General features: G+C 40.3%; 1 protein-coding gene and 1 long non-coding RNA gene across 4 annotated transcripts; one reads left to right on the top strand and one right to left on the bottom strand.

Moving 5' to 3' along the window:
* Window positions 1-67,222: 67,222 nt before the first annotated feature.
* On the bottom strand, window positions 67,223-123,743 carry rai14 (retinoic acid induced 14). 3 transcript variants are annotated; one of them, XM_047372499.1, is made up of 21 exons: window positions 123,418-123,743; window positions 121,636-121,720; window positions 96,123-96,253; window positions 92,686-92,774; window positions 92,432-92,496; window positions 90,618-90,675; window positions 90,372-90,442; window positions 83,421-83,527; window positions 83,100-83,284; window positions 82,582-82,607; window positions 81,904-81,990; window positions 81,473-81,562; window positions 80,736-80,864; window positions 80,099-80,194; window positions 75,961-76,665; window positions 75,338-75,816; window positions 72,431-72,599; window positions 72,161-72,328; window positions 71,736-71,894; window positions 71,570-71,635; window positions 67,223-69,236 (listed from the first exon to the last, which is right to left on the bottom strand). In XM_047372499.1, exons 2-21 carry the CDS (start codon window positions 121,669-121,671, stop codon window positions 69,150-69,152), a joined length of 3,003 nt encoding a protein of 1,000 aa, XP_047228455.1. In that variant the 5' UTR covers window positions 121,672-121,720; window positions 123,418-123,743; the 3' UTR covers window positions 67,223-69,149. The 3 variants fall into 3 exon arrangements, with proteins under 3 accessions (XP_047228455.1, XP_047228456.1, XP_047228457.1); XM_047372500.1 differs by having other exon boundaries at window positions 75,961-76,578; XM_047372501.1 differs by lacking the exon at window positions 81,904-81,990.
* On the top strand, window positions 102,357-109,188 carry LOC124872465. Its single transcript, XR_007039293.1, has 3 exons — window positions 102,357-102,521; window positions 105,008-108,157; window positions 108,309-109,188. It is a non-coding gene; the product is annotated as an uncharacterized LOC124872465 (long non-coding RNA).
* Window positions 123,744-125,523: the final 1,780 nt, after the last annotated feature.

Here is a 125,523-nt window from a genome sequence, read left to right as displayed (position 1 = left end):
CTGTGCAACTCCTCAAGCAGATGTATTTGTTGCCTCCTTTTTGATTTGGCTCTGTAACGTGGGCATAAACCAACATCATCATTAAGATTTAATGTGCTTTAGGATAAAGAGTTACTGCCGGTAGGAACAAGACTGTAAATGTTCAAAAAATTAAAAAAAGTTTATCCTTCATTGAATTACACTCAAGTTTTATGCAGATAAAAAAAATGCAAATTTTCACCTCAAAATTACAAACTGTGGTTTCGTTGACTGGTGCCGTGTCAGGGACTGGGTTTATGTTTTTAAACGTAAATCCAAAGTTTTAAATGTTTCCCAATACGGTGCTGATAGCTTCCCCTAATTTAACCTTCCTCCAAGAGCCGGGCTCATAATTGTTAACTACATGGAAGTAATTATCCTTTGGCCCGTGCAGGAGAATAGAGAGCAGGAATGTTAAACATAACTGCCACTGGTGTTGAAAGCCTCATGAACACTTGCTTTGGTAGTAGCAGTGCTTATTTCTATACACCAGCTTGTTGATAATTTACAGTCAGCATCCTATGTGTGTATTAAACTTTATATACCTCATTAATAAATGCTGGATGTCTTCAAAGTATTAGAAATGTGTCTGGAACTTTACTAAATCATCATTTATTTCCAAAAGCAAGAACATGTCTAGACACTATCTGCAAGCACAGACCATAGAATAGGTAAGTAAAATCAGTCAGATACACATTATGCTTGATGGTGCAGCACAGAGCAACGTAAAAATGCAAACAAATTACAGCGCGTTTGTCCTTCCTTTTGAAATATGCTATCCACCTCTATAAATGCTGCAGTGATTGCCAATTCAAAAGACTGTTCCACCCTGCCAGCTCAAATTGGATAGATGGCTCTGATTGGCCCAGCATGAGCAGCGCTGAGCAGACATCTGCTTCAAGAGGTACACTTTTTGCCAGAAAAAATGAAGCACAATCTCTCTGATATGTCTGTATTTGGTAAAGTAGAGAAGTAAAAGCTAAAAATATTCCTGTGCACATGTTTGTCTTGCTTAACATCAAACAATATTCTAAATGATTTTCACTGCAAAAGCTAAAAACAGCTAAATCATGAGTTGGTGAGTTAGTTTACCTCACTATAACCCAATGTCCTCATTACCAATATGTCTCTTCTGACTGGAAGCAATATAAACATATAGGAGTGGCCCAGCCTGTGTCCTGACTTGAATCTGATTGGGAATCTGCAGAGGGAACTAAAGATTAGGTTGATGGCAAGGAGGCCTTCCAACCTCAAATATGAATTTTCAAAATGCCAGTGGAAACATGCAAAAAGCTGGTCAGCAGTTATAAGAAGAGTGTAAATAATATTTGACCTGCCACTTTTTAGTAAAACCCAAATAAAAATAGTTTTTTGGGTTCTCCTTTTAGAATTCTTTATAAAGTTTTGAAATATTCTTCTCAAAAAGAAACAAAAATACTTCTTAATCTGCCAGGGTTATGAATAATTTTGGGCTTAACAGTACAAAATGCACTCACCGACCACTTTATTAGGTACACCTGCCCAACTGCTCGTTAACACAAATTTCTAATCAGCCAATCACGTGGCAGCAACTCAGTGCATTTGGGCATGTAGACATGGTCAAGACGATCTGCTGCAGTTCAAACCGAGCATCAGAATGGGGAAGAAAGGTGATTTAAGTGACTTTGAGCATGGAATGGTTGTTGGTGCCAGACGTTCTGGTCTGAGTATTTCAGAATCTGCTGATCTACTGGGATTTTCATGCACTACCATCTCTAGGATTTACAGAGAATGGCCCCAAAAAGAGAAAATATCCAGTGAGCAGCAGTTCTGTGGGCGCAAATGCCTTGTTGATGCCAGAGGTTAGAGAAGAATCGCCAGACTGGTTTGAGCTGATAGAAAGCCAACAGTAACTTAAATAACCACTCGTTACAACCAAGGCATGCAGAAGAGCATCTCTGAAGGCACAACACGTCGAACCTTAAGGCAGATGGGCTACATCAGCAGAAGACCACACTGGGTGCCACTCCTGTCAGAACAGGAAACTGAGGATACAATTCGGACAGGTTTACCAAAATTGGACAGTAGAAGATTGGAAAAACGTTGCCTGGTCTGATGAGTTTCGATTTCTGCCTCGACATTCGGAGGGTAGGGTCAAAATTTGGCGTCAACAACATGAAAGCATGGATCCATCCTGCCTTGTATCAACGGTTCAGGCTGGTGGTGGTGGTGTAATGGTGTGGGGGATATTTTCTCGGCACACTTTGGGCCCCTTAGTACCAATAAAGCATCGTGTCAACGCCACAGCCTACATGAGTATTGTTGCTGACCATGTCCATCCCTTTATGACCACAGTGTACCCATCTTCTGATGGTTACATCCAGCAGGATAAAGCGCCTTGTCATAAAGCACGAATCATCTCAGACTGGTTTCTTGAACATGACAATGAGTTCACTGTAGTCAAATGGCCTCCCAGTCACCAGATCTCAATCCAATAGAGCACCTTTGGGTTGTGGTGGAACAGGAGATTCGCATCATGAATGTGCAGCATCTGTGTGATGCTATCATGTCAATATGGACCAAACTCTCTGAGGAATGTTTCCAGTACCTTGTTGAATCTATGCCACGAAGGATTAAGGCAGTTCTATAGGCAAAAGGGGTTCCAACCCGGTACTAGCAAGGCGTACCTGATAAAGTGGACGGTGAGTGTATTTTCTAGTTTGCATGCAAAACCAAACTTTTCTTTGTCAATATAAGATTTAACCAATTATGTCAAAAAATAAAGTTTTGCTGCTTTGAGATAACAAAATATAACAAATAATTCAGCGGCTATCCAACTAAAGGAAGCCTTGATTTGATGAAGCTTTGCCTGGTTTTTCTTAGGGATTCTGATTTAAAGGTTTTTGACCCTCGCCTGATTTCTGACTCCTATCTGCCTGCCAAATTTACAAACCTGTCAAACAGTGGACCCGATGTAAACAGAACCTGGACCGTTTCTTCGACCGCGATTCCCCTGCTGCTGTATGGTGAAAGATGTTTAACCATCTCTGTTTCTCTCCGTCCAATGTTACCCACCTGAGTTCAATCACTCCTCAGCAAAGTTTATTGGTTGTCGCTTATGATGCTCAATGGGGATTACTTCAAGAGTGCAAGGTTTCAGGTTGCCAGTACAACCGAGTTGGGAACTTATTGAAGATTTCTGATAACCAGTCAAAATAATCTTTGGTAGATGTTAAACTTTGTCACTTTGCTCTTTAGTCACTATTTCTATGTATAACCTTTATGACAGAAGCCTTTGTTGTAGCATGGATACTATGAACACAAGCTGCTAAAATGAGCTTCCTCCAGAAATGGTGCCGTAATTTGTTCAGTGGTTGGGTGAGATCAGCTATTCTGGAGTTTTAGGTCTGATAACCATATGAAACCAGATATTAGCAACTACCCTGGTTGTACTGAAAAAGCTTGATTGGTCGATTAAACAGACCAATGAATAGATGATTGGATGGATGAGTGGATAGACCGATGGCTTTATAACAAAAACACTGGAACTTGACCAATAATGATTTTAAAATATCAGTGTAAATACACTTTAAATGCTAATAACTATACTCTTACACAAATACCGCGATTAAATGTGAGAAAAATAAATTACATTTTGTTTCAGCAGCTCTAGATTTTATAATGGGTATTTTGCCTAGTTTGAAAAAATCCCACTTTTGGACAAGAAGCAGAACAAACAGCAAATATCATTTGGGGACAGCTGTGTTGACTTCGATGGCACAACAAAACATAAAGGAAGAGCTTTTAGAACCATGGCTTTTACATTTGTAAAAAGGGTTCCACTGTTTTTGTTGGTTCAAATGAATATACCAATTAGGTTGCAAAACACTGATTATTTTTCACATTGGACCAGTTTGGTTTGGACAGCTTTATCCCCTTAAATGGTTTGAAAACTGCCTTTTGTTTTTACTCGGATCATCTTTGTCTAAAAATAAAATTTGATTGATGATCTAAAACATTTAGGTGACACAAAATAAGCAAAAGCAGTGGCAATGTTTTGTTTTACTGCATTGTATACTTTAAAATCAGCTAGTGGGTTTGCAATAGTTGTTCAAATTCATCCATACAGTGTAAATACAAAAAGCATTACAGCAATAATCAGCAAATCTCCAAACCTCATTTATAAATATTTGATCATGTTGCTCAAGCCCCCCCCCCCCTCGAAAGCAAAGCACAAAAGCACAAAGGAAGCTAAAAAACTGATGTAGAGTCAAGGAGGGTGGGTGAATATTGCAACAGGTGGATTAGTTAAAGTTCCAGAAAAAGCAAGAGGATAAAGTAATCAGAGAAAATTGTGTCAAGCTTTTAGATAGGCTGAAAAGGAAAATAAGGTATCTGTTTGTTTATATTTGCAGCTTAAGTTTACCTTTTTAATTTCACTAATTATTTGCTTAATTAGTTTGAACTGTACTGAAATTAATATGAATATCTTGAGATAATCTGATTTGGTTGCAAGTGGACTCTCCAACATTGTAGGTTAGCAAATATAAATAACATGCATCAAGTTTCTTCGAGACCTTCTCTATACAGAGTGGCTGTGTTAAATCTAGAGCCAGGGTTTTCGTTTAAAATTTGGCAATGCTTGTAATCAATTAAGTCAGAACTTTTTTATGTTGTACTGTAATCAAGTTTGACATTCAGCTCAAATCGGCACATCTGTCATGATCCGTATAAGTCGTTAACGAGAAACCAAAAAATAAAAGATATACCAGAGACGTGAAGAGAAGGACGAAGATCCTGGCACAATGAGAGAAAGAGGTAACTTTCTTTGAGGACTGATGATTCCTGTAGCTCTCTTGTTTATTTTGTTTGGCAGGAACTTGAAAGCAGAGTGGGTCTGGAATCAATCAGTGCTGGTCATGAAAGGGTGGAAAAAGTGCCAGAATCAATCATACATTGCTTGAGTTCCGCAGAGGATAAGTGAGGCGGAATCATTTTGTGAGGCAGATAAACAGATGAGAGGTGTTTGTTATGTCTGTAAAAAAAAAAAACCTGCATACATCATTTCCTGCTCAAGGTAAATTTGTTAGACAAAGACAAGTTCACTATTTGTATAGTGAACACGGCTTTTAAAACATTACACGAGAAGGCAGTGTGGTCTGTTCCTACACTTTTGCTGAGACTGAAATACTTGAAACAAACAATGTAACTACATAAAGTAGGTTTAATCTATTCCGTCCAAGCCTTATACCAGCTCATTATTTGCATGTTTCCATTAATTTTGAGTTTTTCCACTGTGGTTGGCTTCAGCTATGCACAAACCTGACATTAACAGCCTTCTTCAATCAAAGCACTGCTTTTTCCCATATGAACACAAAGAATTATAGTTGACCTGAAGTGATAGTGAAGCAATACTAAATCACATCCTCTATAATAAAAGCTCAAACATATGGCATTTCAGGAGAACTTTTGTTGTGACATCACAACAGAAAAACCTTGATTGTATGACTGTACTCATACCTTCAAATCATCAGTAACACTGTAATGTTTAGACATGCTGTAGTTTTATTCCACCAAAAAAGACAGATTTTCAGAGGGACACAACAATTCAAGAATCCCCACTGTGTCCAGACAGCTGTCTATGTAGGAGGCAGCTATGCAGATAACAGCTAAAACACCAGATATTACATTTTTACATCCACTTAAATCATTCAGTTGTAGTCTGTATAAAGTGGAACTGCAATGGTTTGGTCTGAATTCCTTGTTATAGTAGCTCCACGGGCTCCTCTTTTAACCCTGTTCTGAGGTGTAACTCAAAATGAAGTTTGCCGTCATTTTAGAGTTATTTGCAGTGTGTCGCTTTGCTGCGCCTGTCTTTTCCACAAGGAACTGATCCCATAATCAGATGAAGTCTTTCAGCAAATCCTTCTTGATACTGGCGGAGGTTGCTGAAGGCACTCATCCTTGAAGTGGGGGAAATAGGAATTTCCCCACTGATGTGGGTCGATTTCAATAAAAAATAAAATTTAACCAGGCACTTTGAAGAGGTTCTGCTGCTGGGGAAATGAGTAGGTTAATACACCCAACCACTGAACCAAACTAATCCTCTTGCAGCATAGACATTCTTGAGCTTGGATTACAAAATCGCAGTGAGAAATAAAAATGGTGGATACACAAAATTGGTTAGCCGACAGTTGTAGTTAATGACGTGTTATTTTCCTGTCCATTTAAGATACTAGGTTTCCAATCAAATACATAGTATCTATTTTATTAACTATAAATTAGTATCGGACTGTGACTTCATATCAGCAAACGTCTAGTCTTAAGTGATTGGTGTCATAAAACAAAGTATCTTGATAAGTACATCCCTAATCTCTGTATAGTTTTAGGTCTGATCTTCGCAGTCATTTGGGGACAAGGCTAACTGACTGCCATGATGTGCAATAATGCATAGGGGAGAAGGTAAAATGGAGGCCAAGTGTCTGTGTATATGTATGTGTGTGTGTGTGTGTGTGTGACAAACAGAAGCCCAGGGCTTATTTGTCTCAAACACTCCCAGATCTTTCAAACACAAGGTCTCTCCTGTTGCAGATAACCATACAGGACCTTGTATGGAAAGGTCAGATGAGATATGGGAGGAAAGTGTGAGACATCTGAGGCACACCAACTCCTTCTTTATGTTACAGAAGACTTTGCAATTGCTCATATTAGGACCTAACACACACAAATGCACACACTCATACACACATACACCTCTGCTATTCTCCTTTACTTTTGGTCAAAGGTGGAATTGGACACCTGTCTTTTTCCATGTACTAAGTTACAATTTCAGGTGTCAGGTTTAAGTTGTCCAGCAACACTCCACTTCTTCTTCCTTTTTTCTAACCACTCTGCGCACGCTCAGACAGCTGATGAGTGACTGAGTTTCCCCCACCTCCTCCAAATAATATATTAGTGATTTTGAAGAGAAGACGACAGGAGTTGAAAGCCAATTATACTAAGGTCTGGTCTGTGATGAGAGACGAAACTCAAACAGACAGAGCCCTGTGATGTGGTGAAGTCACCTCGCTGCACAAGTAAACAATAGAAAACCAATTCAAAGCCCTGCAAAATGCATTCTGTCTAGACATGATATCAAATGAAAGCAAAAAGAGTCCCAGCAGAGAAGAAGACATTCCTTTGTAGATATGACGAAGAAAACAAAAAAACTCTTTTGAAATTGTTTTGAAAGAACCACTTAAAATCCACTTGAATTAAACTGTCATTAGAAGATACTCTACCTTGAACATCAATAGGCTAAAAATATTTCAGATGTTTCTGATGAAAGAAGGGGATTTAAAAACAATTGCTCAGCTTTTAAAGACAGAAATAAAGATTCTACAGGTTTAGCAGCCTTTTCTATTCATCTGTAATAAATATGCTGAAACTGTACAGCAGGATGTAGGGGATCTGATGGCATTTTTAAAACACTGTATTAAAGTCTCAGATTCAATTTATTATATACAGTGAAGTGTGGTTTCGGTCTGTCGTTTCCTACTGTAAAATGCAAGCACTGCCTCCGCCACATGTTACAGTAGGAAGAATCCCACTTCATAAAAATACCTAATCCATAACTTTAGGAAGCCTGTGCATGTCGAAATTAAACCACCTCAAGGTTAAATCATCATTTAGTTTTTTATTAATGTCAGAATTTAACACTTTACATGTCTTAAAATGCAATTTTTCTTCATGGTTGTGTTTGTAGGTTTCTCCAGACAGTCCTGGCGCAGGTGCAGTCCAAATGCCCAGATATGTTCTCACTCCACCAGCTAGATATCTGCTAAGATTGTTGGCTGAATTTTCTGTACTAAATCCTTCCACAGCCTTTGAAGTCTCCTCCATAAACTCCTCCTAAAATGGCAAGGCACATTGGTGACATCAGACGCTTGTCAAACAATACTTTCATATCATTTTCTATTAAATAGCCCACGCCAGGAGATCCAAAGCGCCACACCTGCAATTTTAAAAAAAACCTGTTCTGTTCAGAAGTGTCACTGCTCTTCTTTCTTTCGGCTCCTCAGCATGACACGTCTGATATATGCTAACGGTGCCAACTGTCATGTTTCTATTGATGTCCCATATCTGTTGTATCAACAATATGCATGGGTCAGATACCAGTATGAAGGTATATGTTTTAAAATGGTACAGTTCAATAAAATATAATTCCTATGGCCTAAAGACCTTTCAATAGACAGTCGGTAATCTAGGAAGCATTAAGTAGCACAACACAGCCCTTCCCCCATCTGTTGCTGCACACTGCCGGTCAGATGTCTGAAAGCAGTAGTAGTACATTTTTCCAAATACATTCAGAAAAGATAAAATTCGGTGGGTTGTGATGTTCACTAACTGACCGAAATTATTACTCTTTAACAGGAGTTAAGGGAACTGACACTCAGTTAGGAGCCGTTCCTAATTTTATTCTATCTGATGTTTCATAAAGAGGGTCAAACAAGGTAACTGAGTGAGTCAGAGAACAGACACGGATGGAGGAGCACAGCAGTGTACATCTGCAGTACTCATTTGATATACAAACAATGCATGACATAATATTCGTTGTACACACTGCCTAGTACACAGCGGTCAGAGGGGGTGGACGGTAAAGCATAATTTAAAGTGAGTGGCTGCCAGCTCCCAAATACTTAAATACACTTAAAAACCGTAAAGAAAAGGTTAATCTTATACATGTCTGGGTTAACAAATAATAATAAAAAAAAGAACAATAAAAGGTAAATGATCGTACCGTAAATGTAGCCCATGCATAATATTTTGGAAAAATTAAATCTAAAAAATCTACATGTGCTTTGTGGACTTGGAGAAGGCATTTGACCGTGTCCCTCGGCGAATCCTGTGGGGGGTACTCCGGGAGTATGAGGTACCAGGCCCTTTGATACGAGCTGTTAGCTCCCTGTATGACCAGAGTCAGAGCTTCGTCCGCATTGCCAGCAGTAAGTCAGACTCGTTTACGGTAAGGGTTGGACTCCGCCAAGGTTGCCCTTTGTCACCGATTCTGTTCATAACTTTTATGGATATAATTTCTAGGCGTAGCCAAGGTGTCGAGGGAATCCGTTTTGGTGGCCGTAGGATTGCGTCTTTGCTTTTTGTGGATGATGTGGTCCTATTGGCTTCATCAGCTCGTGATCTGCAGCTCTCACTGGAGCAGTTCCCAGCCGAGTGTGAAGCGGCTGGGATGAGAATCAGTGCCGCCAAGTCTGAGGGCATGGTTTTGAGCCAGAAAAGGGTAGAGTGCCTTCCCCCATGCTTCACTCTGGGCATGCAACAGTCTGGGTGGTACGCTTCTTTGGGGCTTCTCCACACCGTAACTCTCCGGGATGTGGGGAAAACAGTAAAGGTGGACTCATCAGAGAACAATACATGTTTCACATTGTCCACAGCCCAAGATTTGCGCTCCTTGCACCATTGAAACCGACGTTTGGCATTGGCTTGAGTGACCAAAGGTTTGGCTATAGCAGCCCGGCCGTGTATATTGACCCTGTGGAGCTCCTGACGGACAGTTCTGGTGGAAACAGGAGAGTTGAGGTGCACATTTAATTCTGCCATGATTTGGGCAGCCGTGGTTTTATGTTTTTTGGATACAATCCGGGTTAGCACCCGAACATCCCTTTCAGACAGCTTCCTCTTGCGTCCACAGTTAATCCTGTTGGATGTGGTTCGTCCTTCTTGGTGGTATGCTGACATTACCCTGGATACCGTGGCTCTTGATACATCACAAAGACTTACTGTCTTGGTCACAGATGCGCCAGCAAGACGTGCACCAACAATTTGTCCTCTTTTGAACTCTGGTATGTCACCCATAATGTTGTGTGCATTTCAATATTTTGAGCAAAACTGTGCTCTTACCCTGCTAATTGAACCTTCACACTCTGCTCTTACTGGTGCAATGTGCAATCAATGAAGACTGGCTACCAGGCTGGTCCAATTTAGCCATGAAACCTCCCACACTAAAATGACAGGTGTTTCAGTTTCATTGTCCAACCCCTGTATTTATGTTTGAATGATTTTGAACCAAATCTTACCTTATCAATCCTGCCACATATTATTTCCAGGATAAAATGAGTTAGCCCAGACTGGCTTAAAATACCACAAAAGTCTTATATGGGCCATTATAGAATTCATAATTGGATATTTTGGATTTTATTTTAATTAAGCCTCTAACAGTGACATAAACAAGGATGTTTTTAGGAAATTAAAGGGCATTTAGACTTTATTAGTTGACAAAGACATTTAAAAAAAAGCAAAGGGGACCTATGAGCAGGATGTTGACATAAATCACGAAAAAGACTGGACCTGTAGCACAGGACTTGAGTTGTCTGAATCACAATCAAGTACTCTTGTTCCAAACTTTATTCATCAGTCCATCTATTCTTTTCCTCTCATTTAAGATCAGGTAACCAAAGTAGCAGGTCTAGGAGGGAAACACAGACATCCCTCTCCCCAGTGGCACATGCCTGGTGAACCTTGTTATAGACTCACTTAGGAAGCATCTGGATTAGATGCCTGAACCACATGAGCCAACATCTTTCGATGTGGAGGGGCAGCGGCTCTACTCTGACCTCCCGCCCAAATTCCAGATCCCCTCATACTATTTTTAAGGCGTAGCCTGGCCACTTTATGGCCCTTTTATTCATGAATCATATCTTATTGGAAGGCATGTGGACCGGCAAATCAAGAGACCTTTGTAGAGCACTTGGATTTTGCGAAATGTTCCAATAAAATAAACATGGCATAAAAACTTTACCTTAAAAGTAATAACTAAAGGCAATAAACAACAGAGTCAGTTCTGTGTCGGTGATAAAAACCTGTTGGTGCATATACAAAAAAACTGTTAAAAAGAATTGACCCTTTCTAGACTAAGTACATTTTTTGATTTATACAGAAAGAGCTTATTTTCACTCAACTATATTATAAAACATGTATTTTGTTTGGTTGAGGATATAAGTTTCTATTTCTACGGTAACTTAGACATAGTTACCGTAGGCATAGTAACCATTAGTGATGGAAACCAAAGTCAAATTTCTTGTTTGTGCACACAAACATGGCCATTAAAGTTGTTTCTGTTTCCAATGTCTATAATGATTGCCTTACACCTGTGATCCACACTCCGAAAGTCACTTCGACTCCACGGCAGGTCTGAGAAGAACAAATATATTTACACCATCAGAGGAAGCACTGTCACATAAACCAGGGCCGACACGCACTCACACAAACAGAAAACACAAACATGAACCTGTGGTTTTTAAAACCACACCAAACACTCACTCCAGGGCCAACCCCATCAAGTATCTAGTGTTTTCTCTTGTTTACACACTCCACTAATGATAGGCCCGTTAGACATGAGACACGGGCTCACATAAAAGGAATCATCTCGCATCATCAACATCAGAACAGTCTGTTGCCCTTAATGAGGACACGGAGTCTGGGCTTCCCCCTGTGTAGCTGCTGATGTTCAACACGTGGTTTCCTGCTGCTGTTCCTCATCATGTTTCCTGAATGCAGGAAAGCATTGTCTGGAACACGTAGAAATATTGCTAACAGTGGCTTTTTGATATGGGCGATATGGGTCGTTGCCCTGCGTGGCATTAAAACCAGAAGTGGGGCACCACATAATATATATGATAAAATATAAGGTGTGCCTGGACAAGTTTTCTACTGCTTTTATGCATGTGTAGTGATGAAGGCTTCCCCTGCTAACTGCAGATAATGGGGAGACCAGGTTGTGTTCTTTTTGCTGGATTGCTCAATATTTTAACCCTTCCCAAAATATCAGATAGCGTAAATTCCAGATTATAAGCCGCTACTTTTTTCACACACTTTGAACACTGCGGCCTATACAACGGTGCGGCTAATGCGTGTTTTTTTTTCATGCCGCTGAAAACATTTTGCCTGGTAACAGTAGACCAATCAAATTGATGAGTAGTTCAAAGAGGTCCATTGAACTGGTGCGATAAATCAAGAGCACTTTCACAATTCATTTACCGGTAATGTAAATCGGACATTTATATTCACCCTCATCAACATGGAAAATCACCAACGGGTTTCGAAAGGCTGGACTGCTGCGTGATTAAGGGGACTGGGTGCACTCAAGTGAGAGCATCAACGAAGAGGCTGAAGTGAGCGACAAGATCCTGAGGTTGTTCAATTCGTACTCTGAAGAACAGGACTTTGATGGTTTCAGTGCGCAGGAAGAAGATGAAGAAGGCGATCAATGACTTTTGACCTGGTAGGCTGCAGTGTATATCAGTTAGGAGATATTGGAATGTTGTTTGTGCACTGTTCAGTAAAAAAGCATTAGCAACGAAATTTGTGTATATCACCATACGGATTAAGATAAAAGTAAAAAAATTCCTCACGTGTAATATCTTTCTGTGTAAATCATATTACAAAGTGGGACACCCACGGCTTAACATCCGGTGCGGCCTGTACAAGTACAAAATAGATTTTCTTTCTAAAATTAGAGCATGCAGCTTTTAATCAGGTGCGCTCTATAGTCTGGAATTGTTATGATTTGGGGTGGTTTGGTTTTTGGTTTCTGGGTTTTTCTTATATTTATCTCACAGTTTTTGAATCATGCTTCTGTTTATTATTTTTCTGGTCATGTTTTAGTCTTGTTCATGTTTTGTCAAGTTTGGTTTTTGGTTCTGGTCATGCTTTAGTTTTTTTGCTCGATAGATCAAGAGCTTTAGGAGGACCAGTCTCATGTATTCCTCTCCGGGACTGATGGAGAGGATCAGGCAGATGGAGAGGGACTATGAGACTGCAGTAAGGCAGTTTTACTGCCGTCCACCTCCTTCCACGCCAGGACTCCAGGGAGCTGCTGCTGCAGCAGAGCGGCCCACGTCAAGTCTCCAGAGCGCTGCTGCAGAGCGGCCCACGTCAGGTCTCCAGAGCGCTGCTGCAGAGCAGCAGCCCAAGTCAGGTCCACAGCCTGACACGCCACAGCCTGACACACCACAGCCTGACTCCAGGCCAGACACACCACAGCCTGGGATGACGTCTGACCCTAAGTCAGCCTCAACCCCCTCCACATGGCGCAGAGGACGTCGTAAGAGGGACACCCCGGCTCAAGTCCTCGGGGGCCCCGGCGACGCCTCGGCTCCCGCCACTGAGGGTCGGCTGACGCCTCAGCCTCTGCTCACGCCACTGAGGGTCCGGCTGATGCCTCAGCTCCTGCTCACTCCACTGAGGGTCCCGCCGACGCCTCAGCTCCTGCTCACGTCACTGAGGGTCCCGCCGACGCCTCAGCTCCTGTTCCTAGTCTGCAGGGGTTCAGTGAGGAACTGGTCCTCGTTCTTGCTTCTGAGCCCTGCGACGAGGGGTTCGAGGAGGGAGCGCCACCGGACCCTGTCTCTGAGTGGTTCAAGGAGCAACTTGTCCTCGTTCTGGCTTCTGAACCCAGAGACGAGGGGTTCGAGGAGGAACACTGCCGGACCCTGTCTCTGAGGAGTTCAAGGAGCAGTTTGTCCTCGTTCTGGCTTCTGAACCCAGAGACGAGGGGTTCGAGGAGGAAGTGCTGCCAGACCCTGTTCCTGAGGGGTTCAAGGAACAGTTTGTCCTTGTTCTGATCTCTGAACCCAGATCTGAGGGTTTGCCAGGCTCTGCTTCAGCCTCCGAGGGTTCGCCAGGCTCTGCTTCAGCCTCCGAGGGTTCGCCAGAGTCTCTGGGGGGTCCTCTGCTCTGCTCGGTCGGCCTCATGACCAACCCGCAGGTTCCCATTGCAGGCCGCCACGGTCTCTACGCTTCTGTCGGCCTCCACGTCTTTGTCGTATGTCTCCACGCCTTCGCCGTCGACCACCCACAACTCTGTGGTGCAGGTCCTGTCGCCTGCCTGAACTCTGTGCCTGCTCGGGACGACCTCCTGGTCGCCCGCCTGAACTCTGTGCCTGCTCGGGACAACCTACTGGTCGCCCGCCTGAACTCTGTGCCTGCTCGGGACGACCTCCTGGTCGCCCACCTGAACTCTGTGCCTGCTCGGGACGACTTACTGCCTGAACTTTGTGCCTGCTCGGGACGACCTCCCAATTATTGATTGGGGGCTGCAGAAATGGCAGGCTTACCCACAGGGTACCATTCATACAAGAACTGCCACTGACTGGTGCGCACAATGTCAATTGCAGCCACATGCTATGGAAACTCATAAAACATGAATTATACCAACTGGCGATCACCATCATATTTACCTAAGAAAAAAAGCTGGTATTTGCCATGTTAAATAACTCCAACCTAAGAAATCCCAAAGCAATTCATGGCACTACTATTTTCTGAACCATATAGTGGCAGTCGCCACACAGTTGTTCGTTCGTTCGTCGTCTTCCGCTTATCCAGGACCGGGTCGCGGGGGCAGCAGACTCAACAGAGACGCCCAGATGTCCCTCTCTCCAAACACCTCCTCCAGTTCCTCCAGGGGGAGCCCAAGGCGTTCCCAGGCCAGCCGAGAGACATAGTCCCTCCAGCGTGTCCTGGGCCGTCCCCTGGGCCTCCTCCCGGTGGGACGTGCCTGGAACACCTCCCGAGGAAGGCATCCAGGAGGCATCCGGTATAGATGCCTGAGCCACCTCAACTGGCTCCTCTCGATGTGGAGGAGCAGCGGCTCTACTCCGAGCCCCTCCCGGATGGCCGAGCTCCTCACCCTATTTCTAAGGGAGTGCCCGGCCACCCTACGGAAGAAGCTCATTTCAGCCGCTTGTATCCGTGATCTTGTTCTTTCGGTCATGACCCAAAGTTCATGGCCATAGGTGAGGGTAGGAACGTAGACCGACCAGTAAATTGAGAGCTTTGCTTTTCGGCTCAGCTCTCTCTTCACCACAATGGACCGGCACAGCGCCCCCATTACTGTGGCAGCCGCACCGATCCGTCTGTCGATCTCCCGCTCCATTCTTCCCTCACTCGTGAACAAGACCCCAAGATACTTAAACTCCTCCACTTGAGGCAGGAACTCCCCTCCAACCTGAAGAGGACAAGCCACCCTTTTCCGGTCGAGTACCATGGCCTCGGACTTGGAGGAGCTGATCTTCATCCCAGCCGCTTCACACTCGGCTGCGAACCACCACAGCGCATGCTGTAGGTCTTGGCTAGAGGGGGCCAGCAGGACCACGTCATCCGCAAAAAGAAGAGACGAAATCCACTGGTCCCCAAACCAGACCCCCTCCGGCCCTTGGCTGCGTCTAGAAATCCTGTCCATAAAAGTTATGAACAGGACCGGTGACAAAGGGCAGTCCTGCCGGAGTCCAACATGCACTGGGAACAGGTCTGACTTAGTGCCGGCAATGCGGACCAAACTCCTGCTCCGCTCGTACAGGGACCGGATGGCCCCTAATAAAGGGCCCCCTATTCCATACTCCTGGAGCACCCCCCACAGGGCATCACGAGGGACACAGTCGAATGCCTTCTCCAGGTCCACAAAACACATGTGAACCGGTTGGGCAAACTCCCATGAACCCTCGAGCACCCTGTAGAGGGTACAGAGCAGGTCCAGTGTTCCACGGCTGGGACGAAAACCACACTGCTCCTCCTGAAGCCGAGGTTCGACTATCGGTCGGACTCTCCTCTCCAATACCCTGGCGTAGGACTTACCAGGGAGGCTGAGGAGTGTGATCCCCCTGTAGTTGGAACACACCCTCCGGTCCCCCTTCTTATAAAGGGGGACCACCACCCCAGTCTGCCAGTCCAGAGGCACTGTCCCCGACCGCCACGCAATGTTGAAGAGGCGTGTCAACCATGACAGCCCTACAACATCCAGAGACTTGAGGTACTCAGGGCGGATCTCATCCACCCCCGAAGCCTTGCCACCGCGGAGCTTTTTAACCACCTCGGTGACTTCAGCCTGGGTGATGAAAGAGTCCAACCCCGAGTCCCCAGCCTCTGTTTCCACCACGGAATGCGTGATGGTAGGATTGAGGAGATCCTCGAAGTACTCCTTCCACCGCCCGATAATGTCCTCAGTCGAGGTCAGTAGTCTCCCGCCCCCATTATAAACAGTGTTAGCAAAGCACTGCTTCACCCTCCTGAGGCGCTGGACGGTTTGCCAGAATCGCTTCGAGGCCAACCGGTAGTCCTTCTCCATGGCCTCACCGAACTCTTCCCAGGCCCAGGTTTTTGCCTCTGCCACAGCACGCTTGGCCTCACGGTACCCGTCAGCCGCCTCAGGAGTCCCACAAGCCAACCACAGCCGATAGGACTCCTTCTTCAGCTTAACAGCATCCCTTACTGGCAGTGTCCACCACCAGGTTCTGGGATTGCCGCCACGACAGGCACCGCAGACCTTACGGCCGCAGCTATGGGCAGCAGCATCGACAATAGATGCGGAGAACATGGTCTACTCGGACTCTATGTCTCCAACATCCCCCGGGATCTGGTAGAAGCTCTCCCGTAGGTGGGAGTTGAATACATCCCTGGCCGAGGGCTCCGCCAAGCGTTCCCAGCAGACCCTCACTATGTGCTTGGGCCTGCCAAGTCTGTCTGGCTTTCTCCTCCTCCAGCGGATCCAACTCACCACCAGGTGATGATCAGTGGACAGCTCAGCCCCTCTCTTCACCCGAGTGTCCAAAACATGCAGCTGAAGGTCTGATGATACGACAACAAAGTTGATCATCGACCTCCTGCCTAGGGTTTGAACATGGTGTTCGTTATGGACAATCCGTTACTAGCACAGAAGTCCAATAACAAAACACAACTCGGATTCAGATCGGGGAGGCCATTCCTCACAATCACGCCTCTCCAGGTGTCACTGTCGTTCCCCACGTGGGCGTTGAAGTCCCCCAGCAGAATAATGGAGTCCCCGGGAGGGGCACTATCCAGCACCCCCGACAGGGACGCCAAGAAGGCCGGGTTCTCTGCACTACCACTCGGCCAGTAGGCTGAAATGATAGTCAGAGACCTCTCCTCAACCCGAAGGCGCAGGGATACGACCCTCTCATCCACTGGGGTAAACCCCAACACGAGACGGCTGAGCTGGGGGGCAACAAGCAAACCCACACCAGCCAGCCGCCTCTCCCCGTGGGCCACTCCAGAGTAGAAGAGAGTCCAACCCCTCTCAAGGAGATGGGTTCCAGAGCCCACGCTGTGCGTGGAGGCGAGCCCGACTATTTCTAGTCGATATCTCTCGACCTCCCGCACAAGCTCAGGCTCCTTCCCCCCCAGCGAGGTGACATTCCACGTCCCTAGAGCCAGCCTAAGCATCCGGGGATCGGGCCGCTGAGGTCTCCACCTTTGTCCGCCACCCAATCCTCTTTGCACCGGTCCCTCATGGTTACCCCTGCAGGTGGTGGGCCCACTGGAGGATGGCCTCGCATCTCTCGTTCGGGCTTGGCCAGGCCGGGTCCCGCGAGGAGCAACCCGGCCACCAGGCGCTCTCCGACGAGTCCCGACCCCAGGCCTGGCTCCAGGGTGGGATCCCGGCTCCGCCGTACCGGGCGACGTCACGTGCCTCGATATTTTGTTCTTCATGAGGGGTTCTTGAACCATTCTTTGTCTGACCCATCACCTAGAGCCTGTTTGCCATGGGAGACCCTACCAGGGGCATTTAGGCCCCAGACAACATAGCCTCTAGGATCATTTGAGCACTCAAACCCCTCCACCACGTTAAGGGGACGGTTCAAGGAGGGGGCCACACAGTTGCTTACACTGAATACCAGCAACTTTCCCATACAAAACACCTACTGTAAAAATCTAATACATGCGTAAGGCGGAGTAAAAATCTGTAAAATATTTTTGTTTTTGAAAACCATTAAATAAACATTTTCATTTCGGACATTGCATTAAGGCCTGAAAAATCTTGGATTTTGAATTGTTTTGTAATAAATAACATTTGCACAGATGCCACATATTCTCATATGGGTTTATATGTTAACTTTAGCTAAGCCTCTCTTACTCATAAATTGGTTTTGATCTGAAGCATCCCATTGTCGCTTTGACTGTATGTTTAGAGGTGTTATCCTGCTGGAAGCTGAACCTCTGCCCCCAGTTTTGAGTATTTTGTAGCCTCTGACATGTTTTCTCCAGGGTTGCCAAGTACACTGCTCAAAAAAATAAAGGGAACACTCAAATAACAAATGAATGAAATATTCTCATTGAACAGAACAGAACAATACTTTGTTCTGTACAAAGTTGAATGTGCTGACAACAACATCACACAAAAATCATCAACGGAAATCAAATTTATTAACCAATGGAGGCCTGGATTTGGAGTCACACACAAAATTAAAGTGGAAAAACCCACTACAGGCTGATCCAACTTTGATGTAATGTCCTTAAAACAGGTCAAAATGAGGCTCAGTATTGTGTGAGGCCTCAACCTGCCTCTATGACCTCCCTACAACACCTGGGCATGCTCCTGATGAGACGGTGGATGGTCTCCTGAGGGATCTCCTCCCAGACCTGGACTAAAGCATCCGCCAACTCCTGGAAAGTCTGTGATGCCATGCGGCCCTCCAAAGAAATGCCACCCCACACCATTACTGACCCACTGCCAAACCGGTCATGCTAAAGGATGTTGCAGGCAGCAGATCGCTCTCCACAGTATCTCCAGACTCTGTCACGTCTGTCACATGTGCTCAGTGTGAACCGGCTTTCATCTGTGAAGAGCACAGGGCACCATTGGCGAATTTGCCAATCCTGGTTTTCTCTGGAAAATGCCAAGCGTCCTGCACGGTGTTGGGCTGTGAGCACAACCCCCATTTGTGAACGTCGGGCACTCATACTATCCTCATGGAGTCGGTTTCTAACCGTTTTGTGCAGACACATGCTCATTTGTGGCCTGCTGGAGGTCATTTTGCAGGGCTCTGGCAGTGCTCCGCCTGTTCCTTCTTGCACAAAGGCAGAGGTAGCGGTCCTGCTGCTGGGTTGTTGCCCTCCTACGGCCTCCTCCACGTCTCCTGGTGTACTGGCCTGTCTCTTGGTAGCGCCTCCAGGCTCTGGACACTACGCTGACAGACACAGCAAACCTTCTTGCCACAGCTCGCATTGATGTGCCATCCTGGATGAGTTGCACCACCTGAGCCACTTGTGTGGTTTGTAGAGTCTGTCTCATGCTACCACGAGTGTGAAAGCACCACCAACATTCAAAAGTGACCAAAACATCAGCCAGAAAGCATAAGTACTGAGAAGTGGTCTGTGGTCCCCACCTGCAGAACCATTCCTTTATTGAGTGTGTCTTTCTAATCGCCAAAGATTTTCCCTGTTGTCTATTCCATTTGTACAACAGCTGTGAAATTGATTGTCAATCAGTGTTGCTTCCTAGGTGGACAGTTTGATTTCACAGAACTTTGATTTACTTGGAGTTATATTGTGTTGTTTAAGTGTTCCCTTTATATTTTTGAGCAGTGTATTTAACTCCATCCATATTCCCATCATCCATCTTTCCTGCAGGTACTGAAGAAAATAATTCCCACAGCATGATATCGCCACCACATGTTTCACCATGAAGATGATGTGAAAACTTACTTTCTCACTATGTTTTTTGCATGTAGACCAAAAAGTTACATTTTAGTCTTCATTTACCCACAGCCCCTTCTTTTATGTTTACTATTTTACTGTTTAAGATCCTCATACTTTGGCTATGGATCTCTTCAGCTCATCCAGAAATGCCATGGGCCTCTTGATTTCTCTGATTAATGCTCTGTGTGCTCTGTTTGTCACAGTTTATGTGGACAGCCATGTCTTGGTGAGTTTGCAGTTGTGTCATAGTCTTTCCATTTTTTGATGATTTACAACCTAACACTACTTCTACACAGCTTCATCCTTGGTTTATTCAACGGGGTTCTTTGAGAAACCTGTGAGGCCTTCACAGAACAGCATGATTTATACTGAGATCAAATTACACAGAGGTGGAGTCATTTGGTTGCACTGGATTGTATTTAGAGGTATCTGAGTAATGGGGGAGTTTTATTTGTGAAATTATATTTCCATCATATTAAACCAGACTAAAATACATTTTGTTTTAAAATAAAATATGAAAAGGTCAAGTGGTATACATTCTTTTGCAGAACATTGTATCTTCTGTGTCTGCGTGTTTTAGCTTTTATTATTTTTGAACTGCTGCTTATCCTGGACAAGATGCTCTTATAAAAGACACCTTGACCTTTAAACATCAGACCCTCAACTAGAGCAAAGCTATCTCCCAACAGTGTGGATAGAGAATAAATGACTTTTACCCATTACCAAAAATAAAAGTTCTGCAGCTCCATTCACAGCACATTGATGTAGTGCTAAAAGATAATCACTGAAATCAATAAAAGGCTCATTTACTCCTAACATGTATTTTTAAAATTTCTGACTTATTTAGTTTTATTTAGTTGTATTATGTTAAAATGAGGCAAAGAGAAAACATGAACATATTTAATGAAGCAATATACTTCTAACATGTTTAAAATATTCTTATATTTTAATATTAAGTTTAAAAACACCAGCTCATTCTGACCTTCAATTGAGTCAAAGCAGGGAAACGCCATTCTAAAGTATTCCTTAAATAAATCTGTATTTATACAGTAAGCTGTTTCAAATTGTGATATTCCATTTACAGAAATAGCAGTGACATACAGCTTTGACATATCTGTGAATATCAAAGGAGCTTTTCATGTGGTAGCCAGCACAACTGTCATGTTGACTACCCCATCATCACCATGTGTCAACATTAGCCAAGTTATTCATATGGAGGCAACAAAATATTGGTGGCATTGGAAGGTGGTCTGTCTGTCTGTCTGTCTGTCTGTCTGTCTGTCTGTCTGTCTGTCTGTCTCTCTCTCTCTCTTTCTCGCACATTCACGAGCAGAGTCTACAATACCTTTCAAGTGTGTGAAAAAGTGTCTATTCAGGCCAATTTCTTCATATGGAGGCAACAACACTCAAGATCTTTGATGTTCTGGATGAGTGTCCACATGTTTCCAGAACAGATGATTCATGGGTGATAGAGCAGGATAGGATTTAAAAGAATAACCTCAGTGTTGGTCACGAACGTTAATGCATGATAAACAATCATGTTATACTCGTTTGTAGAAAGATTGTGTTTGTCAGTATTGGCTGAGATGCTGAGTAATGTGGTATGGGAGCATCCTGGAAGGAAAGGCTGGAGAAGCTCCATATGTCTGCGTTTGTGTGGATGTGCACTGCATTTCCTCGCACCTTGAAATGCTTTGAGGAACAAAATGATCTATAAACGTCATTTGGTACACAACATTATAAAATGTGTGAATCATAAGTTTATTATCTTTTAAATACTCTTCATTGTGTATTACCTCTGTCTAAAGGCTGAAAGAATGAAATGCAGTGTTTATTATAGATCTCCAATGTACTCAGAAACACACAGAAGAAATGTCATTCAGTTTCCTCCATCTGTATCTCGGCATTATTAGGATGTCGGATCGAAAGCCAACACTGAGATTAAGTGCAGTCAGCAGTCTCTCTTTGATATGATCCATCAAAGATCTGCTCTGCCATATCACCAATCAGCCTACAAGCAGTATATTTGCTTTAGCCAGCTGCAGAGATCACAAAACTGTCTTCTGCTGAGATGCAGGTTTTAACACTTGAACTGTTTCCTGGAACTCTACAAACAAGCTGTGGAGTGTAAAGTTAACGTAGAAGACTAATACATGCAGAACTTGTAAAATATTGTGGACCTATGAGTAATTAATCATAACAGTTGCTGGGACTGCAACAAAGAAACATTATTTATACAGAATCTGAAATTGTTGCTCTGTATGCATGTGTAGGATATGATATGGTATTTTTTAAAAGACTGTTCACTCTTGTCTTAAACCATTTACAACGCTGACCTCAACAAACAAGCTATTGATTAATTAAACCGAAGGATTAAGAATATGGATGGATGGATGGATGGATGGATGGATGGATGGATGGGTGTGGCACCATTGAATACATGCAGATTTATCATCTGAAAGTAACTGGATGATAATTAATAATAAATGGGGTATAAAACCTGCACGTTTAACATGATATTGAGGTACAAATGTAAGAATGTAACAGCAACATATTCTTCATAAACTGACCTTACAATTTCTAGCACATAATCTCCATGTGATCTTATGATCACAACCAAGAACAGTGGCATCTAGGTAAATCGCAAAATTTTATCTTACTAATCTTGTAGCTCTATGCACTTTCTAGGAATTTAAAGGTTTCTTTGTAGAACTTTCTCCAAACAGACCAGGTTATTTAATGGAACTTGCTTAGAACACTCAATAGGTACTTTCCAGCACTTTTGATATGCGATTAAAGATCTACAAAGAACCTGGTAAGTTGCAGGAAAGTACTCAGTTATGTCACCTCATAATACAGCCATGTATCCGGTAAGTTCAATGATAGCTGCTAGTGCAAGCAAAGTACATAGTGAACTGCACTGCACCTGATAGGTTTTGGAAAGCATTTGGTAAGTTCTGAAATTACTTTGTAAGTTCCAGGACAGTTTAGGTAACTACTTGGTAAGTTCAGTCAAGAGCTACGTTTTGTTGACAAGTCACATGTGAACCAACTTAAAATGTTTCTGATAGACATATGTAAATACATTTAGAAAGGGGGCTGAAATAAAATCTACCAGAACAAATCCTTACTCTTAACAGTATTACACAAAATATTCACATGTAATAAATTTAATTTAGAAGACTTCGTACTCAAAAGCTGGCTGTGTGAACATCAGAGGGTTCACTGGTTTTAATATGCAATACAGAACATTTCAGGGACGCACATGTGCAGAAACTCCTGAACTAAATGTATCTTTTAATGCATCTATCAGATATGGTGGAGGGTTGTGGTATCAGAAGGGTGACAGTTTAATGGGTGGACTGCCTGTAGCATCATTATTTCAAAAATGGTCTGAGACTCACAAGATGTACAATGTAGTAATTTACATACAACTTCTTGACTATTAAAAAACTAAATTACAATCATGGATCTTTGCAGCAACACATCACATGAACAATCTATCCAGAGTTTAAACTTTTCTTAGAAATCAGCCTAGCTAATATAAATTAAAATAAATGTTGTCAGTTTAGTAAATATGGCAAAATATTCAAGTGGCCGTAAAACCTGAAATAACCGAGAACATTTGACTAGATTGACATTTATTTTCAAAAACCCTCCATCTTGATTTAAAAAAAAAATCTGGTGATGTCTTTCTTAAAACCTTCATATTCTCTTTTGAATTAACACTATCTTAAACATTTGTATGGAACACATACAGGGGTTCACCTCTTTGTCTTTGTTATTTATTATTTTTCCAAAGCAAGCCTAAAAATATGACTGTACTGTAGGATATCTGCTCCTCCCCTTCTGGTTGGCTCTGGCAGCTCATTGTCAGCAGCTGCAAGCATTCTCCTAATGAGCTCATGGGCTTCTTAAGGTAGCTGCTGATACAGACCTTTGCTGGAACATAACCTCAGTTATGTGGACTCCTGTCTGTCTGCCTATCCGTCTGCCTGCCTGTCTGCCTGTCGACCTGCCTATCTGCCTACGTGCCTACCTGCCTGCCAACATCTGGTAATACTCTCTCCTAAGGAGTGCACTGTAAATATTCTCATCACCAGTACTCTCTCTCTCCTTGGATTCCTGGGTTTACCTCCTCCTCCTCTGGCTTCTGGACAACTCCAACTCAAGATTCCTTAAACAAAGTCTACAGTAGAAATAAACCTCCTTTACCGTCTTATTCTGTGTGCTCAGTCTGTCTCATCCTCTGGTTTTGTTCTAATTCGACTATCTAAGCAATTCATGATAGTATGTTCCAGCCATCTAACATGTCGAAGAACAATTCAGATGATGAACAGACTTCCTTAAAGGAACGCCTACAATCTACTGCAACCATGCTTCAACAGCTACTGCAACAACAAAGGACTACGGATTCTCATCTCACAGAACTTGGTGGTATGGTTCATGCTTTAAGCAAAATCATAACCAAACTCTCACCTGCCTCTTCCAATCCTCCAGCTCGTTTAGAGAATCCTCAGCCACCCACAATTCTATCTTCTGGGATCCGTGAGCCTGACTTCCGTCCGTCTGAACTGTTTGATGGTAATCCTAATAACTTTGGTGGTTTTTCTCTCCAGTGTGAATTAACATTTAGTTGTTCCCCCTCCCTTTTCCCTACTGCTGCCTCCAAGATTACTTATATTGTTACCTTGCTAAAGGGATCTGCTCTGTGCTGGGCGCACGCCTATTTGGCATCTAACCCTCTTGAGTCTCTTAGTTATGCCATTTTTTTCAGTCACTTCAAGAGAGTCTTTGATCAACCACTCCAGCAGGAGGCAGCAGCTAAGAAGATACTCACCCTCAAACAGGGAAGGAGAGCGTTGGCTGAGTTCGCCATCGACTTTTGGGTGGCAGCGCAGAAGGTGGGTTGGGATGAAGCGGCACTCAAGGGTATTTTTGTTAATTCCCTTGCAGATCAAATAAAGGACCAGTTGGTTTTGAGTGATGAACCCGAAAGACTGGATGAATTAATCAACCTATCGATCCGCATTGACAACCGTCTAATAGAGAGACAAACAGAAAGGAACTACAATTCACAGTGGCAGCACTCTCTGGCGCCTCGAACCACTTTCCTTGACGCACCCACTTCCTCTTCAGAGGGATTTGCGGAATCGGAGCCGATGCAGATTGGTCACACTCGACTCTCCCCAGAGGAACGACAACGCCGCTTTGAGGGTGGTCTTTGCCTATATTGTGGACAAGGAGGACATTTTATCACAAGATGCCCCAAGAAGGGAAAAGAGAAGGCTCGTCAATAGGTCAGGGGACTTTGATGAGCATTTCCCATTCTTCCCCTGTCTCTTGTCTGTGTTTTCCGGTCACTATTATTGTTGGTCAAGAGAAGTTTCCCGTTGACGCTTTTATTGATTCTGGTGCAGAACAGAATCTTATTTCTTCGGATCTGGTTGATAAACTTCAAATACCCTCTCAGCCTCTCAACAATTCCCTTTCTGTCACTGGCATCACTGGTCAAACCATGTCTCAAGTGAGATTTAAAGTGCCTCAGCTTCACATCATCACCTCTGGTAACCATCATGAATGGGGTGAGTTCTTTGTGGTCTCTTCCATCTCTCCACAATTAGTTTTGGGGTTTCCCTGGTTGCAGAAACATAATCCCATTATTAATTGGGTGGAGGGCAGAGTAGAGAGATGGAGTAATTTATGTCTCCAGAACTGCTTAAAGACTGCTGTCTCTCACTCTATCAAACAACTCAAACCTTCTAAGCCTGTTGATCTGTCCAAAGTTCCACCTGAATACCACAATCTCGCACCTGTGTTTAGCAAACAAGGGGCTCTTTCTTTACCTCTGCATCGCCCCTATGACTGCCCTATTGATCTCCTCCCAGGCGCTCCGCTACCATCCAGCAGACTCTTTAAACTCTCCGGACCCGAGAGAAGGGTCATGAAAGAGTACATTGAGGATTCTTTAGCATCTGGGATCATTCGTCCGTCTACCTCCCCTGTTGGCGCCGGATTCTTCTTCGTGGGTAAGAAGGACAGCACATTAAGACCTTGTATTGATTATAGAGGATTGAATCAAATCACTATTAAAAATAAATACCCACTGCCACTTATTGATTCCATACATGAACAATTACATTCTGCCAAGATCTTCACTAAACTCGACCTGCGCAATGCTTACCATTGGGTCCGGATCCGAGAGGGTAATGAGTGGAAAACAGCTTTCAAAACCCCCCTAGGACATTTTGAGTATTTGGTTATGCCTTTCGGGTTGACTAATGCACCCGCTGTTTTCCAGACTCTTATTAATGATGTTCTTCGTGACTTTCTCAACCTCTTTGTTTTCATTTATCTGGATGACATTTTGATTTTCCCCTCCTTGAACCACCACCTTAACGTGGTGGAGGGGTTTGAGTGCTCAAATGATCCTAGAGGCTATGTTGTCTGGGGCCTAAATGCCCCTGGTAGGGTCTCCCATGGCAAACAGACTCTAGGTGATGGGTCAGACAAAGAGTGGTTCAAGAATCCCTCATGAAGAACAAAATATCGAGGCATGTGACGTCGCCCGGTACGGCGGAGCCGGGGTCCCACCCTGGAGCCAGGCCTGGGGTCGGGACTTGTCGGAGAGCGCCTGGTGGCCGGGTTGCTCCTCGCGGGACCCGGCCGGGCCAAGCCCGAACGAGAGACGCGAAGCCATCCCCCAGTGGAACCACCACCTGCAGGGGGAACCATGTGGGACCGGTGCAAAGAGGATTGGGTGGCGGACGAAGGTGGCGGACGAAGGTGGAGACCTCAGCGGCCCGATCCCCGGATGCTTAGGCTGGCTCTAGGGACGTGGAATGTCACCTCGCTGAGGGGGAAGGAGCCTGAGCTTGTGCGGGAGGTCGAGAGATATCGACTAGAAATAGTCGGGCTCGCCTCCACGCACAGCGTGGGCTCTGGAACCCATCTCCTTAAGAGGGGTTGGACTCTCTTCTACTCTGGAGTGGCCCACGGGGAGAGGCGGCGGGCTGGTATGGGTTTGCTTGTTGCCCCCCAGCTCAGCCGTCTCGTGTTGGGGTTTACCCCAGTGGATGAGAGGGTCGTATCCCTGCGCCTTCGGGTTGGGGAGAGGTCTCTGACTATCATTTCAGCCTACGGGCCGAGTGGTAGTGCAGAGTACCCGGCCTTCTTGGCGTCCCTGTCGGGGGTGCTGGATAGTGCCCCTCCCAGGGACTCCATTATTCTGCTGGGGGACTTCAACGCCCACGTGGGGAACGACAGTGACACTTGGAGAGGCGTGATTGGGAGAAATGGCCTCCCCGATCTGAATCCGAGTGGTGTTTTGTTATTGGACTTCTGTGCTAGTCACGGATTGTCCATAACGAACACCATGTTCAAACATAAGGGTGTCCATCAGTGGACTTGGCACCAGGACACCCTAGGCAGGAGGTCGATGATCAACTTTGTTGTCGTATCATCAGACCTTCGGCCGTATGTTTTGGACACTCGGGTGAATAGAGGGGCTGAGCTGTCCACTGATCATCACCTGGTGGTGAGTTGGATCCGCTGGAGGAGGAGAAAGCCAGACAGACTTGGCAGGCCCAAGCGCATAGTGAGGGTCTGCTGGGAACGCCTGGCAAAGCCCTCGGCCAGGGATGTATTCAACTCCCACCTCCAGGAGAGCTTCGACCAGATCCCGGGGGATGTTGGAGACATAGAGTCCAAGTGGACCATGTTCTCCGCATCTATTGTCGATGCTGCTGCCCGTAGCTGTGGCCGTAAGGTCTGCGGTGCCTGTCGCGGCGGCAATCCCAGAACCCGGTGGTGGACACCGGCAGTAAGGATGCTGTTAAGCTGAAGAAGGAGTCCTATTGGCTGTGGTTGGCTTGTGGGACTCCTGAGGCGGCTGACGGGTACCATGAGGCCAAGCGTGCTGCGGCCCGGGCTGTGGCAGAGGCAAAAACTCGGGCCTGGGAGGAGTTCGGTGAGGCCATGGAGAAGGACTACCGGTTGGCCTCGAAGCGATTCTGGCAAACCGTCCGGCGCCTCAGGAGGGGGAAGCAGTACTTCGCCAACACTGTTTATAGTGGGGGCGGGAGACTGCTGACCTCGACTGAGGACATTATCGGGCGGTGGAAGGAGTACTTCGAGGATCTCCTCAATCCTGCCATCACGCATTCCATGGTGAAAACAGAGGCTGGGGACTCGGGGTTGGACTCTTTCATCACCCAGGCTGAAGTCACCGAGGTCGTTAAAAAGCTCCATGGTGGCAAGGCTTCGGGGGTGGATGAGATCCGCCCTGAGTACCTCAAGTCTCTGGATGTTGTAGGGCTGTCATGGTTGACACGCCTCTTCAACATTGCGTGGCGGTCGGGGACAGTGCCTCTGGACTGGCAGACTGGGGTGGTGGTCCCCCTTTATAAGAAGGGGGACCGGAGGGTGTGTTCCAACTACAGGGGAATCACACTCCTCAGCCTCCCTGGTAAGGCCTACGCCAGGGTATTGGAGAGGATAGTCCGACCAATAGTCGAACCTCGGCTTCAGGAGGAGCAGTGTGGTTTTCGTCCAGGCCGTGGAACACTGGACCAGCTCTATACCCTCTACAGGGTGCTCGAGGGTTCATGGGAGTTTGCCCAACCGGTTCACATGTGTTTTGTGGACCTGGAGAAGGCATTCGACTGTGTCCCTCGTGATGCCCTGTGGGGGGTGCTCCAGGAGTATGGAATCGGGGGCCCTTATCTAGGGGCCATCCGGTCCCTGTACGAGCGGAGCAGGAGTTTGGTCCGCATTGCCGGCACTAAGTCGGACCTGTTCCCAGTGCATGTTGGACTCCGGCAGGACTGCCCTTTGTCACCGGTCCTGTTCATAACTTTTATGGACAGGATTTCTAGACGCAGCCAAGGGCCGGAGGGGGTCGGGTTTGGGGACCAGTGGATTTCATCTCTTCTTTTTGCAGATGACGTGGTCCTGCTGGCACCCTCTAGCCAAGACCTACAGCATGCGCTGTGGCGGTTCGCAGCCGAGTGTGAAGCGGCTGGGATAAGGATCAGCTCCTCCAAGTCCGAGGCCATGGTACTCGACCGGAAAAGGGTGGCTTGTCCTCTTCAGGTTGGAGGGGAGTTCCTGCCTCAAGTGGAGGAGTTTAAGTATCTCGGCGTCTTGTTCACGAGTGAGGGAAGAATGGAGCGGGAGATCGACAGACGGATCGGTGCGGCTGCCACAGTAATGGGGGCGCTGTGCCGGTCCGTTGTGGTGAAGAGAGAGCTGAGCCAAAAAGCAAAGCTCTCAATTTACTGGTCGGTCTACGTTCCTACCCTCACCTATGGCCATGAACTTTGGGTCATGACCGAAAGAACGAGATCCCGGATACAAGCGGCTGAAATGAGCTTCCTCCGTAGGGTGGCCGGGCACTCCCTTAGAGATAGGGTGAGGAGCTCGGCCATCAGGGAGAGGCTCGGAGTAGAGCCGCTGCTCCTCCACATCGAGAGGAGCCAGTTGAGGTGGCTCGGGCATCTATACCGGATGCCTCCTGGACGCCTTCCTCGGGAGGTGTTCCAGGCACGTCCCACCGGGAGGAGGCCCAGGACACGCTGGAGGGACTATGTCTCTCGGCTGGCCTGGGAACGCTTCGGGCTCCACCTGGAGGAACTGGAGGAGGTGTCTGGAGAGAGGGACATCTGGGCGTCTCTGTTGAGTCTGCTGCCCCTGCGACCCGGTCCCGGATAAGCGGAAGACGGCGAGTACGAGTACATTTTGATTTTTTCCCAGGACATAGAACAACATCGCCAGCATTTCAGAACAGTTCTCCAGAGGCTTTTTGAGAATCAACTCTTTGTTAAAGCCGAAAAGTGCGAATTCAGTGTCACATCTGTGTCTTTTTTGGGTTTTATTTTTGAGGCAGGCAGGTACAGAACTGATCCCGAGAAAACCAATGCAGTGGCAGAGTGGCCTACTCCAACTGATCGCAGGCAACTTCAAAGGTTCTTGGGATTTGCAAATTTTTATAGGAGGTTTATAAGGAACTACAGTGAGGTCACTGCACCTCTCACTCAACTCACCTCCTCTCTGAAAACGTTCCATTGGACTCCTGAGGCAGAAAGGGCATTTGGGGAATTAAAGACTCCATTTTCTTCAGCACCCATTTTCCTGATCCATGTGCACAATTTATTGTAGAGGATGATGCTTCTGACATGGGAGTAGGGGCTATTCTATCACAACGGTCTCCTCTGGACGATAAAGTACATCCATGTGCCTATTTTTCTCGTCGCTTGTCTCCAGCAGAGCAAAATTATGATGTGGGCAACCGTGAACTGTTAGCCATCAAGTTGGCACTTGAGGAATGGCGGCATTGGTTAGAGGGTACTGAAGTCCCTTTTCTCATTTGGACTGATCATAAGAACCTCTCCTACATTCAAAATGCCAAGAGACTTAACACCAGACAAGCCCGTTGGTCTCTGTTTTTTGCTCGTTTTCATTTTTCTATCTCCTATAGACCCGGTTCCAAGAACATTAAGCCTGACGCTCTCTCTCGCCAGTTCTCTCATTCTGACCAACTCAAGACTGAAGCTTCCATCCTACCGGATTCTTGTATTGTGGGCGCCCTCACCTGGGCCTTTGAAAAGGACATCAGGGAGGCACAGAGGTCCGAACCTGACCCAGGTACTGGCCCAGTGGGCAAGCTGTTCGTTCCCAACTCTGTCGTCAATAAAGTTCTGGATTGGGTGCACAACAATAAATTGACTTGTCATCCTGGGGTGACTCGCATGATCACATTTACCAAAAGGTTTTTCTGGTGGCCGACTATGAACCTCAACATTAAAGATTTTGTTGCAGCTTGTCCCACATGTGCTCGAAACAAGAACACTAATCAACCCCCTGCTGGTCTTCTTCAACCTCTGCCCACCCCTAGCCGCCTGGTCCCACATTTCCGTTGATTTCATCACTGGTCTCCCGCCATTTGACGGTAACACAGTCATCCTTACTGTTGTTGACAGATTCTCTAAAACAGCCCATTTTGTTCCTTTACCCAAGCTTCCGTCTGCATTGTAGACTGCCCAACTCCTGGTTCTCCACGTTTTCCACATCCATGGCATACCTTTGGACATTGTTTCTGACCGAGGCCGGCAGTTCATCTCGCAAGTTTGGAAGGAGTTTTGCAAAGCTCTTGGTGCCTCCGTAAGTCTTTCGTCTGGATACCACCCCCATTCTAATGGACAGAAAGAAAGATGCAACCAGGAACTTGAAGTTGCCTTGAGGTGCGTAATAAATGACAACCCCTCTTCTTGGTGCAAGCATCTCACATGGATCGAATATGCTCACAACACACATACTTCCTCTGCTACTGATTTGTCTCCCTTTGAGGCTTCACTGGGCTATCTACCCCGGCTGTTTCCCAGTGTTGAATCTGACATCCTGGTGCCCTCTGTTCAGCATTATGTTTCCAGGTGTCGTAGGATCTGGCAACAGACCAGGAGGACCCTCCTACACACCCTGGATCAAAATAAGAGGTTCGCTAACCGTCACCGTTCTGCTGCACCTGTCTACCGCATCAATCAGAGAGTCTGGCTTTCCACCAGCAATATTAAATTAAAAGATACTTCTAAAAAGTTGGCCCCCCGTTTCATTGGCCCTTTTCTCATTGAGAGGATCATCAACCCGTCTGCGGTGAGACTCAAACTACCATCTTCCATGCACATTCACCCTACTCTCCATGTTTCCCAGATCAAGCCAGTCTCGGAAAGCCCCCTGAGTCCTCCCACCAAGCCCCCTCCTCCTGCTCGACTCATTGATGACCACCCTGCATATATCGTCAATCGTATCCTGGATGTTCGGCGTAGGGGGCGTGGTTTTCAATATCTTGTGGATTGGGCAGGATATGGACCTGAAGAGAGAACCTGGGTTCCCCGTTCTCACATCCTGGACCCTGCTCTCATCACGTCCTTTTACAAACGCCATCCTGAAAAGCGTTCTGGATTGCCTGGAGGCAATCGTTGAGGGGAGGGTACTGTAGGATCTCTGCTCCTCCCCTTCTGGTTGGTTCTGGCAGCTCATTGTCTGCAGCTGCAATGCATTCTCCTAATGAGCTCATGGGCTACTTAAGGTAGCTGCTGATACAGACCTTTGCTGGAACATAACCTCAGTTATGTGGACTCCTGTCTGTCTGCCTATCCGTCTGCCTGCCTGTCTGCCTGTCGACCTGCCTATCGACCTGCCTATCTGCCTACCTGCCTGCCAACATCTGGTAATACTCTCTCCTAAGGAGTGCACTGTAAATATTCTCATCACCAGTACTCTCTCTCTCTCTCCTTGGATTCCTGGGTTTACCTCCTCCTCCTCTGGCTTCTGGACAACTCCAACTCAAGATTCCTTAAACAAAGTCTACAATAGAAATAAACCTCATTTACCGTCTTATTCTGTGTGCTAAGTCTATTTCATCCTCTGGTTTTGTTCTAATTCGACTATCTAAGCAATTCATGATAGTATGTTCCAGCCATCTAACATGTTGAAGAACAATTCAGATGATGAACAGACTTCCTTAAAGGAACGCCTACAATCTACTGAAACCATGCTTCAACAGCTACTGCAACAACAAAGGACTACGGATTCTCATCTCACAGAACTTGGTGGTATGGTTCATGCTTTAAGCAAAATCATAACCAAACTCTCACCTGCCTCTTCCAATCCTCCAGCTCGTTTAGAGAATCCTCAGCCACCCACAATTCTATCTTCTGGGATCCGAGAGCCTGACTTCCGTCCGTCTGAACTGTTTGATGGTAATCCTAATAACTTTGGTGGTTTTTCGCTCCAGTGTGAATTAGCATTTAGTCGTTCCCCCTCCCTTTTCCCCACTGCTGCCTCCAAGATTACTTATATTGTTACCTGCAGTAGAAATAAACCTGATTTACCGTCTTATCCTGTGTGCTGAGTCTGTTTCATCCTCTGGTTTTGTTCTACTTCGACTATCTAAGCAATTCATGATATGTACTGAAAGTGCACATTTTTGCAGAATCTTGAATACTTTTCATATCTAATTGGTAAGGAACTAATATAAAAAGTATTTACTGGAATCATCATTAACTTTCCTGCTGAGCCTATGTTAACACTCTCAGACAACTGCCCATTTCTCCACAGGTGTGGGTTACAGTGTCCTCTCACCGTGGGTTGCGCCTGGATCTGATTATGGATTTAATCAAGCACCTCACATGGACTGCTTCACTGCATCAAGCTAAATATCCATTAAATAAAACCTTATCTGAAAATACTTTCCTACATTTTTTAGGTATTTATTTTCTACTATCTACTATTTTTATTTTTCTACTCATAACGACAGAAATATGCATTTGATTTATTTGTGCGGTTAACACATAAGGTGAGAACATGTAAAACTATCATGTTTCAGTGCATTCAAATTGGGAAAAGACAGATGCCTTTGTTTTCTCAAGTGTTACATTAGGAAATCAGGCATTCATGAGGAGGAGCAAAGCAAAACAGGAGCAGCAAAGTTGGCCAGCAACAAGGCAGTTACATGGAAGTGGTTTAAAGATGAACCACTAACACAAGATGAATGGTTGAAAGTTTACACTAAAATATACAGTACATATAGCGTAAACCTTTTAACTCCATAGGATAAGAATTCAAGAAGCGACGTATCCAGTGAAATGGATTACATTCGCAAGGCAATGACAAGATACAGATATAACTGTACTGAACTGAACTGATTTTGGATGTCACTCCGCACTGTTCACTGTGTTTCTTTCACTTTCCTGTTTTTTCATTTTCCTTTATTTGCCCTGGTTAATCAAAAAGCAATTAAAGAAAACTTTTTAAAAAGGAAAGGTACTGAAAGAAGCTGATGTGCCAACAATCCGTTATATTGCTTGTTAATACTAGAAGCAAATCAGCCAAGCACATGGTGGCAACTCTCTGCATTTAGGAGAATGGGCAGACTGGTTTAAGATGATAGGAAAGTAACAGTGTCTCAAACACCCTCTTATTACAACCAAGGTTTGCAGAATACCACCTTTGAATGCATTAAAACATCTTACCTTAAATTTGATGGGCTACAGCAGCAGAAGACCACTAAGACTGCAACTACTGTCAATTGAAAACAGGAAACTTAAACTGCAGTTTACACAGGCTTGCCTAAGCTGGAAAATAGCAAACTGGAAAAAAAAGTTTCTTGGTCAGACGAGTCTCTATTTCAGCTGCCACAATCAGATGGTCAGGTCAGAATTTGGTATAAACACATGAAAGCATGGTTCCACCATACCTTTATTGGTTCCAGCTGATGATTGTTTTCTGCAAGTATTAGCATACTTTTAAAAATATACTTCATACAGGTGTTGTATTTTTGGGTGTTGGGCTGTAAATTTATTACCTCAGGTGAATGTGATTATGTTAATACTTGTAAATAAAAAAAGAAGTGCTCATTTGCATTAAAAAGAACTGAATTTGTAACATCGATGAAACCTTTTTTTTGTTTTGCTTTTTTGACTGCTTGATGAATAGGTTAAACACAGGTCTATGGCTTTTCTGTCCTGTATATGATTTTGAGGTGTATGTTTGCTGCAGTCATTCATTAACTGCAATTATGACACTTTGAATCATGGTCATCAGAAGCAGAATCACAACTTTTCTTCAAGTAGAGGTTTTCTGTCTATAGCAGCCATTTATTTTCCTTTACAATAAATATTTGCTTTTTTACTTTGAAAGCTTCATTTTAATTATTTAGCCCCAGGTCTGTGAGTAATGGTCCTGTGTTGCCAACCTTTACCATTTTACATCTTTTGAGTGAACCTAGTTTGATAATAAGTTTTTGCTACCACTTATTTTGGTTAATTACGTTATTTAGTTCAAACAATTGAAAGATGCACTAAATACAATGCAGGTCAGAAATGTACATACTCATCACCAGCATGGATTTTTAATTTTGGGCTTTTAATTATTTATTTTCTTCTTGCTTGTGGGGAATAATTTCAATTAATTTTAAAAACAAGGATTGGGCCCACATGCTTAAATTTATTGTGACATTTCTCTAGTCCACACAGGGTCAGAATTATACATACAGGCTCAAATATATTCAGAGATCTAAACCAATATTTAGTTTAATGTCCCTTGGTGCCTTGCAGAGAAATTGCATATTTTTTGTAGTCGGCAACAATGTTCTGGCTGTCTCCATTCTAACATTAGTTTTTAAATCTTCGTTGTGTTGAAACACCCAGTTTGCACTGATTAGCTCCTGATTTGTGGTGAAGTTGAAAAAGTCATTCCACCTAGTTGGTGCAGTGTACCAGTACCAACAGCAGTGAAACAGGCTCCAGCATGATGCTACCACAACCATGCTTCACTGTTAGTACAGTTTCTTAAATTTGAAACCCTGTCTTGCCTCCATCAAACATCCTTCTTGTCGATGTGGCCAAGTGGCTCAACTTTTGTCTCGTCACCATTCAGCTTTTCTATGGTGCAGGGATATTTTATTGGCACTGTTTGGGCCCCTTATTAATGATTAAATGCCACAGTTACAACATTTGGATTGCTTGTTGGTCTCTGTGAGCCATCCCCAGCCTCTAGTGAAAGTAGTTCTTACCTCTGACTAGAAAAGGATTGATTCTGTGATAGCAATATTTTTTGGTGTTCGAGTCAATGCTTTTGCAGGTGGAAACAGAAGAAACTGGTGATAAGCACTAGCGCTGGTTTGTGGAAAAACCATTTATCTTGGTGTGCATATACAACCACCTGCTAAATGTTGGGAAAATCTCTTTTTACCACAAAGATTTTCTAAGTCTGAGAACGGAGGAAAAACATTTTGAGCTGTCCTGAAGTTTATGTTTCCAAGAACTGAGATCCCTCAGGATTTAAGGAGTGAAATTGGGCATACTTCGCACATATGTGGTTTCTGGAGAGATTTAAAGAAAAATTAACACCCCAAAGTCATTATTATGATCACGGAGCCAAAACCCAGACTTCTTTTGGAGTCCACTTCTGTCTTTCTTCCAAGAAAAAAGTTTCAATGTTGAAGAGTACAGTTACCATGCATATGATGTGTTGGCAGATATGTAGAAGCGTGTCGAAATAATGTTCCATGTTGATGCAAGATCAGGTTTTCTCTGCAGAAAAGCAAAGGTCAGGATTCAGATGTATGCTTAAAATCTTTGAAAACCTTTTAAATCTAATGGGATCTGTATAGTTGTCACTGTTTATGTGGTGTATGACATAAGTAAGATGCTTCAAAGTCTTGTAAGATCCCCTTAAAGTGCTTGAAAATAACTGTTTCATTACTTTAGCATTTAATGATAAGATAGTTACCGATTAATAAGAAAAGGGACCCACACTCTGTTTTAACCATGTTAGCTGCATTAAATACATGCAAAGATTCAAAGACAGATTTGTTTGGGAAAAATTACAAAAATGTCAAATGCATAAACTAAAACTAAAACCAAAGAACCAGTTTTCATTGGGAACATCTGTTGCTGTGTTAACCCAGCAGATGCAATGATCCTCCTGGTGGTAAATCTGTCAGTAAGTCTGATGTCTTATGTGTTTGTCCCACACATCTAACATATCCAGTCACTTGTGTGAAATCAAGAACATTGTTTCTAAGAGGTGGAAAAAAGAAGCCAGGGTAATGATACTCCCTTCAAAACAGATCTTGTTACTTTTTTTTTTTTTTTTTTGATGAAGCCCTTAATAACTTAAACTGTGGTTTATAGACATCTAAAGTGTGTGTGGCTGTAATATTACTGTTTACATCAACAGTGCAGTATTTAGATGTCCTGATTACTTAGAGACTGTGCCTTAAAGATAAATTGCTAAGAAATATAATGTTATTGTTCTGTTATTAAACAGTTAATGGTTACCATATTCTGTCATATTATGTATGCAAAGTTTGCTCTGACTTCTGTAGCATGGCAGTATACAGCAGGCCCACTTCAAGAGTTAGAGTTAGGCTTACTGCAATATTTATAGTTATCTTGAAAGACATACGGCCCGAAGAAGACAGGAATGGAGTCAAGTGTTTTACTGCAAACCCAAACAACAGTTAAACAGAGGCTGACTTTTGGATCTTTAGGTCTTCTTGTAATTCCATGTAGCAAATCATGTTTACTTTAAAAAATAAACAAGGAGACTGGCAAAAGAGAGTTAAATTTAAAACTGGAAAAGCCCTCAGAGAGTGTAGACCTCTGCCAAGGCCACTGCATGTCAGCTGCTGACAGGGTGACGAACCAGGCACCAATCACCTTCTGGAGGTCCTGAACATTCAGATTGCATATCGCCATAAGACATATAAGAGAATGGTTTTGAGTATTTCTTTTAATTGTTATTTTGATTTCCATTCTACTTTACCATTTCTGTGTTTTTCACATACTTGTTTCACATATGCTCATATCTTTAAAAGTTTTGAACGGATTTTATATTATTTTATGTCCAATCAGAATGTGGGTCAGTCTTAATAAAGAAAATATGGTGTCTAGTGACTATCCAAACATCGAACCTAAGCTTTCATGGATGGTCATTTATACAAGGATGTGTGTGTCTTTAGAGGAGGGAGTATTGAGAAGAGTGGGTGGGCAGTTTGATGTATGAAACAACGAATTATGTCATGACAACTGTTTATCTGTGAGATTAAGTAGTGAAGATTTTATCTAAGAGAGATGGGGAGAGAAAACTATTGAGGGGTTCAATGCAATAAATACATCACCACAAAGATGTGTTTTTGTAGATAACCTCAGTGAGTTTCTGGGACAGAAAATGCATTATACATTTTTTCTGCAGCTGTTGCAACACAGCAGTCCTCATGCATTTTTTGCTCTTTGCCCCTTTGCAGAGCAGAGATCTTGTAAAAGTCCAGCTGTGAAGACAGATTCCAGAGCTTCCAGGAAAGAAAAAAAAATACTATCAGACACATTAGCCCAAATAAGTCTGCTGATTAATCATGTACTAACAGGCTCCGATGTCGGTTCATGTGAGAAACATCCAAAAAGCAGGGGCATTACTCATATTGCCTGCACTTTTCAGCCAACACACCAAAACAAATGTTTGCAGACGTGCGCACACTTCCATGCAACAAGAAGCCAGATTTACTCACATAGATAGAGAAAAACAGCTCTCAGAGCATGCACACACTCTTGGCCTGTTACCTGACTGCAGCTTGCTGAAGACGTGTGGGTTGTAATTCCACACCAAGTTAATTTTCACAAGCAAAGCTGACAGAGACAGAGAGAATAACATGTACAAAAGGCTGATTTAAGGTAGAGTAAATAGTAATTAATTGAACTGATCAGGAACACATGGTTAGTCTCTTGTAAGGCTTTGATGAGAAGCAAATGTAACGCGCCAGATACTCTAGATCTAATTCATTACTGTATGTAGATGTGGATTTATTGTGGATTCCACATCATTGGATTAAAGCAGCACTGTATTGGCAGATTGTATTTCTAAACTTACAGTAATGATGATTGTTTTTTACAGTGTAACTGAGATAAAGAGAATTTGATATCTCTGCTTTAGTAATCCTTTTGGAATGACAACAATATTTTCATGTCTCCCTAATTACAGTAAACCAAAACATATGTACATGGTGTCGTTTGTTTGTGCTTGTAATTAAAGACCTGTCACTTGACTGACACTCAGGTTTCTGCAAGCCAAGGCATGCACACACACAAACACATGCACACGTTTGGTCTGCAACAAAACTAAATGAATCATTATAATTATTGTCAGACGGGTGCTGGGAGAGGGCAGCATTAATAATAATAATATAGACTTTATTGATCTCACAATGGAGAAACCATACTCTGCATTTAACCCATCCCTTAGGGATGGCTTATGTCATAGAAAAAAAAGGCTGAGTAAACTCTTATTAAATGTGTTCACTTGCTCAAACAAATAATATGAAATGTTATAAGTTTTCTACCACGTGACTGTTATACCAGGCAGTTGCTTTTGTATTTTGTATGTAATAATATGCTTTACACAGGACCGTAATTTGTGGAGGACTGCCTCCTATCACCATTATATATACGTTATATATTATAGCAAGGGTGTCTGTATAAAATAGCATTTTGCAGTGACGTTTTTGAGATTGTTGTTTTAAGACGGAAGAAGTCTGCTTTGCTCTTGGCTACTTCTGGACTTGCCCAGAGCTTCAAGTTGGCTACAAGTTGCCAGTCCATTGCAGTGCAACACAGAAACACACAGGACAAACAAATATGCAGACTCCCATTCACACATGGGCATTTTAGAGAGAAGAATTAACCTAAAAGTCAGGTTTTTGGACTGTGGGAGGAAGCCAGAGTATCCAGACAGAACGCATGCATGCACCAGGAGACACATGTAAACTCCATGCAGAAAGACCCCCAGCTGGGAGTTGAACCCAGGACCTTTTTGTTGCAAGGCAACCGTGCTACCAACTACACCACTATGCAGGCACTGGGAGGACACCAACATAGTCATTTGTAGCCAGATAATATTAATTGAATGGTTGTAGCCTTCTGACACAACCTCACTTGAAAAATCCTGAATCATCAAAAAAAAAGTCGGCACCTGGATTAAACTAAGCAAATAGGTACGGGCCTCCCATTGGATAACTACTGCATGGGCGATTATGTTTCAGCTGGTAACAAGTTATTTAACCCCAACTGGTGCAATGAGTTGCTTCTCATTTCTTAAACAACCATGTCGAAAGACACATCCTGTGGTTGTGGAAAAGATGTCAGTCTGTTCAGAAGGGTCAAATCATGGGCATGCTTCAAGCAAAGAAAACATCTAAGGAGACTGCAGAAACTACCAAAATTGGATTAAGAACTTTCCAACACATTTTTAAAAAGTGGAAAGATAGTGGAGACCCATCGTCTTCAAGGAAGAAATGTGGCCGGAAAAAAATCCTGAATGATCGTGATCGGTGATCACTTAAACGTTTGGTGAAATCAAATCGAAGAAAAACAACAGTAGAACTCCGGACTACGTTTAATAGTGAGAGTAAGAGCATTTCCACACGCACAATGCAAAGGGAACTCAAGGGATTGGGACTGAACAGATGTGTAGCCTTAAGAAAACCACTAATCAGTGAGGCTAACCGGGAAAAAAAGGCTTCAGTTTGCTAGGGAGCATAAAGATTGGACTCTGGAGCAATGGAAGAAGGTCATATGGTCAGATGAGTCCAGATTTACCCTGTTCCAGAGTGATGGGCCAATCAGGGTAAGAAGAGAGGCAGGTGACGTGATGCACCCATCATGCCTAGTGCCTACTGTAGGGGGCAGTGCTATGATCTGGGGTTGCTGCAGTTGGTTAGGTCTGGGTTCAGCAACAGTATGGGTTCAAAGAATGAGGTCAGCTGACTACCTGAATATACTGAATGAGCAGGTTATTCCATCAATGGATTTTCTCTTCCCTGATGGCACGGGCATATTCATAGATAACAGTGCCAGGGTTCATCGGGCTCAAATTGTGAAAGAGTGGTTCAGGGAGCATGAGACATCATTCTCACACATGGATTGGCCACCACAGAGTCCAGACCTTAACCCCATTGAGAATCTTTGGGATGTGCTGGAGGAGGCTTTGCACAGCGATCAGACTCTACTATCATCAATGCAAGATCTTGGTAAAAAATGAATGCAACACTGGGTGGAAATAAATCTTGTGACACTGCAGAAGCTTATCGAAACAATGCCACAGCGAATGTAGTGTATTTGCTTGCATAGAGTCCTGAAATATGGAGGACCGATCCTGACAAAATTTAAAATAAAAGCAGAAATATATATATTTTCTTTTTCCTTTTCCTTAAACATGCGTTTTCATCAAGAAATGTAAATATTTTCTTTTTTTACATTTCCTCGTCTCTCTTTTTCCTTTACCGTATTTCTCCTTCATTATGCAAATGAGGAGGGCTGCCTTCTTCTCTCTAGCTCCTTTACTATTGGTCAATAAACAGGAAGGAGGAGGATCCATGTGCAGGCCGAGGGTGTGTCCCAATTCAGGGGCTGGATTCTTCCAAGTCTGTACTTGTGGGCTGATTACATCACAGCGCGGCGTGGAAGCTCTGTCAAATGTGGCAGACAAATGTGTCCTTCTTTTGCCCGATTTGAAGGATGCGTTGTGAGTATCCTTCGCGGTCCATCTTTCCCCATGATTCATTGCGGGTCGAAGCGGTTTGGTCAAGCAGGGGCAGCCATGGCGGACCGCAGTGGCAAAAGCTGTGAGTAAACTGTGAAAAATTACACTTTCTGTGACACAAATGAAATTTTACAATGTTTTTAGTGCGGGAATATAACTGTGAAGATGTGAAAAATCTGCTTGATTCATCTAGACATCGCTTAATTTCAAACGTGTTCCGACGTGTTCGGAGTTTCCGCTCCCGCCGTATTAACTCCCAGCTTGCCTCGCCAGCCCTACCGGCGGTGGGGCGAGCTAGACCCGGTAGAGATCTGACCGGACTATCGGCAGCACTAAGCTCCCGCTGGCAGTCATCACAGTGAACGTTAAACACAAGTGATTTCTAACAGTTTATGTTAGTATTATTTTAATGTATTGTGTCATTTGTTCATGTAAGTCGATTTGACATTACAGGTGATATTAAAGTTAACCTGAATAAATGGACAATTTTATGTAATCTTACCGTATCGCTGGAGAGTGTGATTGAGAATAAATAAGCTTTTAAATATTAATTTTTGATGAAGAAATGTGCTATATGTGGTTTTAAAAGTGTATTTATAATTCAGCTAGTATTATAATTCGTGATTCCAGGTACAGCTGAAGAGAAATACACTTTCAAATGCAAGCAAATCTCAGTAAAGAAGTTAAAAGTTTGAAAGAGCTTGTTTTAGGCATTTGCATAGAAATATTTTAAGGCATTTGCATAGAAATATTTTAACATGTTCTGCAAATTAAGACAAATGTAAAATTAAAAAAAAGACTTGTTTTACACTGATATTAAGCAAGATGTTTTTTTTTTTTTTTTTTTATATAGTTTAGGGACAAAGGAGCAGATGGGTCAGTTTATTGAGCTCAGGGGTGAGAATAACCACCTTTTTACTGGAGCTAAAAACTCAGCCACCGTGGCTTGGAGGTACAATAACAACATTCTTTGCAGTCAGTTTCTGTCCAGTTTCAAAATCTCCTATTTTCTAACTTTCATAAATATCCATCCAGTGATTAACATACTTCTTTTTGTTTTCCCTCTTTCCTTTTGCTTGTTTAGGACAATTCTGTAGAAGATGGTCCAACAGGGGAAGGTCAACCCCTTGCAGGCCCAAAAAAAAGTGGGACAATATGAAAAAGAAATATAAAGTATGTTCAGAAGTTCTCATGTCACACATAAATAAAAAAAATATTTCTAAAAGTCGTATTGGTTTCTCTGTTTAGTCAACTCTTTTTTTTCCTTCCTTCTAACTTTAGGATTGTAAGTATCCAGGGTCAGGAGAGGGAGTCAGTGAAAAGCCCACTGCTGCTACTTGGCCCTGGTTTGTCCTTATGGATGAGGTGTTGGGACAGAGGTCTTCCACAACACCTCCTGTCCTGATTGCCTCCATCCCTGAGGACACCTAGTTAGAGCATTGAAGATGAGTCATGGCTGGGTGTTCTAACATGACAATGACCCGAAGCACACAGCCAGGACAACCAAGGAGTGGCTCCGTAAGAAGCATATCAAGGTTCTGGAGTGGCCTAGCCAGTCTCCAGACCTAAAATCTATAGAAAATCTTTGGAGGGAGCTCAAACTCAGTTTCTCTCAGGGACAGCCCAGAAACGTGGCTGGTCTGGAGAAGACGTGTGTGGAGGACTGGGCCAAAATCCCTGCTGCAGTTTGTGTAAACCTGGTGAAAAACTACAGGAAACGTTTGACCTCAGTAATTGCAAACAAAGGCTACTGTACCAAATATTAACATTGATTTTCACAGGTGTTCAAATACTTATTAGCAGCAGTAACACACAAAGAAATTATAAAAAAAAATTATACATTGTGATGTCCAGAGTTTTTTACTTTAGATTTTATCTCTCACAGTGGTCGTGCACTTAAGATGAAAATTTCAGCCCCCTCCATGATTTCTAAGTGGGAGAACTTGCAAAGTCGCAGGGTGTTCAAATACTTATTTCTCTCTCTCTCTCTCTCTCTCTCTCTCTCTTTATATATATATATATATATATATATATATATATATATATATATACATATATATATATATATATATATATATATATATATATATATACATATACAGTACAGACCAAAGGTTTGGACCCACCTTCTCATTCAAAGAGTTGTCTTTATTTTCATGACTATGAATATTGTAGCTTCACACTGAAGGCATCAAAACTATGAATTAATACATGTGGAATTATATACTGAACAAAAAAGTGTGAAACAACTGAAAATATGTCTTATATTCTAGGTTCTTCAAAGTAGCCACCTTTTGCTTTGATTACTGCTCCGCACACTCTTGGCATTCTGTTGATGAGCTTCAAGAGGTAGTCACCTGAAATGGTTTTCACTTCACAGGTGTGCCCTGTCAGGTTTCATAAGTGGGATTTCAAGCCTTATAAATGGGGTGGGGACCATCAGTTGTGTTGTGCAGGAGGTGGATACAGTACACAGCTGATAGTCCTACTGAATAGACTGTTAGAATTTGTATTATGGCAAGAAAAAAGCAGCTAAGTAAAGAAAAACGAGTGGCCATCATTACTTTAAGAAATGAAGGTCAGTCAGTCCGAACAATTGGGAAAACTTTGAAAGTGTCCCCAAGTGCAGTCGCAAAAACCATCAAGAGTCACCTCTGCTGCAGACGATAAGTTCATCCAAGTCCCCACCCTCAGAAATCGCAGGTTAACAGCAGCTCAGATTAGAGAACCGGTCAATGCCACACAGAGTTCTAGCAGCAGACACATCTCTAGAACAACTGTTAAGAGGAGACTGTGTGAATCAGGCCTTCATCGTAAAATAGCTGCTAGGAAAACACTGCTGAGGACAGGTAACAAGCAGAAGAGACTTGTTTGGGCTAAAGAACACAAGGAATGGACATTAGACCAGTGGAAATCTGTGCTTTGGTCTGATGAGTCCAAGTTTGAGATCGTTGGTTCCAACCACCATGTCTTTGTGCGGCGCAGAAGAGGTGAACGGATGGACTCTACATGCCTGGTTCCCACCGTGAAGCATGGAGGAGGAGGTGTGATGGTGTGGGGTGCTTTGCTGGTGACACTGTTGGGGATTTATTCAAAATTTAAGGCATACTGAACCAGCATGGCTACAACAGCATCTTGCAGCGGCATGTTATTCCATCCGGTTTGCGTTTAGTTGGACATTCATTTATTTTTCAACAGGACAATGACCCCAAACACACCTCCAGGCTGTGTAAGGACTATTTGACCAAGGAAAGTGATGGGGTGCTGTGCCAGATGACCTGGCCTCCACAGTCACCGGACCTGAACCCAATCGAGATGGTTTGGGGTGAGCTGGACCACAGAGTGAAGGCAAAAGGGCCAACAAGTGCTAAGCATCTCTGGGAACTCCTTCAAGACTGTTGGAAAACCATTTCAGGTGACTACCTCTTGAAGCTCATCAACAGAATGTCAAGAGTGTGTGGAGCAGTAATCAAAGCAAAAGTGGCTACTTTGACACAAAGGAACATCTATCCATCCAATCATCTCCTATACCCTCTTCTTCCATACAGGGTCGCAGGGGAGCTGGTGCCTATCTCCAGCGGTCTATGGGCGAGAGGCAAAGTACACTCTGGACAGGTTGCCATTCCATCGCAGGACAACACAGAAACACATAGGATAAATAACCATGCACACACCCACTCACACCTAAGGGCAATTGAGATAGACCAATTAACCTGACAGTCATTTTTGGACTGTGGGAGGAAGCCGGAGTACCCAGAGAGAACCCGGGCATGCACTGGAGAACATGCAAACTCCATGCTGGGAGTCACACCGAGGACCTTCTCACTTCAAGGCAACATTGCTACCAACTGTGGCACCATGCTGCCCGTATTTAAAACATCTAATTGAAAATGAAGTTTGTATCATCTTCAAACACAGCACAGAACCAATAGAATAGCTTCAAGGCTTAGAGGCCTTTTCCTTTTAGTTTCAGCAGGTAGCCTTTTACCACCACAAACAAAGCAAAACACCATGAAATAAGCAATATTTAGATTGTTGCTTTGTGAATTAATTTTCTCTGCCTAAACACTGCCTCATACATTAACCGCCCTACAGAACAGGAGGTTCATGTGAGTAGCTCCTGCTACCAGGGCAGGCACGCGATGCTGACAGTTTATACGCTGTCATCTTTCAGGCAGGGGGAACCTCGATATGATTCGAGACACCGTCTCATCTGGGGGAATCTCTGGCTCAGATTCCTTTCCTACAGAAGCTCAGAAAGAAAGGTCTTAACTTTTTTCATCTTGAAGCGGTGGGTACTCAAACATCAGATCGAAGTCAGTAGTCTTATACACGCCAAGCGAGTTTCAAAAACCTTCAGCTGATGCGCGCTGCCCCTCCGTTAGCTGCTAGGCAGCAGGATAGAGAAAGAGGTGTAGCTGGAAAACTGTTTTGTTCAGGATTTCCATGACAAAGAGATTCCAGCTGGAACTCCTCCTTCCTGGGCTGGACTAAAAGTAGGTTAATGCTTGTAATTAAAGATGAAGAGGTTTTCTTAGCCTGTTTGGTTGTGTACAGTTCATACCATGTTTCATCCATTGGCTGAGGCAGCACAAAATGGATTGTCATTTTTAAAAGAACCACAATTTTATTGCTATTTTTAGGTTTTAAAGTAAAGAACTTATTTTGCAAAATGATAATGGATACATAATTTTGTTTTAAAATTATGTTAAAAAAAGCAAATAGTTTCCAACCTCATGAAAAGAAAAACAGTAAAATATTACTAGTAACATTAGTGTCATTTTGTTGTGCAAGTTCTATACAATTATTCCATTAAAAACCTGGAAAACTGCTAAAATCTATATTTGTTATTAATTCTTGAGAGGCCATTGTGGATGGTCCAAAGAGCCACCTGTGCCTCAGGTTGCAAACCCCTGGACTAGACATTTATTGTCAGTCAGTCATTTTCTATACCGCTTCTTCCATAGTCTGCCACGGGGAGATGGTGCCTATCTCCAGCCGTCTACGGGCAGGAGGCGGGGTACACCCTGGACAGGTTGCCAGTCCATCACACATTTATTGTTTCACTGTAAATAAATAAAGCGACTGCTTTATTTTTTTACTACTGAGGCAACCTGTCATAATCTTTGGGACTGGGTTTTGTGCTTTGCTGTATTTTAGGCATTATTTTGTTCTGTACCTTATTTCATATCTATTTATATTCTGATGTATTTTTTGTCACCTTGGCTCATAATCTGTAGTATCAGAATTGCTATGTTTTACTAGGTTTGCATCTCTGTTAGTGTTTCCACCTGTTAGTGGAGAGATGGTTTTCTGTCTTCCCTGGTCTACCCAGTAGCTACCTTCAGTGTCTCAGCTCCCTGCACTCCTAGCCATCTCCCATCTGTTCGTTAACTCACCTGGCTAGGATTCCAGTAATCAAGCTGACAAGTACAAATGCTTGTTGATTTTGTCATTCAGTGTCAGATTCTCCTGTTGTTGCCACAGGCTGATTCCTTGGTCCTTGTGGACCTGTTGTATTATTTTTGATTTTCGCTGAACTATAGTTATTTATAAGCTTTTCATTTTTTTCTCTTTTATTTTAATTAAACATTTTATTTTCACCTGCCTGCCTCCTCCATGCGGTTGCGCCACGAACTTAAGGGTTCCTTGACCCAAGCTCTAATTGTAAAACCAAATGCTCATTTGTATTGCCTTTCCCATAATGTCACAAAAAAATTATGTTTTCCTCTGACATCTATGGGTTGAGCAAATATATCTGCACAAAGCACACAACACATTCAAACAACTTCATGTGTGACACAGCCAAAGCCTGACTATGGTCAACACCTGCTGGTGGTTGGATGGAAAGAAGACTGCAGAAAGAATTCTGAAATAACCGCTGATAATTACTTGAATGGCTTTCCATCCTGAATACCAGAAGACACAGCACTGACCTTGGCAGAGGCATATAGCTTAATAACAGCTAAATGTGGAACTGCCGTCCGTTTGTTTGGATCAATATTTTTAGTAGACATTTTGAAAGATTGGACATATGAAATGTGATTTACTTGAGATTCTCTTCAGTGAGGCCAAAATTATTTTGATATTTTGTTTAATACCTTCCAAGTTTTCATTCTTTTAAGTCATGGATTCCAAAATGTAGGCCTACTGATGAAAGTTGGAAAGTTTTGGTTGTGAACCAATGAAAACAAATACATGTTTTTAAAATAATAAATGTATTTTGTCATGAGTATTCTCTGCTATCCCTCTTGCCTTCATTTCCTGACTTAAGACATCTTGAGTATCTGTTTAATCTCAATTCTTAAAAACATTGGCCAATAACTGAAAGTGAATCAAACTCACATAACATTTAGTTCACCTCCGATCAAATTGAAGGCATATTTATATAACTATAACTATATAATTGTTGAAAACAGGAAGTAATTATGTATTTTAAAAAGTGGAATCTTTGAACATCCTAACATCTGCAAATTCTTCTAACTGGACCAAATATTTTCTTCAGGACATCCCAGAATAATTTATATAATTTGCTTTACCTAAATGATAATTGTTATTCCCCTAAAAGCCCCCATCCTCCTGCATCTCTTCCTCCTCTATAGGTCCCATGCCCCTCAGCCCTGACACCAGTCTGCCTTTGAAGTCCTCTTTTAAAAGCACAATTAACTCCCACCTCCAGACGTTGGACTCACTTCTCACCTTTTTAATAAGGCCCTCATAAACAAGTTTCAGAACTTGTTTTTCTTTCTCTCTGTCACATACACACTTTCAGATCCACGTCCTTGCAACACGCCTGTAAATTCTTTGTCACTTGGCCGCAGATTCTGAGAGCCTTTCTTGTTTGTATGCGCCGGCACTGTGAAGGAAAGAAAGACAGAGGAGGTTTCTACTGCTTTGACTCAGACTTTGTAGAGCTTCCGCTGCTTTGATACAAAGTGAATCAGCGGTGACTGGGGGGTGAAAGAGGCCATTAAGCACTAGACCAGCTAAGTGAGTCTCAGTGGGAGCTTTTTGGAGCCCATTACCTGCCCAGTTTCATCCAAGTTAAAAGTTATTTGTCTGGTTATTGCAACAACGTGGACAGCAATGTTTTTTGTTGTTTTGTTTTTTAATATGTCTTTATCATTCGTTCACTCTTTCGTAAAAGCAATGACTAAAAACCTCACTGTGTTTTGGCTCCACACCACCATGACCTGTGCATGTTCAGTGTTTCCTGTGGCGATGAGAATATTAGCCCCAGGCTCCCCGCCCTGTAATTTGGTGCAGGTGAATCTGGTCTTTGTGACTCAGCCTGTCGCACCAGATTGTTTCAAGCTAGAACCAGGGCACAAGTTTCAGGCACCTTAGATCTTTTAGATTTATTACACAGTATATGAACGCAGAAAATGTCTGCTCGCTTTTGTTTCTTTCTTTACTGCACCGTGTAGGAAGGTGATTTACAAATGAAAACAATTCAGTGGATTATTTTGAAGAGTTTACAAGTTGTTACTGAAATTTAAGGAGCAGCAGTTTGCTGCATTCCATATAGCTCAGAAGATGGATCTCAGAAGGAAACCACTCCCAAATGTGACCACGTTTCAGTTAGAATTTGGAAAACCAGCTGGATCTTTTAGCTTTTATTAATGATCATGCTAGCTCCATTTTCCAGTATTTCCCTGCATTTACACACTTAAGGAACATGTTTAAAGATAGATATTGCAGTAATATTGATACCACTGGTAAATGAGATACAAATTGTTGTAAGTTCAAATAAACAGCTTAATGCAACAGCTATCACTACATTTTATGTGTGGTAGCCATGTTGACTGTAAGTCTCTTAAAAATGGATTGGGTTGACTCTTGACTTTTCAAACTAGACTTCTGACTTTAGTACAAATTCCAGTTAATTCTCTCGATCTTTAACTTGTAAATTCCAACTTTCACGCACAAATGGACAGTGTAAATCAAATAGCTGTTAAAATAATTTAAGAAAGGACTGCAATGTGTAGAAAACCACAATTTTCTGGATGAAAAAACAGCTAAAAATATAACTTCATTTTGTGCTCCACCCTTGTGCCCTGAACACAAAAAATGCTCCTTTAGAGTTTGACATAGTTATATTATTTATCAACATATTTTTTATTATTTTATTACTGCTATTATAAATTTCAGTCCTCATCATACATGACAAATATACATAGATTTTCTCATCCCGTATATGCAAAATGTAAATCTTTGGGGAAGGAAGAATTAAACTACAATATAAACTACAAGGCAGAAATTAGCAGCAACAAGTATTCTGATTTTTTTTCTCATTAAAAGGTTGTCAAAAGGTAAATTTGTTTCTTCCTATATGTGCACGCAGAAAGGTAGGTTTATAGTACAAAACGTCTTCACCTGATGGAAACCAGTAAAACCTTTAATCCTGGAGGACATTAACACAAAGAAACGCGTGAAAACGCAAATCAAATAGCAATGGTGATGGATTGAAAAAATGCCATTTCAATTGAAGTCTATTGCACAAAAAAATGCCAAAGGAATGTTACGTGTGCTGTTTTGTTTTAAGTGCTCTTTTAGGACTTAAGGCATAAAAAATAATTACAAAATTGTTAGGTGATTTGAATAAACACAGCTACAATTATGCAAAAATAAAATTCAAAAAATACACACAAAATGTCCAAACCATGATGGATACAACTGGATATGCAGTCATTATTTTCTTTAGCTTTGATCAAACAACTGGAAAACAAGTGCTGACAGTATGCCTTTATTTCAAAATTTATATGCAATATATTACATTTTTTGAAAACCCTTAATCAGTGACAATAGCAATAATTTGGCTGCAGAAAGCACTCTGTTATTTCTTTCACTGGTCAAGTTCCAGATCTAGGCATGAGTGAGCTTCCAAAGTTTCACTTGGATCATCTAAGTAGATTACAAAAAAACTATATTAGACTATTTATATGTCTGAAGTCATTGAGTTCTGTACTTACCCAATATTTCTGGGATGAAATTCCTGAAAAGAAATGTATAAATTCACAAGGTGAGGGACTCCGTCTTTGCCTTACATGCAAGAGTTCAAGAAAATGTAAAAAAATATTATGACTGATAGTTTGGGTGTCATCCTTAGTACTGTATGTACCGCTCCAGTCCGCGCTGAGCTGAAAAGTCAAACTTTTTATTCACTCATCCATCTATTATCTGATCCTCACCTATGGTCATCAGATATGGATCATAAATAAAAGGCCAAGACTCATACCCGTGTTATTCCTGGCAATGCATCTGCCAGACTGATTATCAGCAACTTTCTGTATGACAGCAGCAGCTTTGTTTTTGTGCACAATCATATGTAGCCAGCATATATTTGAATTAATCGGTTTGATGCTTTGCAAAATGTATTATTTCAGGTGTTTGATAAAAGCTGGGACTTGTCTGGACATGACCACTCGTTGTGATGTTTGGGGCTGGGAAAACATCAGATGTCCCCATATTGCCTGATGTATGTGGTTCAGATGGATGGATGGATGGATGGATGGATGGATGGATGGATGGATGGATGGATGGATGGATGGATGGATGGATGGATGGATGGATGGATGGATGGATGGATGGATGGATGGATGGATGGATGGATGGATGGATGAATGGATGGATGGATGGATGGATGGATGGATGGATGGATGGATGGATGGATGGATGGATGGATGGATGGATGGATGGATGGATGGATGGATGGATGGATGGATGAATGGATGGATGGATGGATGGATGGATGGATGGATGGATGGATGGATGAGATTAGTGAAAGTTGTACCTCTGGATCTGGTATCTTGTCTAGTTTACCCTTTTAAAAAAAAACCTATAGCCATAAATATTAGCTTATGTGAATTTGAATCATAAACATAAGTGGTCTCTAGAAATTAGATAAATAAAAGTAATTGACTTTATGAATATTTGGTCAAACAAAGCAAATAAGGTCATTAGTATTAGTACGAAAACGTTCTGGGTTCGGAGTATTGTGGTTAAACTTTATTTAATATGATGTCATCAGTAGCTTTCGAATAAGCTATGATGTTGGGGATTCTTTCTTTAGGTGTAATACTGAGCAATTTCCTTCTTTCTTCAGAAAGACAAAAGTATTGTGGTTGGCAAACAACTTTGTGAATTACTGCCACCTTGTGTTAGCAGTATCTTATGACCAGGTGACGTGACAAAAAGATGTTTACTTTTCAGAGTGATTGTAGCATAAATCATTTATATTTATTGAAGTATTCAATAATCCCTGCACATCCTTGGCATGATATATTATTCTTTTTTTTCCATTTTAATAGGACAAACTTACTTTTTACTGGCAAACGAATGCATATTGTAAAACTAGTTACTTTTTGTATGTATAGGTAATGGCTTTAAAGCTATTGTAATGATTGACATAATGCCAAACGATGATACACAGAACATTTTTATGGTTCAAATTTCCAGAACATTGTGATGATTTCTTAGCTTTTTCTGCCCCATTGCTGACTTTTATAAAGCTTTCTTTGTAGTTTTACTGCTCGCGCTTAGATTTTCTGCAGATTTCTGTGTACTGTTGGTGCAGGATTACATTGAAGAGAAGCATCTAGGGTAGGCTCATAAAATTGCACATTACTTAACATCCTAGAATTTTCTCTCCAAAATCTAGGGCTTCCACCAGTGGGTTAGTGCAGACAGCAAAATATTTTGAAATTACACTATATTGGCTTCTGAATGTTTTTTTTTTTTTTGTAAAATGTGCATTTTCAGGGAAAAACAACTGTAACAACGCAAGAACAAAAAGGAAGGCTGGCAGCACAGCAGATGATGACACCTTCGACCCTACTAGTGTTAAATATTCTCATTTTATACAAAACTGAAAACCAAGCTCTAAGATGACCCTTTTCCTTTTCTGTGACTTTATACTGTAAATCCAGATTTATGGTCTTAGTGTGTGATTGGGAAGAGAACACGTGCATCTGAGACTTCTGCTGGCTCAGCTGCCTCACTTCCTGGAGATTACTCACACACATGAAAGAGAAATAAAATCATCAGGATGCATCTGGATGCTCTAAACCTTCCAAGTGGAAAAAGAACTGAGCAAATTAGGATAGCTAAAACTGGGATTTATTAGCTGTGCACTCAGAAAAATGTATTCAAGTTGGTTTTTTGGGCCAACTTGAAGGACATCATGAAAATGTTTCCAAACTATCAGATTTGTATTGCTTTCTGTCAGCTGACCAGCAGTGTGTAGCAGTAGATGGGATTGTTCCATACTTTCTCTGGTAGCTAACTAAAAGTACTTTAAACTGTAGAAGCAATATATTGGATAATTTTAAAGGTATTGAAACCATAATTTAAAACCTTGATATTGTTAACCGCACCATGACAAGTTCTTTACTTTGACTAAGCTCCAGTAAACTCAGAATCAAGAACGTATTTGTATATTATATGAAAGATAAACCAACCCAAAATTACATTCTTGCATTTTTGGGAATGACATCTTTTTATGTATCAGTCATTAGCTTCAGGGTGTGAAATTAGCTTTTCAAGGAGTGTGAGAATATTCCATATGCAAGCAAAGACTAGCTGTTTGCCTATAATAACTTCCTCAGAAGTAAGGGCAGCTCAGCGTTGAACTATTTAAGACCAGAAAGCCTTTGAGGACAGAGGATTTTCCTCTCTGGAACCTCTCCCTACCTCCCTCCCTACCTTCTTTCCTTTCCTTTCCACATATTATGGAGGGAGTCAGTGCAGAGCACGTGTTTCCATTTATGCTCATTAGAACCTGATGTAGGGAGGCCGGAGCGAATCAGAAACAGGGACGCCTGTCCTAGAGTCGGGTTGGCGGCGCAAAAAAAATGTAATTAAATCACAGGGTATATCTGTGCATAGGTATACACTTACATGATCATTTTTTTAAATCCTTTAGATATGAAATCAACCATAATAGCTAAAAAATATTTTCTCATCACAAAGTTTTTCATACGACTTGTTTGAAATTATATTCGACTTTGGCTGATCAGGAAAAAAGGCTGATCAGCTGCCTTGTGCTGCTTACTGATGTCACTCCTCCTCCAGACTATGTTGCAGCAATCATTTGGCGCTAAATAAGATGCAAAAATAAACATCTCAAAGCTTTGGATTTGTGGCCAAAGACTCTTTCACATCAAGGATCTCTTTCTGTTATTTTGCATTTATTGCAGAGGAAAAGATCTTTGATCTGTGATGCAGAACTTTGATTCTGTGCCTTAAACTACATGTTGCCAGTTTCAGATTTTCTCCAGTGCAAATTTGTGTGTAACATAAGTCTTTATGTAGCACAGATACCTCATTGAGATTACATTAACAAATATCTAATGCCCTGTTTTTTGTTTTCCAGTGCTATCTTTGGCGTGCCATGTTGCAGTTCCACCAAGTTGCAAGTGAAACTGTATCTCAATGACCTGAGATACAACCACAGTCAGTGCTGTGATGTCAGGAAACATTCTCAGTATGTCTTGTGATATTGTGATGGTTGTGGGGAAATGTCATCCAATTTGAAAACTCCCAGATGTTATCATCATAGCTATCATGGCCACTATCAAATCAGTTGTTTCATGGATACAAGTAGTTTTTCCCCCAAAGCAAGTAACAAGAGACCAAGAGTGTTCGTGATTTCATTCTGCCGCATCATCTGGAGAATTGGTCAAGATAAGATTAGGTTTTATGGGATTTCTTATGATCTCTTGGTGATGTTAAAGTTGAGCCATAAATCATACATTCTCCACACAAATTATTCCCCTTCAATTGCTTTTCCAATTTTTTCAGTTGATGCTGTGTGGTTTGCAGTCTCAGATTAGTCATTGTTTCTGAATAATTATAACGCTCATATTGCAGTCCTGGAGATTTTGACAATGCTTAAAATTCTCTCCCATGCATGATATTTCACATCATTCTGTCAGGGTGTGACACGTTTGGACTCTGTGTTGGTTTGTGTTTTGTTTATCCTCAGTTATTTTGGGTGTTAGGTTGTAGTTTCTCCCTCCTCGTTCATAGCTCCTTTAGTTATTGTTGTTTTTCTTATGACTTAGTATGGTTTTCTCTTTGTTGTCGTTGTTGCTATTATTATTATGATTATTATTATTGTGCTCTGTTTTCCTTGGGTTCTTTAGTTTAGTTTCCCATCTAGTATCTCTGTGTTTTATTTATGGTTAGGTTTGCGCTTTGGTCCACTCCAAATTCCCACCGTGACACATTCCTTATCTGTATTGTTTGACTGAAAACACATCCGAAGTCAAGATTCCTAAAAAAGCATTTTGCTGTAATAGCGACTGTCTTCCGTATTCTTAATTTACATGTCTTCTTAAGATGCAGCAATGAAATATAATCTATAGATTTTTAGAGGTGAAGGTAAGGAGCGGATTTTGAAATACAAATGGAAATAAACCTGAAGCGAAAGTAGGGAGCCAAACCATGTTTGGTTTGGCTCAAATTTCAATTTGACTCATATTTTTTGTTGACCCAAAGAAATATGGATATTTTTTGGGTCAACAATTACGTACATTCCTGACCTTTTAACATCTGCAGATTGAACCTATAAAATATTGCCAAGATTCACTTTTTAACAAAGGGAGGTTGGGTTTTTCCAATTGTAACCCCAATTATATTGACATTTCTGCCCTCAAAATAGGTTCCAGAGAGTGTAGAGGAATATTTATATGTACTAAAGGGGCATGGCACAGAAGGCACGGTCTGGAGGATGAAATCTGACCATGAATACGTTAATCTCAGACAATCATCACTGACGTGCAGACATTTTGATTGCCTTGTGTTTATTTTTATGACAGGAAATGAGTAGGAACCCCACACCAAAGCAGTGCAAAAATGCCCTTTTTCTTCCAGAATTTCAAAAACCTCACGGGTTTTAATCAGCAGTTAAAAATATTCAATTTCTCTGTTATCTATGGTAGCAATAGAGAGCAAGTAGTGGAGATATGGAAATGCTTTGCAGTGCATGGTGGAGTCTAAACACCATTAAAACAGACACCAGCCTCTTAAAATGTGCCAGTCAGTCAGTCATTTTCTACTGCTTATTCCATAGTGGGTCACGGGGGAGCTGGTGCCTATCTCCAGCAGTCTATGGGCGAGAGGCGGGGTACACCCTGGACAGGTCGCCAGTCCATCGCAGGGCAACACACAAACAACCACGCACACACTCTTTCATACACCTAAGGTCAATTTAGAGTGACCAATTAACCTAACAGGCATGTCTTTGGACTGTGGGAGGAAGCCGGAGTACCCGGTGAGAACCCACGCATGCACAGGGAGAACATGCAAACTCCATGCAGAAAGACCCCAGGCCGGGAATCGAACCCAGGACCTTCTTGCTGCAAGGCAACAGTGCTACCAACTGCGCCACCGTGCAGCCCCTTAAAATGTGCCACTAGATGGTAAATACCTGTAGTGATTAGTCTACCAAATGTTCAGTTTTGGACCTAATCAAACTTTATGTTTGATAGTACCCTAGCCTTTAGGGTACTATTTGTTTTCATTATTATTATATCTTTTATTATTATTTTTGTGAAGTTAGACTCCTGTCTTGTGGTACACAGTCTGCTAGCCTACCAAGCAGGAATAGGGATTTTTTTCTCTCTTTTTTTAAACAAGTGAAAAGAAACCTTTATTTTTGTAATTGTTAGCTTTTTAAAAACAAACTTGTTTAAAATGCCACCAACGCAAAGGTATGTACTAAGTCATGATTTAATTATTTCCCTACATCTCTAATAGATGTCTAGTAACATTTGAACCTGTCCTTTATATTCCCCTTTGTGTAAAATTCCTGTCTAGTTTCTAATATCTCTATCTGACATTTTGACTGTTAAGTGGATTGTCTTTGCTTTTCTTTTTCATGGAAAGTATTCCTTATTCAGTGCTTCTTGTGGGTATTGGTGTCATTTTCTGGACAAAGCTATTACTGATATTAACTTAGTTCTCTTTTTTCTCTATCTCCTCAGTGTTTCGCTGTTTAGCTATGTTTCTCTCATGGATCAAGCCACTGACAGAGCTATTGGTTTTTCTTTTCCAAACAAATTAGTCCTGTGTCTCCTTTCTGTCCTCTCAACTCCCAGACAGTTTCTGCAAATGGTCACTCATATTGAGCCCGAATTTGCAGCCGGGTCCATCCTGTTAACGCGGAGTGGTTCCTTTCTACTTTCACCAAGTGGGAAAATCAACAACTTGATGCAATCAGTTGGGCTACGATAGATAACTTTTTACCAATTGTAATAAAGGATCAACTGATTTTGACCATATTGTCTTATAATTTGTTTTAGACTAATTGAGGCTGAATCTGACTATATGATTGAATTGTATTGAAACAAGTTGGATTTATTTGAATTACATTTGGACCAACTGGATTAAAACTCATTAGTGTATTTTAAATCAATATAATTTATGAGTCAATTTACTTCAAAGACTTAAGTTTGATTTTTTTTCCATCAAATTAGTGACTTGTGCTAAAAATAAAACCTTGTTTCTCACCAGCAAACAAACAATAATAGATCTGAAAATCTCCCAACCATGCTGTAATTTAGTAACACACATGGGAAAACTTTGTGTTTTCTTTACTGTGCACACTATGTGCTCACATTTTGGTTCATTTGCACCCATTTATCGTGTATGGATGTGCATGTGGAAATGTGTCTGTTGACCGCAGCGGGCTGCAGGCGGCATTACATCTTGCAGCAATTAAAACTGCATGCGTCTCTTACGCCCCTTCACTCGTCTACTGCTGGCTCTTATTTCAAGGCCCGCCAGCATTAGACAAACTGAGAACATTTGATGTTGGTGTGGTGGCTGAACATAACATGTTGCACTCATCAGTTAATTACTTGACAATAAAATGTGGCTGCACTTGGGTGGAATGTGAGCATGTTTACAGTGTTGACAAACCAAAAAGATTTGGAGGAGAAGACATGGAAAATGAGATAGATGATGTACAAGAGATTTAAAGTAAGGTTAATTTGTTCATAATTCAGTCAAGTTTTATTTCAGAAATCTCAATCAAAGACATTTCTGAACACCCACATGGTCTCAAAGCTCTGCCAGATAGACAGCAACAGATCATATGTAATCCTCCCTGACACCATGACCTTGAAACATGCATCAAGTCATTAGATGTGAGATTAGCGGACTCGTCTACAGGACCCTGGGTGGCAAAGGTCAATCGTCCTTGGAATAGCTGAGAGGCACTTCACCTGACCAAATGTCAAAAATATTTATTTATAAAAATCAAGCATTTTGCTAATAAACTACCGGAGAAACAAATGTGTAGCAAGTTCTGCTCGCTTGGAATATAATAAGTGATGTAGATTAAGATTAATAAATCTGTTAGCACCATCAAGCACTAACTCTGTTTTTTTTTTCATTTTAATTATCCCAAAATTATTATTGCAGATGGATTAAAATGTTGCCAACACCAATGCGCAAAAAAATTATTTAAGTCCGTTTATATAAACATCTGAATCCGCGTGGTGTTTTGTTATTGGACTTCTGTGCTAGTCACGGATTGTCCATAACGAACACCATGTTCAAACATAAGGGTGTCCATCAGTGCACTTGGCACCAGGACACCCTAGGCAGGAGGTCGATGATCGACTTTGTTGTCGTATCATCAGACCTTCGGCCGCATGTTTTGGACACTCGGGTGAAGAGAGGGGCTGAGCTGTCCACTGATCATCACCTGGTGGTGAGTTGGATCCGCTGGAGGAGGAGAAAGCCGGACAGACTTGGCAGGCCCAAGCGCATAGTGAGGGTCTGCTGGGAACGCCTGGCAGAGCCCTCGGCCAGGGATGTATTCAACTCCCACCTCCGGGAGAGCTTCGACCAGATCCCGGGGGATGTTGGAGACATAGAGTCCGAGTGGACCATGTTCTCCGCATCTATTGTTGATGCTGCTGCCCATAGCTGTGGCCGTAAGGTCTGCGGTGCCTGTCGCGGCGGCAATCCCAGAACCCAGTGGTGGACACCGGCAGTAAGGGATGCTGTTAAGCTGAAGGAGTCCTATCGGCTGTGGTTGGCTTGTGGGACTCCTGAGGCGGCTGACGGGTACCGTGAGGCCAAGCGTGCTGCGGCCCGGGCTGTGGCAGAGGCAAAAACTCGGACCTGGGAGGAGTTCGGTGAGGCCATGGAGAAGGACTCGAAGCGATTCTGGCAAACCGTCCGTCGCCTCAGGAGGGGGAAGCAGTGCTTCGCCAACACTGTTTATAGTGGGGGCGGGAGACTGCTGACCTCGACTGAGGACATTATCGGGAGTACTTTGAGGATCTCCTCAATCCTGCCATCACGCATTCTGTGGTGGAAACAGAGGCTGGGGACTCGGGGTTGGACTCTTTCATCACCCAGGCTGAAGTCACCGGGGTGGTTAAAAAGCTCCGCGGTGGCAAGGCTTCGGGGGTGGATGAGATCCGCCCTGAGTACCTCAAGTCTCTGGATGTTGTAGGGCTGTCATGGTTGACACGTCTCTTCAACATTGCGTGGCGGTCGGGGACAGTGCCTCTGGACTGGCAGACTGGGGTGGTGGTCCCCTTTCATAAGAAGGGGGACCGGAGGGTGTGTTCCAACTACAGGGGGATCACACTCCTCAGCCTCCCTGGTAAGGCCTACGCCAGGGTATTGGAGAGGAGAGTCCGACCGATAGTCGAACCTCGGCTTCAGGAGGAGCAGTGTGGTTTTCGTCCCGGCCGTGGAACACTGGACCAGCTCTATACCCTCTACAGGGTGCTCTAGGGTTCATGGGAGTTTGCCCAACCGGTTCACATGTGTTTTGTGAACCTGGAGAAGGCATTCGACTGTGTCCCTCATGATGCCCTGTGGGGGGTGCTCCAGGAGTATGGAATCGGGGGCCCTTTACTAGGGGCCATCCGGTCCCTGTACGAGCGGAGCAGGAGTTTGGTCCGCATTGCTGGCACTAAGTCGGACCTGTTCCCAGTGCATGTTGGACTCCAGCAGGGCTGCCCTTTGTCACCGGTCCTATTCATAACTTTTATGGACAGGATTTCTAGGTGCAGCCAAGGGCCGGAGGGGGTCGGGTTTGGGGACCAGTGGATTTTGTCTCTTCTTTTTGCAAATGACGTGGTCCTGCTGGCCCCCTCTAGCCAAGACCTACAGCATGCGCTGTGGCGGTTCGCAGCCGAGTGTGAAGCGGCTGGGATGAGGATCAGCTCTTCCAAGTCCGAGGCCATGGTACTCGACCGGAAAAGGGTGGCTTGTCCTCTTCAGGTTGGAGGGGAGTTCCTGCCTCAAGTGGAGGAGTTTAAGTATCTCGGGGTCTTGTTCACGAGTGAGGGAAGAATGGAGCGGGAGATCGACAGATGGATTGGTGCGGCTGCCACAGTAATGGGGGCGCTGTGCCGGTCCGTTGTGGTGAAGAGAGAGCTGAGCCGAAAAGCAAAGCTCTCAACTTACTGGTCGGTCTACGTTCCTACCCTCATCTATGGCCATGAACTTTGGGTCATGACCAAAAGAACGAGATCCCGGATACAAGCGGCTGAAATGAGCTTCCTCCGTAGGGTGGCCGAGCACTCCCTTAGAGATAGGGTGAGGAGCTCGGCCATCCGGGAGGGGCTCGGAGTAGAGCCGCTGCTCCTCCACATCAAGAGGAGCCAGTTGAGGTGGCTCGGGCATCTATATCAGATGCCTCCTGGACGCCTTCCTCAGGAGGTGTTCCAGGGACGTCCCACCGGGAGGAGGCCCAGGGGACGGCCCAGGACACGCTGGAGGGACTATGTCTCTCGGCTGGCCTGGGAACGCCTTGGGCTCCCCCTGGAGGAACTGGAGGAAGTGTCTGAAGAGAGGGACGTCTGAGCGTCTCTGCTGAGTCTGTTGCCCCCGCGACCCGGTCCCGGATAAGCGGAAGACGACGAGTACGAGTACGAGTATATAAACAGATATCATTTTAAAGCAAACGGGTCCAATTCATGTCCAATTATTTACAAACCAATTCAGTCGAAGTTCTGTTTATATCATTCCAGTTCATTATAATAGAGACCAGTCATATAGACAGACTCATTTCGAGTGAAACAGTGAATTTCAGTCCAGATCATTATACAATAAAGTCTAAACAACGTTAAGCATTGAGTCGCTGGGTAAGGAGTACTTTTAGTGGGAAAGAGACACAAAAAGTACACACGTTAATGCCAGCAGTCACTCTGTAATTGGTTTCATCAAGGAGAGAGACACAGCTAAACACAGAATCACTGGACTAAGTGTATCTTCTATAAAGACATAACCCTTTTACATGGTTGCCTATATCAAAGGTACTAACTGAGATAAACGAACCACGCTTTAGAAAACAATACCTCTGCTTTCTTTCTTGTCTATTAAGAATAAAGTCATTTATTGCTGAATTTGGAATTTTTTTATTTTGGCTAATGATGACTGATGACTAATCAGAGCAGTTGCAGCAAATCTTTTAGAAAAAAAAGAGTAATCACTTCTTATCTGATGACTAAAATTAATCAGATCAAAATGCCTAAACTTTGGCAGGTGGTATCGCTGTTGCCATGCAGCAAGAAGATCCTGGGTTCAACTTCTGGCGGGATGTCTTTTTGCATGGAGCCTGCATGTTCTCCCTGTGCACGCGTGCGTGCACTCCAGGTACTCTGGCTTCCTCTGACAGCCCAAAAACATGACTGTTCTGTTAATTCTTCTCTTTAAATTGCCCTTAGGTGTGAATAGTTGTTTGTTTGTGTGTTGCCTTGCAATGGGCTGGCAACCTGTCCAGGGTATATTTTGCCTATCTCCAGCACAGACTGTTGGAGATAGGCACCAGCTCCCCCACGACTGTTTTGAGGATGGAATAAAAAAAACACAAACAGCTTTAAGAAGTGAAGAAAGGGTTGATTTTTTTTTCCCTTCCACTGTTTCCATTAAATAACAGAAAAACCTAGATTATGCCCAGATGTCGCATTCAACTACAGTATATAATATGGCACAGTAAGTGGGCTTCTAGCATTGTATTAATTTATGTTCTTGTATTTATTTATTTATTTTTCGACATGATGTTAATTTCTTATGTGTTCTGTAGCTTCCAGCTTCGAGGAGAAATTACAGTGTTTTGTTGTGTAACATTGCTAAGAGGAGTGGATACTTCGCATGTCACCTTGTTTTAATTTTCATCTTCTGGTGTGAAATCAGCCTCCCTCAGTGTTTTTATTGCTCTGGATACTTTCAAGGCAGCATCAACAGGGGTGCTTTGGGATCTGACAAACCTAAGAGTGGAGGAGACAACACATACATCTGTGTTACAGTGGATGTTCCAGTTCACTAAAAAGCTAGGTGAAGGGGTTGAGGTCAATGGTTAGCACACATCCCAGTGAGGTTTTATTCACAGAGCAAAAATACACAAAGTACTAACATGGAGACTGAAATTCAAAATAACATTTTATCAAACGAAGGTTTTATTTACACAACCAGTACGTTTAAAATGATGAATACTTAAAAAAAAAAAATCATAAGTAAAAACAATTGTCAATTAAAGACAAATAAAATAAATGTTGCCTTTTTACAGGCACTCAACACTGTGGCATGAAAGCTACCTTATAGTTTCTAGGAGAGGTACCCTGTAAGTTCTGGAAAAGTAACCTGTAAATTCTAGCGAGTTAACTTCAAGTTCTAGGAAAGCAGCATAAGGGTTCCCTTCAAGATTCAAGATATCAACTCGTGAAGTCTGTTTGATAATTTTTTAGGTTTGGGGAAGGTTACCTACAAGCTATAAAAAGTGACATTTAAGTTTCTCTAAGTTCTGACAGTTCCAGAATAACATCTAAATTTGTTAACCCCTAGGATCCTCATATTTTCTGCAAGGTACACTAAGGGCATAAGATGAAAAACAAAAGCATAAAAAAGCTTCTAAACTTCCTGAACAAACATTGTGTATAACCACATAAGACATGCAAATATTAAATTTAAATTAGTCTTTTGGCACTGTCACTAATAGCCCCTCACAAGACACAACCTGTTGTATTTTATTTTGTTGAATATATGACAATTACCAAAAATAACATAGTTGGACACATAAATAGTGTATTGGGACATGACTTAGCTGCTGTCCATCTTCTTTACATAAGTATCCAAGCCTTATCCTCTTTCCTACTTTTTTAAGCAAACACAACAAAATATGCTTATGTCTTGTCATGGCAAGACATAAGGACTGGACTCAAAGATGGGAAAAATGAGTCCAAAGACCAACTCTGAAGGACATTCCTACAACACTGAGATCTGCTTCGTGAGTCTCCCTTACATTACAACAAGAAAGTCTAGTTCATTGGAAGTAAAGTGTGAAGAAAGTAAAGATGGTTTAAAAGATAAAGATATAATGAAAAGCCAACATGACAATTAACAAGAAATCCAAGGTCACACGATAATTTACAGCACCTTGCAAAAGCATTCAAAACTCCTTGAGCATTTTCAACTTTTGTCACGTTACAGCCACAAACCTCAATGTATGTATCGGAATTTTATGTTACAGACCAACAGGAAGAAGTAGAAGTAAAATGATGCATGGTTTTCAGTCTTTTACAAATAAAACTGTGACCTACATTATTCATCCCCTGTTCTCCAAAACCCTAAATAAAATCAAGTTAAACCAATTGCCCTCAGAGATCACCTACTTAAATAATTTTACAATCAATATGGAGTAATTACAGAATAAAATAGAAGGAGTGTGGTGCAACTGCAAGTCTACAAAGTCATGGATGTCCACCTAAAGAGACTACTAATGAGATTAGCAGTCACATGGAAGAGTGGCCAGAAAAACGCCATTGCTGAAGGAAAGCCACAAGACATCTTGTTTGCAGTTTGCTACCACACGTGCAGGGAAAACAGCAAACAATTGGGAAGTGCTCTGGTCAGACGAGACCAAAACTGAACTTTTAAAGCAACATCCAAAATACTATGTGAAGCTGAAAACTAACAACCCACATCACCCTAAAACCACCATTCACACACTGAAACATAGTGATGGCAGAATTATGCTTTACGGGTGGCCTGAAATTGGGTTATACAAATGCATTTTACACTTGTTTTTTTTTTGTAAATAATCTAGAAAATCATGTATACTTTTCTTACACCTCATTGTGCCCATCTTTGTGTTGGACCTTCACATAAAATCCCCAAAAAACATTGAACGGTGTGGCTAAAACATGTAAAAATGTGAAAGTTTAAAGGATATGAATATTTTCACCAGGCACTGTAAGTTGACCATTGAATAAACCAATAATGTAATTATGATTAAAATCTCTGCCAAATAAGTGTCAGGTTAGATGTCTTTTTCTGCAGCCAAAAATACTCTGAAATGCTTCATTAACCCGACCACTGTAATGTATACACACAAGTAGCAAATATAAGTACCGGCACTTAAGTAGGTAATTCAAGCCAACAGCATACTTGGAGCAAGCACAAGGCCTATGACGCACATTAGTAGGAGGCTGTTCAACAATATTTAACGAGCACACAAACCACAATCAGTCAGAAATATAGGGTTAAACAACACAAATAGTGTACATAAAGTATGGATAGGAACTACTTTTTTAACAGGTGGCAGCTGGGAAACCTCTCTCCCTGCTGCTATTTTAACTCACTACAAAGCTATGGTTGCTTCACTTTGCTGTTCTACCCACATGATCTTGAGGAGCTCGTTTTCATACACAACTTCAAGAAAGTGTGTCAGTGGGGAATAAGTCATCTATGCAGTGATTCAACCTATGTACTTCTTTTCTAATCTAGTAATAATGCATTTCTGTAGTAATTTTCTTGGCCGCAACTTTGTCTGATACAGCAACAGTGTAGATCTCCTTGGTTTTGACCTTTAGTCATTACATTTTTTGTCTTGTCTATCGTTACTTGTAACATCTGACTCCTGGATCTTCAAATTTCAGGACAGATCATACAAAAGAAGGAACTCTCTTTGACCCTGGTAGTAATACATCTTTATTTTCTTTTTTCTGGAGGGTCTGGCCTTATCGGATCTGTAAGATGGGGCTCCACATATTCTTTAGCTCATTTACTCGCAGTCATTACAGCACCAAAATCCAATAATATCTAAAATAGTATCACAATAGACTTTAATTTAATATTTGTTTTATCTCAAGGTCCAGTCAAATACTAAAAAGAAGCAAAGTATGAATATCCTTTTAAGCAGCCCTGTATTATTTTCCTCATTCGATTTAACTAATAGATCAAAAACCACTGACTTAACAGGTTGTGTGTTACTTAACCCATCCATAACACTCCAGAATATTTAACAAAGGTGGGCTGTTTCTGGATTATGATCACAGCATTGGTTCTCCACTAACCCCTGAGGTCTGAGGGCAGAACGTGGGAGAAGGTAAAGGTTGACAGGATATGGTCGACTAAGGGTAAGGGTATGCGTGTGTCCCCTTGTGCATATCTGCATGTGTATTTTTGCCCAGCAGGCAAAACACACAAGGCCAAAACAGGAAACGAAGTGGTTGTGCCACCAGTTAGCAGGAAACAGAGCGGCAGATAAATTGCTCAAAACCAAGTTGGCAGCACTTCTGAGAGACAAAGCTGAGTGGACGCTGAGGGAGAACCAAATGCTGACATGCACCACGGTGAGCCTAACCAAACAGGAAAACAAACAATGCATGTGATTAGTTTTCTATCCACAATGTTTTGAAACTCAGACAAGTATATATTTTTCTGTCTATTTTGGAAGATGATCAAGAAAATGCATGTGCAAAAGGATTTTTGGACACATTTTTAAAAAACCTGGATGATGTTTACACGCCATGAGCTGCCATAGCAGAATTCTACATATTCCTTTATGGTAGTAACACATACCTTAAGTCATCTGATATTTTCTGCCACTTAAAGGTTACTCTCCAGAACTTAGAGGTCACATTTGTAGAACTAACAGGTTACCTTCTTACTGTCCTGGAACATGGAGGTCACCATCTGGAAATTACAGGGTACCTTTCCAGAAATTTACTTAACTTAACTTACCTGTCAGTTCTTAGGGTACCTTGTAAGTTCCAGAAGGCAACCTCTAAGTTGCAGAAATCATCAGGTTGTTAAAGGTTACTTTCCCAGAATTTAGAGGATGCCTTCTGAAATGTATAGGTTATTATCCCAGGATGTAGATGGACTTATAAGTTGCTTTCTTGGACCTCAAAAGTTACCATCCCAGAACCTAAAGATTACCTTTCAAAACTTACCAGTTACTACTACAAATCTTAGAAGAACCTAACAAGTTGCGTTCCTGGATATTTAAGGTTACGTTCTAGAATTTACAGATCATTTGCCTCAGAACTTAAATGGTTTTCTTTGAAACTTACAATGTATCTTTACAGAACTTACTTATTTTTACTTACCTGTATAGTATGAAAAAATTGTCTATTCATAATACTGCCCAGAGCCCAAAAAAGAACCTGTGACTTCCAGAAAATTACCTATCAGTTTTGTGAGAATGCAATAAATCTATTGTATTTCTTCCTGAGTGATAAAACCCTACTACTCTAAGAAATATCATCTTCTGTACAGGCCATCTTTCACTTATTTGTTTCATTTGCCTGAGCACACCACCTTATCGCTAAGATCCAGCCCTAATGTGTGCTGCCATCTGGTGGCATTTTATTGCCTGTGCAGTCTGCTTGGTAACCAAACATCAACATGAGGTACACATTTTTGTCGCTGATTCTGGAGTGTTCGGTATCAGATTTATGGTGTAGCCAATAGCCAGAATCAATGTCAAATTCTGGAACTAGTCTGGAGTAAAAGTGCTCTGATTTTTAGATGAATTTCATTGAATAAGTGGGTATCAGTCTCACTGTTTTTATATGGCAATTCTTAAAAGTGATGGCTGTTATTCAGAAAAGCATCTCTTAAACCACTGAAAGACCTTTTTTTTAAAAAGATTACTTTACCCCTTAGTTATTACTGTGTAGTTAAAACAATCTTGCATCACCAAGCTGAAATTCAAATTCTTGTACAACACTGTAAAAACATTTTTGTAGCTTACTTTCAAGACCATGTTCGTTGTTAGGATATGAAGTGGTCTCAGGCAATAGTGTTCCAGGCTTTCTAAAGGTGTTTGGCTGCCATTTCACTCATTTTGTGTCTAGTTCTTTAAAACTTTGGCACTTTGTCCACCTAAAAATGTAGACAATGGAGGACAGTGTCAGGCATGAATAACACTACAGATAGCAACTGGATATTAAAAGAGATATGTCTTTAAAAGGGAAAAAGCCCACGTTTTGAACTAGTCTTTGGAAATTACCTTAAGCTTGATAACGGAATATGCCACCCTTATTGGCAACAACTGCCAATCAAACATTAGTGATAACTGGGCAGGAGTACATCACTGTGGAGAAATATTGGCCAATTCATATTTGCATATTGTTTTGTTTTAGCTACATCAAGGCACGGCTTCATCATCAGATTTAAGATCAGACTTTGTGTTTTGTGGAGTTGTTTAGAGTGGGCCTTCTTGTGCTTTGGATTAATGTCCTGCTGTGTAACCCAAATGTGCATGAACCTTCAGTCAGATACTCTTTTAGGAGTATCTAGTGGACAGTAAAATTCATGGTTCCATTAGTTGCAGCATGTTGACCAGGCTCTGAAACAGCAAACCAGCCCCAGACCATCACACTGCCACAAACATGTTTGACTATCAGTAAGATTCATTAATGAAATGTTATTAGTTTTGCAGCAGATGTGGCAGGAAACATACATTCCAAAAAATTCATCAGTCCACATATTTTCTCATGAGCCTTGGAGATCATGTTTTTTAGCAAATGTGAGACAAGTCTTTGTGCTCTTTTCATCTTACAACTCTCCCATGGATGCCATTTTACCGAGCCTCTTTCTTAATCTTTTTAATCAGTGTTCAGAAATCTATTTCTGAGCACTGACCTTCACTGAGGCAAGTAAAATTGGCAGAACTTTAGCTGTAGTTCTGGGTTAATGTGTGACCTCCTGGATGAGTTGTCGATCCTGGAAGTAATTTCGGTAGGCTGGGAACTCCTCAGAAGTTTAACCTGTGTTCCATGTTTTCTCCTTTTGTGGATAGTTCAAACACAGAATTCAGTACTAGGTGTGGTTATGGTTAATCAGTTATTTTATAATTTACCAAGGGATGTGGGGTGTTTTTCACATTTGGCCAGATTATTTTGGATAGCTTTTTTACCGTCATAAATGAATCACTATTTGAAAACTGTCTTCTGCATTTACTCAGGTTTTCTTTGTCTGATATGAAAATTTGTTTGATGATCAAAAAATAATTCAGCGTCACCAAAAAAAAAAAACAAACAAAAAGAATAAATCTGTAAGGGAAACAAAGGATTTTTGATATGGGCTATATAGGTTGTTGCCCAGGGTGTCGTTAGAAAGGGACGGACGCGAGTGCAAGAACTGCCACTGTGTGCAGACAGAACCAAGGTCTTTTTATGTCTGAAAATGTACTGACAATGACTCAAAAAAGTAGCCAGGGTGATAAGAACATTGACAATGTCTTGTCTACATTCATTTATGCCAAAATTCTGTTAGCCACTACCTGTATTTTCATTTTGCTCCCAATTGCATCTTAAAATGAAGTGTCAGTTGACTAATCTGAACCTTGACAAGTGGCAAATATAACACACACAGATGATGCTGTATCTTGAAAATTTAATAAAGTGGGCAAAATAGGGTTGGTAAACCTTTTTTTTCTTGTCACTATAAAACTGTTAGTAAACCAAACAACAAGGAAAAGTGTTTCTTGGATTTCCCTTTCTTGGTACAAAATATGTGAGGCAAAGCTTTAAGCAAATAAGTGTATCATCTCCTACAACCTCAGATATAAGACCTGTAAAGACCTACAGTCATGGTCAAACACATCTCAGTCAGATGTAAAAGGTTTAGTGAGAGACTCATCCCACACGTGTTGATTGTACCCTGAACGGTCTAAAAGCTTTTCAGTAGAAACGTGACCTCCCTAAGAACAGTGCTAAGGCAAAGGAGTCAGAATGAAAACAGTGCAGAGGGAAGACACATGCAAAGGAACTGAACTTAAGGTAGTTTAAAAATGTACCAACATATGAACACTGGATCAGACAAGGGGAACTATATAAGAAAATGGGGCAAATGTAAATAAATTACTGAGATGTTATGAAGAAGTCTGATGTATAAATTGATTTACAGGCATGTCGGCGGAGAACTCGGTCAATTGTTTTCAGCCAACTCGTTTTCTATGATTTTCAAGTAAAAAAAGTCTGCAAACAAAAAACAAAACAACAAGACTAAACTGAGTTAAGTTTAACTGATATAAATATCAAACGCTTACTGTTAGGCATTTGTCTACAACAGTATACAAAGTCAGTCTATTATATGGATGACAAAAGGAAGATCAACAGTTTTAAAAACTACTACAACAAATAGTGTTTTGTTACAAACCAAAAAAAATCTTCTCAGTCACAAAAAACTCAAGGTTATGGAGAACACACCTTTAACCGTCTTAAAATTACAATACCGAAACTTAGGAAACATAGTAGAGTTTTTACTACTATTTTGAAGAATTCAGATTTTTCTGTGAAGAAATGCCCAGAGGCAGCTTTTCTGTGGGACGTCTTGGCTGCTTTTTCAGCACAGTCCCATGAAATATTCAGAAGGCCTAATAACTTAAACTGCCTCTGTAAAATGGACAGACATGGGACATTAAAACTCACATCAACACTGTTTTACAAGAAAATTGGGACCATTGACGGCACACACTCTCAGTGAAACAAACGCATCCTTATTGGGTTGATTCTAACCTGCATGTTTGTGTCACAGTAAAGACACATTTATAAACTGTTCACCTTGATTGTTTTAGCACAACCAGTCCCTTTCTGTATGTAGTGTTATTGGCTAATTGAGATCACAAATTTGGTTGGTATGCCCAAAAGACCTTCTTTATGCTTTAATTTGGTAGGTTTGGAGATTCATCTGTACACAACGATGTACGGAGGTATTTTAACCACATCTGTCTTTGCAACAACTTGCTGCTGCTACTTACAACTGCTTTGAACTGACCTGCATGTGGGTCCTGGTTCATCCATCTTAAAGTTTATTCTACCACTGGAACGTCCTCCTGTTACCTGGATTGTATGTGCAATTTGATTCAAACAAAAAATATTGATGATGTTTTTTCAACAAACTTTGCAACCTGGTTCATTACATTTTTAAGGATATCCACGCTTGCTTAAACTGTTAAAAGATTAACAGAAAAAGTAAAAAAAAAAAAAAAAAAAAAAGTTTAATCTTTTATTTTTGCAGCTTTAAACTGAATGGCTTTACAGACTGCATTGACACATGGCTGAACTTTCACATGTGGCTTCTGATAGATGTGCCTTCCCAGACAAGTTACCCATTAACAGAGGACATTTTAATACCAGGTGTGTGTAGGACATACAGTTTTAAAGGTTCAAAATAACCTTAGCAATGGCAATAAACACATACTTGTAAACCAGCTCCTTATAAGCAAATACTCTGGGCTTATACACAGGCACAATGTGTTTTTCAGTCTCAAATGTGCTTTAGTGGAGAGTCCCAGCCATCTCTTAGCATGCCTCCTTGGCTTGACTTGGCACTTTACACATCTTCAAAATCTGCTTCAAAGCCTTCTGGACATCTTCGTCCATTTGACCCTGAAGGACACAGCACAGATTCATTTAATAACTGGTTAAAAATAAAATACTTTTTTTAAATGATTTATCTGTGAAACTGAACACATCACACTTTAACAGCCTTTGACCTCTAACCCTAAACACAAACATTCCTTTAAATTTTTCACAATCAATCCACACATCACATGGACTGATGTGTGGATGAATGGGTCGATAGATAGATAGATAGATAGATAGATAGATAGATAGATAGATAGATAGATAGATAGATAGATAGATAGATAGATAGATAGATAGATAGATAGATAGATAGATAGATAGATAGATAGATAGATAGATAGATAGATAGATAGATAGATAGATAGATAGATAGATAGATAGATAGATAGATAGATAGATAGATAGATAGATAGATAGATAGATAGATAGATAGATAGATAGATAGATAGATAGATAGATAGATAGATAGATAGATAGATAGATAGATAGATAGATAGATAGATAGATAGATAGATAGATAGATAGATAGATAGATAGATAGATAGATAGATAGATAGATAGATAGATAGATAGATAGATAGATAGATAGATAGATAGATAGATAGATAGATAGATAGATAGATAGATAGATAGATAGATAGATAGATAGATAGATAGATAGATAGATAGATAGATAGATAGATAGATAGATAGATAGATAGATAGATAGATAGATAGATAGATAGATAGATAGATAGATAGATAGATAGATAGATAGATAGATAGATAGATAGATAGATAGATAGATAGATAGATAGATAGATAGATAGTGATGGATGGATAGATGGGTGAACAGTGGATGGATGGATAGATGGATGATGGATGGATGGATGGACGGACGGATGGATGGGTGAACAGTGGATGGATGGATGCTGAATGGATGGATGGGTGGATAGACGGATGGATAGACGGATGGATGGATGGATGGACGGACGGATGGACGGACGGATGGTTGGATGGATGGGTGGAGAGACGGATGGATGGATGGATGGTGGACGGATGGATGGATGGACAGACGAATGGATGCTGAATGGATGGATGGGTGGATAGACGGATGGATGGATGGATGGACGGACGGATGGACGGACGGATGGTTGGATGGATGGGTGGAGAGACGGATGGATGGATGGATGGTGGACGGATGGATGGATGGACAGACGAATGGATGCTGAATGGATGGATGGGTGGATAGACGGATGGATGGAGGGATGGACGGACAAATGGATGGATGGATGCTGAATGGATGGATGGGTGGATAGACGGATGGATGGATGGACGGATTGTTGGATGGATGGTGGATGGATGGACGGAAGGATGGGTGGATAGACGGATGGTTGGATGGATGGTGGATTGATGGACAATTGGATGGATGGATGGATGGATGGATGGACGGACGGATGGATGGACGGATGGTTGGACGGATGGTGGATGGACGGATGGATGGATGCTGAATGGATGGATTGGTGGATAGGCGGATGGATGGATGGATGGATAAATGGGTGGTGGATGGATGGGTGAACAGTGGATGGAAGGATGGATGGGTGGATGGATAGACGGATGGATGGGTGGGTGGATGGATGGGTGGATGGATGGTGGATGGATGGATGGATGGTGGATGGATGGGTGGATAGACGGATGGATGGATGGATGCATGGGTGGATGGATGGATAGACGGATGGATGGATGGATGGGTGGACGGATGGATGGATGGATGGACGGATGGGTGGATGGATGGATGGTGGATGGATGGGTGGATAGACGGATGGATGGATGGATGGTGGATAGACGGATGGATGGATGGGTGGATGGACGGATAGACGGATGGATGGGTGGGTGGACGGATGGATGGGTGGATAGATGGATGGATGGATGGATGGGTGAATGGATGGGTGGATGGATGGATGGATGGATGGATGGATGGATGGATGGTGGATGGATGGATGGGTGAACAGTGGATGGATGGACGGACGGACGGGTGGACGGATGGATGGATGGGTGGATAGACGGATGGATGGATGGATGGGTGGATGGATGGATGGATGGGTGGATAGATGGATGGATGGATGGATGGGTGGATGGATGGATAAGTCTAGCCATGTAAATACTTTTCCATACTGTAATTTATATACTTTTATTAATTTATTTCAACAAATTCCACATTATGCCAGATTGTGTTGAAACCCTGCGAGCTTGAATGCCAAAAATGAGCATGTGTTATAGTGGACATCTTATCCAGATTTATGAAACCTGCATTGGTAAAATGCAGGCATTGCATTGGTTAAAATTAGTAAAATGTAAAATATTAAATGATTTACCTGAACAGCATAGAGAAGATGCATCCTGTAGACTGACACTATTTCATCATGCTGTTTCTTTGAGTCCTTCGTAGGCAACACAAGGTAAAAGTTTTGTTTAGGTAAACCACAACTACAGATATTAGCACTGAGTAAATTACTGTGTGTCATTTATAATGAATCTTACAGCTAGCTGGTACTGAAGTTGTTTTATTTGCTGCTGAAGTGTCTCCATCTGCTGGTTTTGCTGTTGCCTCTTGGACGGGGAGCAGGAGCTGTAGGAGAGCTGTGATAGGCTGTTCAGGGCTTCCTTGAGTTTGCCTACTTCCCGAGACAAGTCATCTATCTGAAGATGGAGGAAAACAAAGGTTAATACAACAAATAAGCATTAAGCTGCAGAAAAGAAGCTAAAGGGTTCTGATGAGGATTTATTTGGTAACATTTGCAAGTAAAAGAAATCTAACAGTATAAATTGTTTTAACAACAACTTGCAATCTATGCAGACATTAGGGTTTACATTACATTAGATTCAGCTTTCCTCAGAAGGCCTACAGGCTTTCAAACTTTGTTCCTGAAGTAGATCTTGGTGCAGATAAGCAGACTATTACTGACCCTCTTGTTCTTTTCTCGTTCTGATGCAACGTGATTCTCTACCAGCTGTTTGAGCTGACATACAGCATCCTGTGATTCAGCAAGTTTGGAGGTCAGTGTCTGGTTTTCCTTCTCCCGTGACATCAGTAGCTCCTGCAGAGCTTCCCGCTCTGAACGATTATCTCGTGCCTAAAGGATGGAAGAAAGATACAAGTTCAACACAATACGATATACCAGGAGAGCATAGAGGCACTTGAATCCTCTTCCTCGTCTTTGTTTTTTTGCTCCCACCTTTTGCCATGCATCCGCCGCCTCCAAAGCCATCTCATCCTGTTTCCTCAAGGCTCCCTGAAGGAGTTGTGTCAGATGGTTCACCTCACCCTCCAGCTGCTCCCGCATGGTGTCATGATCCAGACGGGGAACTGTGTCCTCTGAGGTAACGTCTTGCTCTGTATTCAGTCTGCGTGACAGAAATACAGGAAAATGAACGACGCTTCATGTACTGTGAAGTGTAATTCATGTTTGTAGCCGTCCTAGACAACTCTAGATCTCAGTGCAAACTTCTTTTCTAAAAGATTTAGTTGTTTATACAAAAAAAAGAATTTAAATCTCATCTTAAGGCCATTTACTAGACAGAAAATCCATTTTCAGCTACACCCAAACGAATCCGATGCACATTCAGTTCAGATTTGTTCCAGTCCAATCTATTCCTTCAGTCCTGTTCAGATCCAAGTACCTACAGGCCATTTTAATCCAAATTATATTAAAAAGGGTCAAATTCAAGTGATTATAAAGTGCCAATTAGGTAAAAGGTAGCCTAGCCTGCATCCCATTGAGTTTTATTTTGTGTGTTCAATTGTACCAGATTACCGCAGACACTTGTTGTTGCCAAGTATTAATAATGTCTTAGTTACTTCACATCAGCTTAATTATTACTATGTAGTGATGCTATTTTAAAATTCTCCCCTTTACTCAAATGAAGCTAACGAAACACCAGTGTAAAAATAAGGGGTTTAATAATTCTAAATTCAGACAAAGTGCATAATTTTCAAATTACACAGCTAGAAATAAATAGCTATGGTTATTTTAAAAATATATACAGGTCCTTCTCAAAATATTAGCATATTATGATAAAGTTCATTATTTTCCATAATGTCATGATGAAAATTTAACATTCATATATTTTAGATTCATTGCACACTAACTGAAATATTTCAGATCTTTTATTGTCTTAATATGGATGATTTTGGCATACAACTCATGAAAACCCAAAATTCCTATCTCACAAAATTAGCATATTTCATCCGACCAATAAAAGAAAAGTGTTTTTAATACAAAAAACGTCAACCTTCAAATAATCATGTACAGTTATGCACTCAATACTTGGTCGGGAATCCTTTGGCAGAAATGACTGCTTCAATGCGGCGTGGCATGGAGGCAATCAGCCTGTGGCACTGCTGAGGTCTTATGGAGGCCCAGGATGCTTCGATAGCGGCCTTTAGCTCATCCAGAGTGTTGGGTCTTGAGTCTCTCAACGTTCTCTTCACAATATCCCACAGATTCTCTATGGGGTTCAGGTCAGGAGAGTTGGCAGGTCAATTGAGCACAGTGATACCATGGTCAGTAAACCATTTACCAGTGGTTTTGGCACTGTGAGCAGGTGCCAGGTTGTGCTGAAAAATGAAATCTTCATCTCCATAAAGCTTTTCAGCAGATGGAAGCATGAAGTGCTCCAAAATCTCCTGATAGCTAGCTGCATTGACCCTGCCCTTGATAAAACACAGTGGACCAACACCAGCAGCTGACACGGCACCCCAGACCATCACTGACTGTGGGTACTTGACACTGGACTTCTGGCATTTTGGCATTTCCTTCTCCCCAGTCTTCCTCCAGACTCTGGCACCTTGATTTCTGAATGACATGCAGAATTTGCTTTCATCCGAAAAAAGTACTTTGGACCACTGAGCAACAGTCCAGTGCTGCTTCTCTGTAGCCCAGGTCTGGGGAATGCGGCACCTGTAGCCCATTTCCTGCACACGCCTGTGCACGGTGGCTCTGGATGTTTCTACTCCAGACTCAGTCCACTGCTTCCGCAGGTCCCCCAAGGTCTGGAATCGGCCCTTCTCCACAATCTTCCTCAGGGTCCGGTCACCTCTTCTCGTTGTGCAGCGTTTTCTGCCACACTTCTTCCTTCCCACAGACTTCCCACTGAGGTGCCTTGATACAGCACTCTGGGAACAGCCTATTTGTTCAGAAATTTCTTTCTGTGTCTTACCCTCTTGCTTGAGGGTGTCAATAGTGGCCTTCTGGACAGCAGTCAGGTCGGCAGTCTTACCCATGATTGGGGTTTTGAGTGATGAACCAGGATGGGAGTTTTAAAGGCCCCAGGAATCTTTTGCAGGTGTTTAGAGTTAACTCGTTGATTCAGATGATTAGGTTCATAGCTCGTTTAGAGACCCTTTTAATGATATGCTAATTTTGTGAGATAGGAATTTTGGGTTTTCATGAGCTGTATGCCAAAATCATCCGTATTAAGACAATAAAAGACCTGAAATATTTCAGTTAGTGTGCAATGAATCTAAAATATATGAATGTAAAATTTTCATCATTACATTATGGAAAATAATTAACTTTATCACAATATGCTAATATTTTGAGAAGGACCTGTACAAAAAAGACAAACATTAGCAACATATGAGTTCTGAGTCAAACTGCCATTGAAGACTTGTTTTAGCAACAATTGGGTTCTATGCAGTTTCTAAAAACAGGTAAGCTTTCAAAACATTATACCATGTTATACTATATATCTACAAAGATTATTGATGCCTAATTAATACTTAAAAAATGTAAAATTTGTCTAGATAACAATCTTAATGAATGTTTTTGGGGATAATAAACACCGTAATGCCAGAGTTCACTTATACTGACAATGGGATGAGCAAGTAGCGTTATCACATGGCAGGATTGCTGCTAATCCCAATGTAGGAGAGATACACACCACCAAACATCTACAGGATTGTGTACCTAAACAAAATGATTGAATGTGGAAAAAAGTAAATCTGCACCCACAACAAGTAAAGATCCTGCCTTCATACTTGATAAAGTCTAACGTTTCAAAATAACTAACTGGGTAGCTTAAAGAATGGCAGATAAAATCATATTTGTCACAGCGTTTTTTAATGATGTTTCTCTCCTCACTTTTTTTGAAGAGCGTCCGCTTGCGTTGTTTTTTGATGCAGCTGCTGTTTGAGGGCTTCTAAGTCTCTTTCCAGCTCCTTGATGGCATTTCCCAGAGATGACACGACCTGTGTGTGGTCGGTAAGGGTCACAGAGCTCTGTGCCTGAACCTCGGCCTCCTGCCTCAGGCGATTATTTTCCGCTTGAGTGGATGAGAACCTCCTCTCAGTCTCAGCAAGCAATGTCTGCAGCTCCTCCACTTTACTGCTCAGCATCTGGACGTGTTGCTCTGAAGAGACGGATGAGCTTGCGGTTTTCTCAGCTCGGGTGTCAGCAAGTTCTTTTAGAACGGCATTCAGCTGGCTTTTAGTTTCACTGTAGGACTGTGACAGCTCCAGCAAGCGCTGCTGCTGCCCAGCAATGACCACATTTAACTCAGCCTTCATCTCCTCAAAGTCTTTGGCTGCAGCTTCAACAGGAACTGTGTCCTTCAAGGCCTCCTACACAACAGGAGTAAAGACATTTCAAACTAAGAAAATGACATAGCATATTTTATTGGAAAATACAGGACATTGAGAAGATGAAAGAAGATGTTTGATTTGATTTTCCCTTAATTTATTTAAAAAAGTGCATCTTGTCTTTACCTGGAGCATTCTGACTTCCTCTTGTGCCTCCTTGTAAAGCTCTTCAATCTGTACGGCCCTCTTTTCTCTTTCCTTTGCCAACCGCGTCTCCTCTTCTGTCCTTTGCAGCGCTTCTTCCAGCTGTGTGATACGCTGAGCTGTTTCATCTTTCTCTGACCCCCACTGGGCGAGCCGGGCCTTCAGTTGTTTGACCTCATGTTCCAGTTTCTCGATTACCAGTTTCTCCGTCCGCTCATCTTCTCCCCTTCTCTCATGCGCTTTCAGATCCTCTACTTCCTCCATAGCCTGATGGTATCTTTCCTGAGTATCTGTCAGTTTTGCCTGAAGCTCTGCTAAACATTCCCTCAACTCTTCCTCCCTTATTTTTTCTTTAACAATTCCATCCTCTCCTCTTTCTCTTCCTCTGTCAGTGTTTAGTTGATCCTGAAGCAAGCAGCATTTTTTCCTGGCTTCAAGCAGTTGTATTTGAAGGTTTTCAAGGGCTTGTTTTAAAATCCTGATTTCCTCCTTGCAACCGCCTTCACCCTCCTCTTCTAATTTAACAGAAATGGTTCCAAGATGGTCTTCGATTTCCACTTGATCTGTAGAGGGTAGCTGAGCCGGTGACTCAAACTCGTCCTGTGTGGAATGGAAGGAGGAGTTGGAGGTAATGCTGTTAGAACGACTATTCTCCTTCAGCTCATTTCCTGGTATGGATGGAAGTTTCTGTGTGTTGAGAGTACATGAGTGAGTTTTAATCTAAATGAGAATCTAAAATAAATTTAGATTCTCATTTAAATAAACATCATTTCGAACTTCCTTAAAAGTCTCCTCCAAATTACACAAGTGACCATTTATACAAACATTGCCTGAGGAGCTTCTGTCAGAAATGAGAACTCATTCGCTATGCAGATGACACTGCTGTATTTATCCAGATGTTCAAAACAACTCACTAAGACAAATACTGCTTCTAAATTCAGATACCACAGAGGTTGCTTACTTTTGCTCTTGGCCTCTCTTAGGTAGACACAGACCAAACTATGCAGCTACTTTGAATCATTTTTTTTTAGATTCCAGTAACTGTGGATTATTCATATTTACCCAGGATATGCAACATATTGATGTTTATCCCTGTTTAACTTTTTGCTCAATTTGTAACATCACAGCCACAAACTTCAAATTAGCACAGAATTGTGAAGTGAAGAGAAAATGATACATGGTTTGAAGCGTTTTTTTTCTTCTTTCAAATAAAAATATGAAAAGTGTGGCAGGCATTTGTATACACCCCTCGTCAATTATCAAGTTAGTAACTGTGTTCTATTAGGTAAAATTCACCTCTGCATGGCGGTTTGCTAGAGAACATCAGTGAACAAACAGCATCAGGCACAAAGTGGAAATGTTTATGGTTTAGATTATAATATCCACAGCTTTGAATATCTCCCAGAACAGCGTTCTATTCATCATCCAAAACTGGACAGAGTGTGGCAGGCCTAAACATGGCCACCCTCCTGAAGTGACAAAACAGACAAGGAGAGCATTAACGAGAAGCAGCCAAGAGGCTCATGATGACTCTTGAGGAGAAGTAGATACCCTCAGGTGGGAGAATTTATCAAGAGGACATCTGTTAGTTGTGCACTCTGGCCTTTAACGAACGCTATGTGTGGCAGAACACTAACACGTAACATCACCATAATATACAGTAACCCATTTGTGTTTTAGAATAGCCCGGTCAAACATAGACCTAAATGCAATTGAGAATCTGTGGCAAGACTTGAACATTGATGTTCACAGCCAATGTTCATCCAATCTCATTAAGCCTAAGTTGTTTTGCAGAGACTTGGAAAACATATCATTCTCTCAATGTGCAAAGCTGGTTGAGACACACCACAAAAGACTAACAGCTATAGCCAACTGTGATACAAAAAATTAAATAATTAGTTTAGAAGGGCTGAATACAATGCACCCACTCCCACTTTTGCATGTTTTTTGTGAAAAACGTTAAAAGCCATGTACACATGTGGACAAAATTGTTGGTATCCCTTGGTTAATGAAAGAAAAACCCACAATGGTCACAGAAATAACTTGAATCTGACAAAGGTAATAATGAATAAAACTTCTATGAAAATGAACAAGTGAAGTCAGACATTGCTTTTCAAACATGCTTCAACAGAATTATTTAAAAAAATAAACTCTTAAAACAGGCCTGAACAAAAATGATGGTACCCCTGAAAATAATGTGACCAAAGGGACCTGTTAAATCAAGGTGTGTCCATTAATTAGCATCACAGGTGTCTACATTCTTGTAATCAGTCAGTGGGCCTATATATAGGGCTACAGGTAGTCGCTGTGCTGTTTGGTGACATGGTACCACACTTAACATGGACCAGAGGAAAGAGTTGTCTCAGGAGATTAGAAAGAAAATTATAGACAAGCATGTTAAAGGTAAAGGTTATAAGACCATCTCCAAGCAGCTTCATGTTCCTGTGACTACAGATGCACATATTATTCAGAAATTTAAGATCCACGGGACTGTAGCCAACCTCCCTGGACGTGGCCGCAGGAGGAAAATTGATGACAAAACAAAGAGACGGATAATAGGAACGGTAACAAAAGAACCAAGAAAATCTTCTAAAGAGATTAAAGGTGAACTTCAAGCTCAAGGAACATCAGTGTCAGATCGCGCCATCCGATGTTGTTTGAGGCAAAGTGGACTTAATGGGAGATGACCAAGGAGACCATTGTTGAAAATAAATTTTAAAAAAGCCAGACTGGAATTTGCCAAACCACATGTTGACAAGCCACAAAGCTTCTGGGAGAATGTCCTTTGGACAGATGAGACAAAAATTGAACTTTTTGGTAAGGCACATCAGCTCTATGTTCACAGATGGAAAAAGGAAGCATATGAAGAAAAGAAGACTGTCCCTACTGTGAAACATGGAGGAGGCTCTGTTATGTTCTGGGGCTGCTTTGCTGCATCTGGGTATAATGAAATCTCAAGACTATCAAGGGATTCTAGAGAGAAATGTGCTGCCAAGTGTTAGTAAGCTTGGTCTCTGTCACAGGTCATGGATCTTGCAACAGAATAATGACCCAAAACACACAGCTAAAAACACCCGTGAATGGCTAATAGGAAAACATTGGACTGTTCTGAAGTGTCCTTCTATGAGCCTTGATATAAATCCTATTGAGCATCTTTGGAAGGAGCTGAAACATGCCGTCTGGAAAAGGCACATTTAATGAGTTTATTTTTTAACATAATTCTGTTGAAGCATGTTTGAAAAACAATGTCTGACTTTCATTTGTTCATTTTCATAGAAGTTTTATTCCTTATTACTTTTGTCAGATTCAAGTTATTTCTGTGACCACTGTGGGTTTTTTTTTTTATTAACCGAAGGGTACCAACAATTTTGTCCACGTGTGTAAATGCAGTTCAGTTCACTATTATGCATTATTTTGTTTTGGCCTATCCCATAAAATCCTTTGAAGTTTGTAGTTGGAAAGTGACAAAATGGGAAACAAATTACATCCACTCTATTCCAATATTTTCTGTTCAAATATTTTTTTCTACATCTAAAGCTTTAAATTGTAATTCTTTTGGGATGTTCACACAAATCCCAGAAAATGTCCCGGTTATTCCCAAATGCTGCTGTTAAGGTTTTTGGGAGAATAAGTAGGAAAATGGCCCTCTTTTCTAACCATCAGAGAATATAAAATGTCCCTTTCAATAAAAAAAGTTTAACAACCAAGCTCTATTGTATCTTAAACCTCTTATGGCTCCTTAAAATCAAAGCTTAAATAGCTTTACTTTCACGTTGCTTATTAAGAATTGTTCAACAACCCAGGGGATTTTAACCATAAACTTCTTGTGTGGAAAGACTTCCTTAAAGTTCTTAAGGTAGGTCCTAGATACCTTTAAGAATAAGTTACAACTTTCCTTTTTTGACAAAGTGTATAATTAGGGCTGGTTTGGAGGGTCTTGACCAAATTATTAGTTATGCTACTTTGGTGCTTTCGTCATTACCTGTCCATCTATTTACATCTTCAAATACCATAACTTGGTTCTCAAAGTAAGTCATACACTGTAACACCGAGTAAATTTAGTGACTCTATTCATGCTTCACCTCTTGAACATCACAACTTACCACACAGAAACACATACCTTGATTTTGTTTGCAAGTTTCTGGTTTTCCAGAGTAAGAGCATTAATCCTGGCTTGCAGAGCAGAAACCAGAGCTGCAGACGCACTGTGCTCGAACTGCCAACAAACACACATATATTCACATGCCAAAGAGACACATAAAACGTAGCATTAGGGACCTCTAGGTATCTTCAGGAAAACAACACAGGTTGTGACATGTTATAAGCTCAGGTTAGACCTCTTTTAAGAATGCAGATGATTTGAAGACTGGTACTAAACTTAGAAAAAAGCTTTCAGTTACATATTAAAAATGCTGAAACAAATTAACTAAGAGGTGTTCTTTAAAGGTTATTTTAAAAACTGTTTAACTACCATGTCAAAAAAATATTTGGACGTAGTGAATATGGTCACAATGTTTTTTAATCTAGAAGAAAAGACTTGAACAAGTTAGAAAGCTTAAGAGGTCTAGCTGGCCAGTGTGTAGTTAGATAAACATTCAATATGTGTGTAGTACTCTGCACTGTGTATTATCACAGCCACAATGACGTCATTCTTTGTATAGCTCCTTTAGTCTCATTCCCCCACCTGGTTTTAAGCTGCCTATAAGCAAAGTAAATAAGTGCCACACAGTCCATTTGTTAGTCATTATTACCCTCACCTCCAGTTCAGGAACTGTCACTGTCTCCACCGTCTGCTTGAGGTCTTCGATTGTCTCCAGCAACATGTTTCTCTCTTCATGGAGCTTCTCAACCTCCTCTTTTAGTGGTAATCCTGTGACCTCATCCTCCTTTGCAATGAGGGGAGGAGACAGAAGCAAAGGGTGGTAGCAAAGACAAAAAACAGAAGTGGGAAACCTTTTGGAGCCTTATGGTGTGAATCTGAAATGCTGGGAAATTACCATCTACTACTACTTTTCCACATTTTATTACAATCAAAAACGTTTTGTAATTTATTAGGATTCTATGCAATAAACCAACAGAAGGTAGGACATATTTGTAAAGTAAATTGTTTTGGATAGAAAAATCTGAAAAGTGTGGTGGTGATTTGCATTTAGCCCTCATTATTTAAATATGCCTACATAAAATCCAGTGTGACCACTTGCCTAAAGAAGCCATCTACTTAATAAACAGTGTCCACACAACTCTAAACATACAGCTGAAAACATAATATAATTGCACACCGGACTTTTGATCATTATATATAAAGATAATTTGAAAAAAATTAGTCCTTTTACTTCGGCTTCACAGAGGTGCTCTACTTCATGTTGGTTTTTCATATAAAATCCAATAAAACAGATGTTGAAAAGTTCCAGAAGTATGAATATCTTTAGCATTGTAGCTTGTAAATGGTCTACAAATAGAAGGTTCTCAGCACAGCTTTTCAGTTTTGTCCTACCTTGTAGTTAAATCTCTTCGGAGTATCACCTTTGTTGGAAGCAGGAGTGCTGGTAGATGTAAGAACAGAAGGAGAAGAGGGTCCAGAACTCTGCAGGATATTAAATATGGAGATTAAGGATTCATTCTTCTTATCTATATAAAATCATCTTAGTTCTTGAGTTTTAAAACAGCTCTAAGCATGGCTTAAAAACAATATGTATTCATTTTCATCTTTATTAACTAGATATTTAATCTGATAGTCAGAAGCAACACAAATAAAACACAAACAACAAGCTGGATTACTTTGAGAAAACACTGAAAGATAGAACAGGAGATACAATACCAAATCACTGTTACTCATTTCTAAATTCACTGCAGACAAGCATTAATATTAATTTAAAGTGGTACAATGATTCAAGCTGAAAGACGCACAGAAAGACATGCAATTACCTGCAGTGGACTAATAGGAGGTGGAGGTGCTTTTCGTTTTTTGGGAGTTGTGATCCGCTCATCACTTAGCTTAGCTACTTGATCATGCTAAGAAGCCAGCAAGAGAATCAGACAGGTATTGACAAAAAGAGAAAGAAAAAGAGAAGTGGGATTCAGTGCTAGTTAGTAGAAAAATAGTCAATCAGTTTTATTGTTTAAAATCAGCAGCTGATGCACTTTTTAGCTGACAAAATGTCAGATTAATACATAAAAGCAGTGTATGTCAAACTTTATAGTTTACAGTTATACAGTTAACATAAGTTAAAATTATGTCACATTAATATCTATATGGGATGTAATCAAATTTTCTGAGACACTGAATTTGGGTTTTCACTATCTTTAAGCCAAAATCCTTAAGATGACAAAACATAAAGGCTTGAAATATTTCATTGTATGTGTAATGAATATATGTAATATATGAGTTTCATACTCTGACAAATATTTTGAGAAGAAATGTTTCTTTTTAACCAATAGGGCCACTATTGTTTCTTTTCAAAATGATCAGTGTAGAACTAAAATGTTTAGATGAAGAGTAAAACTAGAAGTTTATCACTTAGAACTGTTAATCTATGAACATTCAGATGTTTTAGTAGCATTTTAGTGGGGTTGAATAGGCGTTAAGGGTCAGATATATTTTACCTGAGGACTTCTTGGAGACTTGGAATCTGTCAGGGGGAGTCGGTAAAAATAACAACAAATACACGTTAGAAACAGCAGCAGAAAGTAGGACTCCCTCATTGCAACTTAAATAACATTTTTACTCTAAGTACACAAGTGCAGCATAGTGCAAATAAGCAACGTTTCCCAAAGCTGGAGTTAGGACCCCATGGGAGTTAAAAGTCAAGGGTAGATTTATTTTCTCCACAGAAATTAAAATGACTGGTAACAAATAAATCTTACAGGAGATAAAAACAGTGCTTACGAATACATTAAACGTGTCATGAGGATATTTTGTGTGTCCAGAGCTGAAAAGTGTGACAAACACTTTAGTAAAGCAAACTAAATACACTAACAGGACCCAGAGTTTAACAGCAGATGGCAGTGTTGCTATTGTACTGACACCTACATGATACTGGCAAGAGTGGTATGCAGATCAGGTTATATTAAAAACTCAAGTTTAAATACTGTATAAGTTACACTGCCTCTGTAAGTCTTACCTAAAAGTGGATGTCTGTTCAGAGCAGCCAAGAGGGTAGTTTCGGCTTCAGAGTTGCCCAAAAGGTTAGTATAGTGTACAACATCATGACCTTCTGAATCTACAGCCGACAGGTCTGCCCCTCTCTGAGCTAAAACTACAATTGCAGCGGCTGCGTTGGACTCAGCTGCAAGCATCAAGGCCGTCCTACAACATGGACAGATTTGATTTGAATGCACGCAAGTACAAATAAAAACACCCAGCTATGTGCGAAAATATGTTTTATGTATATATAGTCAATTATCTGCCTTAGAGTGTGTTAAATGTTTTTGTTTTTTTTTACCTGCCACAGTTGTCAGAAGTGTCCATTTCAGCACCGCAGTCCAGCAGCATGCTGCATACATCAGAGTGATTGTGTTTGGCAGACAGCATTAAGGGACTGAGGCCATCCTTTGGACAAACAGACATTACAAACATTTAACCTTGTCATACTGAATGTTTTATAGATTTCAACTGGCAAACAGAAACATCTATAAACCACTGTGTAAAACTCCGAGCTGTTGCCCTTGACATGGGGTAGGCCAGTTGTCTGTGTGGTGAGAAAATTCAGAGCTATGTGAAAAAGAATCAATGCAACCTGTTGTAAATAAATATCCCAGCTCACACAGAGGTAATGTTCTGTTTTCAACATTATAAGATCATATAATCATGTGAAAAAATAAGTGCATACCATAAAAATTACTGGCTGTTCAGTATATTAAAACAAGATATTGTAATTATAACCATTAACTGTTTTAGATTTCTGAATGTAAAAAAGTAGGCACACAACATTCATTAATGGCATCTTTTAGTCCACAGATATAGGACAGGTTTCCGATTAAGTTCAAATAACTGGGCCTTGACATTTATGAAACTGGTATCTCACTGTTAAAAGTGTTAAAAGATCATTTACTGTTGGTGATTGCTGACAACTTAGAAAACTTCAAAGAAAAGGAAAAAATCACCTGTATTAGCATTTTGGCACTCTTTGTTTGGAAGTGCATGTGTTCCCAACTAGAAAGAAAACCTTTTACTTTATAGCGAAGCTGCACAGAGAATTCAGAGACTTGTGTTTCCAGCTGTTTACAAGTTTTCCGCAGAACGAAAATGCACAAACTATTTTTAAAGCATAATAGAAAACTTATTGTCAGGACATTGACTATAAATTCTGTAAATCCACCATGCAGAACCTAAAACTAAACAAAACAAAAAACAAATAAAAATAATGGAAATCTTTTTTTTTTTTTTTTAAATGAAGGTGAAATTTTAATCACGGCAGTATGCTAAGGAGGATATTTAAAGGAACATGGAGAAAAATATAAAAGAATGTTGCTGTTGAAGGAATTTTGTACTGAAAAGAAAAAAACTTAATTGTGTGAAAAGACAAGAACTATGTTATAAGTGCAAGGATGTACTTATGTTTCCACAAAACATATAGTACATTTCTTATTATCTTGTAAAGTAAAGGACAGAAGAGATGTTGGCTGTACTCCTTTAAAATAAGTAGGTGAGTGTATGAAATGTTTAAGTGGTACCTTACATGGTTGTATAGAAATAGCTATTTACCCATCAGCCAACAGTCATTTTTACAAGGAGAACTATAGGCCTCATTGTAATATGTCAAACCTTTTCACATATCTGTATATGTGTAGGGAAAAAAATCCCCAAATGACAAGAAGCTTTAATGAGTGGGTCCTGCAGAATTTAACACAAAGCTGTCATAGCTGACCCATGGTAGCAGAATTTCATGAAATGTAGCACCTTCTTCACCTGGAATGACAGATTCTAACTCCGACCATGACATCTAGCTCAAAGACAACTCTGTGTTACCAAAGCCTGTGCTGAGTATTTGATTTTCTAAGGCTGTTGTGGCTTCTGAAGAGCGTTTGCTCAGACAACACTGTCAAAAGAGACAAGATTAAATTAGGAAGTCAATTTAATTGTGACTATCGAGCAACAGTTTTATAAAACACAACAAAGCAATAGGTATATACAATGTAACCCACAAAACCCTTTTCAAAACCTGTTATTATTGATTTTTCTTCAAAAATCTTTAAAAAGTTGTGGCCAACCATCTAATTACTGTTTTGGAACAGCACAAAAGCTATTTACGGTTTTGGTCATGTTAGACCTTTTAGTCGCCTTTGACACGGTCCACCCTGCCATCTTATTTAAAAGACTTTGAGAGTTTGGTGTGGATCTCTGGAACTGTTTTAGAGTGTTCGGATCTCAACTTTTAAATAACACATCATTAAATATTTCATAATATCTCCTTTGTGGATGACATTTAGCTAGACTGCTCGAACAATTCTAAGCTCTTCACAATATCAGTAGTACTTGAATTTAAAGAAACCCATTCAACTGAACTCTGGGAAAAATGTGTCAGATCATTTCCCCGGATTGCAAGGCTCCACTAATCAGGCAACAAATTGGACATTAAACTGAGCTGTCAAGCCAAACTTAAGAAATGTAGGAGTTTTTGATGAATGTCTCTTGAAGGTCACTCAAAACTACTTTTTTGAAAAAAAGGAAATATTACAAATCAAGGAGGTTGTTTTTAAAACAGGAACCTGAGTTGGTTGTTCATGCTTTAATTGCTCTCCTCTAGTCAAGGGGTTCCCAAAGTGGGAGTCAGGACCCCCTGGGGGGGATCACAAGACACCAAGTGGAGGGTTGTGAGATGATTTTCAGAATCCTCGTAATGTGACCACTGAGTAGTATGGAGGGCCAAAAGGGACAAATTAAATAAATTAATTTATCATTCAATAAATAAATGTGAATGTCACACAAAATAAAAAATTGTACCATAAAATGTCCCTTTAAAAAAAATTACATAATACATGATGAAATTAAATAATCAAATGGCATTTAAAGAAAAATTAATTCATTAAATAATACATATAAATATTTCACTCTATATTTTATAAATACATAAAGAGTGTAAAAATGATATGTATTTTTAGGGTGTTGCTAGTCTCTGGCACTGTTATTTCGGGGGTCACAGGCAGAAAAGTTTGGGAACCCCTGCTCTAGATTTTTGCAATGCTCTATTCACATGCAACAACAAAAAAGCTGAAAAACAGAACAAAAAAAGCCTTTGATCGCTTTCAGTTGGTCCAAAACTCTGCAGTAAGACTCTTAATTGAAACAAAAAGGAGCTGACATCACTCCGGTTTTAATGTCTTTGCACTGTTTACTTGTTCATTTTTTTATTTATTTTAAAAGGGCCCTGATTGGTCAGGCTTCCTCTTATATTACCTGATTGTTAAAGCCATATATTTCAACATGAGTGCTCAGGTCTTAAAATTTAAATCTACTCGTAGTTCTAAGGACCAGGTTTAAAACTCAATCAATCTTCTCAGATTATTGCTCCTCAACTGTGGAACGAGAAACCTTCATTTTTTATACTGTTTTGAGAGTCTTGATTCATTCAAAAAGCACCTGAACACGTTCCTATTCAAATGGTTTTGTCTTAAGATCTTTTTTAATATATTTCTTTAATTTGTTTTAATTGTCTGTGTCATTTAATCAAGTTTTTTTGTCTTTTTAATCATGTTTCAATTTAATGCTTAACTTTTTATGCTTTGCATTTTTAAACCACTTTGTGATTTTTATCTGTGAAAAGTGCCATATAAATAAAATATACTTACTATTCACTTTTTATTTAGAAATTCCAGACTTTCCCAGAGTGGTTGCCTGCAACAGAATGAATTGCAGCAGGTGGGGCCAACCTTGGATTTAATTCTGTACATATTTCATGAATCATAAGTCTAAACATTTTAGAAAGTCTGTTTTTTATGTTCTGGAAAATGGAGTCTGAAAACACAAATGTTTTTTTTTCCATGCTCCACCTTTTTAAATTCTTATCCAGATCAGAGCTCCAAAATCAAATTCCGTAAATAAGTATACTTCCAAGGGCAATTTCTAATATCACTGAAACATGATTTGAAAAAAAGAGGCCCAGAGCAAAAAGCAAAGAACAGCATGAAACAGGAAACCACGTAAGCATAGTTGTGTGTTTTATATTACAAGGCTGCTGCTGTTGCCACAGACCAAAGAGGACAAAACTATGTTCTGGGTTTTTTTAGAGCTCTGTTAAAAGACTTTAACAGGCCACCTGACTGTGTTGCTGCTACTCTGGAAACCAAAGGGCAAAAATAATTTTGTCCTTTTCTGGGCAACAGATTAAGTGTGTGTGTGTGTGTGTGTGTGTCTGTGTGTGTGAGAGAGTAAGTACACAGGTGTATTACTTGGCTTGGATGTGTAATTCCAGTTATGTTTATAACTTGGAGTCACCCTGTCAGACAAATTACCCACATTTGGGCAAAAGTGTAAAGCTTAGGGAAGCTGACCAGAGGAATACCAGCAGCAACTAACACAACCATGTGTTAGTCTCTAAGGCCTGTCAGCCTTAAAAGGTTCAATACTTAATAACTTGTTCCTGATTCATAGCTGTTGTTATGATGTTGAGCTATATACTGTACTATTCCCTCTTTATTCAAAGGGATGTTATAAATCTGAACTTTGTTGGTGTTTAATTATTCAGACATAATTCATTTTGTAAATCCTTTGGATTTATTTTCCTGCTCAGACATTATCTTCCCACAGCTTTAACTTCCTATACATACTGTATCTACTAAACCTTCCATCAAATGACATCAACACTTTTAAATGGATGCTTTTTTCTTTGCTATCAGCAGCAGTTTCTGTTTTAAAGTTATGGTATCCATAATTTCATCAGGAAATCACAGAATGTCCCATCAGCACATTACCAGAAGCCAGTAACGTTTTATTTCGATTCCAACCGGTCATTCAACTCCCAAATTAACTAAATTCCTTATCCTCACACTGTGAATTAATGTTAGACATTAAATCCCAACACTAAACAAGAAGGTACTGGTGATAAAATATTTTGTCCACATATACAATGTACCATGAGGAATATGATTTACAATAAGACAACATGTAATACAGTACATTTACCATATCACAATCTATGATTACAATACATTAAATCAACATTAAGTGAGTCTCTACCTACTAGAAACTAAAGGTTTCAGTTGATTAGTAATCATAACTGAGGAAGCCTTTTGGACGAGTGGCAAAAGATCTTCAAGAAACAAGAGAAGAAGTTCAGTTGCCATCTGCTTAAACACCTAGGACTGTCAAGTCCTGGATGAAGGTGAGTCTACACTAGCGTATTGTTAACTAGCAGTTACAATATACATGCATTTGCTTTCAGATTTTTCATGACATGTTTAAATCAACTGCTAACTTACTCTCCTGTGAAGCATTCAGAAGCACCTCGTTTTCTGTCTCTGCTTGCTTTTTCCCTCTGCTGTTCACCCATGGTTCGGGGGGGGTTCAACATTAAATCCCAAACGGTGCACTGACAGTAGCATTCAGGACTTGAGTTCAGTCAGGAATCTTAATGCCAGTCATTTATAAATGCAATAATCAGGTAGCTATTTGAGACATTTCTATTTGAAAATGAAATTGAGGACATAAACGCAAAATGACTCAAAACAGGAAAAATTGCAAAAAACTTCCAAAACCTTTAGTACGATGGGTCGAGCTGAATGAAGAATGCTGATGTTTATAAATAAACTACATCCACAGGCATACTGCCTCTTATTATATCATCTTTTAAAATACTATAAACTCAAACTGTAGCCAGGATACAACTAAACTATTACTGCTTCTGTTGATGTAACGTCAGCTAAGATTTTGTTTCAAATACATATTTATTTCTCAGAAACATATTATAGAATTTTTAATATGCTTGATCTGCCCGATGTTCTCTGTTTCATTTTACATTGTACTGTGTGTCTAATAAAGTCCAAGCCAGATCCGGTCCGGCCATACGGTACAGCTGTGATGTATGCCCCCAGCTACCAAGCTGCCATGTTCAGCTCACCATAAAAAGGTTTGTATTCCAGATGACCGGTTCACAAACTGCATCCACTAACAGAAGACAGAGAGGCTCAAGCTGCACGTTTACAGATGATTATGGATGGAAAAGAAATTGATCTTCAGGGAACGACATTATGATTTCTCTTGATTTTTATCTGAAAACAGGACACTTTTGCTTTTAAAGAGAGAAATATGGCTGCTTAATATTTAATACAACACATTTTAAGAGAGGTTGACAATTAACTGCTTATAGTTTAACTACACTGACAAAACTAATACATCTATATGTAAATATTACGGCCATGTTACTGCCTGCTGTGAGTGCACCAGGATTTCAACCTCAAAGTTCTAAAAACTGAGGAATTAACTAGTTTTAATGAAACTGACAACTTATATGTGTAAAAACGGTGAAAATCTGTTGTAACTGGTAATAAGTTATGAAATTTACAACAACGTTGAATGACTGTTGAGTGAGTGCAGTAATATAGAGAATGAGAGTTTACTTTTAACAAGCTAGAAGCATGATAATAAAATGAAAATAAACTGTTTTTTTCTCTATCCCACACACACACACACACACTCACACACACACTTCATGGTTCCCCATCTCAGCTGGATAAAAACCACAGGCATAGTCTGTCACTGCAATGGAGACTACATGTCTGCAGCATAGGTTCCCACAGTACTCTGACCTTCCACCTGCATGCACACAGAAATTATTCTTCACACAGATTACAGATGAGAGGAAATGTCAGCTCATGAGGCTCCCTTCTACTGCAGCTAATTTACATCTGTCAATGCGATTTTCTTTCGCTCATCAAAGCCTAAAATGAACAAAGACATGTTCACTAGGAGTGGGCTTTTTAGCGGTATCAAGGTATACACCAAGGTTTTAAGTTTCTTTAATGAGATACGGAGCATAAAGCAAACCAGTGCTCACTGATTTCTAAGTCCTTTTTCAGCCCATTTTAATAGAATCAATGCACATGTTACCTATTAATTTACAGCGGACACACGTATCGACAAAAGGCAGAAAGATAGATAGAACTTTTAGACAATAGCATAGCATAAACACCTGAGATACAAATATCTTTTCAAACTTAACCATACCTGGAAAATATTGAAAACAAATTCATTACCCTCTCAGACCGTATAGTCTGACAAACAGGCAAATCCAGAGCAATACACTAATTTCTTAAATTGTAATCTCTGGAAGTAACACAGCAAAAGAGAGGTGAAAGATCAATTATCCACCATATTTGTTGTCTTAATTCTGTTTCAGAGATCTCCTCTGTAGTAAGAGTGGATTGGATAGAGCAGAAGAAATCATAAAAGTACATACTGCATCTTTTTGGTTGATGGGACTTTTGAGTTCACACAGCAGCTGAACAATCTTGACGTTCCCACCGGCAGCTGAGGATCAAATGAAAAAAACTCTTTATCACTTAATTCCATGTATGGAGGATGATTTCTATCCAAATTAAATTACAGTTTTAAGTTAATCCTGCAATAACCGTTCCCACGTTCAGACCAAGCCTATATAAAAACTCTTCTGTATTATTAACTCTAAGGCTGCTGAGACACTTACCAGCATGATGCAGAGCGGTTTTTCCCAAGCTATCCGCAGCCTCAACAGGATACTTATACTGGATTGGGAAGAGAAAGTTATTTTAGCAAGTACAAAATGTCAAAGTGGATGTGCCGAGTTTGTAGCTATTGTTTTTCCCAAAACACTGACAAGTTGTGAAAAAACTGACAATACCTTGCCTTGAAGTATGTTTTAAAATGCTTGTAATAAATTCAGATCAAAAACTTGTTTTCTTGACGAGCTAAAGCTTTGATTTCCACAGAAAAATATTCCACAACAATGTTGTGGGAATTATACATAATGTGACATGAGACCACCAAGAAACACATTTATCTGAACAAGCCAGCAGTTTATCCACAATTATACTAATTTGTATTCTTTTGGTCTCCCATTTAATTGACTAACATCAACAGTGTTTTATGAATAGCGGATAATAAGTAGTTGCTAGTTGAAAAGACCTCCCAAGCTGCAAACTGTTCTTTGACCAAGGAGGCAGGGTACTGTGTGGTGCTGTGATGCTGGAGACTTTCGTAAGGTTGTCAGGTCAGCAGATCAGGGTGAGAAAAGTGTGTCTTATTGCCTGTCTGTCCTGTTAAGACCTACTGATCTCACAATCAGCAGGGTAAAGAAATGAAGCAGTGAAACTGTCTGATTTCAGGCATTATGGCAGCAAACAGACAGTTAAAACTGTAAGTTTCATTCGGTACAGGTTGTGCTTTCACACATTTAGTTTTCTGACTGCAACATAGAATCCAAGTAAGTACATGATGGATGATACTTATAATTAATGCCATTAAAGACAAACTATACAGTGCCTCCAAAAGTATTAATACCCCTTGAAATTCTCATTTTTGTCACATTACAATCACAAACTACATGTCATTTTGAGGATTGTATGTGATGAACCAATGAAAAGTGGCACATAATTGTTAAGCAGTAGAAACATGGTTTACAGATTTGTGGCATGGATTTATATTCAACAAACTTTACTCTGGTGCCTCGGAAATAAAATCCAGTGCATCAAATTGGCTTTAGAAGTTAACTAATTAAAACATCATCTTGTGTGTAATTCAATTTTAGTATAAATCCAGATGTTCTGTGTAGGTCTGAAATGTTTGTTAGACAACAGAAGATATGAAGATAAAAAAACACACCAGAGAGGTCAGGGATGGAAAGGTTTAACGTAGGATTAGATGATAAAAGTGTTCAATCGTTCTCTCCACCTTAACTGAGAGGCCAGGTAAGGAGGGCTTTCATCGGTCAAGTGTTGAAGCAGTCCAAAGGCCCGTGGTAACTCAGGAGGAGCTGCAGACACCTGCAGCTCAGGTGGGAGAATCTTTTGACAGGAAAGCTATTTGTTATGAACTCCACAAACATGACTGGTATGGAAAAATAGTGAGAAAAAAGTCATGTAAGAAACATGCGGAGCAAAAATGAATGTTTTGGTCTGCATGCAAAATACTGTGCAGGGTGAGAAAACAAACAATGTTCATACATATGAACTACTTTGTGTTGATCTATTATGTAAAATTTGAATAAAATACATTGAAAATTGTGACTGTGAGGTGAAAAAGGGTGAAAACGTTCAAGGAGTATGAATATTTTTGTAAGGCATTATATAGCACATTCTGGTTTAAAGCACACCCTAAAGACATGTGGTGAAGCTAAAATAGCCTTGATCCAATATATTAAATGGTTTATTACATGGTTTTTGCACAACTGAAACTTTAACTTTAGGCTCTTGAAACACTGTTTGACATTCTATGATCATACATTACATTTTCTTATAGCCGCCCTCGGCTAATAAACATTACCTGAATTAGTTTTCTGCAACATTCCAGGTGATTATTTTTGGCAGCCAGGTGTAAGGGAGTTAAACCTTAAAGAATAATGAAAATGCCTTAGTTAAGACAGGATTAATAAAAACTTACCAAAAGGAGAGCAGGTAACAAGTTACAGAGAACTATAAGGTAAATAATGTGAATTATTTCAAAAATGTTTCTTTTGCAGAAGAATAATGTATAAAAATAGATATTTTCTTTATCTTATTTGTGATTACACTACATACCAGCAGTATCAGTGACTGAGAGCTCAGCTCCATGAGACAAGATTACGGCGAGGCATTCTGTTAGGCCACGAGCAGCTGCTACGTGAAGACTGTACAGAAAATCCAACGCAAGGAACAAATGAGGTACAGTATTACAACAGGAATGTTTACATGACACCTCATTAATAATAAAAAGGCCATGGTGGAACATTAGGATTTTTGTTTCTATTCCCATGTTAACAGAATCCACACCAGCCATCTCAGCCACGGCTCGAAGCACATTACAGCCATGTGCCAGCGAGCGCTGCAGCGTGGTGCCTGTTTGAGGTAAGTGTCAGGGAAGTGGCTGTCAGTAGAAATACAGAGCTAGAATATTTCTCAGCCATCATGTTGATCTCATATTATCTGTATTACTTTGTTTACAATAGATTCAGTGTAAAGATAAGATGTTCAGCAACGCACAGCTGGCTGTTTGAACCAAATGCAACTATGTCTATTGTTGTTTTACAGTGACAGCTATTCAATAATTCTGTTTATTATTGTGCAATGTTTGTATTACTTTTTTTCTTTAACCCACAAAAAAAAAAAAAACTCAAAGTACACAAAGTTTTGCAACTATGATCTTGTTTTTCAATGTTTTCATTTATCTGATTTAGAGACCTTCTTCCTAGCTTTTAGACACACAGATGTTTCATGTTGTGTCTTAAAATCCGTTTTTGCTTGTCAGTAACACTTCCATCTGGCATAAGATTTAACATTAGGAGAGGGAAGTTAACTGTTTACAAGGAAGATAAAACAGATTTACCAAAAACTTTTAAACTACTCCTGAGATGAGGTCTGATTATACATAACAGCCCCTCGCTTGATATCACTGAGATGTTTTAACTTTTTATTCTTTAAGGCTGTCATCCTTGAAGCCAAAATTCAGCCACTAAGCATCCTTTTGAAATACATTTGGTTTTTGTTTTGTAATAGATTAATATTCTGACACTTGCTGAAAAGGGATGGAGGTCCAAAGGCTAACACACGTGTCATTTGGCTTCTCGGAATCAAGGCAATGAGGAAGAGCCCGATAGTAGCGGTAATTCTATATCTTGAGGATTTACACTGAGATTTCACAAGTATTGATGAAAAGAATGTTAAAACAGCTGTTAGGAGCAATACATGTATGTATGAACCACAGATGAGTGGAGATGATCCACTGACTGCAGGCTGGTTTGAAGTGCCTTGCCAAGGGTCACCATTGACATGTGGTAGGAGTGGAGGATGGAATCCAATGCATAATTATCCAATTGCTAGAAGAATACTCTTCCCCTTAAGCAACAAAACCCCACAATGCCACAGTTTCAATAAAATCTTGTGAGATCGTTAAATAATAATTTCTCATAAAGATTATGAGCAGTACTGTATACATTCAAGTCATCTGGTGGCTCTTTGTTTTAAAAAATTGGTCTAAAATCAATAGATCTGGTAAGATTTTTAATTTAGTACAATAATTGACTCATACATGGTTATGGAACAGGATCTTATCTTTTGGCTCCATGAACTAAAATGCAGATGTTTGGCGTTTTCAATTGACAGTGGAATAAACCTTCACTGCCAGCTGACTGAGGGAGGATATAATACGGTGCTCCGGAGGCTGGGCAATGTAGTTCCAAGCTAACCCACTCCAAACATATTCCTGCTTATATTCGTTCCATGGAAAACAACATGGATTATTTACAGCTGCAACCACACACAAAGCATGTACACCCACATGTAAGACAAGGCTGGGCTTTTTCTTTTGACCGGCTCCATAGCGACCTCTCTGACTCTGTCTCCAGCTGAGCGGGCTAGCAGTGCTGGAAGCTAACATCAATACATGCAAATGAAGATGCTCAGCTGCAGAAACATCTAAGCAGAGCTAGAAAAAGAAGAAAAACCTGGCAAAAATCTGGCAGTCCTGCTTAATGGCGCTCAGATTTCACGCCACTTTCCATCTAGAACAGCAGTGAGTGCTCAAAGTGTGATCAAATAAAAATGCCTTTTAAAATACTTAAGACTTGGATTCCCTTTCTATGTATTTCTCATCTTCAGATGTTTTGTAGGACACCTTTAAGAGCCTATTGCAAGCACCTCTCACATAATTACAGCATTAAATCTCTTGGTTTAATTTAATAGATTTACTCATTTATGCTATTTGTTTTGAGAGTAGGTGTAACATCGATATTACAAACCCTTGCACTGTTTTAAGAAAAACAAAAGAGCCGTATTAGTAATGATACCATAACGGTCTACTAACAGTTTCAGTGCACCTACAGTTTTGACACACTTGTTCCACAGGGGTTACAGGTACCAATTACAGTTTTAAAGTACTGCCTTGTGTCCATGAATAGAATAACTATCAACCAGTATGTGAGGAATGTCTGAATTGTATGTGCTGTTCGTGCATATGTATGAATGTGGCAATCAATACAACCCCCTTTCACCTCAGTGAGCAGAATGAAAAAAATAAATGACCAGTGCACATGGCCCTCCTCCCCTTAGTGTGTACGTGTAGGATGTGCACACGCACAAAGAAGCACAGAACTAGGTCTGCACGCCGTTTAAAATGGTCTTTTTTCACCATAGAGTTTCTGTAGACTCTACATGTGTTCTGAAAAAAATTGACTTTCAGTTCCAAACCACCACAGTCCTGTTGATGTATCAAGATCGTGAGTGTGCATCCATTTGAGCGCCCCAGTGTTCCACTTACATGCAGACAGAGGGTCCAGGATTAGTGCTAGTCGTGAAATAAAAAGGCTGTTTGTTTCGGCTCACGAGAATCTGAATATTTGTTTCTCACTGCATCTGATCCTGTTTCCATGCACCTAGCTCTGTGTGAACTGCTCAGCAACTCAATGTGTGTCAGAAAAAGAAAAAAAGAGGTCAAATATTAACACTGAGCCTCTGTGTTATCAACAATCTGTAGTGGCGAGGCAACAAGCTCCCCCGTCTGCACAAATTATACGTTTTTGAAACACTGAATGCAATGCAGGTTGCATGAATGTCAGTGTTTTAAGACATTTTTGGGGCTGCTAATTCAATTTTTATGTTGTGCTGTGGAGCATGAAAGCAGTTTAATAAGCTTGGGACTATGGACATGCAGTTTTTTGTTAAATCCTATATAAAAAAGAAAATAGAATAACAGACTCTGCAGTTGTTTTTACGTTATTATGAGCATACGTTAGGCTGAGCCTAACATATGCTCATTCTTCACAAATCCCTCCAGACTCTTGTCTTTTGTTATGTTAATGAGTCCCTCTGCAGAATTCCTTTCTGTGAGCAAAAGATAGATTAGGATTCTTGTGCATTAATTAAACAGTTGTTACAAACAGCTTTATGTGATTTGGGGTTTTCCTGAGACTCCTGTACCTGATTTATAAAACATTCAGCACAAACAAAACAAAACCTCAGCAGACGTTCGAAGAAAAGCTTACGCTGATTTCCCCTCGCCGTCCAGCTTAGCAGCATTGGCACCTTTTTTCGTAAGAAGCAACACAACTTTGTCCACCTCGCCATGCTCCACTGCAGCAAGCAGACGCTCGTCGTTTTTGTTCCATTCGTTAACCTAAAGGAACATTTGAAAAAAAGGAGATAAGCCACCAGAATCAAATATAAAAATACAGCATTCACAAAAACACATGTGAAATTAAAATGTATCAAAACATTTTCCTGTGATTCTTTTTAGAAGCTCATGTCACAATGTGGTAATGCAGAAAAGCATCCAAATGACTCATTTCACATATTGTGCAGAAGCCTCCACATTTTTGGCACCCCTGGTAAAGATGGTAAAACACCTTTAAAATAAATTTAACTTTTATTGCAGCTGCATAATTTCACTCTGGAAATTCTGCTGCTGTTCTCTTTCTGCAGTGAGTTTCTGACATGTTTTTATTCAACCACTAAAAACAGGCATAGTGTTTATACTGGGAAGATAAACTTGAGTCCTTGTCCAGCTTCTTTGTCACAGTTCAGTTGTTTAAACCTTAACCATTACAGTAGATATGGACAGGTTTAGGCAAACGACTATTTTATCGTAACCATGTCCTAACTTAAAAATCAACAAACATCTGCGTGTTTTATTTGACACGTTTGCTTATCTTTCCTACATTTAAGGATAGTTTGAAGAAAACTGTCATGCCACATTTATTCCATGGGGGAAACAGGAAATCTTGGATTACTAAATAGGATTTCCTATACCTGCTTATTAATTTAGAAAAGTACGATTAAACTGCGCACGGTGGCGCAGTTGGTAGCACTGTTGCCTTGCAGCAAGAAGGTCCTGGGTTCAATTCCCGGCCTGGGGTCTTTCTGCATGGAGTTTGCATGTTCTCCCTGTGCATGCGTGGGTTCTCACCGGGTACTCCGGCTTCCTCCCACAGTCCAAAGACATGCCTGTTAGGTTAATTGGTCACTCTAAATTGACCTTAGGTGTATGAATGAGTGTGTGCTTGGTTGTTTGTGTGTTGCCCTGCGATGGACTGGCGATCTGTCCAGGGTGTACCCTGCCTCTCGCCCATAGACTGCTGGAGATAGGCACCAGTTCCCCCGCGACCCACTATGGAATAAGCGGTAGAAAATGACTGACTGACTGACTGACGATTAAAAAATGCTTCAGGTACATTTAGTTTGGAGGAATTGTTGGGATGCCAATAACCGTCACCCTAACCCTCAACAGCAATTCATAAAAATAAAAATAAATCTTTCCCCTAATGCAGGGTGCTGTTTGGAGACCCTGAAAATTTCCCACTGCGGTTTAAATATTAAAAGTCTAAAGAAAAAATCCAGAAGGCTGAGACCTGAGCAGTGATTCTCAAATGTTTTTTCGCTCTGCTGTGGCATGAACACACACATTATTTCCCTTTATAACTGGGTGAGCAAAAACCTGGACTAGATCCAGAATGAATTTGCACAGAAAAACAACGTACACAAACCAAATGGCCACATATCTGCATCACTGATAGGCCATTAACACTGAGACAAGTCATCCACTGGAAAGCTTTAACCATGACCTCACTCAGATTCCATGCTAAATACAGTCAGGTTTAATGATATAAAATATAACAGAGCAAGTTCTAAGAGCAGACCACCGCAATAAATTGGGATCGATTTGGCATGGCAAAAGAGCATGTAAAATTATTAGGAGAACAAAGTGGTAAAAAAAATGCATTTGAAGTACTTTATGAAAGCAGGAGGTATAAAAAGGAGAAAACTGAACCATTGGCCCACACTGAGTTGGCAACACAAGGTCATTAGTCAGCTCTCCCTGCAGCCACCTGTGCGCATTAGTCTGCAGTCCAGTATTAGTATCTGACCTGATAGCCCACTGACCTACGTGTGGAAGGTGGCGGAGTTCTGGCTCCATTAAAGCATGTGGTGGGACACTGAAGCGTGTTTTAGAATGAGCAATATGCCAAGTTATCACTGCAGGGTGTAAATCACCTTTAGGGCAAACACCCAAGTGCAACCACTGCAGTACATTTTGCATGGCTGGTGGAAAATGCAGGGCTATAAAAATCCCCTCTATCACTGGAACAGCTGGGGTGACCACTGAGCTCTGCTGCCTAGGACACAAAGTCACTAACATGGACAAGTGACATAAATACTGGGAAAAAAACAAAGACTCACAAAAGAGAATTTTCTGATCTTTTAATATAAGAGCTTTGAGTTGACATTTACTGGCACGCCTGGAGAATGTGTGTTAAAACCATTAAATGTATATGACACAGAACATTTTACCAAAATTCAATCTTTAATTTGACAACAGTTATTCAGTAAGTGTGGTCAAATTAAATTTCTTCTTAAGTTTGAGCTTTTCGGCAACAAATACTCCAGGTGGATCTTACGTGAAACAAAGGATGGAAAAGCATGCCCACTGTTGAGCACAGAGGAGGGTCTGTGATGCTGTGGGTTTCTCCAAAGTCTGTGTGCATAACCGTGGGTATGTTCTCACATTAGAAATGATAAACAGACACTTAAGCTCGTTCTCAGAATTAATCAAAATCACTGCAGTACAGCTGTACTGTTGCCTCATTGATTAGCTGACTATTAGGCCTTTCTCCAGGAAAAGTCTCCACCAAAATAAAAGCATGAATTTCCTTGCACAAAGTAACTTGACAGTACCCTGACAAATGTTGGATAACTGAAGAAAGCCAGAAAAAAACATTTTTACTTTAGCTCAACAGTCATTTAAAGTCTTACACTTGTAAGACTGCATGGTATCATAAACTCTTAGAAACTGCGGGACCTTGGCCAGAAAACTGAAAAGCGACTGTCACTGGGTCATTTCATGAAGACAAAAGTATGGCCAAATCAACACAGAAATGGTTCACTAGATGTAAAAATAATCTTCTTGTGTGACTATCTCAGTCCCCACACCTAACTCCTACAGAGAAGCTGTGGGGTGACCTGAAGGGAAGAGGGAACCAGAGATGCCCGAGAACACTGGAGGATCTGGAGAGATTTTGTAAAAATGAAAGGTCAAAGATCTCTCTCTCTCTGTATGCTCTAACCATGTCAAATTATACAGATGACGGAGTGCTGCCCTCGTGGCAAAAGGGGAATGTAAAACGTTGTAGCAGCAGGGGTACAAAGAATTGTGTCATCAATAGTTTTAATTAAAACAATTATTTCTTAACATGGGATTTTTTTCCCACATTGAATAAACATACTAAACACAGTCACATTTTTTCCTTTCAAAAGTAGCATTGACTGAGCATACACTGATCGCAGTTCATTTCTACAGTCCCTTTTATGGACAATTGGACTATTTTCATTTGAACAAAAATAACTAAACTTAAGTCCAAGAGAAAAAACTATGAGAAATGTTTTTTAAATAGTCCAAAAAAAAAAACATCTGTCACTGTGAGCGGCGAGCACTGAAACGCAACACAGTAGGAGACAAAATTGTTAGAAAACATCCCATATGGTGTACAGGTTCAGGTTTCTTGTTTTCATGGAACTGGACTGAATTTCCTTCTTTCTGCCTGCAAGAAACGTCCCATGATTTTCTTAGTCATGTGTTTTTCATTTACTGCAGATGGCATGTTTCATTAAATATGGTGAAAGTTTCTATAAGAGTAAAGAAAGTGAAAAGAAATGTGCACATCTGAAGATATCCTGTGGGACAAAAACAAACAAACATCAAAGGAGCATTGTTTACATTATTCATTTGCTCTAATTGAAAAATATGCAGCGTTTGTTCAGCTGAGGCCAGCACTCCCCTTATCTTGTTTTGTGGATACCAGGAAGGGCAGATCCAACGGCTGTAATTGAGCGCCTTTATGATCCGGAAACAGTGACAAAATAAACACCCCCATAAACGACAGACTGATTAACAGAGAGAGTTACATTATGAATTGTTAATTTATGCTCATTATTACCTCAACCTAAAGTTATATACCATGTTTTGCCTAAACCTAACTAGTTATGTACCTCATCAGGCCCAAAACAATAAATTGCAGTGAAATCCTTTGATATTGCATCTGATTCTGTAATGTTTGCACAAGCCAGTCAGGAATAAATCGATCTTAATCTTCTCATTTACCTTAAAGTAAACTTTACTTTGTATATGTAAAGCTCCCAGACTGAGTGGGGACTTGTCGAGTTGATTTTAAACCAATAAATGATGGAAGTTCAGCTTCCTGGGGGTTCCTCTCCTCAAACTGGTTGTGTCTAGGAAATAAAAATCACTGCTGCCCATTGAATTTTAATGTCAGTGAACTACATCTGTTATATTGAACACAATAAAACGAAACACAATGTTACCCAAGAACATAATTGCTTGCCCTTGTTATCTAATCTTAACAAGCAAAACCTGCTGATATAAAATCTAATGATAATACTTTGACATGCTAATTTGCAGAGTGAGCCAGGTTTTGTTCAAATATGATAAATAGATAAATAGAAGCTTAAATTACTGTATATTAAGAGTGAGGCCAACGAGATTACTCAATGTTCCCGCATTATGAAAGCCATTATAAAATGATTAGTAGTAGTAGCAGTAGTGTGTACTGGTCTACTCACCAACATACTTCCTGTGTCATGTTTATGTCCTATGTTTTCGACTATAAACTTTAGTTTTAAAGATAGTACTTTATGTCTTAGAGAGATTAGCTGGATAAATAAAATCTAAAAATCTAATTAAATAAATAAACAATAGAATTATTTATATTTTTAAGTAGTGATAGTAATTCATATTAAACATACAGGCCAACCACAAGGGCTGTGTTAAAATATCTATTTTTAAAGTTTTTCTTACCAGCTGTGATGATACAGAATAAAAGTTTGGACATCAGCTTTATTTTCTTTAGAACTAGTCTGACATAAAGGATAGTCCTTTTTAACCTCTAAAATTGTCAAAAATATGAGAAAATCCTCAACGTAAAAACTAATGCACACATCTGTATAGCTATGAGACAACCGTGGACAAACAAAACAAAAGAAGGGCAGTCAGGCCAGAGCAGAATGACATTGACAGCACCAGCCTACATTGCAGTAGACAAGTTCAAGTGGAGCGGAATGCACTGCTCCACTTTCGGGCACATACAAACGAAGTGTCGTCTCAGAAAAGCCGATGAAAAAAAAAATCATGTGCTGGAAAAGTGCAAAACCAGAGCAGCCTTCAACCCAAACAACAAAACACAACAGGGTTTAACAATGGCTGGTTAACAGTTCCCTATTGTCATAAAGAAGGAACACATTGCAAACTTTAACCTCTCTTACTTTTTGTACAAAAAAGGCTGGATTTCAAGAACTGTATTACAGTTTATTGCCTATTATAAATATAGTTGTATTTAACTTAATATAACCAACAAATCCCTAGAAGTTAGGTGTTAAGATCAGAGTTTACCAGCAGGAAGTAAAATTCCCTTCCTTTCCTGCTGTCAGTTGTGTTTCCTCTTGTTCTGTCCGTCCCCCACCGCCTCTATTTCAGTGTGTCCCAGTCTTTCTCCTTATTGTGCTGGAGTGAGTGTGTTTACATTGGAATCGGGTGTGTGTTCCCTTTCTGTCCTTAGCCTGATACTCATTAGGACACACAAAGAGTGAGCTGATAACACTAAGTGTTTCCTGTTTGTCCAGGCCTGAGGGTTTTCTGCGAGGACAAGCGAGTATAGAGCCACTGTGTGGAAGGAGTTAAGAGGCAGTTCAAGGGTTTGGAAAGACATGCTGAGGGACAAAGAGATAATGAAGAGGTTTAATTCCCTCTGTTTACAGCTTGTTTATTCCTCTTTAACCTTCTTCTTTCTTTTCTTCCACTGACCCTTTTACTAGAAAGTTTAGACAAGTTTAGTTTTTTCATTATTTGTAAAATAAAAATAATTAAACCATGTATGTTTTTTGTTCCATTTCCTTCCATTCAGATGCCTTTACTCTGATAAAATCCAGTTCAACTAGTTGCCTTAAGAAGTCACCTAATTAGTAAATTTATTCAACCTGTCTGTGATTTAATAGCAGTATAATTACAGCAGTTGTGTGAAGACCTCAGAGGTTTGTTAGAGGACATTGGTGAACAAACACCATGATGTAGAGCAAGGAACACAGCAGACAGGTCAGGGATAAAATTGTGGAGACGTTTAAAGCAGGGTTAGGTTGTAAAGCAATCTCCCAAGTCATAAACACCTCAGGGTACAATGTCCAATCTATCAACTGAAAATAAAGAGTATGGAAAACCTAACACAACACAGTCGTCCATCTAAACTGACAGACTAAGCAAGGAGAGCATTCATCAGAGCTGCAAAGATTCACAACTCAGATGGAACAGTCTTTTGGCAACTATTAGTCGTCCACTCCACAAATCTGGACTTTATTCAAGAAAGTAGGAATGCTCCGATCAGGTTTGTTGCTACCGATTCCGATACGATCACCCATGAGTGCTGATCACCGATACCGATCACATTAATTTTTCTATTTAGTTATAAGAGCTACTGGCTAAGTGATTTGGAAAAAAAGAACCATAAGATCACCTTAATTTAGACAAAAATGTGTTTTACTTACTTTTTCAAGAGAAAAAAAATATTTTAAAAAACTTGCAGGCACAATGCAGCAACTTTCAGTCAAAAGGACAACTGAAAACCTGCTATCAGAACTACAGTCTTTAACAGATTGAAAACATTAAGGCTCTCAACAGGCTAAATAATGCAGAAAGTCAAATAAATCTCACAACATTGCCTAAATCAAATAATGTCAAGTAAAAAAGGAAACATTCAAACTCAAATGCAGGTTGCATTCAAATAAACCATCATAATTCACTAAATTAAAACAACCTGAGACAATGGCTAACTGTTTTGGGCATGAGCAAACTCTGCTGTGCAATGTCAAAGAAAAAAAATAAGTTTGTACCTTTCTTATAATTTATCAAAGAATTCCATACAATGGGTCTGTTCCTTCATGTGTAAAATAAAATAGCCCATTTGCTACTTAAAAAACATTCATATGATCTTAAAGACCTTGAAACAGGAAAAACAGCACAAGTGAAATTAAGTGCTATTGTTTTGAACCGGCAAAAAATGTTAAGCAGCATTTTACACGTGCTAAATGCCTATTGCCTGTTAGTAAGCATTGTGGGAAGATTCTTTTTAGTAAAGAGAACCATGTCAGCTTTTCAGTCATGAGGGTATTCCTGTGTTCGTCCACGGTGTTGGATGGAGTGCTGAATAAGCGTTCACTCTCCACACTTGTGCAGGGTGCAAACAGGTAAGCTCTAGCTACTTTAGCAAGGTGTGGAAAGTGTTCCTTATTAGTTTTCCAATGATGATGCACTCAGAGAGATGGGCTTCTCTGAGAGGTAGATTATCGTCTTGGGTGGTGTTGCAGTGTCAGCATGAGCCTACTGCGTGGTTTCTTCTGCCAGGATTTCACCAAACATTGAAGGCAAGGAATCTGGAGGAGGCACTTTATCTGCTGGCTCCCCTGTGCTGTTAGCTTCAGGTTCTTGGTTTGGGTCCCTCTGAGCAGCTTCTGTCATCAGACCAAGAAGTGGTTTCACCATGTTTCTGGCATTGTCTCTCGGTATCTTATGTACATTATCCTTTGGAATATGCCATGTTTGAAACATTTTCTCAAATGTGGCTACTAAAGCAATGGCAGTATGGGAGCCAGAAAACTCCTGGGCATGCAGAACTGCTTTATGAAGCTGCAAATCTGGATCAATCCAGTTAGCTGTTAAACTCAGCATCGACACATCCGAGCTCCATATATCAGTTGTGAAACTTATAGAGGATGAGACACCTTCTTTAAGGAGACGTTCGATGTGAGAGAACACTGTCTGGTGGAACACAGGCAGGGCTACGTCAGTGAAATATTTGCATCCCGGTAACACATAGCGGGACGAGTACGAGAGCAGTTGACCAAACCCAATGTTTTTAACCACTGAGAAAGGCTGGTCATCTTGCTCAATGAATTCAATTATTGTTCGAGTTATTTGATTAGCCTTGTAACTATAACCCTCATATTGGCGAGTGTTGGCAATTGTGGGTTGTGTTAACTGCCGTCTGACCGCTGCAGTTGTTTACTTTTCATTCTCTGCAGTGAGCCTTGAAAACTCATCACATTCCGCCAAGTGCTTGGTCTTTAAATGTCACATTAAATTCGTTGTGTTGAACATTTTGACGTGCTTCCCCCGCAAGGTATTTTTTTGTTGCATGTGTCACAGGACGCAAACTTTACATCACTCTCACTGACAGTATGAAAGTTCCACACGGTAGACGTGTTTGTTTAGGTTTGCTGCCTTGCGCTTGCGCAGTGTGAAGTAAAGGGGGAGATGCACTACACTGCACACAGGGCCTCTGCAGGCTGCAAAGTATGAGTTACAGGTAATCGACTTTTGTGAAAAACATTGATCGGCATACACACGATCACATACTTTTTGACGGAAAACAGCAGATAATTATCGGCGGCAGATCGATCGGAACACCACTAAGAGGTGTTTTTTTAACAGGAAAAATGGAAAACATTAAACAGTACAGCCAGAGATCAACAATAGAACATTTTAGATCAGAGCATATTCATGTGTTAGAAAGTCCCAGTCAAAGTCCAGACCTAACTCCATTTGTCATCTGTGGCAAAACCTGAGAATTTATGTTTGCATAGGTTCTTCAGCCACTCTACTTCAGCTTTTTGCAAAAGGGAGAAAATGGGAGAAATGCCACTCCTAAATGTCTACAGATGTTACAGCCACACAGCAAAATATATACAGTTGTGTTTACATTGAAAGATGGTTATCCATGCCACACTTTAAAATTTATTCATTAACAAAAATCTCAAAGTCATATAAAATTTCGCATCCAACCATCCATTTTCTATTTCCACTTCTTCTGTACAGGATCGCGGGGGAGCTGGTGCCTAATATCTCCAGTACTCTACTGGTGAGAGGAGGGGTACACCCTGGACAGGTCGCCAGTCCATCACAAGGCAACACCCAGGACAAGCAACATGATTGTCCGAAGGCCAATTTAGAGGGACCAATTCACCTAACAGTCATGTTTTTGGACTGCTGGAGGAAGCTGGAGAACCCGGAGAGAACCCACGCATGCACAGGGAGAACATGGAGAAAGACCCCCAGCTGGGAGTCAAACCAAGGACCTTTTTGCTGCAAGGCAACAGTGCTACCAACTATGCCACCATGCAGCCCGTAACATTTCCTTTCCACTTCAATACTAAGAACGAATACTTTGTCAAATATTTGATGACAGAGAGAAATTGCTCAATGCTGTTGCATAATTATTAAGTAGCCTGACAGGAATGAACTCTACTACATAATTTAACTCAACAGGTTTACGTCCAGAACATAAAACTAACTCGACAGGGAAAGAAATCAGAAGGTTGATTTCTGACTTTTACTTAAGACTGCATAGAAAATCTTTGCATCTGGCCTATTCAGATAATACTACAATTCAATCTAAAAAAATAAGAAAATTGTTTTTAAAGGATAAATTAATTGGTCATTACGATACATCTTTATGAAAATCAAGGATTTCTGTTTGTGTGTGAAACAAAACATAGATCAAGAATAAATAAAAAGTATGCAGATTAAAACTCAGAAAAAAAGGAAAGGATGGAAAATAAAGAATAGCAGGCCTTCCTGTATCAGCTAGACAAGAGCAAGACGGCCAAAGCCATGCCAAATTACTTGGATAAATCCTTTCATCTGTTATCAGAGGGCAGGAAGATAACCCCCCCTCTCCTTTTTCTAAATCGTACACTAACCCACATTTGTCTTTTGTAGAAGCAAGAATGATTCAGTCTATGGGATTTAGTGCGAATGTAAAGTAGGTTAGACAGGAGTTAAGATGCAGCCATAGAAAGATTTATTTCCAGGGAGGAAGAACATGGATGCTGGTCAAAGACGCCACAGAGAAGAGACAGAGGAGTGTAGTACTGTCAAGAAGCAGAAGTGAACATAAGAGGTGAATACTGTACAGAATAAAAGGTGAAATTGAAGAGAAGACAGAGACTAACACATGAAGAGGCTCTCCCCTGCTTCCCTTCATAGGTGGTTGCTGTTGACCTCAAACCTCTTCTCTGCTGCAAAGCTGATGCTCGAATGTTCTGGAACAATACATTCTTTCTGTCAGGCTACAGCTGAAACTGCTTACTGCTCAGTGTACTACAAACACCCACTCACACACATACACCACAATTGTTTAGACTCTAAAACCAAGAATAAAAGAGTGAGCACTCTGAAAAGTTAAACAAAGACCAGATGGTTGCTCTTATAATGAAAGATGTTGCCATCTACTTCACAACGCCGGCCAATGAGGGCCTCACGGTTAGATGATGAAATAAATTCAGATCATGGGAACATTGTTCCCTAGCTGGGCATCCTTGTTTAAAAAACTGACGGTATGTCCACTTGCAAGTTTAATCACAAGTTTAATCATACTGAACCTTATATTAAATGATTCAAGGCTCTGTAAACCATTGTCACCAAATAAAAAGAAGAAGCTGAAAAATCAATGTAGCCAAACCAAATAAGTTGCGGTTTTCATTCCAATCATTCACTCTTCTTGCCAGAACCTGGTCCTCCCATTACCCACAATGCAACTCAACCACTAATAATCAAGTTAGGGATCTGGACGTGTCATACTCATGGTGGTTAATGCAGCCACAAACCACTAGAATAAAGCTGATACAAGGAAAAAAGACTTCTTTTTAACCTAAGACATATTTTTACTTATTTTATCAGTTGCGAATGATATTAACTTGCGTGATTCATGCAGCCTCTGTATAGCGAATTGTGGAGTCAGAACTCTGGCTCAACAAATTATTATTTGAATGTTTTTCTAAAAGCTAATTCAAACCGAACATCTTTGCCAAGTGTCTCTACCTGAAACTGCCAAGGAGAACTTAGTCATTATTTCCTGTCCTGTCCACAGGACTATATTAGCCTATAAAAATGTACTTCTCTTTCACAGTGTATTCATTTGACAGTCTTAACATGTCATTATTAAAATTTATCAAACATTGCAACATAAACCTAGTATTTTTTAACATTGTATACTGTAAACATACAATGGAAACAGGATACAGACAGCAAAGATATGTTTTAATAATAGACTTATACTTTGAGTCTATGTTGGATTTTATCTAATTAAATATAGGATAAAGATTCAGAATATAATTTAATTAAATATTTATTTGAAGGTCTTTGCTCTGTTGGAAATAGAGTACACTAGAAGTTTTAGAAGTACAGACGTAGCAGGTACGATCTATCCTTATAACACAGTCAGTGGGCATAAATATTCAGTGACGCATCGACCAGGCTTTTCCTGCTCAATACCGATTTCCTGCTTTCTTTGCAGTCTGACCTGCCTATTCAGATTTTGACCGGTTCAGATTTGCTTTTTTTCAAGGACATTAACACAATAAAAATACAGAAAGAAATGTGCTGTGGGTTCTTTGATAGAGGTAGCAATTTTATTGCCAACAGTAAATTTAGGAATTTTAAAATGATACTATTTTTTCCCCTAACCTTTACTTGATTTTTATTAAAACCTCCAAAGTGCAACAAATACACGTTCTTGGTTTATTTGTTCAGAGACTAAAAATATTTAGATGCCTTTAATGATTACGATAATAAATGGGATTTGTTCAGTATTTGAGCTGTCGATCACCAGTCGGAACCTTTCAAAAGAAAACTTGTTCATTTCTATCCCTGGCTGACAATTATTTAAAAAACAACAGTGCAGCTGCATGAATTATATGTAATAAAATCCAGATATGATGATGTTTTTATATTTTCTCTCTGGATTTTTCCTGACAGATTAATCATGCATTTTCCCTGCCATCTATCTGCCTAATCCTGTATAGATGGCTGGAGGCACAAGTCAACAGAGGTGGAGTACACCCTGGTCGGGTTGCCATTCCATCACAGGGCATGGAAACAACAGAGGAGAGAAAAACCATAAAACCAAACTGCCATCCCTAAGCTCCTTCTCGTCCGTGAAGAAATGACTCTAGAGAAACTCATAAGGTTAGTTGCCAACACTTTTCACTTTACAGCTGAACATGTGCTCTTTTCACATACAGTATGTAGTGACTGTGTATAAACTATACATCTAAGACTGCAATTTCCTTAGAATATGGTCAAAGGGGCTTATAAATCACCTGCCTTGTAATTTCAGGATAAAGCTGAAGGATTGATGCATACGTCCAGCGTGGGACTGTTGTAAGACGGCCAGTAAAAAAATAGCCTCATGCGAAACTTCCTCTAGATACGAATAGTCTTTCCTGCTCTATAAATAAACACTGCTGGACTTGGAAAGCAACCAGCCTCATTATACTCGAAGGTTGATCATAAAGTCACTGGAGTAGGGAAAAAAAACATTGCATCACTCATTTAAGACGAGATAAGGCAGGCAGTTTAAAAACAGACAGACACACACACACAAACACACACACAGATACAGCATAAAGCAAAGTCCTAGAGTCCAATTAAAACAATTCATTACACAGCCTCATCGGTCTTTGTGTCAAGCTGAAAGCAAAACATTCGAAAGTGTTTGGCCAGCTAAATAGTTCCTAAGTTGATTCCATAAACCTGCCTGTCACCTCCAATACCAGAAAGAATTTAAAAACCCACTTTTAAACATTTGCTGCTGTAAAGTTTTTCATAAAAGAATGTTTTAGTTTCTTCCATTGAAACGGATGTCAACATCCATCCATCTAGCTATCCATCTCTTTGTGTAAATGCAGTTCATGTTGCTCAAAAGCTGTCAAACTGAACTACTTGTCTGCAGTAAACCAGACTTTGGCCTTTGAGTCTGACGGCTCTGCTTAGCCCAGCGAGGTTTCTTGATTGTAGCCATTCTTTCTTCATCAAATTCATGTTCTCCACTGTTACAACTCTATGTTAACCTTTCATGTTACTATCTAAAGAGTCTTGAGGCTTAAAAGTTCTTCTCCTTCAGCTTCAGCTGTGGTGTTCAGCAAACATGTTTACATGTGGTAGCATGTTAATGCCACTTTGAGGCAAGCCTCACAATAAACGTTGGTTAAAACTGATGTGTGAAGTGCAACGCATTTGCAAAATGCATGCAAATAATATATTGGGCATCTTGAACGGATACAAAAGCTCACAGAGTGGTAAAGACATTAGCCCCATTGAGTCCACCCTTTTGTTCAGTAATCTACATGTTTCATTTCCCCTCATGATTAACTGAAACTTCCCGACACAGAATTGGGGGGTGAGGGGTTCAAATTGACCAAGCAATCTTAAACCCTGTATCCACTCCAGGAAGTAGTCACAAACCTGTAACCACTATGAACTGTAAGGTGTAGTACAGGATTATAGAATGAGTGTTGCATGGTACAAATCAAAGACAGCAGCAGCTGTTCAGTCCATGTGTCCACACAGACAGGAGATATTGTATCCTCCTCCAATTTCCATCTAATCTGAGAAATATGTGGATCAGCAGAATCTGATGCAGATAGCAACATGCTGAGGACAGCATAGAACTACTTTGCTTGTATTAAAAAAACTCAGGTTTCTTGTTGTAATGTGACAAAATGTGGAAAAGCTCAGACATGAAAGGTAATGTGAGTTATACATGTGTTCAACCCATCTAATCTTTCTATGCACGTTTAACTTCAGTAATGACTTTTATGTTGGCCATCTTTGGCCAGCATAAAAAAGTTCATACCTCTTTTCTTCTTTCACAAGCGCAAATGAGAAAGATAAACAAAACCAAAAGATCAGAACAAAATTATAACACTGTTAAACTTGCAATGACAAAATTATTCTTTAACAAGACCTTAGGCATACCTGAGATTAAAGCTATTGAACCGGTAATATAAATTGTCACTGCAACTCTAACACTCAGTTTTACTTGGCTACTCCAGTCAATTGTTAATGTCTAGGTACAAACTTTTACTGCAAATTTCATAAAATAAGACTGTGCACAACATAAGGTTAGCAGGTAAAAAGATTTTGAAAAAGATCAATGTCTTTAAATTGTCTGTGACAAGCTTTTCCCACAAATGCAGTAACTGAAAGAAATTGACATTATATTATATTAGAACTATTTTGATGTTAAATTTTGTCCAAAGTCGCCCAGAAATGACATCAAAGGGGAAGTTTCCAGTCATTCATTGGGTGAACGTCAATGATACACGGTTCCGGTAGAAGCCAAGTTGAGTGCAAAACAGCGTTAATATGGTGAAACAGTGCATTGCTGGTGGGGGCAGCATTACTACGGCAGCAGCCATTAGTCTGCACTACTTTACTGAAGCGAAGAGGATCAGAGCTGAAAAGCTGACGAGAGACAGATGGGCTGGTCCTACTAAGCACAGCCAGTTGTGAACGGAGGACTTCTGGGCAAATTGCTTTGAACAACAAACCTCTGAATGCACAAGAGAAATGATGTCAGAGGTTGGGATATCTGACAGACGAAGGAGAATGCTGAAGCAGAGTCTGTAGCCAGGCTGTTCAGAGCATCTGATGTGAAAAGATCGGCAAAGAAACGATTGTTGCTGCTGTTGCTAAACGGATCAAGGCTCAGCAGGTAAGAACACTTCCTTGTCACAAAAGTACATTTAGATATCAGTAGTTATTGTTAATTATTTTATTATTAATAATAATCCGAATTATTATTATTAAAATTAAATAAATTACATGTGCATACAATATATTTAAATAAATGTTTTTCTAGAGATTCTAATACTGCTCCGTGCTGCTCACTTCGCCTCCGGTGGTTTCACTCAGTGCCGTATATATACTGTAACCCTGGATTTACACTGTATCTGCTCCGGTCCGGTCTGGTCCGCTGCAAAGGCCGGGGGAGCTCCAAAAACCATACGCAGATCGCACAATAAAAGCCGACGATAAATTTGGCAACAAGTGCAAAACAACTCATTCTGTGGAAGTTAAACCAGTTACTGCTTCACTTTTCGTTTTATGCATGCGGATATTTTCATGCGTTTTGTTCTACAATGAGTACACTGAGTGCAGTGAAGCTATATTTGTGGCTTAGTTTGGTGCATTTAATGTTTAATAGAATACCTTACTTAATGTATATAGCCCAGTAACTGAACTCATTGATCTAATGTAAACAACTGCTAATATATATATACTTATATATTTATATATACTGTTTACATATAAATATATTTGGGTATTTATTGACAAAGCGAAATCTAGTCCGTCTTTACTGACTTTTTTTGAAAATCCACATGTGCTCGTTCTGTTTCCTGTTGGTTTCGGAATAATTCATTTATAATTGACTCCGGCCGTACTCCAGCATAAATAGATTCTGGTCTAATTAGATGGCCGTCCACACGTCGCAGCACTGGTGCTCTGCCAAATGATGAAATCTGTCTTTATTCTTCTGACTCTGTTTCGAAGGGATAGTCTGGAAATGCCTTTTTAGTGAAATTTATGACCATATATATCTCAACGACTGTTCATTTCAGTGGCAGGACATTTAGCTTGACAGTTCTAATAAATTATATCTAGTAACAGACAGCTGCTTAGGGTTATTTTAATTTAATCTGGGGTTATAATCTGTCATATTTTATAAGAGTTAACTGGTCCAAATGGGGATCAGAACCAACCCAAATGAAAATAGGATACAATAGAAAGTTTTCAGAAAACAATAAAAAATTGAGTGGAACAAATTATTTCTTTCTCCATTTACCTCTATAATTTACTACAACAAAAAAGAAACGGATATGACCTGGCTCAAATACCTTGTTATGAAATGGTTTGTTTAGAGGTACGAAATGAAGATAAAAAAACTGACGACGGGGAGAACTGACAATTTATTAAAAATTTGCTTGTTTTTGTTCCTAGCTAATTTGTAAATGATACATTGAATAAACCAAGTGCAAGGTACAGCTTAATATTCTTGATTTACATGGCGCATTTTTTAAAGTTAGACAGATTTACAAAGTGACTTACAATACAAAACAGTTTTTTTATCTTTGAACTAAGGTAAAAAATTTTTGGAAACAAACACCGGTCAGAAGTGGGAAATACTAAAAGTACATTCCAAAGTTTTCCACCCTTTTCAGAGACTGTGTAGGAATCCTGACTGAATGAAGCGAGGGTCATAAATATCCTTTGGGCTGCTTTATTCCTGCATATGATTAATGACGATATAGACACACACTCTTCCTCCACCTCCTCGGCCTGATTAACACAGGACTGCCCCAGAGGCTTCACTGGCACTCCCAGCACTAATGCCCTTTCCATACCCCCAGACAGAACAAATCATTACATGCCGACCCAAGTTAGATTTGGCCAAAGCAAACACACCCTTGTAGGGATCCTACAGTCAGTATTTCAATTAAATAAATTAACTAACTAACTCTAGGGCTCTTGTGATGTAAGGGGTGGTGTTTTGTTCCCTGTTTTACCTTTTGGGCTGAAGCAGAGCTTAACATTTTTCTCTCATGGTTCCTTGATGTGAAGCACAGAGAATCCTGGGAAACATAGTGGGTCAATGTTTTTTATCCAAACATTGAACAAGGCGTTGTTTCTTGTTGGTTTTTAAAGAAACGTTTTCAGATGATCAGCATGTGATGTTCTCTGCTGTTCTGCTCTAGTTAACAGCAGACACATTTCATAACTCCTGATAAGGAGGAGTCCATTCCTCAGATGTTCACACAAATAAACTGATGGATTTTAGAATTTGAAGTTGCGACAAATTGAGCCACACAGTAGATTTTATTGTCTTGATTAACTGAAGCTATAAAGCAGCTGTGGGGCATGAGAGGAGACAGCGTAATCCACACATCGATTAGACACAGAGGGTGATAAAGGGGAGGGTGTGTGTGTGTGGTTACTAATCTATGATGAGTGTGTCTGTGTGTAAGCCTTGAGTAATCCTGCTAAGTCTAGCAGCTGGGGGAGCAGGTTTTAGCAGTGTGATAGCATGGAGTGCAGGTTGATTATGTATTCACACCAGAACCCCAATAACAATAACAAAATGATGATTTAGTAAATTTCCATTGCATGCATGTTCTTTCGCATCGGTACAGCTATAAAGATTGCTTAAACTTGTTATAAAGCTTGTAGTAAATGTTTAACTTATGTATTTAGATGTGCGGGAATCGTCCAGCAAAAATATGTGAAAGAGTTCCTGGTAGGATTTCTCCCATTAATTTGACTAAAGCAACCTTTAATTTAAGTCAATTTTATCTTATGTTGAAAAAAATCCTGTATTCAAAAATAAAAAAACTAAATCATTGGTGTTATTATTGCCATCCCCAGTTTGTCCTATAAAATAAATATACCTGAAGAGTTTTTGTTAATCACACATTTTGAATGTCTGGGAGAGTTGTGTCCAAATTGCAGGCTGAAAAAAAATATTTCTCGTGTAATTTGCCAAAATATGTTTAATTTTGATATTTATATCTATAACAATACACATAAACACGCAGCCTTTTCATTTTTGTAAACATTTACATTGTTATTGTTGGTCAGGAAGTTTTATTTTCTTTGGTTTGGTAAAAAGCTATTTATCAGTTATCAGCAACAAGAACAGGATGCAGGCCACTCATTCTCCAAAGAAATTGCAGCTAAAGGTCACTAGATGTTTGGAATCCCTCTTACTATCAGATTAAAAAAAAAAGAAAAACAATGTGATTAATAAAAGATATACAGAGATCCAAATTTTATTTATTTATTTTTTTAAAGGTGTCAGTCTGGATAATTTGTACCATTCTTGAATTGCGGTCGTGGGCTAAACATCATTCAGAAGTTCGAATAAATGTGAGTGTATATTACAGTTATATTCCAATCCGCTTAACTCTCATTTTTAGTGATGCACCAAAGGTGTTTTTTGCGACAAACTAGACCTAATATCCAAAGCTGACACTGTTTATTAATTACATTTTTAGGTTTTAGTTTTAGACTGTAGGACAAAACTCTTGAATAGATGACCTTGAGAAGAATGAAGGTATGATTTATAACTGCTCCTAAATACAACAACTACACCAAGATGTGAGAGTCTGTTTAGAGGCTCCATGTGAGAGGCTTTCTTTTATAAATGCATATTTGTATCTCTTCATTATTGACTGCTGTCACTCTTGCAGATCCAAGCACAAAACATTCAGAAAATGTGCGGGTCAGATTACGTTCCTCACTGTTGATTGAAGCTGGAGATAAAAGGTAAAGTAATGCGAGGCTGGAATAAATTATGCTTTTCTTTCTTCCCATTGAATGGTCTTCTAGTTAAATGTAAAGAGGCAGAGGGCAGGAGCCTTCTCCACAGCTGTTCTCAACCTCTTGAACTATCTCCCCAAACACATCCGTGACTGTACAGACCTATCCACATTCAAATCACATCTCAAAACTCACCTTTTCAGAACAGCTTTTAATGTATGATTAATATCCTGTTTTATGGTTGTGTTTTTTTTTTTATTTCCAGTGCTATGTATTTACTGTTTTTCCTCCTTCATTTGTATGATGTTTAAACTGCTCTTTTTGTAATTTTGCTTTATTCTTATAAAGTGTCATTGAGTTTATAGAAAAACACTACACATATAAAATGTATTATTATTATTATTATCTTGGTGTTCTTCCACTTTAACTAATAATCAATAACCTACAACTAGAAATAGAATTCATTTAATTAAAAGAAGATTATGACTGAACTCCTGGTAATATTAAATAGGTTTATGTGGCGCCATAAATTCCTAATTAAAAAGATTTGCTCTAATGGTGTAAAAGTGCATCATTTAATACAAAAAGCGGTTAATGATTCTTTCACCCTACAGATAATGTATGGCTAGTTTCTGTGCTGGACAGAGTAAGAATGCTTGCAAGTCTCTTTGTGGCTGTTTGCCAGACTGATTCCCAGAATCCAGATTACACCGTCTGTGTCTGTTAAACACTGCTCCATTTCCATCAGACTCAGAGACAACAGACCCAAACACAGAAGCTCAACACTGTGTTTGTTTGCCTATAAATGATAAGCCCAAAATAATACACAAGCCTAAAAAGTAGAGCATGCAGAATACATCAAAAATATTTAAAAAAAAAACTCTTCTGTACAGACATGATTTAACAGACCTGACAAACAAACACAAGAGGTTCATTCACTGAGACAATTTGAAGAATTCCTCTGATCCACTTTGTCCTTGCATAACTACACACCTGCTCAAAGCCTCCGGTAAGCCAACCTCCCTATTAGGCCCTGGTATGCACAGAATTTTAGTGGGAAAATACATTTAGCCAAAGGTCAGCCTACAAGACGTGTATAAAGACCGTGGGACTGTGATCCCATAGACAGCTGCCTTCTTCCCTAATCTAGGCAGAAAAAAATATACCTGGGCAATGCTGCCTAACTAAGGCGTGGGCAGCATTTTCACGCAGCCTATCTTTACAGCACACAGTCCAGCATTAGAGAAAGCTGATTTACTGATTCTGCTAAAACATTCTGCTCAGTGGACCTGATTTCAGCAAGCATGCACTGTGCTTTTATTACATGTATCATCTCAAATTCCAGCATATTGGTAAGTAAAAAAATATGTTGTCATTAATAATAATAGTATTGATTAATCAAAAATTGGTAGACAGCAAAATAGGACAATTTCTTTCTTTTTAAATTCTTTAAACCTGTCCAGTCACCAGTTGGGTGGACACTCAAAAATCCGATATATTTGCAATCACTGCACCCACTGTACACAAGTGCTACCAGACCACAATCACAACAGCATTCTTATGGAAGCTATTTTCAGTATCTGTGTGGTGTTTAAAATGAAGTCACAGGAAGCACCAAGCTTTAAAAAGCTATATAAGGACCAAATCTGTATTGTCCACACTATGTTCAGCCATGTCTGCAGATTTTTCAGGCTACAAGATAGAAAGAAAGAGAGACAAAGACTTTCAGCACATAACAGGAAGGCTGAGTGACCTAAAGCAAAGTTGCTTTGCTTTGAAGCTGCACAATATTAAGAAAACAATACTACTGCAGTATTGTTTCTCAATTTTGCAACTGCAACATTCTTTGTGATTAACCTGCATTTTTCTGTTTGTTTTGTACAATTATGATACAGCTAGGGTAGTGAAAGTACACCAGACTGGTCAAATATATTACTTCCATGCAGAGCAGATAGTATGCATATCACTTTAATTCTAATAGCCTACTAAATGTTGCACATAAGCAATCCTTTGTGATTGCAATATTGCACACTGCTGTTAATATTGATAGCCTTGCTAATCGCTAGTATTTAAAACACAGTTTAAAATGCACACTTTGTCATCGTTTTAAAAAATAAGTAAAATCCTGTTTTACCATGACCGCTGTCTCACGTGTCATAGTAGAAAAGACAGAAGAAAATGTCAATTGGAATCAATTGACACTGGCTTCAGCTACACATTTCTGATTGCCACATCTTTATATATAAACCAATCATAAAGCAATATGTTGGCAGGGACTTAACAGTGGGTGACATGAGCAAAAGATCTTTTGCTGTTGAATCATTATCAACCATCTAATCTGATCTCTAACAGATTTAGTTTGAATCAATTTTTGAATTTATGTGAAATTATGCATTTCTGTATCTTTCACAGTGATATCGCCCTAGTAGTTATGTTTATCCCTTGTTTCTATATTTGTAGTTTCCAGCCTGTAAGACTTGCTGGTTACTTAGAATTAAATGCAGCTAAGCTTTTCTTGGAGAACACTGAGTCACAAAATGACATTTCAGGAGAAATGATTGATAAATGGAGGCAGTAATATAGTCTACGAACATCACTATGTGTACCAATTTAATATCTATTCCTTAACTAATGAGCTAAAACACAGCAAAGGCAGCTTTTGAATGCAAATGTCTTTAACCAGAGATGGAATAGTCTTTAATTAAAGGAGTTTAAAGAATCAATATAATTATCTCTTTGACTCCCATGATGTTTTTTTTTTATTTTTATAAAAAACCAATCAGTCTTCTCAGATCTGTGTTCTAGTAATTGTTTCCTCACCAATCATAAATGTTGATGAGTTCAAGTGAAGTATGAAACCTTTAGAGTGTGCCATTATTTATCTGTTCAATGATGCAGTCAAGTCTCTGTCCTGTACACCAAATCTCTTCCTAGAGGGCCTCCTGTTTTCAGTTTCACTCTATGTTTACCCTTTGCACCTATCTTAATAACTGTACAAGCATGATATGAAAGAGAATAGTCCAGATAAAAGTCCCACTGCGTTCTGTTATTAGTATTTTTAGGTAGAAAAAATAATTTGCTTACCATCTAAATATTTTTAAGATTGATATTTTGTGAGAGAATTGTGTGCTGGTAAGTATTAACAAATGAAAAAGTGATTTAAAAAGTTAAAAAGAGACACTTTCTTCTCCCTAGGCAACATATTGCCTGCAAGTTTCAGGATTGTTGCTGCATGACCCATCTGACAAACAAGAAAATGGTAATCAAGTTTGACCTTCAAACACAAATGTCTATTTATGTAATTCCAGCACATTTAGAAATAAAAGATATGTACCGGTACTCGTGTGAGCAAGATAGCATCAGAATTAAAATGGAAAAAATAATGAATTCATGCTTAAAGAAGAGTCTTTAAATGTCAAGTACTTGAAAGTTAAATGGGTTTTCCATGTTTTAACCTCGTCTTCCTCTTTTGTAAAAGAAATTATTTATACCTCTATACTTTCATTTTCCCGTTTTTATATGTATTTGTATTTTAAATGTCTTCAGACCAAACAGAACAGAAGTCAAATCCCTTGTCATGTGTGCACAAACTTGGCAAATAAAGCTGGTTCTGATTCTATATACCGTCTTTATTTCTGTACTGCCATTAATATACAAACTCCAACATACCATTTATGACTGTAACCTAATCCGATGTAAAGAGCTGCCTGTGTTAATTACAGCAAACGGGTAAATACTCCTAATGCTTGGTAAATAGGGCTGTATTAATATTAGGAGACCATGAAATTGTTATTTTACTGTTGAAGATTGTGATAAACTGGATTATCCTAATTATTCCATAAATATTATTACCGTTATTATGACTGCGCCTCTCTCACAAAACTCACCGTAATGTTAGATCCTAGTGATATTGCAATGATGTTTGCAATTCAATATATTGTGCCACTTTATTGAGAAAACTGGTGTCCACAAACAGTTTTGGAGGTTCTGTACCCTGTCAAACACATCACAAACTGCTTGATTTTACTCTAATGTGTGAAAAAAAATAAACAGATTTTTTTGGCCCCAACAAAATCTAGTGTCCATGACTTCAAAATACTGTAACTCATATAATTTTAATGCAGAAACATGTTATCAGGGTCATTAAACAGTTTAGTTTAAGCTCAATTAAGAAATTACATTTTTCGACTGTTCTCTGGTTTAATCAGGCCTCTCTTTTGATGGCTGCCTGAGCCAATAAAACAGGAGTCTAAGTGTGAATGAATAAATAAATCCGGAGCTTTTGCTGATACGAGTAGAAATCTATTCTAATCACAGTCTACTGATATCCAAGTAGACTTGAATTATGTTCTGCTCTCCCTAGTATCATAAAAGAATCCCAATGTTATCCTCGGCTGTTATCACTGAGCCCTTATCCGTCCGTATCGCTTACAAAAATAACACATCTTGTTCTCTCCCACAGTCTCCTGTTCTAAATGGTTGCCTCACTTAGACCTCATGTTGTGGAGGTGTTCCAAGTGAAGCCTAGGCAGCCTTTTCCACTCACTTCACTGTGTTGGAGGAGGGCACTTGAAGTAAAGCATTTTATTAATTTCTGAATCCAGCCACAGACCCCAGCGCCGGTTATCTGGGTGGAAATGCATTTACTTCATCAAAAAGCGATTTACAATGGGACTAGGTTTTGGTTATTTTGTTAAAGGAAACAAAAACTGAAGGATTGGTTTTAGGGTGGTTGTGGTGTTTGGGAGGGGAAGAGGGGAGTAAATTCCTAAGTAATCTGCCAGTGACACACAAAACCTAAAATAGAACCCATGAGATGTTTTCTTTCTATTAAAGGGGTTCTGGTTGTCTATAAAAAGCAGTGGAATGACTATTGGCTAGAATAAACCCATTACTCTGTCAAATCTTTTTCTCTTCCCATCATTTTAATTACACAAGCGTGGACTGCAGCAAAACTGGCCAGATTTCCCTGCATTAAAAAGACTGTTCTTTAGTTGAAAAACATTGTTTCCTTTTTAAGCTTTATCTAAATCATAAATGCCTTAAATCTGTATAAAACCAGACGGAAATATTTTCTACAGTAAATCTTAAACGTTTACAGATGACTGGTGCAAGGGTATTCAAAAGGAGATCCTGATAAATAATTTAAAAACTTTGTACATCTTTAATGTTACATGTCTCCTGTCTGGGTTAACATGTGTAGAATAAATAAAAAAGACAATAACCTGGTTGCATAAGTGTGCAAACTTTTAAATTAATACTTTGTTGAAGCGCTTTGTAATTCAATCTTAGTATTCGGTCTTCTTTGGTAGGAGTTTATAAGCTGCCAAAGCTTGACTTGAGAATATTTTTCCCCTTTTTTGTTCTTCAGGTTGTTCGTATGTTTTCTTTGACAGAAAGGACATATTGTCTTTCAACCTGATTTCTTAGTTCAGACATGGGGAGAATACACAAGTTTTTAATCACATGGGAAATTCAACAAGTATGCCAGAAAATCCTTCAGACTCTCCAGTATTGCTGTGGACCTTTTGGCAGCCTTCCGAACTGAAGTCTATCTTGTATTTTTTATTGGTTTTGGAGAAACATCCACTTGTACCATAACTGAAACTTTCATCATACTCAAATTATTGATGAGGGTTTCTAATGTTCCATGGACGGTTTGATAAAATGCGGTTGGATTTATTCTACCCTTCTCCTGACTGATACTTGTGATAATTAAGAGTGTTTTTGAATTTAACTGAATTGAATTAAATTCTGCCACAATAACAGGGGTGTGTAGACTTTTGAGAACAACTATATAGTAGTCAGTGTAAATAACATCCCTATAAATAAACTGAAAACACTAACTTGTCTTTTTTCTTCTTAAAAGACTAAATTATGCTCCACAAACATAGCAAAACACCACTGCTTCTATATGAGTTTCCTGTGGCTAATGTTACACCAATGTGCATTTGCATATTTGTCTATGTTGTATCAAATCAATGTTTGGATATAAAAATGATATGTTAAATAAAACAAGAGACAACCGCAGCATTAATAATTCTCCAAGCAAATGTGACAATGAGTGGGAGGTCTGCAAAGGCATATCTGATGAGGCATCAGTTGTGTTTCCAAGCAACATCCACAGCGCTTCCTGCTCCTCTCTCCTGCCGCCTACGACTGACTTGTCTGCGTGAGGATGAGCGTTTTGTTTCAACATCAGCTCAGACTGCAACTTACAATATCACAGGACAACGGTTACGTAGCAAAGGTGAGACCTGCAGTCATTTGACTCGAAAAGAGGGAACCATTTGACCATGCCATTATGTATTCAACATTTTCTAGAACAATGGACACTGTTGTACTCCTCCATAAAGCTGACTCAATTTGCAAAACATTTACAAATTTCAAGCAGTGGCTGCACGTTGATTTGCAACACGTAGGCCACAGGGTTTTAATTTACCCTCAAACAGCTATCAAGGTTCCAGTAATGCTTTGCTGTGTTTTTTGGGCGTAACTAAACGAAAGCAGGGGTGTACTCCCCCTAATTCTTCCTCTGCTGGACAGACTCTCCACCATGCCATTTAACCAGAGCTCTCCACACACTCCTAATCTACTGGAAACTGTCAACATAAATCAAATGTGACATTTGCTCGGCATTCTTCCGACTCCTCTACATCTGACACAGCTTCCAACCCCCCGAAAAAGTTTTTCTCTCAGAATCACAGATTTTTCCTGTTGGCTATTTGGCTCTGTGTCATGAGGGCTCAATGTGACGATGGATGAGTCAGACAGTGTGGAGACGCCTCACTTCCTGTGGGTGTAAGAGCATGTTAAACCCGGACCAAATTAATGACTGTACTGACAGGGAGAAATTCCTCCCTAAAGACTGATTCATTGTCTGCAGGTTAAATCCTGATCTGGAATCATAAGCAGTCTGAAAGTTTTGGAGTTTCTATGAACTCTGTGGGACAGGCTTAGTTAAGACGTCTGTATCTTGCGCCATAAATAACAGCTTTACCTTGCCAGGATGTCAAAAATACTCATAAAATGTGCCGTATGAACTGAAAAGCAAAAATCAGTCGTGGCATACTTTTTAGGTTCATAATAGCTCTACAGGGAGTTACGAATGAATTACAGAGACCGTATCAATAAACAGTATTTATTTCCCCTTCCTCCTCAAGTTGCTTTTTCTATCAATAAGCCATAGGTTGCTGTTGGCCTTAAAGCTGAAAGATTCTGCCAGAAAAATCCTTCACCAATTCCCTGAGCCAAACATAAACAGACAGTGAGTAAAACCACTCACAGACTCATACATGTGCACACACACAGCTTATACAGTCAGGAACATATGTCTGAGTACTTACATCAGTTTTCCTAAACTTGGCTTTAAGGCTCTTCATGTTAGATCTGATCCATGCAGTCAGTCACTCAAATCGCTTCGCTGTTCGCCTGTGAAGAACAAAACACAGATGTTTAAACACGGCCCCAGTGACGTTTCCTCCTATTTTAGATGTGACGCTGAAGCTTTCTGACATATTAAGTGTTTAGGGGATGTTTCTTCAACAAGGTAACAGTGAACATGTGTTTAATTTATGGCTGTCATCAGCAGTGAGTCACAAGTTTCGCATTGTGAGTAAGTCTACACAATCTTTGTAACATTAAAATATCTAACACTGACAGTTTCATTAATAATAAGCTCAGTGGGCAGGAATACCTGCAATGCATCTGAACCTCATTAATATCCACCTATTTCATCTCAGTTAATAAATGTTAACAACTGTGGCTGAAAATGCTATCAGTGCCAAGAAGGATGTTATAAATCACAAAAGATCTCCAGGGGACCAAAGTTTTGTTTCCTAACTGCCTCAAGTAATTTACAGTTCGTTAAGTATTCAAGCATGTTAATTACCTCTGCATCAGAGTTTTATTTCAGCTAAGAAGCAAATATACAGTTCCTGGCAAAAGTATTCTGCCTCCTTGAACTTTCCCTTATTTAAAAAAAATTACAATCATCAACTTTTATGTATTTTAAAGGGATTTTATGTCATGAAACAACACAAAGTAGTTGATTTTCATGAATTGGAAGAAAAACTGTAAAAAAAAATTATATCATTTTAAAAGTTTGGCAAGTATTTGCACTATCTTCATTAAACTCTGTTTACTGCAGGTCTTTTGGAATATGGCTACACCACAGAGCCAGAAATCTTTGTCCATTTCACTTTGCAAAAAAGCTCATGTTTAGTCAGAGTTGATGGAGCGTGTCTGTGAACATCAATTTTAAGGTATTGTCCTAGATTCTTAACTGGATTTAGGTATGAACTTTGACTGGACCATTCTATCACATGCATATACATCGCTAAAGCATTCCATTGTAGCTGTGGCAGTATGTTTAAGGTCACTGTTCAACTAGAAGGTGAACTTCCACCAGAGTCTGAGATCTCAAGGTTTTTCTGCCATGTTCTCCATCCATATTCAACTCTGATCATCATCTGTCTGTGTTATAGAACAGCGTGCCCACAGCAACATACTGCCTCTGCCATAACGTCCAAGGCCAAGGTGATGTGCAGGGTTATATTTCGTAAACACATAACCCTTTGAGTGTATGACAAGAAGACCTGACCAGAGCACCTTCTCCTATAGTTGTCATGTCTCCTGCATGGCTTGTGGCAAACTTTAAATAGACCTTTTTAAGGATGCCTTAAAAAAAAAGTACGAGTTAGGATGAGCTAAACAATTATGTAAAGATTTCATATGCATGATATCTATATGCACGCAGGTCTTACTGAATTTGAAACAGCATATCTAACAAATTGGTTTACACAACTCACATTAAGAACTGGCAGCAGAAAGCCCTTACTTTACGATCCTAGTTCTTCATTTGCAAAATAAACCCAAAACATAAGAGACATGGGGAGAAAGTAAATCTTTTACCAAAGTTCCAAACACAACCAGCAGCTCAGACTACAGTTTCCCAGAAAACATCCAATTTAGGAGGCGTGCATCACTGTACAGAACAGATCAGGTTCAACGCTGCACCGTGGGATTTGAACGCTGAGATTTACTAACAGTTATGAGGTTTGGTTAAAGCAATGTACATAACTACAACTTAAATACCTGACATGATTATGAGGCTAATGGACACTTACCTTACTGTGTGTGTGTGCTGGACTCACAGGAAAGGTTGGGACGCATAAAAAGAGTCAACGGCTTGCTTGCTTTCTTTCTTTCTTTCCTTCCGTTTTTCAGGACAAAAACTGATTAGCTACTAAACAAGACAGAAAACAGCGAGCCGTCGTCCAGCCAAGTCTAGCCGGGGATGCATTTAAAAGCTACAAAACAGAAAAGAAACAGCCAGAGACAACACGGTGGCTCGACCCGGCTGGCATACATTAAAAGTTGAGTCGTTCATGGACTCCGTCTCCTGTCTCGCTCCTGACTGAATTCAACGGCTGCCTCTGCCTGAAGCCCGGTTCAGGAAAGTGACGTCACGCCCCTGTTCTCCATTGTGCGCCATTCATTGCTGTTAAAGGAGCATTCCGCCAAAACTAAAATAACATTTTTTTTAAACTCCACAGGAGCAATAAAAGCGACTGGTTTAATTCCTAAAGCTCCGGACGATTTACGACGCATATGTGAAACTTTATTATCAAGGTTTCAGTTCCATATATGATCCAATGCCTACAATACACAAAATATAGCACATATAAATTTAAGGAAGCGTTTTTATATATTTTTTTCTTCTGCTGGAGGATCGCCTGCATTAATCACCATTTTCTTTTCTTCACATATTCCCATTGCTCTTCATGTGTTTTGCAAATCATCCTTTCTTCTTACTCTTATTAGGTATACCTTGCCAAAAGCATCATTGTTTGTGTCTCTTTCCCATCCTTTAAACTAGCAGTGTCTTCAGAAAGTCTTCAGATGGTGGCTAGATGACATAAATGCATTTTGCGACTGATTTGAACCCGGTCTTTGCCAAAGTCATGACAAATATCATGCACATAAACGCAAGGGAGAGGGATGAGTGTGTCAATGCTGATGTCAAATGTATTTGTACTGGACATTTAAAAACAAAAAAGCTGACCAAACAACCGTACAATATAACAAATGCAGAATAAAAGAATGAATAAAATACAATAAAATATATATATATATGTAAATATATATATATATATATATATATATATATAGTCAGTCATTTTCTACCGCTTATTCCATAGTGGGTCACGGGGAAGCTGGTGCCTATCTCCAGCAGTCTATGGGCGAGAGGCAGGGTACACCCTGGACAGGTCGCCAGTCCATCGTATATATTTATTTGGGGCAAGCAAACTGATCCTTCACTGGAGGTTTCATCCTCTACTTCTTATTTATTTTCTGTTCACTTGTTGAGCAATATCCCTCATGACATAAAAGAGCTTGTTTAGATATAAAGAAGATAACGTAGGGGAGAGTGAGGACAGTTGCAACGTGTGGCACTTGCAACATTGTTGATTTAACCAATAAGCATTCAGCTGGACTGATGAGAATTATCCAGAACATTCTCAGTTAGGTCCTCATTCTTTCTGGAAGACAGCAGGCACACCCTGTCATTCCTTCAGGGAGAACTAAAAATCAAGATAAAAAAGTAATATTTTTAATGATTAGTTTTTTTGTGATCTCACCCACACTACATGTATGAAGAACTTAACAGTTATACAGTTTGAATCAGCAGTTTCTTAGCTTCTAACAGCCATAGGCACCATGGGCTAAAACTAATGTTTTAAACTAGCATCGGTGGTTTAAAGATTACAGGGAGAGGGACAGTTGCAACACACTGTTGCAGGGAGCTTTTGCCATGACCACAATGATGAAGATGTGACAATAAATAAAAGCCAACTTAATGAATGCGGTAGATAATATTTATTAATATGTCAGGTGTCTAGTTATGTAACATTAAATTGATCTCTAAAGGCTTAATCCAAGTTGCAGAATATCCAACGTCTTGTCTTCTGTTTTTTTTTTTTTTTCTCCAGCATGCCACAAGACAGGAAAAGGACAACAGACAGGGGTGTCTTTGCTACTGAATCTGTGTTCAGTATTAAATTTGTTTTAGTCACCACCAACTCAGGTCTCCATGTCTGCATTTTTCGGATCTTTTTTGTCATCTTGGGTTTATCCCTATGACAGGGTGTTGCTGTGTAAAAATTAAAATGGATTCTCATAATTTTCTAGAATAACAATATCAGTTTTTTATGTGATGGTATGTAATGATA

The sequence above is a fragment of the Girardinichthys multiradiatus genome, chromosome 8 (assembly GCF_021462225.1).
Source record: "Girardinichthys multiradiatus isolate DD_20200921_A chromosome 8, DD_fGirMul_XY1, whole genome shotgun sequence".
NCBI lineage: Eukaryota > Metazoa > Chordata > Actinopteri > Cyprinodontiformes > Goodeidae > Girardinichthys > Girardinichthys multiradiatus.
Note: the sequence above shows the minus strand (reverse complement) of the source record. Positions and strands in the feature narration are given on the sequence as shown.

Excerpts from the sequence above, each read along its gene's own strand:
- rai14 (XM_047372499.1), bottom strand. The coding sequence starts at position 121,671 with ATGAAGAGCCTTAAAGCCAAGTTTAGGAAAACTGAT. Across the intron at positions 81,563-81,903 it reads CTCCTATTAGTCCACTGCAG|AGTTCTGGACCCTCTTCTCC; the intron begins GTAATTGCATGT and ends AATATCCTGCAG. Across the intron at positions 69,237-71,569 it reads ATCTTCTCTATGCTGTTCAG|GGTCAAATGGACGAAGATGT; the intron begins GTAAATCATTTA and ends TGTGTCCTTCAG.